Source organism: Phyllostomus hastatus, unplaced genomic scaffold (genome assembly GCF_019186645.2).
Source record: "Phyllostomus hastatus isolate PE091 unplaced genomic scaffold, TTU_PhHast_1.1 phas_contig_210, whole genome shotgun sequence".
Lineage (NCBI taxonomy): Eukaryota > Metazoa > Chordata > Mammalia > Chiroptera > Phyllostomidae > Phyllostomus > Phyllostomus hastatus.
The window spans coordinates 10,836,468-10,980,646 of NW_025333737.1; the positions used below are offsets into that span (position 1 = coordinate 10,836,468).

At 41.8% G+C, this 144,179-nt stretch overlaps 1 protein-coding gene across 6 annotated transcripts; it reads right to left on the reverse strand.

The window, feature by feature from the left end:
• Positions 1-16,186: 16,186 nt before the first annotated feature.
• MAP2K6 (mitogen-activated protein kinase kinase 6) lies at positions 16,187-121,269 on the reverse strand. Of its 6 annotated transcripts, none has more exons than XM_045836687.1 (13): positions 89,878-89,947; positions 57,360-57,426; positions 50,080-50,128; positions 49,155-49,268; positions 47,604-47,723; positions 46,690-46,806; positions 46,043-46,094; positions 43,369-43,496; positions 42,386-42,463; positions 41,142-41,281; positions 33,075-33,120; positions 26,586-26,701; positions 16,187-16,412 (listed from the first exon to the last, which is right to left on the reverse strand). In XM_045836687.1, the coding sequence occupies exons 1-12, from the start codon at positions 89,930-89,932 to the stop codon at positions 26,624-26,626; spliced, it is 1,044 nt and encodes a 347-aa protein (XP_045692643.1). In that variant the 5' UTR covers positions 89,933-89,947; the 3' UTR covers positions 16,187-16,412; positions 26,586-26,623. The 6 variants fall into 6 exon arrangements, with proteins under 6 accessions (XP_045692643.1, XP_045692644.1, XP_045692645.1 ...); XM_045836688.1 differs by lacking the exon at positions 16,187-16,412 and adding an exon at positions 23,934-25,262; XM_045836689.1 differs by lacking the exons at positions 16,187-16,412; positions 89,878-89,947 and adding an exon at positions 120,988-121,269 and having other exon boundaries at positions 26,049-26,701.
• Positions 121,270-144,179: the final 22,910 nt, after the last annotated feature.

A 144,179-nucleotide genomic window follows, 5' to 3' on the forward strand; every position in this document is an offset into this window, starting at 1 on the left:
TTCTTTCTTAGGCCTGATCACCCCAGGGAACCCGCCCTTTCCAGCACAGGGCTGCACTACCCTCTGTCATTGTTTCAGGCTTAGGTGGAGCAAGGGAAGTAAGGCAGCCAAGAGATTAGGAGATTTCCCCCACAGACAATGAGGACTCAGGCTATGTCAAAGCCAAGGGGTGAGGGTCCATCACCCTCTTTTGCTGTAGCCCCTAAAGTCCTTCCTTGGGGGCCTCCCATGTGACCGTACCTGTCTTAGGTTGTTCCCCCCTTGGGGAATCTTACCTGTCATTGGTTAACCGACCAAGCATTGGGGGCCAGGCAGGGTGAAGTAAAAGGAGCAGAAGTGGTGCTCCTGCCAGAGAGATAAGCATTTGTCTCCTTTCTGGCTTACTGTTCAAGGTCGTTCCCTCAGCCTTAGCCTTGGCAGGGGTTACAGCTTCTGATACCAGGCAGGGTGGTTCCCAACAGAATTGTATGCCTGAAATCTGTATAACTTTGAGAAAATTATGGACAGGATATGAGGTATTTCCTTTGCTACATATTTATGTTCCAAAAATTGATTTGACCAAAACTCTGGTGTTTCCCAAACGAATAAAAGCGGTCCTCAGAGCCAGAATTCTTCACGTGACCACAAGAGTATCTGACAGATAAATGTATTGAATTGATTGGGGTGACATTGGTTACTGTCACCCCAATCAATTCAATACAGTTTTTAAAATACAGGAAATAATGAAGAAGTAAAATTAAAAAGAATTGAGTAGAAAAGTCTTTATCAAAGTGTAATTATGTATCTTCCCATTTGCGTATTGTGCAGAATTCCTTCCCATATGCTTCAGTAATTGCAAGTGATGTAAAACCAAACATATGACGTCTCACAGCAGTTTCATTTGCAGGTATTTGAGATGAAAAGAAACACTACAAACCTATTTTTCGAAGTGTACAAATAATATTTATCAGAGGACATGCCTGGCTCTAGAATGAACTAAAGAAGGGAGGATAGAGAAAGCAGAGGCCGATAACCCTGGTCCCACCCCTACACATTCGTACAGGGTCACCGGGACCCTTCCTCTGCAGGCACACAAACGCGCGGGAAGCCCAGGCGCCTCTCAAGGTCCATGCTCCCTACAAACAAATGGAGTCCACTGAGAATTCACCCCAAACCACAGCAAGACACGGACAAGGGCACTGAAGAGTAAACTAAGATCATTTACATTTAGGATAGAAATTTAAATACTAATTTTAAATACGATGTTTAAAATCAAAAGCTTAAAACTTCCGAAATTATTTTAAAGGCATTCTTCAATGAGCCCTAAACTTTTCTGACGGATGTTATGGGGGCCAAACGCCATCTGGGCGCTCTTGCTTTGGTGTCGCTAATGGTCCAAATCTAGGGGTGGGGGAAGGCTGCCCAGTGAAATCAGAGACCGCAGTCGGTGAGTGACAGGTTTTAAGAAGGGAACTTAGGAGGCCTGTCTTGGATGCTACTAGCCGAGTAGATATCCGCAACTGCCCGGCAGACAACTGAATGTTTATACAGAGGCCCTAATGGGGTTCAGTCTCAATACACCACCCCAGCGGTCTCAACGCTACATGGTGCCCCCACGGCGGCGTCCTCGAGAACTCGGCGCCCCCTGGCGGTACAGAGGATTCATCTCTGGGACCGGGAGGGGCGGAGCCTCCTATGGCCGGGCATTAGCTCTCGGGGCAGCCTGTGCACACGTGCTCAGGGTCTCTCGTGACCTCTTCCCGCAGATGCGCTTGTGCAGGCATGAAGAATTCTGACTCTGAAGACCACTTTTAGTTGTTGGGGAAACACCAGAGTTTTGGTCAAATCATTTTTTGGAACATAAATAGGTACTAAAGGAAATACCTCATATCGTGTCCATAATTTTCGCAAAGAATAACCGTTTTGTAGATTAGCGGCCTTTTGGTTTATAGCTTTGTGCTGTTCATCTTTTTTATGGGAAGAAAGTTCTGGTCTAAAATAAAGAATCTGTGGATTATAGAACTGCTTTAACCTGAGGATATTTGTTTTGTTTTTGCTGTTTGTGTAATTTTATTTTTTAATTTAAAACGTACCCTCTGTGTGGTTCTCCAGTGTATTTGGTGAGGGACCTGCCTCTAAGTGTGGGCGGCATCTCCAATGAAAAACTGGACAGAGGGGTCTTGCCTCCTTTAATGAGAACAGAGGGACCAGGTGGACCGAATTTTATTAATTTACTTATTATTTCCTACAAAGACTTAAAGACTTCAGGCACCTCTTCTGATCCTGGGCATCTGGGTGTCTTTTCACTGCAGATGACTCCCCTCATTTCTGCCTGTTCCTACAGACAAATTACACTGGATAAGGTGGGAGATGCCCAAACGCATGTATGTGTTCATGGGTTTAAGGAATGTGTCCTTAGACCGATCTCCTAGTTAGGGCTGCTCTGGGTTTGAGACCTTGGCATAGCAATTCCATCCTCCCCGATTGCAAGAAAGCTCCCCTCACTCCTCCTTCCCCGCATCGCCGCTGGTCCAGTCAGCGCCGGGAGAAGGCCACCAGGCCCTGGGCTGGCCTAGCCCGACCCCGAGTCCTCTCCAAGAGCTGTCTGGTGACTTCAGGGGACTGGGGGAGTTCCCGAGAGCAGGGCAAAAACGTTGGTGGTCCACCTACCCAAGTGTGGTGGAAAGTGCGTGGACTTGGAATCAGAAAGGCACAGGCTCCGTTTCCAGCTCTTCTGCTTAATTCATGATCGAACCTCAACTGTCTCGTCTGTAAAAATGAGGTCTAAAACCTTGTTCTCACACTAATTATGAAAGTTATCAAGGAATAATTACTGAGCTGTCCCATGTGCCACTCATCTATTGTAATTATTTTATAACTGCTAACTTAATCGAATTCTTACCATATGCCGGGCACTGCCCTACAGGCACTGAGCTAGCAGGGTACATGCCTTTTTTTTTTTTTTTTTTTTTACTGGATCTTTGAAACAAGCTCTTGTATTACCCTCATTTCACTAATAAACTAAGACACCTAAAGGTTAAGAAATCTGCCCAGGGTAACAACACTCGGGAATTCTGACAACAATCAGGTTTTCCTGGCCTTCTGAACTCGAACGGCATTTTATAAGGCACCCTGCTGAACGGTGGCTGGCAATTAGTGTGATTCATAAGTATTTACTGCTTCTTCTGAAGACAGCCTCTTTCCCAATTAAAAAAAAATTAAGTCTTACTAAAACTTTACCCTATTGTTATTCTCCCCTGAAATCCAGAAAAAATCTTAATAGGGAAGACGAGAGGGCAATTCACACCCCGCTCCACTGGGAAGTACCGTGAGCAACTGCCAGGTGTTCGCGCTCCATGTGCCAATCACCAAGGACCCTTCACAAGAAACACTTAGAACGCTCATCTATTCAGTGATCCTAGGAACAACAGTCTCACGTACTTTTACTACAAATGCCTGTGCTGAGGGTGGCTCAAATCCCTGCTACTTCCATTAGTATTTGCCTTCATCATCCTGCTGGAGCCCAGAGCAGAATGCCATCGCTTCACCACTTAAGGAAATCCTGTGTATTTTGCTGCCCCCTTGTGGCCGTCCTAAATTTCTCGCTTCTGAGAGGATTAAAATTTTCCAATTAAAACTCCTCCCTTCGGAGGACTAAGTGTGTATTCTTTGTACTATTATATTCAGTGTAAAACAAAAAATGTGTATACACTAGCACACTGAATTTTAATTGATCTATGACTTATACAGTGATGATAGTATTGGAATATGATCACTCACCAAACTTGACATAAATAGAACATCACATTGAAAGGGACAAAAGGAAAAATACAAATTTATCATTGTGTTATCTGCTTTTTATAAAAATGTTAAACAATTTAAAAATTTTTAATTGAAAGACAGAAGTCACCAGAGAGAAACTGAGTGACTTTAATATATTTTGTTCATCAATGCTGTAGAACTCTGCGGGGCTCGGGCATGGCTGAGAGACCGAGAGAGACAGGAAAAATGGAACAATACTACTGAACAAGTGAACTAATCGGAATATCCCTGGAAGTTCTTTATTGACTAGTTTAAAATCAAGTTAGTTAATTTAAACATTTACCAACCTCTTCTCTACAACTTTTTAATGCTGATTCATATTCACACGATCCCTAAAACATACCTTAACATCAATAGGCTTTTTTCCAGAAACACCAAATACATTAAAAACAAGTATTTTACGTACTACAGTTGTGTGCCCCAAGTGCTCACTTAATGTCGTCAGTTCTGCAACTTTAACTGAAACAGTGCATAATGAAACCAGCTGTACCGTGGGCTAATTGGTATAAATGAAAGTTAAGTTCCTATGGCATCTCATCATTATAACAGAACTAGGTCTCCCAAGGACCTGCTGCACTATGAAATGTCCATAGTCAAACATTGAAGATTTTACAAATAAATTGGGTTTTTTTCCTCTTTGGTTGATCTCTTTATGTAAAAATTCACTCTCTTCCAATCTTGCTTACATGAAAAGTTGGTAAACTCTTTAAGTTTTGGGATAAATTGCCTTTGGATCTGCAAAAATATCATCAGGCATATTTAATATAAATCCTCATTTGTATTAAACACAGAAAGACTGTTTCACTCTGTGGAAAAGTTGATGTGGGTATTTGGGTGATGATGGGTTAAAATCATTTCGTTACTTGGTCTGGATGTAAGACTGGTCAGATTACTAAAATTTACGATAAATGTACTTTCTATAAAAATAGCATTTCTTTTGATAGGAGTAAAGCAAGAAATTATATCCTTTTTTTTTTCATTGCAAAGTTTCACCACTATGTATCCTCTCAGAAAAAAAATGCACACACATTCATTTTTTGCGTTTAATTTTGTGAAGTTCACAGCCCCTTTGAAAACACCCGTGGGTACCAAAGCACCCACAACAGCTTGATCTGACCATACCCAGAGCTGTCCATTCAGCACCAGTGAGACCCCTCACATGGACAGAAAACACACAAGCCCACCAGGATGAAGAAACAACAGATTCCTCTTACTGTTAAGTGGTGATAGAGATGTACACACAGAGCTGAGAAATGCAATTCATTGGATGGTATATTTAAATTTCATCCAGCATTCTCTGGTGTTAAGGTCTTCTTTTCCTAGTCATAGGTCCATGAAAATACTGCACAGAGATTTTGCTATATGGATATTATTGTTGGCGATGCTACTGATACACCATTATGAACTCACTTTTTTAGAGAATGCACTAAACACACGGTAGATTATTGAAGTCAGGATCTTTCCAACACCACCTTTACAATTTGAAATGATGCAGTTCTCTGATTTAAAAAAACAAAATAACTGATATGACTATTCCATTCCCTACTTGCTTAATTGTTTTTTGCCTCCAAAGATCTAATTCTTTGAAGGAAAAAAATAAATGTGCTAAATTTGCCGAATTATTGTCACAGGTTAGGATTGTCAACTGCGCGGGCATACTGCTGATCACTGACCTCTGTAATAAGCTGGGGAGAACTGAAACACTGCCTTTGTCTGTGCTGTTCGCTGCTGGCGAATGCAACTGTTGTTTCTAAGCTGCCTTGAAGCTATAGCATAAAATATTATTTCCTCTTTGCAATTTTGCTGACTTTCCAAGGGCCAAAGCAGAACTCCCCTGAGCTCGCTCCTGTGAGGAGAATGGAAATTCATGTTACAGGTCCATGTGTCTTACACATCTCCACATATTTCCATTTCTTTCTGGAGTTTCCATAAGACAATGCCAAAAAGTCTTTTACAGATTTACAAGAGGGTCAATGGAGAGTTTCAGTGGAGCTTTTCCCAACCACACCTTCCCACTGCTTCCTGCCTGCCACCCGGCACACACCTCGTAAATGCTCTGTACCATTTAACTCCCAATGAGCTCTCCATTCACGTGCAAAAGATATTAACTTCACATTTTCCGTAACTTACTCTGACCACCAGAGACATTCATTCACTAAATGTCAGGCTACATACGACATGGAAGAGTTTTCATCGGGACGGAACTGTGGATTGGGGGAGGCTGAACCCCACCCACACCCTCTCCACTCTCACCTCTTCCAGTCTGACGTTAGAAAATGTCACCGCTTCATGGCCACCACCCGGACAGTTTAAAGGTGTGACAGGGGTGTGTTTGCAGTTGTGAAGCATGACTGCATTTCTGAATGATGGCAGAATCTGCCTTTGACGTGGCTCTTAAAGACTGACTGTCTTCCTCTTCCTCCTTGGAATCTGAGAATGAAAGTAAATAGTTCACATTCTCTGTCGCCACTGGTTTCAACAAGTGGGCCTGGTTTTTTAACGATCCCGCTGCATGGCCTGGACAGGGTTGCCTCCTAATGAACCCTAAGTTCCAAAGGGTAAAGCCATCTTTCAAGGTCATGGCCCCCACCTGCCATTTCTTAAGGGCTTCCTGGACGTGAAGAACAAATGATCTGAGGTTTGTCCTGCCAAGCACCTTGACCTACACACTGCATGTGATGACCGTGGGGTCACCAATCGCCTCCGGCTGGGAAACAGAAATTTCGCCATTGCTGTTGCTCAAGCCCAAGACTACAAATCTGGTTCTTAGCCCCTTATTCTCCTATTTTTTCTCAACTGGATCCACCAATCCTGTCCCCTCAAGCCTGCCAGTTATAAGAGCAGAATAACTATGTGGGTAGCTCCTGTCATGTCTGGTCTCTTTGCGTCCCTTCACGCTGGGAAGTGGGGTTGCAGCCCTGCTCCCAGACCTGGAGGCCCTGCCACCAAGGCTGCTGAGTGACCAGGTTCCCTCTCCCTGAGCCTCAGCACCATCGTCTCCTTCACTGCAATTTTTACCAGGGTGAGGTCAAGCACCCAGGGACAAGTTCAGTTCACCAGGGCTGACTACTGCTCTCCTCTGTCTCTTTCTGATCAGCCTGCCAGTCTAGGTTCCTATGATGTTCCCTCGCCTCTGCCCTGACAGGGGCTCCACTCCAACAAAACAAGGTGCCACCTGAGAGCCACCCCCACTGCCAAAGTCCTGGTGATCTGTCCCTACACCCACCGAGGTAACATCTGCCCATCCCCTGGCTCTCATCACCCCGCCCCTTTGCAGAGCCCCTGCAGTTTGACTGGCTCGGCAGGACCTGGACAATCTGGAGTTTTTTCCACAACTATTTCTTCTCTCCTCTTGGTACCACACAGGGCACCGAGGTTCTCATTTACCCAGCTCCCCAAATCAGCCCATTTAAAACATTGGTTTCCTTGGCAAAAGGGCAACACTTCAAAATTATTCTCAGGGTCAAGAAAGTTAGAAAACATTTTCTTTGTTTTAATGCAAATTTAAAAGATACACAGTAGAGACTGGCCTCTTTGTAAGGAGTCAGATGGCTAGTACCTGCCCTTAGTTGTGTAAACGTGGTCGCATTACTGAACCTCCAGATCTATTTGTTGGCCTGATACCTCAGGGGCTTCCCAGGTGAAATCTGAAACTGACCTCCATCCACAGAGGGCAAGGAGAGACTGAAGGAAGATGGACTACTCCAGGTGGTCTGCTTTAATCAGCACGACAACTTAGGAGGCTCTCCCATGCACCACAACTCTCATAGATCTCTGCACCCACAGCCAGAATCTCAGAAGTTTATATGGCGGCCTTAACGGGGTTCAGTCACATACCACCCAGAGGGTCCCAATGCCGCATCTGTCTCTCAAGAATGTGTCCTTGACAATAGCTCCCACTTTGTGGGAAATGCAGGTGGAACCTACATTCCAAGGACATGGAGAGAGGAGGAGCCTCTGATGGCCTGCATCCAACTCTTGGGTCAACCTGGGGTCACCCAGTGGTCACATCCTCTTGGTGACCTCCTCCAACACCATTTCTCCAACTATAAAATGGAAGCCTCATGGGTGCACACCTGCCTGGCTTTTCATAAGGACCAAATGAGATATTTGCGACATCATTAACATTCTCGCTGTTTCAGATATTTCCTTTTAAAGAGAAATATTAAGGTTCCTTATTGACATTTTTAATATATTCAAAGTTACATAGAATTGTCATATCGAAAACTTACCATGGACAGTCCTCTTGGGGCATGTTACCATGTTAGCTGAAATGCACACATGTGGGAACCGTGTCCTCACTTGGCTCTGTTCTGTGATTATTGAGATCACCACAGGCCAAGCAAGGCTACCTGTGTGCCAGGCACAGTACTAGATAGACCCTGTTTTTCTTATCCTTACAATTCCCGCTCACCACCCACCCTCCACCCCCCATACAAGTTCTTACTGTGTTCTCTTTTTTAGGTAGGAAATCGAGTCTTAGAATGTTTAAGAAATTTCCCCTAGACCCCCAAAGCCAGCAATGAGCAGAGCTGAGATTCAGACCCAGGTCTAGACAGCATCAGAAACCGCTTATGCTTTCAATATATTCTTGGTGCCATCTTTGAAAATTAAATAGAACAACAAGGTGTATATGGTTTGTTTTTTTTTAAGTTCTCAAACTGCCAGAAATACTTTCTCAGGTATTTGATAAATTGCAAAGAAACTTTTATTTAAAATTATTTTTGTTTTCAGTATTTAAAGTACATTCCAGCAGTCCATAGTATTTGCTTGTCTGTGAGCTAATCTTTGCACTTAAAAAAAATCAGTAAGTATTGAGTCTGCCCTTTTCTTGACGTATCTTATTTCAATCTTCATTGAATGCTCTGAAAATTTCTTCTAATACGTGTTGGATTTACCACTTCAAAGGGGTTGATGTCACTATTTTCATTTTATAAAGCAGGGTCTGTGGGAGTAAAAATATTGGTTTTTATCACTTAGGCGAGTAGGTGAACAATGTTTTTAATCTGATCTACTGGCTGAAATACGTGACTGAATACACGTGTATCCAGTGTACACACGCCTGCATGTTCAGACAACAAAAGCCAAGTGTTATTGTGATGCACTGGGCTATGGATCTCAAATACTTTCATACTTGAAATTGCCTGCTGATCTTTCATTTACATATTTTCTGTTTAACTGTACTCTTTGAAAAAGGACTTGGCAGAGGACGACACTAAGGGAAACTTACTGAATAATAATAATACGGCAGACACTGGGCTGAGTGCTTTACAGGCAACATTTCATTCTCACAAGCGCGCTCTAAAGTAGGTTCTATTACTCTTTCCATTTTAAGGAGTATGTTGACAGACAGGGAGTTTAAGACGTGTGTCCGAGGTCACACAGCCAGTAAGTGGTGGAGCCAGGACTTCGAACGGCCTACGTGGCTCTACACCAGAGCTTCCTCCTTGTTTCAATACCAACTCAAGTGCCACCTCTTGCTCAGCTCCTTTAAACCTTTTTGCTCTCCGTATTTTAAAATAATTCTTCACCCATTTTATTAGCATTACCAAATCATAGTTTGACCCACACTCTCCTGCAAAAGGATGTCATGAATCATGGTATCTTTGTGCACAAACATAATTTTCATGAAAACTCACTGGCTCCTTAATTTCTCAAAATAAAAAAAAAATTAAGTAAACAGAATTCATGTTCTTTGCTCTTGGCAAAGAGACACCGCCACTTGCCCTAGGTCTGCGGCTTGAAACAGATTAAATCTATTCTTCTTTATGAGCTACAGTTTAGGGAACTGGAGGCTCTGGCAAGTCGGTGTTTATGTTTATCTCCAGCGGTGACTCATTTGATTCCAGCAAACTCGTCTAAAAGCCGACCAGCTCGAGGAGAAAACGGCCCATCCAAAGATCACTATCGGACAGGCGAGACCAATTTAGACACTTAATGGTGGAAGCTGTGAATTGTTCAGGAGTTTTCTAAAGCACACAATGTCACTGGCTGGACTTTCCTGGCTGCCAAACTGGAGGAGCCAAGGGAGATGGCATGCTCTCCATAAACAGTTCTGCAGCTGTTGAAAATGTCGAGTGGTTTAGCAAGTTCTTGTCTAAAAACAACTCTTTGCCTCCCAGTCCACAGGGTCACGTAAGATCAGAGGAAAACTGACGGCTCTGGGCTGAGCACACTATTCTTAGGCGAGTCGCAAGAAGTTCTGAGTCTGCCTCTCGCCCTTCTCTTGGGGACAGAGAACCACCATTGGCCCAGGAAATGTCTGCCTGGACCGGCAGTGCAGGGAAACCCAAGGGGAGGTGTGTGAAGGCCCAGATAATAACAGGAAGTCACTGGATGTGGAACAGTAGAAGCAGCATTTTTTTTTTTACTGTTGATTTGAGAGAGAGAGAGACATTGATTTGTTGTTCCATGTATTTATGCATTCATTCATTGCTTCTTGTACGTGTCCTCACTGGGAATCGAACCTGCAAAGTTGGCACATCCGGAAGATGGTCCAACTGTGGGGGGGCTCTGCCCAGAGAGCCCCCAAATAAGTCTACCAAGACATGATCTGCTTGGGGAGGAAAGGTGGCCAATCTCTCAGATGAGAAGGGCCTTGAGCCTGTTCCTCAATGGGCTTTTATTGGGTTTAAGTTGTATAAGTAACACTCATTGTCAGGCAGTGATGATCAAACAATACGTAACATTCAAAGAACTACAAGGGCTTTTCTGAGTCAAGGTCAGATAAACAAAGGGCTATAAAACTTTGGGAAACAAACTCGTTTTATGCTTGGACCATTATCATTTAAATTGAGAGCATTCTTAGCAAAACAGGTTTCACAGGATTTTATGCATTCTTTCTTAATGCATTGCCCCGAGGAATCTGCCCTTTATGCGTTCTTTCTTCTGATCGCCCCAGGGAATCTGCCCTTTCCAGCACAGGGCCATACCTACCTCTGGCATTGTTTCAGGCTTAAGTCAGGTGAGGGTTGTGGGCAGCCAAAAGATTAGGAGACTTTTTACAGATAAAATGAGGACTCTGGCTAGGAGAAAGCCGAGGAGTGAGGGTCCATCACCCCTTTTCTATAGTTCCCTAAGTCCTTCCCTGATGGCCCCTTCATGACCGTGCCTGTCTCAGGTTGTCCCTCCCTTGAGGAATCTTACCCATCATGGGCTAACCAGTCATCTGCAACTGGCCAGGCAGTGTGAAGTAGACTGCACCCTTGCCAGGAAAATAAGTTTTGTCTCCTCAGTGGCTTATGGTCCCAAAGTCTTTTTACTCAGCCTTAGCCATGGGAAGTTACAGCTTCTGAAACCAGGCAGGGTGGTTCCCGACATCCAACCACCTGAGCTACCCAGCCAGGGTGGGGAGCAGCATTCTTCCAGGCCATCCTCTACGCTTCCAGGTCACCGTCTCCTAGACTTCTTTGACTGTGAAGCGTACACAGTGCTCTGCCTTCCTGGAGCAGCATTCCACTTGGAATCTAAAAAACACTTTAATCTATTACCAATATAAAGGTGTTCAAGCAAAAGGGCCATTTTTTTTTCCTTTAAAACACTCCTTTTCAATAATGCTGCATTGGGGGAAAATAAAAAGGAAACTGCGTTTAACCAAACATCAGTGCCAATATATTTAAATATGATTCAATGCATGTGTCCTTCCATCCAACGTAAGATCCTCTATTTTGTACATCTGATTATCACTTGCAGAGTCACTGTTTATCAGTAACATGGGGTACATGTCGAAAGAATTGCAACAGCATTTGAGATCTGACAATTGAAACTGGAATGTTGGATGAGATGGATGGGCCACTGCTTCTCAGACTCTGACACCACCACGAACCACCTCTGGACGGTGTTGCCCTCCCGCCTCTGGTCTGCATTGCTACCGAGCTCCCGATGGATGGAAGTGATGCTACAGCTCTGAAGGGCAAGAGCACAGAAGGCAGATTCCAGGGCAGCGGAGAGCTTCTCCAACCTGGTGTAGCTACAGCACATTGGAAAAGTGTCCAGGGCCAATGCCCATCGGGTGAGTGACGATTAGGCATGTTCTCAGAGTCCAAGTTCTAGCTTCATTAAGACTTACTGGTCTTAAATGGGTACGGTGCCACCAGATCAACTGGGAACTCTGCTCTTGCCTATCATGGGCATCACATAATCGTGATACCAACTGCAAGAGGTTAAAAAGAAAAAAAAGAAACCTTTTGCTTCTTAGAGGCAGATTCTCTTTCTTTGTTCCTGTTCCATACTTTTCCTTCATGGGCTTCCTCCTGATAATGCCTTCCTCTGTGGATATTCCTGAAAGACATCCCTAGCGTTCCAATTCACTCAAGAAATAGATGTTTACGATCATCAGGATACCATTGTGTGGGCAGGTCCCAGTGCCACAAATTCCTAATTTTGGTTGATTGCCAGACAAGTCTCATCTCTTAGTTTAAGTCTGGCCTGGAGAAGGCGGGACATCACTTATTGAAAGGAAAGAGCCTGATTCAACAAGTGAGACCATTGCTGATGTCCAGGCCCAGGGAAAATGAGTGAGAATGGTCAGCTCTTTAATACGTCTCCAAGACAATAAGACTTATGCATAAAGATATAGGAATGAGAATATTTACCAAAACAATCAAAAGTAAATAAAAAATCCCACTGACAGGAGAAACAGTTAAATATACATAAGTGTGCATATTGGAATAGTAGGCAGCCATTGAAAATGATGTCACCTATATGCATTAAACAATATATTTTAAAGAACATATGAACAATTAACTCAGAATTTTGGATAAGTCTCATTTTCCTGCACGTAGACTCTATGTTTTCTCAAAATGTAATATCTTTTAAAATAATAACAGTAAAAAAAGCAATTTCCACTCAAAGGGAAAACACCCACTCAGCAAGAATGTATGGACCATGACCACCCGGGCTGGTGGGGAAGTAGTAACAGGAGATTTGTGAGTCGTTAGTGTCAATGTTTAATTCTCTCCCGCGTCGTTTTAATTCCAACTCTGGCTCAAGACTGCCAGCCTGAGATGGCTAACTCACTCTCTGCGTCATTTTGACCAAAGTGCTTTCCTTGACAAAACTGTGGATGATAAATAAATGGAAACTAATTTCATCATTAATTTGAATGCATATTTTGCCTACTGCCCCTTGGTCACCAATTTAGGAAAGAAGGAATGAGACCCGTTTTAAAAATGACAAGTGTGTTTTAAATGGCCTGGCATCACCAAGAGTGGTGGCTGGTCTTTAGCAAGGCCTCCCCACCTGGAAACACATGTGCTAGGACTCACAGTGGAGATGACACCGTGTGATGTCCTTGCCGTTTCGGCCTGGGGCTTTTGGAAAACTGATTCTGGGAAAACCCAAGTGCCAAGGAGATCTGCTCTGAGACCGTCAGGCTGTGAGGAGCCCGAGCTTACCACTGACACAGGCCACCTGAAGAAACACATGCCTTATTTGTTCCCAGATCCATCCCTATTCGGCCTCCATGGCCCAGGCACCAGACCTGTGAGTGAGGAAGCTCTCAGTGACTTTTGTTCCGATGACCAGACTGCCACCGTGTGACACAGGACCAGCAGGGATGCCCCCCTGCTGAGTCCAGTCAGCTCCCAGGCCCCGGAGAAATGAGTTGTTGTTTTAAGCCACTAGGACCTGGGGTTTGCTCTGCTACAGGAGATGACCTAGACACCAAGAAAGAAACAACCACAAACAGCTTTTATGAGTCCAATGGTCTCTCCCCAGTTTCTACTTTCACGGTTTTCCTACAAAATCTTGAGTCAGCCAGGAATTATTTTGGTGGTACACAAAGGAAGAAAGCATTATACCCATCAAAAGAAAAATATTTAGCCCTGGCTGGTGTAGCTCAGTGGATTGAGCATGGGCCCCCAGCAACCGCGCATTGATGTTTCTCTCTCCCTCTTTCTCCCCCACTTCCCTCTCTAAAAATAAATAAATAAAATCTTTAAAAAGAGAAAGAAAAATATTTAAATTAACCGATATTATAAATATGAAAGCAAAGATTGATTTTGGATTCCCTTCCTGTGGAAACTAAATGGCTGTGAGGTGGATAAAATAACTTTCAAACATGAGGCCTGAGAACCTTGTTTAATTATATCTCCCCTGCCACATACCTCTACCTCTTACAGAAACTTACAACAAAATTCTTAATGGCAAGGAAGACCTGTCACTTAAGAAAGATGAAGGATTGCCCCAATCCTCTTACAGTGAAGGACATATCTTCAAAACCACTATAATAGGGACCATTGCTGCTGGAAAGTCACACAAGTGATGAGTGCAGAAGTAGGGGGAGCCCTCCTCCTCTTTGTAGTCTAACCCCTGAAATGACTTCTATCTGAGGTAAAATGCCAGGGGCTTTTAAAGGGGTCAACTCCTGATTCAGCCACATCACCCTGTTCATGCAAAAGCAAGACAGAGGTGAACGTATGCTCTGGGTGCAATGGCGACCCACCCACACTGTCGGCACTCAAGCCCGGTCATTCTTCTCTAAACTGGATCAATGTGGGCACAAGTCAAAATGGCCTAGTCCCTCCATTTACAGGAGAAGTCGAAGAAGTTAGTAGACCCAACCATACTTACTTGTAGTAAGATTTTCTTTCTTTCGTTCCCAGAATATCTGCATCATGCCACTGCCTGATAATATAAAGCAAATTTCCTAATATTACGTGGGTGATGCACAGGATCAAAAGGAAAATCGAATGACTAGTTGGCCTGAAAGTCCGGTGTCGGGAACACATGAAAGCCAAAAAGTCTTGGTCTGAATCTCTTCTTTCATTCAAGCTGTCCGGGCTATCCCCACCCCCAGCCATCTGATGCTGATAACCGGCCTGCACTTCCAGCCTAGGAATACTGACTGTAAGATTCGCCTGCAGTCCGCTGCAGATGAAATGGCTTTCTACTGAGTCCTCACGACTGCAACGCTGTTGTTCCGTTCTGTGTTCTCCTGTTATGTTTTGGAGCTACAGTGCTGGAGATGGGGGCAAAAAGAGAACAAGCAGCTCAGGCAACACTTCCACCTGTAGGGCTGCGCTGCTTGCAAGCAGCATTTCTGGAACAAAGGATTTCCACGAGCAACTCAATCAATATACAGACTCACGGCACTTTTTAAATGTCTTTTATTGGTTGTACATCTTTTAATGAGACGAACACCCCATTTCTTTGAAGGACACCTTGCTCCTGAATAATCCTGTTCCTCGTCCTAGCTCTGAAAGTCACAGAGAGCACTTTGACAGAAAGAGGCGGTTGGGTCTTTTGCCATTGTCACCGTCTTCCCACTCTTCGAATTGTTGTCTGAGTCCGTTCACAGACTGACACCACACCGAACACAACACACACAGTGCGAAGTTCTACACACACACACACACACACACACACACACACACACACACACGGAGACCCGTTGCTGTGTCTGGGGCTGTCCCTTCCTCATCAGCAGCCGTGGGAAACTGAAGAATATCCTGAGACGGGGACCCAGGTGTCAGCTCCTCCTCCGCAGAGGAGTCTGAGTTTGACTGAATCCCTCAGTTCCATTCTCCTGGCCAGGTGGTCAGAGCGGGGCCAGAGTGGCCCCCGGAGGAGCCGTGTGACAATCCCTTAGTGCAACTAACATCTCAGCCATTTCCCGTGTCAAAAACACAGATTCAAAGAACTGTTTCGTAGCACATCCTTGATTTCTCCTATGCTCTTAGATCAGAAAAGAGGAAGGAAATGATAAAGTTATGCTTCGTACAAGATGCCTTGATTGGAAATCTCATCACAGGATAATCTACAAAAGGCAAAATTACCCCCACCTTTGGCAATCATTATAATCCCTTGGTTAGTGACTGTTAATTCCTTGTTTATGAACAGATGAATTTCTCAAGAATAAGGATGTAGGACAGGTAGCCTCTCCCAACGTTAAAAACAATCATGGTTTCTTTAAAGCCACATGATCCCTCCATTCAGTATATTTCAGGTAACTCTATAAAAATTTAACCTACATCAATACAAAAACTTGCATCTACCCCAAGTCCCGGGCATTAGCTATTTCATTGGTTTCAAAATTTTGAGATAACATCAATAATTATAATAAGCAGTAGTTCAAAAGAAAAACAACAAAAAATGTACACAACCTTGATAAGGGGAGAGCTAGACTAACATGAAAATGCATGGAACCCCCAAAGCCAACACAGCGAGGACAATAAAGGCACGCTTGCCCACACACATAAAAAAGGCATTTTTAAATACAACCCTGCAGCTCGACTGAAGTTATCAGTTTATAGACATAAGTTCCCTTTCCCCATACAATGTTAAGAAATGTTCTCTCCTTAAGAAAGTTGTCCCACCCATTTCCATATAGGAAAGCACATAGTTAAGTAAACCCCACCCCCACCCCATCCACCCCCCTGCCAGTTCCCTCTTTGCCTCAGCAGCTCCCAAGCAACAAGTTCCCAGGGCCAGCACAGAAATTTACCAGTCACCGCAAAGGCATGGACACACTCTACCCACATCCTTCAGAGGTCTCTACTTGATGAACTTCTAATGAATTCCAGGCTCTACAGTTCACTCATAAAGAAACGATATTGCAATCCACGAAAAAGAGATGAATTCCTCCAGGGAAAGCGAGCAGCGAGCTCCACCTGGCAGGAGAGAGGAGGATTGCGGGTCGATGACGGAATCCACATGGTGGCCGTTCTTTCATTTCCAAGCTCTCCAGAGACACGGTGTTGGAGTTGGGTTTCGAAGGACAGGGGTGCCCAACCCTCGCATCCCCTTCCAGAATGTCTCAGGTACCAGGAAAAGATAGCAGAGCCTCCTCACTAGCATATGGAATTACTTCCTTCTAGCGTCCAGGGATTTAAACACCAGGCATGTTTCCACCTGCCCAACAGCTGTCTTTACAATCAACATGACTTCAAAGCAAATTTGCAGTGCAGCATAGGAAAACAATCAGTCATATATACAAATACAAGAAATGTCTATCATGCAATTCACACAGCGTAAGGGAAAAAGTGGGTTTTTTTTTTCTTACAAAGACCCGAGTAATGAATGGAAGCAACATTTTCAGAAATAAAACTGAAACACAAGGGAATCTAGGGAAACCCGCCTAGTTCACTAAAATTCATGTAAAGTTCAATTCCATAAAGAAATCATACTGAGCATCTCATCGAGATTTTCACAAACTATACAGAAAAATGTCCATGTACTGAAATTAAAAATTTGAACTACATCCTTAACACCTCTTTCAGCTCTAATTGACCCAATGTGATTATTGTGTAGATCAGAAAATATGCTCCAATTATTTGTGGGAGTTAATTACACACAGAAAACATTTTTCCTCTGAAACTATCTGTTCTTCTTATGAAACATCATTCCAGTTCATGTAGAAAATCACTCAAAAAATAAATTTGAGACTGAAGAGTAAGTCGAACACCAGAGTATTATGACAGATAAATTGTCTGATTTTTCTTAATCGAACCTCCTTGGGTGATTTACACAGAGATTGGCTGGGAACTCTACAGATTGTTGCCAAATGGGACTTTCTGACACATACAGTGTCCTGAGATGGCTGGTGTGAACCCCAGCTGTGAAATGTGGTCTGTTGGCAAACAGGCCACTATCAGAATTCACCGCAGACTCTAGGCATGCGTGTAGAAGGCACGGGACAGGAATCTGCTGAAGTTCAAACACTCCCTTGTGCACAGTTCATGACAGATACACCCTTGCCGTTCTCAGCTTCCGAAGGCTGCTGCAGGTTCCCATGACCTGTAAGCTTTGCAAATCCCAGTCACAGGAATTCTGTTAGCTGGAGTCTCAGACCCTACCTTTCCGTGTGCCACAACTGTCTAAAGCATTTTACTTTTTCCTGCACATCAATGAACAAAAATGACAATTCCTGCCTCTGCAAACAAATTTAGAAATGGAGCCCAGCCACGCCATCCCTGTCACAGACATTGGGTTATTCTCACTCACTTTAGAAAAATAACCAATTTAAGGTTCTATAGGCTTAGCTATCCCATACTGATTTTTGCATTTTATTTCAAATGGTGTGGACTTAAAAATGAAAAGAAATGGCCCTCTCTTCTTGCCCTTCCTTCTCCCAACTCTCTCAGCATACCCCCGGCAGCAAAAGCCAAGGACTCACAGACATGGTTGGTCACAAAATTTCCCAGATGCTTGGGCTGTTTGGGGTCCTCAAGTTGTCACTTAAAGTTCCCAAGCCTTGAAGAGCCACAGATTCCCAGTTAAAGGGAAAAATATTGGTAGTCACAAAGTCCTTGACCTTGCTTTGTGTTTCTACTTAGGATATGCTGCTTGGAGGTTGATGGGGGTTTCAGATGGGCAAAGCTGACCATCATACTCTTTTCCCTTCCCTTCACGACAAGGTGGCCCTGGGGGGCACCGCTGAAGAGGGCCCAGAAACCACTTCCCTGTTCTTGACTCCTAACTCCCCAAGTACTGAACATGCACTAGGACCCACAACCTGAGATCAGAAGAAAAGAAGAAAACAATGACTTCTCCACACAACTCACTACTTCTGAAAGTCCCAGCTAACTTTGGGTGTTGTTTTAAACTATACCTTCTAGCTCTCCTAGTGAAGACCTGCAGTGTGTTTCTATGAGCATTCCTAGCTCTCTGCGTTGTGGGATAAGTAGGCGCACCAGGCCACCTTGGGTGTCTGCCTTTCTTACAGCCACCAGAACTAAAGACTGACTGGCTCAGTTCTCGATTTGTCTTTCTTTAGCCAGAAGGTAGCTGATGGATGGGCTGTATACTCTCAAAGTATGGTATCACCCATCTAATTCTTGATCTTTTTTCTGAGTGCTGTATTTTAAAATGGTGACTCTATAGAATCAATAACACCAGGGAAATACAGGGAAATTTTCTGATATCCTATGGCCACTCTCTGAATCTCCTTCAAGTTCCTTATTTTTAGAGGAAATTGTAAATAAAGGTTTAGCTTTCTGATGTTTTTTTCTTCTTCCCCCAAAGGAGATTGTCTCTGTAGCAATACTGAAGTTAAGGACCATATACCTGTCTTCCCACTTCTTTTATCAGTTTGCTCATTCACAGGTTTCCAAGTTCATCGCTGTTCCCCACATTTATCTTTTCTCCCAGCCCCAAGACATGACTTCACATCACGGTTCAGCTTTACACTCCAAAACTCAATGATAATCCCTAAGGCAGTGGCCCGACTTTCTTTGCTGAAATACTTGCAGACTCCAATACAAACACTGGTAGTGTCCAAAATGATGTTAACTACTCATTTCTGGCCACAACAGAATATGACTTAAGAGAAAAAGTACCCAACCCAGCTGCTCTTCTTTAAAGACCAAAGGGGAGTTTTATTATAAGGTCAATATTTTGAATGAGGGTTTGGCTAAAAGTTCTCTTAGATATCCTTTACATTTTCAAGGCTTGGGGACAGTAGAATCCATGTAGGCACACCATGTAAAATTGTTGATTCTGAGTTTCGATAAACGAAAATAGTTGGGTCGGTTCCTTCCCACATAAGTGTTAAGTCAGCCCAGGTCATATGTGATGGGCAGAGGAATAACAAGAAAATGAAATCAGGGAAAACATAAAAGATTGTGATGGCCTGGCTGAGGCCACAGACTCTGGGGATAACTTAGGAAGTTCTGTTTCCTATATTAAGGCACAAGTAAGAGCTTAGACTTCCCCGTGCTTTCCCTGAAGTCCATTTCCAAGTCATAAGAGCAATCAGCCTCCTTACTTGAAAGAGACCCTGAATCCCAGGAATGCAAAAACACAACCTGGGGAAAACCTGGGCATGCCAAGATTCACTGCCCACTGTCCGCAGCTGCCCATACTGACGGTAAGAGAGAAATACAATGCAAATCTCCCCAAATCTGTTATCTCCCAAGAATAAAGGGTTCAGTATCCTAGCTCAAGTGACATTACAAGTGATACCAATTTGACAGTCCCAGGGACATAGGCGGGATGTTTGTAAATTCTATTAAGTTGTGTTACAAGGAGATAATGGTTTCTTTTTAACAAAAATAGCCCCACCACAAAGTCCTTGACCTTGCTTTGTGTTTCTGCTTAGGCCCAAGTCCTCTCCACCTCAGCTAGGAAAGAGGTTTTTTAAAGAAATTTTGCTTATGAAAGGAGTTTGGATCAGATACTGAAAAACTAAACCCCCGCCTAAGTCTTGATTCCAAATGACCTTCTCAGAAAACCTTCAATGGCAGATTATATTTGCATAGCTGTAAACAGTAACTCTCTAAACCTCAGAAAAATGACATCTCTGCAGACACCAGGAACAGGTGGTGAGTGATGTGTCTGGTGGCAGCGTGCTCCCCCCAGAGAATAACTTCCGTCTGAAGGCTCTGGAATGCAGGTTTTGTTTCCCTGGGTGAGAGAAACATTCAGGTAAAGTGCCAGATCAAATACTTCAATGTGCTTTCTTAAAGAGTTCCTGAGTGTAGTCTGTGTTTGTCTGATGACGCAGTAGGGGAAACGTGCTTCTGAACACGAAAGAGACTCTAGCTGGAAGTGAGATGTGTTACACTGTTCTGGAAGAAAACGGATACAGCTTCGGCTGGCTGGCTGTCCTCCGCAGAGCATTCTGCACAGAAAGAAGGGGTGTGGACAGAACTGTAGACAGAAGGCAAAGCCAATCACACAGTGGCTGTGGTTCCGCCCGGAAGAGAGAGTTCTCACGAGAGGCTATGGAGCCCCGAAATTCAACCAGGGCTGGAAACCCAAAAAAATCACATCAGAAAGGAGGCATTTTGCATAGACCTCTTAAAATAGAAACTAATGATTTAAAAAAGGATTAAGGCAAAGCAGCCTCATCTTTTCAAGTCCAGGGTAAGGCCGAGGTCTGCTGTCACAGGGAGAGCTTGGAGCTCTAAGTCCACAGAGAACAAACCTTTTTTTTCTTCCCTTCCGAAAAGATGGCAAAATAGATGAGATGGATGAATTGGAAGAGTTTTGAGAATTTTACCTGCCTTCTGCCTCTGATGTAAGCATGGCCTCCCAAAGTCTCAATCCTGACACAGCTCAGGGAAAGGAAAACCAAATGGCCATCGTCCAGGGTCATAATTCTCCTCGCATGTGACCACACCGCAGAGAGAAACACAAGGCAAAGCCAAGAGATGAGGATGCAGTTGAGGTCTAAGAAAGGTGTGTCTTTCATTTCCAAGTTGAAATAAGTTACGTTGGGTACTTATAAAAAAAAAGTAAAAAGTAGGTACTCAATTTAATCTAAAGAAAACTGTCCTATTGGCTTCCACAGCAAGGAATGGATACTTACCTGAGGAAATCAAGAGGCAATTTTCATGGGACTGAACAGTTTCCATCCTTTCCGAATTTTTTCCTGTGTCCATCTTCCTAATCTGCCTCAGCAGCTGCTGAACAATACACTAAATGGAAGAACTCTACACACATTAATTAAGAGTTTTGTGTTGGATGGCCTAGGACAGGCATTGGCAAACCACGGCCTGGGGGCCAAGTCTAGCCCATTGCCTGATTCTCTAAATAAAGCTTTATTGGAACACAGCCCTGAGCTCATTCACCGACATACTTATGTGTGCTTTCACACCTCCTAGCTGCAACAGAGACTGGATGGGACACAAAGCTGAAAATATTTACTATCTGTCCCTTTTCAGAAAATGTTTGCCAACCCTGGTCTAGGATGTCACGGTCCACATTCTGCAGAGCAGAGGTTCCTGATCTTATGGGGTCTTCACACAGTACTCTACTCCCTTCACCTTCCACAAAAAATGTTTGCAAAAGTTCCATGTCCAATGTGCATGTTCCTAGGGAAAAGGTCCCAGCCATCACCAGATTCCCAAAGGAATCCAGAGCACCCCCAATTAAAGCCAAAGAAAACTGAAAGGTGTCTTTAGCTGTTGGCACACTGGACAGTGCTCACACACAAACACACACACACACACACACACACACACACACACACACACACACATACCCTTAATGAGAGGAATGCGGACCCTCAGAATAAAGTATCTTTTTTTCTCTCCTCTCAGGTTTGGTAGCTTCCTCTTTCTAGACTTACTCTGGCATTTTTCCATCTGCCTATGTAAATTGTCAGTGGTCTAATTGAAAATTATACCTTCTACTTGTTAATTCAATAAAAATTGAAGATTCCTTTAAGCCGGCAAATCTCCCTTTAAGCTTTCAGTCATGGATAGACATTAAGAAGGCAACATCCCCAGCACAACAGAGCTTTCATTCATTTTACGAGATCTGACCACCAGCTCCAACAAATTTATGACTATGCTATTCCCATCTTCAAGGCCGCCAAAGAAAATTGGATGGGAAATCAGAACTGGGAACCCACTGTACTTTCATGCAGGAGATAAAGTGTTTTGTTAGACACTTTTGAGAGAAACTGAGTAGTTTCTGAGCAGAGCTGACGAAGCCCCTTGGTCAACAAAAGCATTTTTACTGTTCAACTATGAACACGTCAGTCCCTCCTTGCCTCCTTTGTGATTCTACTCCAAACATACGAAATCAATTGCACTTGGAGACACCAAGGGCCCCTTTAATCTCAGTGCTAGTCTCCTCTCATGCTGGAGGTGACGAGTATTTCATTGTCTAGATCACGACACATGGCATGGCAGGAGTGATGAAAAGCAATGGAGGGCAGGACCTCAATTATAAAGCTAATCAACCAGAGGCAAGCAAGACAATCATGATGGAGAAACACCAAGAGGGAAGTGATAGAGAAGACTGAGTAGCCAGGAATTCCACTTTGTCACCAACCGTGGACGGTGCGAACATCAGCAGCACAGACATCGATGGTCCCCGAACTGTGTGCTGAGACACTCTGAAGCAAGGAGCGAGCTCACGGGGCACCACCAGAGAGGGTAAACTTTCAAAGGAAACACAGCAACACCTTTAGGACATTGTGCAAACTGCCACTTAAGTTGTTGGAACCTAGTTACCCAATAGGTGGAATTATTCAATATTTATTTTGGCCTAGGGCACCATGAGAAAAATTCCTAAGACAACCATTGGGATACCACAAAGAGAAAGTTTGGGAATCCCTGGCATATACTTTTTTTTTTTTTGGTGAGGCTTAGAGGACAGACAAGAATAGTGAAATACAAACAATATTGGGCCCTATCCACACTTACTCATTTTCCATTTCAGGAAGCTTAATGGAGAAAGAGGCTGCTATTTAACCACTTCTTCCTGACAACAACAGTGTGACTAAACAGTCTTTAGAACAATGGAACTGTCCCTCCATATCATGGCTAAGAGATGGGTATGAAATCAGAGACAACCTAACTGTATTTTATCATCAAATATATACATTAGGTGAGTTCTTTTTCCCTCAAAGTCTGGGAAGTGCTACACTTATTCCAGGAAGGATGACATTACTTAAAAGCAAATGTACACTTTGGGGGGAAATGTACTTTTGAAGTTCTCTTCAGGGCCCATGACGAAGTCTCTTAAAAAGATGCGGTAATGGCAAAACTTCAGCTGTGAGGGTGGGTTTGAGTTCTAGAAATTGCCAAACACAACTTTGTGTTAAGTCTGATCATAAAAGTCAGGTAAAGCAAAGAAGAAAATACCTGGTAAGGATTTTTGTAAAGCAAACAAACAACTAAGGAGTCATTATAAAATGGTTATGCGTGTTACCCGTGTGGGTGAGGAAATGAATTCTGAAGCCCTTCCTGAAGGAGAGGGAAGGGGCAAAACTGTTTTAGCAGCATTCTTTACATAAATAGGCCGTCTGCACGGTGGCTGCCCTGGAGGACGATACTCAACGATGCAAACACATATAAGGCAATTGTCTTAAAGTCACTCACATTACTTTTTTGGCACACCTTGGCAATCAACAAGATATATATAGAGATGATAGTTTTATAAACATAAAGCCAATTTATAATATGAACAATTATATGATACCAAATCAAATACATTTGGAAAAACGGGCATAATCTCTTTTGTAGAGGTATTCTGACAGGTCCGCACTTCTCTCTCATTCTCTTTCTCTCTCTCTTTATATATATATATACACACACATGCACACACATATTTATGTACACACATACATATTTACCTATATATGTATGTACATATTTATAGGTATGCATGTGTGTGTATATATACAGCTGTACATATACATTTATATACATATATATGTATATATGTATGTACAGGAGACTCCCAACTTACATCAACTTAGATATAGTTTATGCATCTCTATATTTATTTTAATATTAGTTGTTTATAACTTATAACACAGTTCTCAAAAAGCACGTTCTAAACTTTAGACCTGTAAGGCTATCAAGTCATTCTACTCTGGTACATAAGATACTTAATCATCATGCAGTACATCATGCCCCTGGGGAAAAGGCATCCCAAAGTCCACATCAGTATTGCAGGAGCACGCCTTTGCTAACACTGGCAAAGATGTCCCCACTGGTGAGGACAGGGGAAGAAGTGGGGGCTCCTGTTCCTCTCTGTAGCCACTCATTACTCTCTGCAAATGTTCAAGACAAATTTTAAGTCAACTCTCCTTTTACAAAGTACTACACCAGTGTTCTCAACCCTGGTGCACTTCGGAATCACATGAGTGGCTTATAAAAAATACCAACTCCCAGGCCCCACCCAGGGCCCAATGGAATCCAAATCTCGGGAACCCTGATACTGATGGTGTTCCAAGCTCCCAGCTATTCCAATGCTCCCCAGGGTTGAGAACCACTGACTAACGTCTCTACCCCACTACAATTATTCTGGAAGCTCAGGCCTTGGGCTTACCGAATGGAGATGTGCACACATGAGAAACACACTTGGTTAAGAATATTTCCAAGTAGAAACCACACTGAATAACAGTTAAGAGTAATCTGACCCAGACCAGAAAGATGTTTTGCTTTACATATTTCACAAAGCTGTAATGGAATGACCTCAGATTTGTTTCTACTACTTTCTTTTTTCATAAGATAGATAAATAAAGCAAAAAATACAGTTGTGATTTTTTTCTTTTCTGACTTGGAGGGAAACTTGCAGATGTAGGAAGATGGGTCGGAAAATGAATCGTCATGACCATTAAGATAACACCCCTTTTCTGGCTGGAAAAAGATGAGAACAGAGGTAGCTTCAGAGCAGATGAAACGAAACGGATGTTGAATCAAACAGGTATCTCTTGCAACTGAATACGAAGACGTTCATGGAAATGCCATAGCCTCTTTGGGCAACTGCTGTGAGCTAGAGGTCAAGACCAAAGAGAAAATGCTAACAGAGAAAAATATAATCGCACTTCAAAATCTAATAGGGGAAGAATGGGAGCACTGGGGGAGCAATCCTCTCTCCATATTTGTGAACTTGAGGTGGGGAAAGAAACAGAGTGTGTCCTCTTCTTCCTTGTTTCATCAAAATCTTCTGCCTCTGTACTGCCAAGAGTAGCCTTGATGTTCCAAAAGCAGTGTTTCCAGGTTAGAATCGGTAGTATTTTCCCTGTGGATCACTTCACCCCTTGACCTTCCAGGAACCTAAAGCCCAGATCAGAGAACCCATTGGTATATTTGGCCATGAGGAAGAGTTCTTGTTCGTTGCTTACTCAGCCTGCTTGGAATGCACAGTGGAGCTAGCCTCCTGCTGTGGAACAAGCTACTGCACGCTACTGAGGAAAGATGTGGCCTCAATTCAACTCGTGGAACTTTGGCAGTCGGTTCCCAGGAATAATTCACCCCTCCCCATTATCTCCTCATCTCATCAAGGGACAACGAACTGCCTTTAATTTTCTTCTATGGCAGCCCTTCCATTAATAGTAAGGCTTCGTCATTGAACACAAAAACAAACAAACAAACAAACAAACAAACAAAGTAAAAGAGTACGTTAACCACAAGGCAATCCTTGGGATTTGCACATTGTAGGAGGGGCAACAGCAGAAGGAACAAATTCTCTGTGTGGTTTGATGTGACACTCCCCCCTCGGGGCTGACAAATATCCTCCTTACTGAATATGGATGTTCACAGAAGCCACTTGGCAGAACGTGTGACTTATCAAACACACACACACACACAAGACAGAAAGAGGTGACAGGAACATCACGAATCCCACTCCATTAATACTATACCACAAATGTCAAGAGAACCAAATTTGTGACTCTTTGAGCTATGATAAAAGTGAGTTTTGTTTTCCAAAGTTAGGAAAAGAGTCTGACCAGGATACCTTGCCACTTCACCTAGAATATGTGGTTATTACCCAGGACTGAGCAGAAATTTGAGAACATGCGGCAGCCGCAACAGCTGAAACAGATATTTCACAAGAAGAGCTGCTTGTTGATACTTTTATAATACTCTTAAAGATGCATATTAAATAATTTCCTCTGGACCACAGACACAGTTGAACTTAAAAAATAAAAGCCCTATAAATATTGCCAAACCAACCTTGTCTTTTGTATCTCCCTCCCTGCATAAAATGGGATCTTTTCAACCAAGCGCTTAAACATAAATATTAAAATAATAAGTTGGACAGACTACAAATCTACTTACAATTTCGTCACTACTGTAGCACCTTTTTTCCAGGGCCAATGCATTCATTTTGTAAAGAACAAGAGAAGTCTGAGAAGCTTAAGGACTCATATGACACATCATTAAATATTTAATCACCTTTTCAAGTCCTAAGCCTTTCTATTTCATCCAGCCAGAAGTTCATTCTATACTATAGATTTCAAGGCCCCTTTTGGAGGGGAAAAAAAAAACAAAAAGAAAATGGGAAGAAAAAAAGCCTTCTGAGAGGCAGGGTTAAATTATCTCAAAGATGAGTTTCTATTGGCGCTTTAGTGAACTTGCTTCACCCCGTAAACCCACCAATCCACAGGAGGGTCCACTGATTGAGTCCATTGCTTTTAGTCTCCAATAATCAGTTTTACAAAAGATGCCACATCTGTTGCTTTGGATTCATGTAGGGTGAAAAATGGATGTTGCTGGGGAAGAAAAGAAAAATACATAGTATTAATATCTGTGACTAACAACATAAGAGATTAGCTAATTAACAGATCTGTTTGGTAAACACAGTAAGTACACCTATCAGGGCTTAACTGGACTCTTCCTACCCTGTCCCCAATCAAGTACTCATCTGGTGATACAAACATTTGAAAGACATCTCCCCTTAGTTGCCACTCTCACATTTCGGTGTGTTCCCACTACCGCGTATCTATAGCTTAAAAATATAGATGTAATTAGGCTGCATAGATCCCATCTATGGTAAAATACAAGGGTTAGCCAAGACAGTCCCAACTCCCATTTACACATAACCCTGTTTCTACAAAGTAATTTTAGACTGATATGGTAGTACAATAATTAGAAATGTCATAGGTGTATGCACAGTCATTTCTCAGGCAACAGGCAGTAGAGTGAAAAACCAATCTGGTGGAACAGTAAACGGGCAAGGCATTGCCTGCTCTTGACACGGGAGAGCGGGTCTGGACTGAAAGAGCGAACAAGGCCACTTTCTAAGCCACATCTACAGCCACGATTACACGTATGTCTCCTGAGGAAGAGATGATGCTTCTGAAAAGTAGTGTAGACTGCCAAACTTGAGGTATGTGTGCAGAAGATCCAACTCAGAGATTAAAGATTGGAAAGCAAGAGAAATGGTCTATATTCACACAGGTCAGATTAAGTAAACTTCACAAAAACAGCAAGTCCAGCACTGTGCTGGGGGAATGGGCGTGGTATGACACGAGAACCTGTGCATTCCAAAACAATTTCAAAGGAAACAAAGCCATCTTCTCTGCACCAGAACCATCCTCCCTGAATGGCCCCATTTCACTGCAGTAGGTACCCAGCTGTCACACTGGGACCTTCCACCTCTAACTAGAAGGAGATACATCATCTCATGATCTACGGTTCTCAGAGGGGAAACAGAACCAACCACCCAAATCAACAAGGATGATCCTTTCAGGTAAACCGGGTGCTAGGCATCACCCCCCACTGTCCCTGACGCTCCCCCCACCCCCCATGGCCACCTTCCTGATTGTCTGGTGGCATCGGTTTCAATGACTGGTAGAGCAGCTAAATATGAGCATTTCTGCATGCAGACCAGTATGTAGATGACTCACTCTGTTTCCCTGACTGGGGATTTTAGTTTATAACCTTCATGTTGCCTAGCTGTAGGTTTTCTAATTATATTTGTTTTAAACCTGACAGCGGAGGGCTGGATGAGTCAGCTCTGTGGGGAACTGAATGCCCACCCATGCAAGTTTTAGGAAACAATGCAAATGGGAAAGGAACAAAACAATAAAACCCCAAAGAAGGTAGAAGGTCACTGCTAAGTATCAGGACACAAGAAAATGGAAAGAGGTTTTCTGTTTTTGCCTATCTGAAGGTAAAGGTTGGGTGTTGGCTCCGAGCCTCACACCCACTATATTAACTGAAGCTCTTGATGTTGGGTCCTTGGTTGTGAGCTCTCTGGATAAATAAATACAGCATTACTTTTGATTACTAACCACTTACACAGCACACTTACCAAGTGCTTTACCATCATGCTTATTAGCTTTCCCACATCCTCTTGACATTTGGCGATCTTTTAATGTACTTAAAAGCCTTTGACTATCAAAACAGGACATGTTAAACCTCAGATTACCTCAAGGACTGTGTGCCAGGCCCGCCAGCCCCATACTGCCTCTGGTTCTGCTGGTGGCTTTGAGCTCAGTGGATGTAGCCCAAGTCTGTGAATGAATTCAATAACCTGATCTGACATCTTAGAAAAACAATTCTCAGACGTCTCTCAGTTTATTCTCAGGCTGGGAAAATGCTGTGAGAGCCAGAGGGCAGAGAGAGGGGAAGCGGCAGGCATGTCAGAATGGAAAGTGACTCGCCTTCTTGTGTGGGTTTGGAGGCTGCAAAAGGTTAGGGGGAACCCAGGCCCTTCTATAAGCAGTGCACTAAGAATAGCAAGGACAGCAACCAGGAGATGAGCAAATTAGGCACCATGAAATCATCTCCAGGCTGGGTTTCTCAAAAAAAAAAAAGGAGCCAGGTACAGGAAGGAAGGACTTTACCAGTGGTTGTGCCTGGAGAAAACATGGAAATCCATGAACAAACTGCCAGGAGCATCAGGGCATGATACAGTCACCAGTGCTCCCCATATCCTAGGTCAGGATACCTGCTAGCTCATCCCTCAGGACGACGGTTTTCTGTGGGGTCGGTCATCAGCTTTAACACTGTGGTTCAATCGAGAACGTCCCAGGGTATGTGGAGAACATAATCACCTCACCAGGCAATCACCTGCGTTGCCTGGTTATCATTTCTGGTGATGATCATTGGGGACGGGGGTCAACTCTAGCCCACTTCCTATTTTTCCAAATAAAGTTTTATTGGTACATGGCCACACCCATTTGTTTACACACTGAATATGGCTACTCTCACAGTCAAACAACACAAGGGAGCAATAATGACAGCCCACAATGCCCAAAACACTTACTATCTAACCCTTTACAGAAAAAGCTGGTCTGTAGTCTAGAAGAACAAATCCTCCAAAGGGAGTTTGGGGGAACAAGCAAATGACATGATATGAAAGCAAATACACCCACACAATCCAAGTTAGAAAGAAAAACATTTGAGATTTCTATAAGAGGTACATGTCTGGGTTGGGGCCTTAATTACAGTGTCCTTCACCTGAGAAAAGGATTTTTGTTTTCTTTTCTACCTCTTCACCAACTCCTACAATCTAAACAATGGCCTTTCAGCATGCGTTTTCCCAGTGCTGAAGTCAAAGAGTTTGGACTCAGATTTTCCACTTAAAAACCTCAATTCCAAAGAAAAGTAGGGAGCAGTTATGGCCTTAAAAGGCAAGTCCAGTTCCAGTACCACAAAGACTAATGCCCTAAAAGGAAAGGGCTGCCCACATGACCTTACCATATTAATACGTAGGCCACAAAAGACCACAGCGTTAGAATACACCGGAAAGGTAGACTTCAACATTCATTGCCAGTGTATATTAAGCTAGAATTTGGCATTTTTTTCTCAAGTGTGTTCCACTGAAACCTCTGATAAGAAGCCACTTGGAAGGAAAAATAAAGGTTTGCATTTTGCAGTCAGAATTATATAGGAAATGTTCCACAGGACCGCACAGGGATTACTCACATCTATCATACTTTATGTGAAATTAATATTAAATGCTCTGGGGGTTGCATACGCATACTGAAAAGGGGACTCCAGGACTAAACAGAACCCTCTTTGGCTGGCTACGAAAAACCCAACTGGGGGAAAATATTCCACCCAAACATGTAGTGTGCTAAGATTTTCTCAAGCATTATTCACCTTTTCTCCCTCAACTGTGGGTCTTAGTTTAATAAATGTGGTAGAACACTAAGTCGCTGGAGCTGCCTTTTGAAAGGGGACAATGGAGGCCCACAGAGCCACCCGTCTATTTTCAAACTCTTCCCAGAGTTCCTTTTCAGTCAACCAACTGGAGAACAGTCCGGACTGAAATCAAAGCTTAACCCCCAGGACTGAAAACCCATGAGTTTGGCTGTGGCTATCACCTATTGCTGAATCAGCTCTCTATAACTCTTCTGGGCTTGACATCTCCAAACTACACTTTTTCCCTTTGTTTCCGGCTTTACTGAGGTATACTTGACATATAACATTGTGTAAGTTTAAGGTGTACATCGTGATGATTTCATACATCTATTTTGGCAAAATAGTTAGCACAATAAGGTTAGGGAGCACATCCATCACCTCACATAGTTACCATTCTTTTTTGTGCATGTGGTGAAAACATTTAATAGTTATTCTTTATCAGCTTTCAAGTATACAGTGCAGTACTGTTAACTAGAGTCAGCACGCTGCACATCATATTCCCAGAACTTCTTCATCTTATGCCTGGAAGACGGCACCCTATGACTACCACCACCCATTTCCCCCACCCTCCACCCTGGCAACCACCAATCTACTGTCTATTTCCATGAGTTCTATCTAGTGTTTTAGATTCCACATAAGTGACATCATACAGAATTTATTTTTGTTTTTTCCTGTCTGGCTTATTTCACTTAGCATAATGCCCCCAAGCTTCATTCACACTTTCGCAAAAGGCAGAATTTCTTTCTTTTGTGGCTGAATACTATTCCCTTGTGTGTATATATATCCCACTTTCTTCACCTATTTATCCACCAAAAGACACTTAGATTATTTCCATGCCCTGGTTATTGCAAATGATGCTGCAATGAACATGGGATTGAGATAGGGATTTCATTTCCTTCAAATATATACCCAGACATGGAATTGCTAGATCATATGGTAGTTCTAACTTTGATTTCTTTGAAGAACCTCCACACTGTTTTCCGTAGTGGCTGCTCCAATTCACATTCTCACCAACAGTACAGAAGGGTTCCCTCTTCTCCACATCCCTGCTCACACTTGCTGTCTCTTGTCTTTTTGATAAAAGCCATTCTGACAGGTGTGAGATAATATCTCAAGGTGGTTTTCATTTGCATTTCACTCTTGATTAGTAATGGTGAGAACCTCCTCATGTACTTATTGGCAAAAATCAACAAGTGGGACTAGATCAAACTAAAACGCTTCTGCACAGCAAAAGAAACAATAAACAAAATGAAATGGCAGTCTACAGAATGGGAGAAAATATTTGCAAACTATATATCTGATAGGAAATTAATATCTAAAATATATAAAGAACTTATACAACTAGATAGCAAAAAAAAAGTCTGATTTAAAAATAGGCAAAGGAACTGAGGAGACATTTTTTTCCAAAGAAGGTGTACAAATGGCCAACAAGTTATACCTTTTCCAAGTCAGAGCCATCTCACCCGGCCATTTGTTAAGAGATATCAGGACCCTGTACTGCTATCACCTGCCCTGAGTTGGTCTGCAGCCGAGCATGGCTCGTGGGTGAGGGGAGAGGAGCCAGCATTCAATGCCTGCTGAGTAACTGTGCTCCAGTAAGAAACACTGTCACTGCTGTTCCGATCACTTCTGAAGTTGCGCAAGAACAGAACCCTTCCATCCTCTGCTAAAACTAAAACCTTGATAATTGTATCAGATGTAGGGAGGGGTTAACACAAGCTAGTAAATACTGTAAATTTTATATTTCAGAAAAAAGGTGTTTCTCCCATATTCAACCATTCAACATATACTGCGATCAGATTTATCAATTTAGGTCTCTGAAAGAATCATTTGGCCTTTGCCAGTATGGCTTAGGTGGTTGGAGTATTGTCCCATAAATGAAACCATTATGGGTTCGATTCTGGGTCATGGCACATACTCAGGTTGTGGGTTCCATCCTTGGTCCGGGCATGTACGAGAGGCAACCAATTGATGTTTCTCTCTCACATTGATATCTCTCTCTCTCTCTCTCTTTCTCTCTCTCTCTCAAATGCAATGAAAAAAATGTTCTCGGGTGAGGATTAAAAAAAAAAAAAGAATCCCTTATCAATAACTAGCTTACAAATGTAGGTACCACAACCTAAATGAAAGTATTTTAAAACAACAAACCTAAATTCTTATTTTCACTCTTTTCTCATAGGTTATTCAAATGGTAAACTGTGAATGCTGAAGTTGTATAATTCAAATAATGAAGGCTTTGTCTTTTTTCCACTAAAGTAAAAACCAGAATGAAAAAACAGAGAGATTCTTTCCTCCCTAAACGCCCACCGAAAAGAAGTTCATCCAAGTAATCCTAAATATTTTATCAAAAATTGATCACTCACACAGCACTTAAATTTCCCTCATTATTAAAATCTGTTAAATCAGCCTGGCTGGCATAGCTCAGTGGATTGAGCGCGGGCTGGGAACCAAAGTGTCCCAGGTTCGATTCCTAGTCAGGGTACATTCCTGGGTTGCAGGCCATAACCCCCAGCAACCGCACATTGATGTTTCTCTCTCTCTCTCTCTCTATCTCCCTCCCTAAAAATAAATAAATAAAATCTTTAAAAAAAAAAAAAAACAAAAAAAAACTACCTGCTTTGGAAAATCATTTAAAAAAAATCTGTTAAATCATGCTTTCCTTCATTATATATTAGTAATTTGTGACTGTGTATATTTCAAGTTTGAAAATACAAATTTTATAGACCTAATTTGGTCTATGACATTGTTTATCAGCATGGAAAAAGTGCTCAGACTGGTAACCCATCCCCATTTATAGTAAAGAAGGACTCGCGATGAATGAAGGATGCAACTCTTTTTCCCCTCAGCTCACTTGCAGTTACCGCCATCTCAGTGAGTGAGTCAGCTCTTCCAATATGGTTGCCCGATCTTAATTCAGGTCTTAGTCACTTCGTCACTTTATCTTTATTAGCTGCTAGTTTGGACACGTTTACACTGCTGAACAATACTCACCATAAGCTCTGGATATGTTGGCCGTTCTTTGGAATTCTTCTTCAAGCTTAAAGAAAAAAAAATCACATTAAATCTAGAAACCATCTGTATTATCACAAGACTAGCATTTCAGAACTTGCAGGAAACTAAACATAACCAGCCTTAAAAGTATACCAAAAACATAGATCTTCTATCCTGACTTTCTGTTACGCTTATAAATTGTGGTTTAAATCACTCTTGGTGCACCTTAAGGGAAAAAATAGGTATGTGTGTCTTTGTGTGTAAGCGTGCTCACTTTCCTTTGATACTTTACCAGTGCCCTATAAACTAGCTTTCCCAATCTACAGCCATTATATTTCAAAAACCATATCTACTCTCCTTCAAAACAATGTTCACTCCACCCCGCTTGGTCAGTGTTTTTTACATTACATTTGTTATCACTTCACTATCTTCGGTAGGTTGTTTCCCTTGCTGCTGACACCCCTGAATGTACAATTTGCTTTTATACAATCTTCACCAAACCTGCCTGAGATAGAAGCCATGCAGACAATGCAGTGTCTAAGGTGGCCCTACTTGCTGCGGGTCTCGTTGTGTTCTCTGGAAGGAAAAGCGCACCCAGCCTCTGACTTAGCAAGTACGCTTCTTAGAAAGACTCTGTGGTCATGCACTCTTGTCAGGTGGTTCCCATGGATTCGGCTGTCTACATACACAGACACTGTAAGAACATTTGACACTGCAGACAATGGTAATAAAATGGAAATCTGAAGAAACCCATTCCTCCACCCACCCTGAATCCATCCCCAGCCTTAAAACGGAAAAAAAAACAAAAGAAGTGGTTTATTTGGAGTTGGGACCCCAGGTTACAGAATGGAGACAAGGATGGTTTTCAAAACTGTGATTTGCAAGGCAACCTACAGACTGCCCTGCCCACTGGGTCACAAGTCAGACACGGATGGAAAGGCACTTTGCCTGGTGTTGACAGAGGCAAAATGGGAGTGATTATTAGGCTGATGGGATCTGTGTGAATGGATCGTTTGGAGCAGATGAGACCTGGTCTGTGGGACACGACCCAACAACGAGGGCGGTGGGAGCCAGGTACAGAACCACAGAAGAGTGAAGTAGTCAAGACACTTTGAGAAACTGTGGTTTAAAATAAATCAAAATGAAGAAAAGAGGAAGCTTTTGAACCAAAACAACTGAAAGCAGCCTACCAGTTTACTGCAGGCAATTCTGTGGGTAGAAGCCAGGGTACCTGTACAGGGTACAGGTAGATGTGAGCAGAGAAGCTTCAATCTGGAACTGAGGGCAGATCTACAACCTAGTGACCTCAGTGACCAGAAAACCTATGAGAGAAAGTTTCGTCTCAACTGAGGACAACAATAAGAGGGAGTGAGAAAGAAGAATTATCAATTGTCAAAGTGGGTTGACATGGGAAGGTGCGCCTGAGTGAAATGAATGGTACTTCATCATTCCCCCTGATGACTCCGCATGTCCCTATACCCTGGGATTCCACAGGGCCCTCCTGGTGGTCTTTGGCTATAGGGCACTTTGCCCTGGAGGGGGTATTTAGGAATGTCTGGAAGCATTTTGGTTGGCATGGCTGGTGGGGGAGGAGGGTGGTCCTGGCGTCTACAGGCAGAGACCAGGAATGTTGCTAAACATCCTATGATGCACAGGACAGTTTCTCATGACAAAGAGTGGTCCAGCCCCAGATGTTGCCAGTGCCAAGGTTGAGAAACCCGGGGCCACGTGCACTGGGTGTCCGTCCTCATCACCACCTTCTATCCCCTTCTCTGGAATGAATTTCACTTAGAACGGCAATTCCAACCTTTCTCATCTCATGCCACACATACACTAATCACTAAAGTTCTATGGCACACCAAACAATGTACTTTTTGCTGATCTGAGAAAAAAATAGGTATAATTTTGATTCATTCACACCAGACTGCTATTGTTGTGTGGGCTATTGTCATTTTTTTATTTGCCAATCTAAGGGAAAAGAGGTGAGCGCCCCTGACTACACAGTCAGGTGTTCGATGTTTCAAAACTTTCCGTGGCACATGGGTTGAAAATTGCTGACTTAGAAGTACCTCCAGCTGGTTTGTCTGTCATTTGGGCACATTCTCACCACAACCACCCCTCCCTCCCCCATCCCTGAAAGCAAAAGTTCTTCCTTCTAAATCCAAGAGCCACTTCACCAAGAAAGAAATACAGAAGCAGAAATGTGACCTCAGGAGGTCGCTGACTTGCACACAGAGACCCTAGTAAAAAAAAAGCAAACAGGCTAATATATAAAAGCTCTACATTTCCAGCTGCTGTTCAGAAGCAAATAAAAAACCAGAATGTCTTCTCCATAATCCGAACAATTTGCCTTGCTAAAATCAGAATGAGAAACACGAATTCAACATTACCTCCACACACAATAGCGAAGTGGTTAGGCAGACGGAACACAGAGTCGGGCGACAGCCCCTCCCTCCACGCGGAGTCTGAAACACTCGCCTTGAGGACCACGCCCACGGGAACGAGAGTTGGGAAGAAGGGCTTGTTTCTCAAATGTTAAAAACAATGGCCGCTTTCGTCCACCAGAGATCTTTGTGAGGCTGCTGAATTCTAACCTTCTATTTAGTAGATAATGAAATCATCATCTCTTTTCTCCTCAGGTAGGAGAACTTGAAACTTCCATTTTTTTAAGGACAGGTCATTTTAAGTCATGATGTCTTTTCACTTCTGGAAGAGTTTATGAAAATTTCTCCTGTATTTTTTTTTAAATCTGTATAAAGAAAATGTGGGGAAAGTACCCCAAGTTTATCTGGCATAACGTGATAAGGATTCCTGAAATCTCAGAGACTGTTAACCAGTAGGCTCATTCTTGATTTACAGTCCCTGATTAGAAAGCTCAAGATTCAACACGGCTGTGTGGATGGAAAAAATACTTACACAGCCAACCAAGGCTGTTTATTAAATTAACATAACAGATCGAACCCATTCCCTCTATATTTTAAACTGAGAACACTTCAAAACATGGCCTAAGAATAGCAAGACACTCAGTATAAGGTTAGGGGAAAAGGCAAACTTTCCACGTTTAATAGGAAGCGCTTGAAATTCAGTATAAAATAACAACTATGGAGTTCAAAGCGACACTGATTTCTTTTTGGAGTGGAGTCAGACTTTTGAATTTTCAAGTGGCTTGTCATTGTCAAGCGTGCAATTAGCTAACAGCCCTAATTCCTCTTCCAAATGCCACAACACACGCTCCTGACCGTGGCCGACACTAAAACACAGCTTCGTGCTGTCTTGAGAATTGCTAGCTTGGAGTTTGTGCTGACCAGAGGATTTCTGCCTGTTTGAATTCCCCACCCCCTACCATCGTTTCCAAGAAGGCTATGTGGTATATCCACAAAATAAAAACACACTCCGCCTCTCAGGCCATACCTATGTCATAAGCTAAATACATATCCAGTGCCTCTTTTTTGCTGTCTTTCCTGAACAAGCTGGGAACTATATTGGCCTGTGTTTGTTTTATCCTAGTTCCTCTGAGTCAGACGGGATCAATGTCTGGATGGGCCCCCAACACACACCGCCATGCCAGCGGGCTGGTCAGCCGGGCCCTGAGCCTCTTCAGTTGGCCTCAAGGGAGAGCAAAAAGGAAATCCAGCTATTCTGGTGTTCAGGAGTTGGTTTCCAGTGACTGCCTTCAGTCCCCGAGCCTGTGAACCTACAGGAAGAGGTGATGGTAAAAACTGTAGGCCTATAAAGATACTGTCTTGAGAAACTCATTTGTGAAGCCTTCTGCAGGACAAGAAGGTATAGCTTTTCTATCAGACCTCTCTACGACAAAACCCCAGACTCAGTGTACCTGGTCAGCACAACTCATCCCAGGAGCTCATTAAAAACTCTACGATAAGAAAGCCTTGGGTGGGGAAGAAAGAGGAAGAACATACCATTCAGTCGTCCCTATTTCAAAATCAGTACACAAAGGAAGCGTTTTGAAGCTCTCACTGCATTTTTGTTCTTCAAGTTCATAAGGAATAAATGCCTGAACTTTTTCTTTTCTCCACCCTCCCCTCAAGATAATGTTTCTCTGATGTTATTATAAAAGAAATTGGTATCAGCTGGATCTCTGGGCTCTAGGGCGAACTTAGGATGTGATGGGGGTGGCCTGTGAGTGCTTGCTCCTCTACCCCACAGACCACAAGCAGCGACCAGAGGAGAGCGGTGGCCAAGCTGATTCCCTGGATGGGGGTGTAGAGCAGAGGGCCCCAGCCTCGGGGCCGCACACCAGTACCAGTCTGGGCCTGTTAGAAATCATCCCAAAACCACACCCCGCCCACCCCAGCCCATGGGAAAATTAGCTTCCACAAAACTGGTCCCTAGCGCCAAAGAGGTTGGGGACCGCTGGTGTAGAGTATTTAGTACCATCGTCATGTCAGCGAAAGCTTAGTGGGGACGTCTCCCATCAAAGACCACAAATATTCGGATGGATTCCCTAGGCTATGAGTGATGCACCCCTTCTCTTCTAGCTCTGCATGTAGCTCAGAGACAGATGTAGACGTTAAAGACGTAGGTGTATTTACCTTGAAATTTGAAATTAAATATTTCACTTTCTAAATCGGTAGCTCCCTTTCCTCACTTATGATAAAGATTTGGGGCTTTTTGAGATGTCTGGAAGGATCATAGCCTGACTAGATCATAAAAATACCAAAAAAAAAAATGCATGGAGATCACTCAGAAAAGGGGTTCTTCCATGAAGCTGTGTCTCAGAAATACAGTTTTCTACCGAGAAAAATGGAGAAACAGCCATAAAAGGGAGTTCCACTCAGAGGCTATGTCCTTCTCTTCATCATGAAATAGAAGAAGTTTTCTTAGGTTGTTATCATTTTTCCATTCTTTCCACCCAGCTCCAGATCAAACTTTAAAACTAGCATAAATAAAACAAGTGGAATAATTAGACGGCCACTGGGGAAGGTATGCATCTGTGTGCTAATATGTATGAAAAATAAAATGCTTCCATAAAGATCTAAGCCATTCATAAAATCTTTTTTAAAAAAAATCAGCACCATTTTTGGAAGCATCTGATCATGTTTCCAACTGGGCTCAAAATAGTGGTCATACTAAGGACACATCAAAGACTCTATTGGTGAATGATAGGCAAAAAGCTACTGCCCTGGCATGTGAAATAGGAGAGCCTATACTCTTAAAATATCTGACCAAGCATAAGTAAGAACACGTGTAAAATTCTCCCTCTAATTTGCTATTCCCATACCAGCAAAATGAGTCTGCTTTTACACAACTGATATTCTTAAGCACCAGATTCTTCAGCACTAAAAGTCTGAAGAAGACCATATTCTCTCACAACTTCAGTGCTAGTGATTTCGAGTTCTCTCTCTCTCTCCCTCTCTTCCTCTCTCTCTCGGTAAATCCCATAAGCAACCCAGACGAGCTGACTTGAGTGTCAGTAAAATTAAACAGAATTAACAGTATTAGCAGGATTGATGGTTCCAGGAAAGCTGGAAAATGTCTATGGCTCATAAGTTTTAAATTTACAAGCTATAGTAGCTGGGACTAAAATTGAGAGAAAAAGAGAAACGGAGGCCTCGGAGGGGCAGTCAAGAAGACCATGAGTGTTCTGGGTGGCCAGGGTGGGGGCAGGATGGAGTGGGCAGGCACAGGGTGGACACAATATAAAGAACAACAATACATGTATCTGGGATTTCCACATCCGGGCTCATACATTAAAAATGGCGAGCGCTTGCCCTAGCAGGCGTAGCTCAGTGGATTGAGCGCGGGCTGCAAACCAAAGTGTCACAGGTTCGATTCCCAGTCAGGGTACATGCCTGGGTTGTAGGCCATGACCCCCAGCATCCGCACATTGATGTTTCTCTCTCTCTCTCTCTTTCTCCCTCCCTTCTTTGTCTAAAAATAAATAAATAAAATCTTTAAAAAAATTTTTTAAAAAATGGCGAGCACTTCTTTTTCAAGGTTTTCATTTTAAAAATATCTGTGAAAAGCTTTAACACTCTGATTCTTTAAGGAAAATTCTAAGTTAGAAAAAGAAATACTTTGCTAAAAAAATGTAATTGGATGCTTTTTTAACAATAAATTGAAGAAGAAAAGCAGCTCCTGGACACAAGCATTGGGTCCGCAGGTCTACATTTGGGGCTCTTGACCCAGCTGTGCAGTAGGATGACTGGAGGACACTTGGAAAACACTACTGTTCAGACCAGTGAAACCAGGATCTCGCAGGAGAGGGAGGCCAGGTGAAGCGGACCATACACGGGGAAGCTCTCTCATGGTTTATATGTGAGCAGGCAGAGCTGAGAACCACTGAGTTAAACTGGTGATTCACCAAAGGCAGGTCAGCTTTCCAGAACTTTTCACACCAGCCTTGTTCTTACCAAAGTTTTCTGAAGTACCCAGATTCTTGGGGAAAGGGGGCAAGCGGGACAAGGGTTACATAAAGGATAGTCTGAAAAGACTTCTCTAGTTAAGACCCTTACTGCCCCTCTTGTGAATGGTTGGTCTGAACTCTCAAAAATGACCCATCCTTTTTCCTACATGACTTCTGGATACGAAAAGGAAAAATTTTTGATTCCAGAAGGCAAAATCACGAGTTCATCTCAACCTGACAGGGGCACCCCATAGCTGGCACACACCCAAGAAAGCAGACAGGAAGACACATATTGGCAGCCCAGAGGGTGTATGTATTAAGAGGATCCACCATCGTAATGTAAGGGATCCTAGAGCCTTTAGTGCTAGAGCCCAGGGCTCCAGCCCCTCTCTGGCATTCAGCCAAAACACAAACAATGGTAGGCCTCCCTCAAACGTCATTAGGGGGAAGTACCAGAGGTGACACGGGGCTAGAGCCAACAGAGAGTCCAAGGGGCCTCAGTTTCACCAGCCAGAGACAGTTGCTTCATCTCAGCACGTTTCCCGATAAAAGCTGTATTCAGAACGCTTCTTCCAAAGCGCCTGGAGGCCCAGGAATGGCGATATTGAGGGAGCTGGGCTCTCGAACAGCCTTTAGAACTCCTGTCCCTTCCTCCACAGCACGTGGCCAGCACCGCTCCTGTCCAAGAGCCCCAGCAGGACCCGTGACTGTCTCTGATTCCCCCTCCTCCCCATTCTCACCTGCTTCTGCAGGACACCCCGATAAACTAACTCGGCTCCATTCTGAGCTTTCCCTTGGCATCACTTTCCAGCATCACTTGCAATGGTCATGAGCATCAAGTTACATTAGGCAACACGGTCCCGGTGCAGACAGAAATCACTAGATTTTCTGGAGAAAACTATCCCCTCTCCTACTTTGCTTGATTCCACTGGCAATTTTGATATAAGCAAAGTTCATGGCATCAGTACAGCTCCTTTATCTTTCCAGTCCAACTATCTTTAGATTCTCTTCTCAGACTCTGGTTGTTGTCCATCACATGGCCACAGGCACATGGATCCACAGCCAGCAAGTACTCTGTCGGACACAGCCTACTAACCACTGGAACTATCGCAGGACTTCTAGGTACATAAGAAACACTCTGAAATTAGCTGCCGCCTTCTCACCTAAGCTCATTCTTTGCATCTTACCTACTTCCCACCTCGAAAACCTCCAGTGGGTCCTACCATCCCTGTGTTTATGCTCTAACCAACATCCAATTGCTTCAAGCTCTCATAATGGAGTCTCTCACTTTGCAACAAGATGTAGGATGCTTCTTCTGCTTGGAATACCCGTCCTTCCCCTACTTGCCTTTCACTTGGAGACTATCTCACGTGGTCTCAGCTCAGGATACATCTCCTTCAGAAACTCTATCCTAATGCCTTTTCTCTGAGTCCCCCCCCCCAACAATACCCTATGAATATCTCCATCACTGGGCCTGCCGTATTGTACCATAATTATTGGTGGATGAGACTCCCCTGCTTGACTCTGAGCTCAGTGAGGGCAGGCACTGAACAGAAGCATCTCTGTTGCTCCAGCATCGAGGGTGCACTCCATAAATGCTTTTGGAATGAATGTATGCATGATGGCTTAAACCCGATGGAGGATATTCATGAGAACTCTTCTTCCTTGAACACAGCGTCTGGGAGACCAGGCTCTCTTACCACTGTGAGGTAAAGTCCACAAACTCTTCGGAGAACTTGTCTGCTGGGAGCTGTGGCGACGGCTCCTCTACCACCTGTTTGAGCTGCTGGAAAGGAGTTCCCCATGAATCATAGGGGAACCGGAGGATGGCCAACTCAATCTGGAGGGGAGAGGAAAACAGAGAGACAGCAGCTTACACACGGCTCCTTCAGGGAGACCACTGGGTTTTCAACCAGGAGAACCAGCAGAAAGAAATGATGAAGTTCAAGGAAAACTTCAGGGGGGAGTAAACTAAGAATATGTTCTCTACAAATTTCCCCCAGTTCCTAGTGCTGGACTTTCAGATACTATCTTACTAAGCCTATTTAAAACTGGGTCCTCACCAAAACCCACTGTGGCACTTTAAAATTACAAGCCAGTGGTCTTGAACTTGAGGACAGAAAGCAACCATATTTTTTCAATTGCTGAGTCTGAAAAATGATTCTCGCCCTCAGCCTTTTTCAGAGCTGTGTACATCTGCTGCCACCTGCAGGTCTCCTGCTGGAATGAAATAAAAATAACCAAGGACCAAAGGACTGATCTTTCTCTGGACTTGACGTAAAGGCCACTTTGCTGTTACAAGATCCCATGTTTTCTGGGCAGAAGCATGAAGTTGCTCATGGGATTTAAGCAGCTGCCAGGCCTAGGAAAGAGTCAGGACCCCACTGGAAAGCTCCTGGCCTTGGTGACCCACTGAACAGCGATAATGAGCAAAGTTATTAACTAAGCACTGAACTTGTAACTTTAGGGCTGTGCTTACGGAGATGACATTGCTGTGTCATGCCTTTTAGCCACACGTGACCTCCACAGCCAAGACTTCTATCATAACCGAATTCTGAGAAGCATTGTCTGTGTCCTGGATAACACTGTCCTATTGGGGTCCTTATGCCTTGATTAGAATGATTTAATTTTAAGAAAACTATGAGTAACTACAGGCAGGCCCTCTCATTTTACAGAGGAGAGTGAGACAGCCTATGTACATCCATCCTCAAGGGCATACAACTACTCAGAGGTGGAATAAAGGGAAAAACTGGGCTTGCCCAACCTCTGTTCAGCATTTCTCCCACACCACCCTGCAGACGGCTGTCACTCAGAATCCCTGCTACCTCACGCAGGAAGGATGCCTAGGACCAGCATTTAGGGCACTGGCCGCTTGGTCTCGAAGGTCACCCCACTCCCGCACATGCCCTGAGTGTCACAGTCCATGATGGTTATCGTACACTACCATTGTGATGCCCAGACTCCAGATGTCCGACTTCACGCTGTATCCCTTCTGGTTGAGCTCTGGGTTTATTCTTTCAGGCTAGAAAGGAGGCAGAAAAAGACAAGTGAGATGATGTTCTTAGCTCAATAAAATCTCTGGGTATGAGGGACAGCACCAGCTCCAAGTGAGTTGTCTGATGCTATTAACATTGCCTCTGAAGGGACTGTCTAACTACGATAAATACATGTGTCTACGTTATTTCCCCATTCTACGCTAGTCTTCTTCCTTGGAGACAATAATAAATCAAAGTCCCCTCCCAATTCAAAACTAATTGCAGTTGTCCTCCAGAAGAAGCAAGACACAACGTTACTTTGCCAGTCTAGAATGTTCCTTGTTAAAAACACCAACAGCCCAGAACTCAGTTTTTAAAAAAAAAAAAAAATCAAAAAGAGGCACTGGGCTACCCTCTGGTGTTAATAGACTGAAACACTTTTAGTGGAAAAGGGACAAGAGGTTTTTTAATTCCAGCACAAGTCCATTTCAACATAAAATATAGGAGTCCCTTAAGTGAAAAAGGGTCCCAAGCTCTCTGCTAATGGCAATGAATGCTCACAGCTATGAGTTTCTCTCAGGACTGACCTAACCGGCTTATGTGGGCAATTTAAATTCTATTTACTGTTCTGTCCTCGACAAACAAGGTAGTACTCTCCTGCAGAACTACCTCAGGGCAGAACACTGTGTGGGCTCTATGCATTAGTTACATGTTGTTTTTGCCAAACAACATACTTTTTGCTTATTTTTAAAAAAATAATATACCTTTTAAAAAACAAAATATAGATGAATCCAGTAACTAAATATACCAGACAGGACATATTTCAGAAAAAAGGTGACACAGAATATCTATTGCATCTTAGATTCATTTCCATTTTCCCTCCACAGCCTTCCGGTTCCTATCTCCCGGCAGGGTTTGCATTCTAAGGTGCCACCCCCAGCCATGTACTTACAGCCATGTATGGCTTGCACCCTGCATCAATAGTTTTAGCAACTGAGTCTACAAGGTAGCCACTGATTCCAAAATCACACATCTTCACTTGGCCCAGGGTATTGATCAGCACGTTGGAGGGCTTGACGTCTGAAAGCAAGAACAACCAGGAGCCCATCATCTCAGCCAGCTGGGAAGATTCATTCCTCCACCACCAGAGGGCCCGAAATCTCCATTTCTCCTTCAGCTTTCCCCAGGCCCAACATAAAAGTGAACACCATCCCTGGCTCAGTTATGTACTTCTTATTCTTGAAAAAAATGATTACTGAGTCAAATGGCCATTTCCCATGGGCATTGTCTAAATCATGCAAGATGAGTAAGTTCTAGAGATCTGCTATACAAGGGGGGGATCCAAAAAAAAGCCAAATTATCTTCTGGAAGGTGGGTCTTCTGTACTACAGGTTTCCCCCACTGGGTGAGTGTTCTAGGAACCCATTTGTATCAGTGAACCAGCTAGCGTTGTTGTGAGAGGCTGCATTCAGCTTCAGGGATTTTTTTTTTTAAGATTCTTTCAATGCGTTCACCCATTTCATCATGGGTGATTTACAAGCACACCTGTCCACATCACACTGAGTGTTCAGCAGTTCTTGACCAAAAAACACCATGACCCCCATGCCCCACCCTCCCTATTCACCCAATCTCGCCCCAAGCCAACTTTTTTTTGTTTCCCAGGATGAAAAACGTCCTCAAAAGGAAACATTCTGCCAATGTGGAAGAGGTGAAACAAAACATGGCAGGAGCACTGAAAGGCATCGAAATTGAGAAATTCAAAAGCTGTTTTGAGCAGTGGGAAAAAAGTCTCAATAAGTTTATTGCATCAAATGGGGAATATTTGAAGTTGACCAAAGTTTAAACATGCAAGAATAAATGCAGTTTTTTATAAACAAATTTCGGATTTTTGGGGTTCACCCTCATACGACATCATCCCTATGGTGAACAACATACACTTCAAGTTTTATTGTGACAGTAGATCTCATGTTAAGTGTTATGACAATAACGTAATTTTTAAAAGCCCAGTTTGCAATGATCTACTGCACATTTAGTGTAGGAATAACAGATCATGGAATGAAGAGGCATACTGTGACATAACCAAACACAATCAAATCAACCAATTTTGATTAAAGCCCCTCCAAAAGGTGTGTCAGAGGTCATGGAGGACAACTCATCATAAACTCGGACACTCCAGACCACGAGGCAGGTCACAGGATATACATGGGGATGAAGGAGTATCACTGCCTCCATCAGCCTGGAAAGATCTGACACCTACCCACCCCCAAGTAGATGAGCTGTCGTTATCTCCGGGTGATGGAAATAGAAATTACAGTTAACTGTTTCCCTGTGGCACTTTCCACAAAGGACGTGGAATCAGAAAAAAAAAACTTATTCTAAAAGCTTTTAAAGTAATGCCTTAGAATTGTCCCTTTCAATAGAATGGCAGATAAACACATTTCATTTCATTATTTGTTTTAAATTTTGTACCCATTCTCTCACATGAATGAAATATTTCATAAATCTGAAATAAGCTCCTAACAATCAGTCCACTTTTGTTGGTAATCTACATTCTTCTTTCTACCTGGATTCTGTTTCACTTTCTTCTCCTCCTCTTTCTCTTTCCTATTTTTTCAATTTTTAATAACAACAATAACAATAGACATACTTTTGAAGCATTTACATTATTTTCAGGCCCAAAGACTACAGAAATTACCAAGTTGCAATGCCCTATTAGCTATCAATACTTTCCAATAATCTTTCCAAAAACCTGGTGGTGCAGATCTCTTCCAAGAACCTCCCCTGACGACTGCCCCCAGGGCCCATCATTTCCTTGCTTTATCTTCTTCCCGCGCTACTTCCGCATTTGGAGCTTTCACCTTCCTATGTGTGTTCATGGGTCTGTTGTGTATTTGCTCATTTCCCCATCAAGATTCCTATGTGGAATTTTAATAACAATATGTTTTCTTCTCAGATACCTCTGACGGCATCTATCACAGCTCTGTAAAAATGTAGTGCCGTATGATGCTGGGAAGGTGATTTTCAGAGATCAGTGGGTGGATACATGGACTGGTGAAAGACGGAAGGATGGGTGTATGGGTAGATAGATAGCAGACCCACAGGAAGGAAAAACAGAAGGAGGGAAAGCATGAAGGGACAAATCTACCAATTGTTTCATTTTATCCTGCCTCCTGCTATCTGAAAATATTGCATTTTGTACCAGAACTTTTCACACTTTAATGTGCACAAGGATTACCTAGCCATCTTGTTAATGTTCATAGTCAGTTGGTCTTCTGACCAATGGTTCTGCTTTCTACAAGCTCCCAGGTGATGGGCAACACTAGATGAATGTTTGCCCTGTTCTCTGAAATTGTGCATGGGGGGAGGCGGGGTGGCTAATCCCACAGCTCTGGTTGGTAACAGGTTTTTTATATTTAACTTAGGTATAATATAAAGCCCATGTCTTCTAAAGTCTGTGGACAAGATCAAGAACAGCTAATATTCTGATTTGCTCTCCAGTCGCAAGGGAAAACCCTTCAGTTCTCTTGCCTGACTCAATTCCATTTCCATCCATTGTGGGGCAGAAATCAAGAAGAAGCGACAAACCTGACCACAGGAACAGCCAGCGAAGGCCCGTAAATGCTTACCTCGATGGATGACAGAGAGCTTACTGTGTAAATGTTCTAATGCTTTTACAATCTGCAAGAGAAACACAAGAGAGATTTATGTTGCCCATCACTGGCGAGAAGCTGAGTGATAAGTACATCCAAGTTTATCACCCCTGACTTAAGATCCCAGATTGAATTATTTTCTCAAATAGTGGTGGCCCTTTCCAGAAAAATATACAGGGAATCACACAAATTGGACTCCACCCACCAGAGGATGTCTCGCTCACATATCTCGGTTTTCATTTGGCCTCTAGCATTTTTGTTCTCCATCCTCCTAAAGCTCAGTATCTTTTAAGGACAAACACCATCATCCATTTCAGGGTTTGTTTGTTTTTTTCTGCTTCCTTCTATGCCTATTAGTCCTAAGAAAATGTGTAAAAAATCTACAAATGAAAACTAAACTGATGTCAGGATTCAGACACCAGGAACGTAGTCATAGCAGATGAACGCACTGCTGAGAGGCGCGTGAACTGGGTTTACCAAACTGAGCCAGCGGCAGACCCTTCTGCAGTGCTCGCAGAGAAAAACATGTGTTTACCCATGCTGCATTCAACATGCTCTGGATGTTTCCTCACACGAGGCCTGGACGTCTCACATTTTCCTTGTAGGGTTCATGAGGTACTCACAGAAACTGCTATTTTCCCTAAGATGTCCTCTGGAATCGTTTGGCCTTTATCAATCACTTGCTTGTAGAATTTATCTAGCGATGTATCCATGAGCTCCATGCAGATCCAAACATCACCCTGGAGAGCAAGAGGTTAAGAGATCGTTAAAGGAGATGAAAAAGGGAAGAAGAGAAAACAGTGAACACCTATCAGGAAGAACTACTTCTTCCTTGAATTTTGGGAGGAAATGTATAGTTGCTTTTCAAGATCTCAAAGGAATTCATAAACAAGCAAGGTTTCTCCAAAGAGCAACTTTTGCTAGTTTTAGCAAGCAGACAGCCAAGTAGAAGCAGCATGTGATCACATCAAAATACTAACAGAGACAAGCAATAGAACCCCAGAAATCTAAGCCTCTACTGTGACTGCCTATCCCATGCCTGACCTCCCACATGGAGCACTGGCCAGAGTTCATCGAAAGGCTGGTTGTAAGAGTGAGGAGAAGCATCATAATCCACAGTGTAGTGAAGTGAAAAGCAGCAGTAGAGCAAGATAAACATAAGCCAGTATGGTACAAAAGCAGGCTACATAAAGCGTAGCAAGTAGTCAAAGGGCTAGAATATTTCAGATTTTAAGGATTCTGTTGCAATCAGTCTATAGACAATTGATATAGGCAGTCCTGCCAAAGGAGACAGCAAATCAAATCAGAAAGGACAGAGAGACACAGGGTCTTGAACAGGGCTCCATACATTTGAAAACACCGTCATTTCCAGCCAACTTTGCACCAGGGCATCATGTTACCAGCGCAAAGCATACGCCTCTCTATGGGAGGCATGTCAAACAAGAAAGAGCACCACAACCAGGCACAGCATTTATGTGATCAGAGATGCTTTTCTTAAAGCTATTGTTCTTTGACTTTGAATTGAAGGATTGCCTACCTCCCGGAAGAGTGCGCCATAAAAGGTGACCGTGAAAGGACAGTCCACTGTCCTCATGGAAATATCCAGATCCATCAGTAGCCTTTTCTGCTCCTGGCTATTTACTGTGGCCCGGATCCGCTGAATGGGAATGCATGCAAAAATGAACGGTTACTGCCCTGAGGACGAAGCACTGAATAATGCAGGGACCCGTCCTGAAAACAGCACAAAAATCCACAGCACAACTTGTAGCAACAACCTTTCGAACATCCACCTTAAGTAATTAGCTATTTGTAACAAAAGAAAAATAAGAAAGACTGCTTATTCATTTGATTTCCCTAATAATCCTTGGTTACAAAAACCTAATTATACATTTCAGAAAATGTGCAGATGTTTGGGAATGTATTTCCAAGTTACAAAAACAGTCTGACTTATTGCATTACATCTGTTCAGTGCAACAAGGCCACAGTTATGAATTACTCTGTGGCTGCTTTGGAGTCCTACAACAAAAGCCAAAAGCCCCTCTTTGGGAACAAGTAAGAATCTTTGGATTAAACAGCAACTGTGCGAGAACTGGTACAGCTGTGGGAAATAGAAGGCATCCAACAGAAGTGGAGAAATCTTTCATCCTTATCCCAGTGGTCCTGAGAGAAGAGAAGAGAAACCTCTCACATCAGCAAATGTAGCCTTATAGAAATGCAATTATGTCATTAAATCGTAGGAATGATATATACCAGGCTTTCACATTCTGCCTGCTTAGCACAGAGTCTGCAGTAGAAATGAAAAATCTACGAGCTAAGGGCAAGATAACTCCATTCTCTAAAAACAAAGGGATCCACGTCATCTGGCCATCCACATTCCTAACAATGGCCCAAATCTATTAATTCATTTAGAGATGGAGTCTCCAAGGTCCTTCCAGCATCTACTCGAGAAATATGCAATGATTACACATTTCTTTTTATAGTGCAGAAACTATGCAAATTCACTCAAGATGTATTTTACCCCCCTTCTTTTCCACAAACGGAGGCAATTTTTTCCCTCAATTCTGGTTTCTTGATTTTCAGGGACAATTCTTTAAAAGAAATAGAATATGGAATAAAAGAGACTTTTTAAACATAATAACTAACTGCAAAATGTGAACATTTGTTCGGATTCTAATTTGAGCAACCAATAGGAAAAACAGCAACAACTTTGAAACAATCAAGGTAATTTTAATTTGGACCCAGGATTAGATGACATTAAGGAAGTACCTATATTTTGCTATGTATAATGCACACTTTTTTGCCCAATTTTTTAAGTAAACACATTATACATGGGTAGTACTACTTCTGTATCTATATACCATAACATGAAAGATTTTTTTCCCTGAAAATTTGGGCCAAAAACATGAGTGTACATTATACAAAATATGGTATTTTCCACATATTTGGAGGGCAATCTGTTCCCTACAAATAATCTCTTCTGTTTCACCCCATTGAAGATTGTTTCGCCTCCATGAAGAGACCTGATCTGTAACTGGACTGGACAAACGTAAACACTACAGACAGAAAATGTTTGGGATGTCAACTCTACCTTCACCGCCATGATCTGCCCACTGGGCACGTGCCGCATCTTCTCCACCACGCCGTACGCCCCCCGTCCCAGCTCCACTATGGGCTCCAGGTCATCCGCTTTCACCTCGAAATTCTGCAGGAGAGAAAAACAACGCAACGGAAAAGAGAAAAATAAACTCGACATAGACTACGTTGTCCTCTCTCTGATTTCTCCCAACATTCCAAGGGTTATTTCTGAGCTACTGGCCTCAACGCTTCTCCAAGGAGCCACTGAAGGCAACGAGTGTCAGGAGATGTTTAGACTCCCACAAAATGCCACCTGCTTGTCATAGGCAATACAGACACCCAGCTCCAACCCAGCTTCCAAAGTGCTCGGTTTAAGCTGTCTGCACTGCAGTTCGTCAGCCATGCCTCCTCCAATGTGTATTTTCCAGACTATAAGATGCCTCCTCCACCCCCCAATTTGGGAGGAATAATGGTTGTTAATGCTGCTGTTGAGTTCTGTTTACATTTACATTAGTGAAATATTATGTTATTTATGTTATTAAATATTTTACCGCATTTTTTGCCTCAAAAATTTTTTTGTTATTTTCCTCCTCTAAAACCTAGGTGCATCTTATGGTCCAAAAAATGCTGTATGTGTAACTGTGTACTGACTGGTGGTAACTAGATCCATGCTCAGACTTTGAGAAGCACTCCCTGCCCCCAAAGAGAAGCATCTACTCTCTTCAAATGCCTTCCCTCAAGACCACGACAGCCTGATTTCCATTCCGCACTCAAAAATATCAAGAGAGCCACATACTACTTCTACTTAAATTCTAACGTTCTGACCTACCCGCCTCACAGCGTATTACAGAAAATACATTTTTCAATGGGCAGTCAGAGAGCATACACATGAAATGGTTAAGATATGAACAGGCCAATAATGTGACGACTTTCCTCACCTGATTTCCAATAGATATGCATGCCTTGGAGTCTAAATCTCGAGGTGGCCTAAGGTAAAAAAAAGGGGGGGAAAAGAAAAAACACGAGATTTTAGTCAAAAATGTCTTTCCCAAACTATATGCAATTGGATTTTTCCTTGCAAATGAAAAGGAAGTTTATAAATAAAATAAAGCATAAAAGTGTTAACAGTGAAAGATTTGTAATTAAATACATTTGGGATTAAATTAATCTCTTTGAGCTTCCCTTTCTTTTCCTTCGTCTTCTTTTTCTTTCTTTTTTTATTTGAAAGAGGGGGGGGTGGTAAACATCTATTTGTTGTCCCATTCATTTGTGCACTCACTGGTAGATCCTTCCTTCTATGTGCCCTGACCAGAGACTGAACCCACAATCTTGGTGCATCAGGACAATGCCCTAACCCACTCAGCTACCCAGCCAGAGCTTTATTTCTTCTTTACCATGAGGATACTAGCATACCTACCTCACAGAGTAGGAGTATTAAATAAAACATTACAAGTAAAGTGTTTAGCGGAATGCCTGACACAGCGTAAATATCCAATAAATATAAGCCATATGCATATAGTTATATAGATATGTATAATCCAGTAAGCCTCAAACTTTTTTCATTGAAGAATATCAATGTGCCCAGTTAACACCTAACTTTTTCCACAACTGTTTAAAAAAAATTAACACTGACAAATGGTTATCTTAATGCACAAAATTCACAAACCATAAGAATATGAAATTTATCTAGTCCCTGCCTTTATAGATGGAAAAAAAAAGGTGGTCCAGAAGGTGAAGTGACTTGTCCAAGATCACACCTGACCCAGGACCCCTGTTTTCAGGTGAGAATACTTTGTTCTCCCAGGCTGTCTCATTCCATTGTGACGTTTCTTCTCCACACCGTGCGCACACTGTCCAAAGGTCATCTCGGCAGCCAGAGGCCTGCTGATTTTGTGCCTCCGTAAGAAAGCACAGTCACCTCCTGTGTATTTATTGCTACTGCTTCAGGGCTGCCTGGGTTGATATTAAGCCACTCCAGAGATAGATGTTTGGTTTTGGCTGTGCACCTAATGAGGAGCCTAGAAAAGCATTTTTCCTGAAATAAACGCACCAGAAGCATCATGACACAAGGAGTGTATGCCAAGAAACATACTGTTAATACAGCCAAATAATAAAGCAACTGGGGGACATTACGTGCCAGAACTGCCTCTAGAAAAATACAAGAGGAAATGGAAGGGAAGGAAGATGAAAGGAAGAGAGAAATGAATCCCTTGCCAACAACAACTTTTCCCAATCCTAATGTACTATAATTCTACCCCTTCTGCTGAAACTAAATCAATAAAGAAAACAACGAGGGAAACATAGAAATATAAACACAGATATAAACATGAATCTCAATTTTTAATGGTGAGCCTTCTCTCACCTCAAAATCCTTCTGAAATACACAGAATACATAAAATAAGCTTCTCTATACAAACGTAAAGCCCGGGCCTGGGAGGGAGAGAGAGAGCAGAAAACACACACACAACATACACACACGTGTGGCAGTGATGCTTTTACATATCCCATGTTTCTGAGCAGGGACTGTTTCTTCCGAAACACTTTCCGGATGAATTATATTAGTAAAAATCAGATTTCTCATTGCTAAAATCTCCAAAGCTATTTTTTCTTTAGTTGTCACTATTTGTTCACACTGACTGCAGTGGAACTTTGAAATAAAGACAAATATTACTTGATACGTGTGAGTAATATAAACAATAAAAAATCCTTTGCTATTGTTCAGCATTCTTCCTTTTAAAGGCAACAGAAGCGACAGAAAGGTCACTAGTATTGGGGGCTACTTCTATTTTCTTGTCATCCAATAAGGGTGCTGGGTAAGACCTCTTCCAGGTCTCAAAGTCTAGTATTCATACCAGGGCTCTGCGAAGGACAGCCTGTGGCCTGGCTAAGAATGACTTTTACAAGTTCAAAGGGTTATGAAAAACCAAACAACAAAGAATATCCGACAGAGGCAACTGTGGCCCAGGTAGACTAAAATATTTACTCTCTGGCCTTTTGCAGAGAAGTTTGCTGACTCCAGCTTTATACTAATTTTGTATTATACCTCTACTTAATAGGAGGGTTTTGTGCCATTTCTCAGGCTGAGAAAAATGAAGCACAGAAAAACACAGTGATTTGCTGAAGCCACAGTCCTCAACAGAGCTGAAAATAAAACTCACGTCACCTGACTCTCAGCCCTGACCTAAGGAGAAAAGGATATACGCTGGAAACAGGGGTAAGTGCTTTACCTGCACCTCACGAACTATTTAAACCACCCCCCCAACACACACCCTTACCTATGAGTACCATTATTCCCATGTTCCAAATGAGTTTGGCTAACCTGCTCCCAATTGGTAAACCCATAATTCTAATCTCAGTCTGACTAAATCCAAGGAACCTGCTCTCAACACCAAGTCTTCCTCTGAAGGATCAATCCACCCAAGCTTCAGGCCACAGGGCTCACCAGGTCTGCCAAAAGCACCAAGTGATGGGGCTAAGACTGAAAGATCATATTGGATTAGTTGACTGTGTTCTCTCCAAGATGGGCACAAAAGCTTGCCTGGGGCACTGAGTCTCTGCGAGAGGTTTATACTGTGGGTACATGTTCTCTGTCACTTATTCAATACTTTAGTCCACTGGGGAAAGAACCCAACTTATTACAAAATTTCTTCCCTGGGAGGTATTCCAAAGGGAACCAAGTATTATTGTTTTATATGAACAACCAGCTTTGGTGTATTAGGATTATTTATTTTTACTACTGCATGAGCAATCAGTTCACTGGTTACTGTTATAATTCTTCTTCCATTCAACATTATTTTTTTACACTCTTATCACTTTTTTAAAAGATTTTATTTACTTATTTTTAGAGAGGGAAGGGGGGAAGAAATAGAGACAGAGAGAAACATCAATGTGCGGTTGCTGGGGGCCGTGGCCTGCAACCCAGGCAAGGAATGTGCCCTGACTGGGAATCGAACCTGCGATGCTTTGGTTCGCAGCCCGCGCTCAATCCACTGAGCTACACCAGCCAGGGCTCAATAATTTATTAAGCATCTACCTGGGCCAGAGACTGGGCTATAGACCCTTTACCTAAAATATCATCGTTAATTTCCACATTTATTTTTAATATTTCTATTTGAATGTGAAGAATTGGCATTGAAACAGACAAAATAATTTAAGGTCATCCAAAGGGAGGTGGGTGAAATTAGAACCCAGAGCTGTGCCATTACTCTTCTCAGCCACAGAAGTGGAATGTCCTGCCCCTCATTTCACAGCCAGGGACTGTTTGGCCAGAGTCTCTACCAATCTAATATGTAGCTAGAAGGACATACTTGAGAGTCAAAGAGCTCTGAATGTGTATGCCAGTTCTTCCACTTAATAATAGTGGATTGATCATAATACCAGCGATATTTGGAGCTATCTTCATTAAGAAATTATAATGGTACAGGCTCTAGGAGACTTATTATGAATTATGACATCTAATCTTCACAACAAGCACATCATTGTTTATTCCTGTTTTTCTGAAGGGGAAAATAAGTCTTCGCAGGGTTAATAACTAAACTGTTCAACTAGTGAAGTTTAAATCCCAAATACAAACCTTGTCTAGCGCCAGAGCCTGAAGTCTTACCCACAAGGCTATGCTCAGCTGCTTTGAGCAAGATACGTGACCCTTTCACAGGTCTGTTTTCTGACGAACAAGGTGAGAGTAACAGTAACTGCCTCCTGAGTTCCCTGTGAGGGTTAAATGAAAGAAGACAGACTGGCACAAATTCGATTTAGAATCAGTTACTGCCAATCAAGTGAGGGGACAGCTCAGAAATCCCAGTCAAAGACACACTGGCATCAGTTACTCAGAGAAAAAGCTCAAGCAGAGGGACCACACACGTGGAACTAAAGAGAATGGAGCTCTGTCCCAAGCTGTTTATTTTTGTGTAGCACAGCAGAAGGAGGCAGGGTATAAATGCTACGAGTCACCAAGACAACCTCAAATAATTGCCAAGAAAAATTCACAATGTGGAAGCTATTTCTTTAGGAGTAAAATTTAAGCCTAAGAATTAAGAAAACAATTAGGATAACGAGGATCTCCGTGAGCCAAAGTGGTATAGTCTGCAATAACAAAGTGATGCTCTTGGCTTTACAGAGTGAAATAGGAAAATATCTTTCAAGTTTATTCTACACATGAGGGAAAGGCAACAAAGAAAGTACTTTATCCTGGCACATGTTTTTAGTCATTTGTTTATATGAAGGAAGTATTTATGGTGGTTTGAAAATTTTATAAAATACAGAATATTAATATAAATTAGAAGATGAAGAATAAAAATTGTAAAGGGAAGTGACATAAGACAGTTGAAAGGCTGATATAAAAATATATCCCAAAGGAAAACATAAAGATGAGAAATCAATAAAAATGAAAATAGGAAGATAAAGAAAACAAAGTTGGTTCTTTCTTTATCCTCACCTGAGGACATTTTTTCATTGCTTCTAGAATGAGAGGAAGAGAGAGAGAGTAACACTGATGAGCCATAGAAGCATTGACTGGTGGCCTCCCACATGCACCTGAACGGGGAATCAAACCCACAACACAGGCATGTGCCCTGCCCGGGAATGGAATCTGCAACCTTTTGGTTACAGAACAATGTTCCAACCAACTAAGCCACACTGGCCAGGGCTAAAGTGGGTTGTTTAAACAAAAAATCAACAAAATGAATAAACCTCTAGCAAGACTGACAAAGAAAAGCAAGAAAACACAAATGACCAATATCGGGGTAAAATGGGATAGCACAATATATCTTGCAGCCATTAAAAGGATATTTCAGGAAATACTATGAGTAGCTTTACTCTTATTAATTCAACAACTTAGAAGAAATGGACAAATTCCTTGAAAACCTCAAACTACCAAAACTTACCCATGATGAAAAAGATCAGGGGACTATTCCTATAACTATTAAAGAAATTAAATTTGTAGCTAAAAAACTCCAGAAAAAGAAATGTGCAAGCCTGTTTTGTTTCACTGGAGAATTTTAGAAAACATAAAAAAAAAGAATTACATATATTAAGATATTATGCTGTATACCTGAAACTAAAATAATGTTATCTGTCAATTTTATCTCAAAATATTTTGAAAGATATTAACACCTATTTTACATAGCATCTGCCAGAAAACAGAGGGAACTCTCACCAACTCATTTTATCAGGCCAATATTACCTTAATACCAAAACCAGAAAATAATGGCATACACCAAAAACCAAAACTCACTACAGACCAATATTTCTTATAAACTTAGACAAAATTCCCCAACAAAAGTTTAACAGATCAAATACAACAATGTATAAAAAAGTAATATACACCCTGGCTGGTATGGCTCAGTGGATTGAGCACAGGCCTGCAAACCAAAGGGTCACGGGTTTGATCCCAATCAGGGAACATGCCTGGGTTGTGGGCCAGGTCCCCAGTAGAGGGGCACAAGATACAACCACACATTGATGTTTCACTCCCTCTCTTCCTCCTTCCCTTCCCCTCTCTCTAAAAATAAATTTTTAAAAAAAGTAATATACTACATCCAAGTGGGAATTGTTTTGGGTCTGCAAGTCTAGCTCAATATTTTAAAAATCAATCAATTTAATCCATATGAACAGGATTAAAAAGAAAAATCTATGGTTGTACCAGCGGATGCAGAAAAAAAGCATTCAATAAAATTCAACAAACATTCATGATAAAAACTCTCAGTGCACTTCAACCTCATAATCAGCATCTACAAAAACCAAATACCATGCTTTATGGTAAAAGGTTAAATGTTTTCCCTCTAAGATAAAGAACAAAGCAAGGTTACCTGCTCCCACTGATCTCATTTAACACAGTACAAGACATTCTTGCCACTAAAATAAGGTAAGAAAATTAAGGTATAAAAACTACTGTTTGAAAAGGAAGAAACAGAACTATGTCTTTTTGCAGAGGCCATGACTGTCTATATATAAAATTCTAAGAAATGTACAAAAAGCCCCTAGAATCAGTAAGTGATTCTAATAAGATCATAGGACAAGATCAACCAGAAAAATCAATTGCATTTCTTTATACTGACAATGAACAAGTAGAAATCAAAATGAAAAATAGAATACCATTTATAATTGCTCCCCCCAATAAAATCCTTAGGTATAAAATCTAACGTAGAGAATCTTTATGATGAAAACTATAAAATAATTAAGAAATTCAAAGATAATCGAAATACTTGGAGAAGTTTACCATGTTCAGGGGCTGGAAGACTCAATGTAGTAGAAGATATCATTCTCCCTAAACTGACCTATAGGTTAAACACAATTCCTATCAAAATCTCAGCAAGTTTATTTGAAGACATAGACAAGCTTATTCTAAAACTTACATGAAAAGAGAAAAGCCCTAAATAGCCAAAATAATTTTTTGAAAGACCAAGTGGAAGGAATCACTTTTCTCAATGTTAAGGTGACTATACTATAGCTGCAGTCACCAATACAGTGTGATATTCACAGACATATAGACACACAGATCAGTGGAACAGAACCGAGAACCCAGAAATAGATCCACAGCACATGCACAATTAATATCTGACAAAGGAGCAAAAGCAAGTAGATGGAGGAAGGATAGCCGTTTCAACAAACGGTGCCAGAGCAATTGAAAATCCGTTGGCGAAAAAGTAGAGCTCAACCTAAAACCTCAGGGAGAGGGTGTCCTGCTTCACCAGAACTTCAGCTCACTTGGGGATTTGGGCCAAAGCCTCAGCTAATTAAAAAGTGTTCCTTTACCTCATTTTGCCTTCTGTTTATGTGGGATAGGACCTAGGTGTCAGGATGCTGAGTCTTCACCAAATACCATTTTCCATCTCAACCTAAGTTTTACAGCGGTGGCTCTCACAAGGATTTACTTGTTTGCTCAAATCTATATGGCAAAGGTAAAAAGTCCACATCCAGGGGCCTTTCTGGACTTACAGAGTACCCCATCTGCCAAATGCACTTGTGACACTCAATTTGCAGCCAACCAGTAACAGGAGACACTGAGTTCAAAGCTACCTGTTCAGTACAGACTGACTGACCAAGTGTGATTATTTCAGCTCGCAGAGCAGTAAGCACACAGCTTCCCCTTTAAAGGGCTCTTCCTTTCAACAGCTATTTCCACAGTCAAGGCATTGCTCACCAGCCCCCAGATGAACCCCCACTGCCCAGGCACCTGCGAAGTGTAAGTGTTTGGATGAAGATGATCTTGCCAACTTACGTGGAACTGGTCTGAGGTTGTTCAAATGCTTCTTTTGGAATTTTAAGGCCAGGGTTTCGCTTCTTGCCTATAGGGAAAGATGTAAGGACAAAGTTAAGGTCTGTATCACAGCACTCATGGAGGGACAGAGATGGCAGCAGAAGGAAAGGGCTGACCTGGGAACAGAGCTCTCCTCTCCCCGTCGGAACAGTGCTTCCTACCCACGACACCTGTGAGAGACAAGCACCCAAGAGCCAGGCTGAGCAGAGCTTCCCAAAGGCAGGCCATGGTCACAGGTGAGGTTTTTCACCAGTCACAGGCAAAAATGTCAGTATGAGAATTCCATCTCTCTTTACCTCGGAAGACCTGGCCTTTCTCCCTGATGAGGTTTTGTCATCCATCTTCTGTGTTCTCTCTTGTACACAACGATGATGGTGGTAGATGGTGCTGGTTATAGTTTTTTTTTTTTCTTTTTAAAGTCAGTCAAATGTAGTCACCCCGATCCCAGTATCCCACAATTTTCTAAACTGATTTGTGAACAACTGACAGTGAACCATGGAGGTAAAATTAAAAATACTTTCCCACCATCTGCCCAGCCCATTCTCAACCACCTGCCAGGAGCTGAGACACCTAAGGGAGGAATGGAGTAATATTTATTTACATGTGCCCTGTTCCAAAAAGGACTAAGGTAACAGATGGGCTCATGCAAGGAGGTTATCACTGCTCTGGGAGCCAGATGGGCACGTAACTGATGTGTTCATCCCTGGGCTGAAACCACAAGACAGCCTGGCTCAAATACTTTTGTTGATGAGTAAAAAAGAACAGACTGAGAAATGCCAGCTCAGGAAGCAGATCAGAGAAAAGAGTCATGCAAGGGCCCAGGGTTTTCCTCATCTAAACAGATCCTGTGTCTCTTCCTGCCAAAGCCTGCTGGACAGAATGGCAGGGTCGCACTTCGCTCCCCGCCTCCCAGTATGATGCAGGCAAGAGTGCAATGCTGACACAGGCCCCGGGCGAGATCCTGGGCTGAGATTCTGAAGCTGCAGAGGAACTTCAAACATCAAATATTGTAACCTGCTGGCTGGAAAATGACTTCCGAAGACCTCAGCAACCACTCGCCATCACAGAGCCAACCCAGTGAGAATTGGAATTGGGGTCTTTGGATCTGAGGTCAAAGCTCTTTCCACCGTTTCACAGTGGAAGGAGTTTAGAGGTGACCAGAGCGGGGCGGGGAGTGGAAGGAGTAAGGGATTTTTGAGTTAAAAAAAAAGCTTACATTGGGTTCTTCCCCTCACCCAGTGACCTCAGAGCCACTTTGACTCTCCGTATCCTCAGTTGTAAAATAAGGAAGTCACATCAGTACCTACCTTATTGTACTAACATGAAAATCAAATGAGATAACATATGAAAAATACTGGGACACCTTAAGTAGCTATTAGTTACAGTCATTCAGAGAAAGAATCTGTACAGTCACATTAACAAGTCATCTAAGAAATTTATGAACAAAATTGGCCATATTATCAAAGCTCAATATAATGCATAATTGAGTCTTCTTTTTTCCCCACACACATTCAAAATCCAAAATCTAGTGTAGTTCTGTCAAGTTATATAAAGCCAGAAGCAAAAAAAAAAAAAAAAAGTCTTTTAGGACTACCTTCATAATAACAGGTTTCCTCAATTCCCTCCTGATTTGGGCTTATCTATACATTTTATAAAATTCAAAACTCACCATTTACTTTCTTACTCCTGGAGCTCAGGTGGCCACTTAGCACGTTACCAAGTTAGTTGGCAATACACCGCACTGTACCATGTACCAGGAAAAATACTAAGTGTGAGATCTGATTGTGAGAATCCAAATACTAGATAAATGACCTAATTCCCATCTCTGGGCCTCAGTCAAATAGAGGGGGAATGCTACTCTAAATGAGATATTCTAGTAGCAATGAGTAACAAATTCAACTTCTCCAGATAGCTACATACATATGCCAATACTGGTGACAGGTAATTCAGGTAATCCCAACAGATACAAACCCATAATTCCCTTGACATTCTAAAGATAAAACTGAACTGAATTAAAGTAATAACTAATTCACCTGTGATAAAGGCTCTCCAGTTGCCATTTCACAGAACCAAAAGCAGGAGTTACTCTTCAATTCCTACATCTCTCTCTTCATTTCTAACTCAGCTCTTACAAGCTACCCATCCAAAGGAATAGCTATTTATGGAGAAAACCTCCTTTGCAAAACTTTAACATAGCAATGAATTAATACACCATAGCAATGACTTACTAGCTATTCATTAATAGCAATCGATTATTATACTATAACTCAACAAACCATCAACACATCTATACAAAGAAACAGTAAACGAGAGGAAGAGGGAGAAACCTTTCGGTACAGAGACTAATGGAACAAATTACCAAAACAACAATAATATCTTCAAGGTGTGAGAAAAGGAGGCCCCTAGTTCTCTGCTGACAGCAACGAAAAAAGTTCCAGGAAACACAAAAACTAGTTGAATTACTCAGTTAGAAAATACCCTGCCTTCATTTTAAAAGCGGATCAAATGAAACAAAAATCACAAGCACACACACCAACATTCCATCATTCACTTACGTGCCCACCGCTGAAAACATAGCCCAGTGAGGAGGCAGCAGGAGTGGCTCTGATGAGGTTTCCAAAGCTGCAAGGAGGGCTAGCAGGAGAAAACCCCACGGAAGGCATTCTTTCCTTCGCCCAGGGAAGCCTCTCTGAACAGACTCCGCCCCCTCCTCAAGTGAGGATCACAGCAAACCTCCAGGAGTTTATTGTTCCCGGGAAGCTGCCACTTCAGGAAGAGAGAAGGGAAGTGGGCCCGTTTGGACAGCGAGGCGTGACATTAATCATTAGCCAGACTTGGCAGAGTAAATCTATAAAGTAATTCTGCACAGTACAGCATTCTCAGACCCTTCTAATAAATGCCTCTTTCATTTCTTAAAAGAAAGAAAAACAATATGTGGTCAGTTTCCAGCTGTGCTGATTTCCAATCAATCTGTTCCCCCAGCAAGGCCGCCAACCCCTGACGCTAACATTTAATACTATGTTATAAAAAATTAATGAAGGAACAATATGAATAATAAGGTTAAGTGGCCAGTGAGGTTAAATGGCCTTTTCCCTTGATAGTCTAAAGCAAAAATGAAAAAACGTATCTGAACACAGGCTCTATATTATGTTTCCTGGTAGCCACAAGCCTTCCCAGAAAGACAACATTTTGTTGATTTCTGGAGATCTCGATAAGCTTCGCCCTGGTACTCGTGAGATCCGCCCCGGCAAGTGTCCTGGGCCTGACGGAGCACATGCAAGGTTGCGCCCAAGTCGCACCCATGCCTGTTTTCTCTGAAAACACTGTAGTCCCGGCCCCCCCACCCCCAACCCCAACACATTTTTGCTAAATTCATCTTAAACCAAAGCTGGGTCACCATGATCTTGGCCTGGAGCAAAATGGCACTGGGGGAAGAAAAAAACAAAAACAAAAACAAACCTTGCCCATCGTTAGAAAACATTTACCAGGCCACAGAAATGTTCACTAACTTTGCCCGTACCAAAAATGATGGGGTACACAAGACCTCTTGCTCAGCACCCACTCAGAGAGGCCGAGCACAAAGGGCTTCTCTCATGTGCCTTATTACATAAAACAGAAGATTGTGCTCCCGCGCCAACCCAAACAGCAAGGAAATCCCACAGGGTCAACAGAAGGTGGCATCACAAGGATATGCTGACACCCAAGTATTTGTCAGCTTGGCCGACGGTTGGGGGGGCATAGTTATGAGGATTTATGATTATTGACACGGCCTTACAAAAGGATGGCATTGCTTCCAGTGCCAAATTTATTTTAAAAATCTGTTTCCCAATGTGAATGGGGTTGCCAGTCAAGTAACTGGCAACCTGGACGCCTTGGCTGCCCTCTCCTTAATCCTTGCATCTAGGCTTAAATTCCAAGGGGTTCTGGCATGAAAATCGGCAGAGAAGTGTCATTCTATGTTATTCAACAGCAATGATCGGATGCAAAGCAACTAAGGAAGCAGGGCAGAGGGAAGGGAGTGCAGGGAGAACGCCGGCTCTGCCACAGTGACATGAGTGTGGGCTCACACGCTCCCAGGCCCCAAACCCTGGACCTCACCCACCACTGAGCCTCCAACCAACCAGCGTGCCAGATCTCTTCAGGGTTACATAACATTTAGAGAAGGAAAGCAACAAAGCTCACTTTTAAATGTGCAGTCATTTTGATTTCAAGGAGGCAGATGAGTCTTGACTTTCCCTTGGGGTTCCCTGTGGATGGGAACTCAACCTTCCAAATTCGCCTCACTTGCTGCTCACCCCACAGAACCTTCCCAGGCCTTCCTGAACGCTCTTGGAGAATCTCTGTCCGCAAGTGCCAGCTTTCACATTCTGGCATCTAGCACACAAAATGAACTCAGTGCAACTTTACTGAATCTCCAGCATTTTATTTCATTTAGTTGTTCTTTTCAACTCTCACCCAAGGACACGTTCATTGATTTTTGAGAGGAAGGGGTTGAGGAGATGGGGGGCGGGGGGGAGAAACATTGATGTGAGAGAGAAACATCGATTGGTTGCCTCCTGTTCACACTCCAACTAGGGATTGAACCACAACCTTTTGGTGTATGAGACAATGCTCCAACCAACTGAACCACTGGCCAGGGCTGAATCTCTACCATTTTAATATAAAATGTCCCATGTGTCTAAAAGAGATCTTCATGACCATCTTCCATTTATATTCCTCTTACCTTATCTTCCAGTCTCAAATTACTTTATCTTTGCATTTATTTATTACTTATTTATTATCTAACTTCCCCATAAAAATTGTGGAAGCAATTTTGCCCAGAGACTGAAAGGTTGCAACTAATAATTTTTAAATTTCAGGTATAAGAGAAGTTATCTATGTTTTTCAAGTACAGGAGTATCATGTCATGTCATGTATGTTTAAAAAATAATATAACAAGATTCATCTAATATCTGCAGGGTGTTTTGAAACTGTGTACACACACACATACAAACACACAAATCCCACACATACACACCTTAGTGTTTTAAGCTTCCAGATCTTTGTTAATATTTTCCCTGGAATGTCCTTACCACCTTTCTCCACTGGTTGACTTCAGCACTCAGCTCAAACGTGTTCTCAGGAGGTCTTGCACAAAAAAACATGCGATAAACGTCCCTCATCTATGTGGTCACATTTCATATGACATACCTGTAAGTCTCCCTTCCTGCGCTGAATGAACCTATACTAAAGTCACCCATCTCTTCCACGAGAATGCAAGCTCTTCAAAGCCATACTCCATGCTTTGCCTATGTACAGAATAAACATTAGACCCAAGAAACAAGAGACAGAGACCACAGCAACTGGCTCATAAATAAGCCACTCAAACTTTTCAGAGGCAAAATCTATAGGCTCTGGTAATTTACTGGATAAGACCTCTTATAAATATAAGTATAAAGTATAAATATAAATATAATCAGAAGCATTAATTATAAGTACTTATATTTAATATAAATATATAAGATCAGAAGCATTGTAGTAGTAAGTAATAGTAGTTCCTGGTAGTCGTAGTAGATGTTGCAGTTAGTAGCAGTAGTTAGTATTAGTAATTCATGGTCATAGTAGGTGATAGTGTAGGAATAGCAGTTAGTAGTGGTAGAAATCTGGCTTTACCACACCTAGATAGCATTAAGTGAAAAAGGAAAAACAGGCCAGATAGGGTGGTGGTGGGAGAAGGCAGATAAGGAATTGCAATATACATGTGTTAAGTATAAGATGCTGGAGGGGTCTGGCAGATTCAAGCAGGTAAATGGAGACTAAAAGAGGTGGGGTGGGGGAATGTGTAGATCTGGGAGTGACAGAGAAGTAGAAAACTAATAAGAGAGGCAGGAAACAAGAAGAACACATGGGAATAGGGGCAGAACATTTAGAGACAATGAGATGCAGGTGAAGAATTGGTGAGGGACAGGAAGAGTCTCTGGACTTGTCAAAGGAGAAGAAGCCAGCCAGTAGGGAGCAGCAACTCATTCCTGAAGGTCCTTTTCAAACACTGGAAGCACTCCCTGGAGGGTCTTGCTATATAGTTCCACATGATTGAAGTTCTTTTTTTAGACCAGGAAGAGCTGAAGTCTGTCTTGTCACGTTAACAATCTGATGCTCTGCGCTCCTGAAAGAACCTAAAAGCAAATCACTGCCAATGCCCTTGCGCTGTGGTCTGAGCACAGAGCGAAGGTAGGAGGCAGGCGGCGGTTAGCCGGGAAATCCCCTCGTCCGCGCGCCTCTCCTTCCTCATTTCTGTGCTGCTTCATTCATGAGTCTTTATCAAAAGGAAATGTAGTCATAAGAGCGTAAAAAAATACCACTTTAAAATACAAACATGTGACAGTTTGCAAAAAAAAAAAGCTAGTGATGTGTTTGATCTTTTCAAAATGCAACACTGAGTTTTGGTTGGGTTTAAACACAGCATTCATGTTTTAGAGATAAATAGTGAAATGTCTTCAAATGAAATAACTTGATCCTAGAACTTGCTTCAGAACACCGCGGTGGGGCTGGGAGAGACGGAGAGGTGACGAAGCAGGGTTTGCCAGGAGGTGGTAACTGGCAGCGCTAAGCCATGGTGCCCGGCAGTTCACTACACTGTCCTCTCCGAGCCTGCTTGAAATCTTCCAACATAAAGACTTTTTAAATAGCTACCGAATCGCAAGAAACTCTCTTCTAAAAGTGAAAAAGAGGGATAGTGAGTAAGCAGTTGAATTTTTTTCTTGGGAAAAGGGGACCCTTTTTCTCCCTTTGGTCCCAGGTCCCAATTTTAAATGTACTGTAATCTCCTCTCTGCTAACTAAGGAAAAACTACAGGTCATAACATAGATGCAACCAGAGGATTGAAGAGTAAAAGATTACAAGAAAATACATAGAAATGTTGTTCATTTACATCCTTCCTTAGAGTGTTACCAGGATAGTCTACCGGAAGGGTGCCTCTCTCCCAGCTTCATCCAATTTATTTCATTGTGTTGCGTTCTGTAATCATACTGCTGTCCCATGTTGAAGGATACCTTAAAAGCAGGCTCTGAAACTCACGTCTGAAAGGATGCTTTTTATTGCCTTTGTTAAAACCTTTCACTACCTTTTATAAAGAAAAAAAGTATGTTATCAATAACAAGAAGAGTTGGCTTTGCCTGCACAACTTGATCAATCTCTTTGGATGGATAATGTGAATGTTCCTTTACGTTTCCTTCCTTGGGTGGTTGGCTAAAAGCTAAGGACCAAAATGGGACTCATATTCATCTGCATTTGAGAGCCAGTATTTTTTTGTTCCTTTTTACCTATCCTTTAATAACATTTTATTAAATATATGAAAAAGTAAACAAAACAGTTATAATCAACTCCTACATACCCATTCCCCAGCTTCAACAAATATTGACTCATGGCCAATTTTGCTTCATCTATACCCCATCCACTTTCAACGACAGCAATTTTCAAACCAGCGTGCCACAAGAATTTTTTAAACAAGCGATACCTGACTATTTTGTCAGGAGCACTGACCTCTTTTCCCTTAAATAGTCAGATAAAAAAAAAAATGACAACAGCCAATACAACAATAGCTATTTGATGTGAATGCCCTGTCTTGAACCATAAATATATAGGTCATATAACAGAGTTGCATCTGATTCGTTGTGTCACATAATAAGGTTGCATCTGATTGGTTAACTCCTGGTACCAGAAATCCTTATATACAAATATAGGCACCTGATTTTTTTAAAAAGTCATTACAGAGCAAAAAGGAAGGTAATTATATTATTATTTTTTGTAAATCAAGTAAAAATTACACCTATTTTTTGTCAGACCAGCAAAAAATGCATTTTTGGTGTGCTTCGGAGTTTTAGTAATTAGTTTATGTATGCCATGAGATAAAGAATGCTGAAAAATTGCTGTTCTAGGACATCAAGTCATTTCATTCATAAATATTATACCAAATATCTCTAAAAGAAATAGACTATTTTAAAAAACAGCAACCATACCATTATCATACATAAAAAAATAATGTCTTGATTAAATTCAGTGTTTAAAATTCTAATTGTCTCAAATACCTCAAGCATTTTTAACTTACAGTGTGTAAGAATCAGGATCAAAATTAGGTCCATGTTTCATAATTGGTTAATTTTCTTAGGCCTCTTTTAATCCACAAGCTCTCCTTCCATTTTTTTTGTCTACCCCTCCCCTCCCTGTAATTGTTTTGTGAAGAAATCAAGCCATTGGCCCCAGAAATCTTCCCCATGGGGACCGCTGATCCTTGTTGATTCACATAGTCCTGTTAGAGTCTGATCAGGTTCGAACTCAATCTTTTTGTTTGGCACAACTATGTCACAGGTGGTCTCACTGGTTTTACATTCATGGTAAATTACTGATTTGCATGCAGCCTGGTAAGCTATCTTAAATTTTTAATGAGACAATTTTTAAAAAGAATAAATGAGTGAATAATAAGTGAATGAATAAGTGAATAAAGTTTGGTATTCAACAAACTTTTTAATCTTAGGCAATATGATACATAAATATGGGTAACTCATTGTTTTTAATCACATTGTAAAATATTTAATAAAGCTGAGTATTTGTGTATGTCTACTGACTTCTGTATTTGTTTTTCTGTAAATTGAAGCCATTTTGCTCATTTTTACATTAGGTCATTGTTATTGTTGTTTTACTCTTACAAGAAGACATTGCCCCTTCTGTAGTTTGTGTTGCAACACACACACGTGTGCATGAGTATGTTTGCACACTTGGGGGTTTTCCCCTTTTGATTATACAAATTTAAAATTTTTTGCATTCCTTTATAGCTGCTGCATTTCTAAAAAATCCTCATCCGAGGACATATTTATTGGTTTTAGAGAGAGAGGAATGGGGGAGAGGACACCAATCGGTTCCCTCCCATATGCACACAGAACAGGGATCAGACCTGCAACCTAGATATATGCCCTGACCAGGTGCTCCCTCCATTGGACCACCTGGTCAGGGCTTTAGTCACTGCATTTTTATAAGACAGGAATATCCTTTCCTCTTCCTCAAATGTTGTGTCCATATCACCTGTTAATCTGTCCATTTGTTTTGGCATTAATTTTTTAAATATTTATTTCTCCTATGTAGTGTTCCTGTATGAGTTCATTGGCTGCCATGTCCAAAAATTATTAAATATTCAAGGTCATTGCAAACATCTTCACTCGATCCTGACTTTGAGAGAAGACTTTGTAGCTTTTCACCTTAGGAAATGACGCTGGTTTTGGATTCAGTTTGGTAGAAGTACACAGCTATTCCTATTTCAGTAAGTAGGCTGACAGTGGCTCTCAAAAATATGCCCATATCCTAATCCTTGGAACTGGTGAATGTTACCATGGTAAAGGTTTTGCCAGTGTGCTTAAATGAAGGATATAAAGGATTCTGAGATGAGGAGATTATCCCGGATTATCGAGTTGGGCCCCGAAGGCCATCACAGTGTCTTTATACCAGAGGCAGAGGGGGATTAGGCCCACACAGAAAAAATCATAGGAAGACGGAGGCAGAGACTGGAGGGATGCAGTCACAATTCCAGAACTGCCAAGGAATGCCAGCAGCTCCCAGAAGCTAGGAGCGGAAAGGGACAGATCCTCTCCCACAGCCTCTGGAGAGAGACTTACCTGCAACGCCTTCATTTCAGATTTTTGACCTCCAAAATTGTGAGAGAATAAATTTCTGTTGTTGTAAGCCACTAAATTGTGGTTATTTGTTATAGCAGCGACAAAAAACTAATACCCTGAGCTGTTAAAAGTAGACATTGAATTTTACCAAATTTCCTTTTAACATTTATTGAAATAATCCAAGTTCCTTCCTACCATACCCAAGCTGCCACACTCTGCAACAAATGTATTTCTCACTTTTCCCTTTCTCTTTGCTTTCCCTCACCACCTAATTTTCCTTCTATTTCTGTCTCACCTGCTTCTGCCGCTGGCCTTCCAGAGCATCCTGTGACCCTGCATTACCATTGGTCAATAAAACTTAAAGAGTCTGCTAATTCCTGGATTCTGGAAACATCTAGAAAGCCTTCACCTTGACCATAAAGGGGCAAAGAAAGCAGCGGTGAGAAACTAACTAGGAGTAATAGACATGGGTAGATGGGTCCATCCTGCTCGTAGTGGATGCCCTTCACTGGAACAAGGAGAAGATGCTGGCCTCCTTCTAATTCCTTCTGACTTCATACCTTCTCGGAGGAAAAATCACATGGAAGAAATGCAGCCCTTTCCCCAGGCCTGTGGCACATTCTGATATTCCTCATGTCCTTTGCCAACAAACAGCAAGAAGAGAAACTATGGCCAATGCAATATCCAAAAAGTTTTTTCACCTTAAAACCCAAACCCTCCAGCTTGAAAAAACATAGTAATATCATTCGCAATGTGGTTGTTTCTGCAGTATCTTGTCATCTTTCTCTCCATGAAGACCGGACATTTTTGAGAGTTGTGTTTTGCAAACCACAGCCTGGCACAAATGTAGTGGTCTTTGCCTTTTGTTCTGCCACATACCCTCCTGGCTTGTTGCACTTCCCCGGCCGACACCGCTGGTCAGAGGTTCATGAAGTTAGATGAAAAATCAAAGATGAAGGAATGACTTTGAGAAAACCACAAAATTTAAGTGTGAGATTGTCCACAAAGAGAACAGTCATTCACAAAAGCAAACAATCTATGTTCAAACAGTTTTATTTATGCACATTTGCTCATATTTCAATATGATTTCAGGTCCTCACAGAACGCTTAAGGAAAAATTGAAAGGCCCTGACCAACTGAAGTCACCGCGATTAACAAACAGTGCTTCGGGAGGCGTCATAACTCAGGGCCTCAAAAGAAATGAGGTTCTCCAGTCTTAGGTAATAAGTCTAGAATTTGTTCCAGGCAGTTACCTTGAAACATGTAAATCAGTTACTGTCCAAGACTGAGCACAAATAAATAATCTACATTCCCTGCTGCACCAGGAGAATGCCCCGCCCACCTCTCTGATCAGAATGTGAACAAAAGATATGAATTTCAATAGGCTCTGTGATGTCTCGCACTCAGTTACGTATGATCTCCCCAAACTGGTTTGAATGGCTAAGCAAAAATACAAAGAATTAAAACATATACTGATCCTGGATATACTGACTGTATAAGATTTTAAGTGGTGAATTTTTATCAGATAGATTTTCAGTAAATATCATTGATGGCAATTCTCACAAGTCTTTCTTCTTGGAACACCACCGGAAGGGCTGAGGGAAGCGCCCACTCACCTGTGGGTACAATCTGATCATTTGAAAGTGTCCATCAAGTTATATTACAGTTAAGGTGGAAAATGAAAATGAGGCCTGGCGGGAAGGGAAGCAAACCGCAGCACTCCTTAACTGTGAAACCTTGGGAGTTATTCACCTAAGCCTCATCCTTACAACGGGAGCACTACTATCGACCTTAGTGGAATTAAAGGAGCTAAGCAATATATGCAGTCCACTGAATAAATGTGTGCTGGGTAAGTGGAAGTTGCCAAGTCAGCTACACTGCTATTTTTGGCAATTGCTTTCTTACTAACAAGTAGCTGCTCAGGAGAATAATAAAAGTAACGAATATTTATTGAGAATTCATTAGATACAAAGCACAGTGCTCAGCTTTTTGCATTAATCCTTAATGTAATGGTCACTACCACTGCAGGGGGGAAATATCTCTTCCTCCATTGAAAGGGCCTTGTCCGATGCACAGCTCATACAGATGTGAGCAGGCAGCTTTCCCATATAATTGTATTTACTCCTACCACGCAATTACTCTTCCTTGCAAGTCTATCTCCACTAGCTTGGAGAAGGATTAAAAGTCCTGATTGAATCCCCAGTACAGGCTTTCTACTCCGATGTCCAGACTTCTCTGATAATAAATGCAGGTTAGAAAGATGTTTACCAGGAACCACAGTGACATGAGCTAGATCTATCGGGACATCCATACTCAATCGTAAAGCTATATTGTCATAAACTTTGCCCAAGACACTTCAACACTGCTGGACTTTAGCACCCCTGATGCTAATAAAATGGAAAACATTCCTTCAATAAACTAGCTAATTTTCTCATTAAATGGTGCTCTGGCGTTTGAGAGGAGCGCCATACCAGCTTTATAGATAATGTCATGATGTTTTCTACTGTGAGGTGTTTATAAATGAACACCCCTGCCCTAAGGGGTTTCTGATGAAATTGATAAGCCTAAGCCCTACCTGACATAAACTGTTTTAGCAGGAGGTTCACGGCCAAGTGACTGAAAGCAGTGAGTGTGGCTCCTGTTTGAAAAATGCTGTGTCTTGGTGACACAAGTGCTGTGTATGTTGACACCCCCCCCCTCAGCATCAAAGAAAGGGGCTCTCAGTCTGCTAATGGATTCCTTGGTCCCCTTGCCCTGATGGTAATCTCCACCTGATGCTTCCCCCTTCCTACTAGAGGATTAACCAGTCTGGGACTAGACTAAACACTCAAGGTCACCGAGACTCTCAAATCTGGCTAAGTACCAGAAACCTTAACATTCAACATAAAATAAAGGCACAAAACCAAATGCATTGCAGCAACCATGAAGGTTAGAGGGGCATTTTCTGTGAAGGAAGAACCCTTGTCTTTTACTAAGGATGATATTTTCTCTCCAGGAAACTGCTCCATTTTCCAATGCCTAAAAAATAAACAAAATGAGGCTTTACACCAAATAGCACTCTTCACTGCATCTGGCCGTGTAACCAGGACACGAGTCCGCTTGTGGTTGCTGGGCTTCTAGCATAATGCCTGGGAAAACATTTTTCGAAACTTTGCTTGCCTCCTGTTGCAACCTCATTTCACTTTCACATCCAGAATTTTTCTAGGTATGATATGTTCAAGATTTAATTTTAGCACAGGGCTCTTAAGTTCCCAACCTCGGTCTCTTCGTCAAATGTACACATCAATGAAAATAGGAAAACAAACTTTTCCCAAAAGGTAACTGTGAGAAAACACAAAGAACACGGCATATTGAGAAAGAAATAAAGATCTAAGGAAACTTTTGGTGTTTGGGTTTTGTTTTATTTTGTTTTGTTTTGTACATTTGTAACTGCTTTCTGAAAAATGATGGGAAATTTGAGCAACAATCTAGCCAAGAAAAGAAACAAGTGAGAGAAAGGGACAAAGAGACCAGAGAAGTGAACAGAAATGACGGGCAAGGTCCCTGTGGATGTCACAAGATTTCCAACACAGCCGAGAGAAGTCGGACTCAGAGAAACGAGAGAAGGATCTCTCTTAAGGCAAGAAGAAAAAAGGGCCTGAAGGGTGACAACCAAGAGAAAATTCAGTGTGAAGGGAAGTTGAGAGAGGCACTCATATTGACATATAACAGGGTGTTCTGCCAAGATTTCCCCTGGGCCCAAGGAAACATGAAGCCAAGACACAGTAGAAACAGCCAGAATAGGTCAGCAAAGGAGTTCCTGTAGTTTCAAATGAAATTTTACCATGTACTCTCGCAGGGTATAAGCTCCCGAGGAAGTAGCTAATGTTCTGTAAGGAATTTAAGAGAAAATTCCAATAGGTAGCTCAACTATGTCAGGCTGGAAAGTAGGTGGGATCTGAGACTTCCTTATTTCTTCCAAGAACCTCCTCCATTCCAAAGCTGCTCATTGTAAAACATGGAAACAAATGAGTCACAAGTGGCTACCAGCTCAAGAATGACTTGTGTGAGTATGTGATACATTTCACTCTTGAGAAATATTAGAAAGTTTGCTACTCAAGAGTTTGAATACTTAATTTCCAAGGTAGTAAACCCCAAGGTCTACAATAGATCCATGATGTTAACTTTGTCCTCCAATTGTTATTATAATAGTTTTACTGAGATATAATTCACATAACATACAATTTACCTATTTAAATTGTGTAATTCGATGATTTTTAGCACATTTACAGAGTTGTGTGACCATCACCACAATCAACTTTATAACATTTTTATTACCCACAAAAGAAACATCATACACATTAGGCACTCTCCATGTCCACCAATACTATCCTTCTCTCTGGTCCTAGGCAACAACTAGACTACATTCTGTCTCTAAGACGTATCTTCTACTCATAGGGGTATGGACTAAATGAAGTATAGGGCATTCAAACAATGAAATTCTAAGCAGCTGCAAAAAAAGCAGAAGTTTTTTCTATATCAATATAGAAATATCTCCAGTACACATTAAGTGAATGAAATCAAGATGCAGAAAACTATATGCTACACTGAATTTAAAAAACGACACTCATAAATGGATTTGTTTGTACATGCATAAAATCTTTGTAAGAATACGTTAGAAAGTAACAACATTGGTTATCTGGGGGGAAGATAGCCAGGATAGTGAAGGACAAAATTAGGAAAATGATATTCTAGAGTACATTTTTATATAATTTTTCAATGTCAGTATATTATTACCTATTCAGAAAATGAAGTCTAAAACCAGAAGAATAGAATCAAATGCCATGAAAGCCAGCAAGCACTTATAGCAAATAACATGCCAGACTACATGACGGACTGCAGAGAAGTGGCACACGGTGACCCGAGAGCCCTGACGTTGTCAGAACCTGGGTTCTCTTCCTGAATCTGCTGCTAACTAAGAATGCAGAGCCATCAACGGCTTGTCTTTCCTGGACTCAATTTCTTTGTCTGAAAATTCTGGAAACAGGCAGTTTATAGTCTATACAACCAGTTAGAGTCAACATTTCCTGGGGCCCACCAGCTACATGCTAAGTTCTTCACATGCCTTTGAATCTCATAACCACTCTATAACAATAAACTATTTCCTCAAAAAAATTAAAAATACAATCACCATGGGATCCAGCAATTCTGCTTCTGGGTGTCTACCCAAAACCACAGAAAGCAGGGCACTGCAGACTGAGTGGCATCCCCACCGAAATCACATGCTGAAGCCCTCACCCACTCGGATGGGTTTGGAGACAGGGTCTTTGAAGAGGTGGGTAAGTTCAAATACGGTCATTATGGTCAGTCCTAATCCAACATGACCCGTGTCCTTATAAAAAGAGAAAATTGGGACATGTTCAATTTGAACCATGTAAACATGTTACCTATTCAGAGGACATACCACATGAAGATACGAGCAGACAGCCACCTACATGACAGAGAGAGGCTTCAGAAGAAACCGAGACCTTGATGTCAGACATCTAGCCTCCAGAACTGCGAGGAAATAACGTTCTGTCATCTAAGCTACTCAGCCTAGAGTGCTTTGTTACGGCAGCCCTAACAAACTCACAAGTGGGTCTCAGAGAGATATTTGCACACCCACGTTCATAGCAGCTTTATTCCCAAAAACCAAAAGGTAGAAGCAACCCATATGTCCATTGATAGATAAATTAATACCTAAAATGTGACCTATACATACAACGGAATATTATTGAGCCTTACAAAGGAAGGAAATTCTGACCCATGCTACAATATGAATGAACCCTGAAGACACTGTGCTGAGTGAAATGATCCAGTCACAAAAAAAAACACAAATATTGCATGATTCCACTTCCATGAAGTACCTAGAGGACTTGAACTCATGGAGAGAGAAAGGAGAATCACAACTAGAGGTGGGAAGAAAGGGTGAGAAATGGGAGCTGCTGTCTAGTGCAAGATGTCCTGGAGAGGAGTGATGGTGATGTCAGCCAGCAGTGTGAATGCCCTTCTTGGCACACAACGGTACACTTGAAAATGGCTAAGATGGTAAATTCTGTGTTACATAATTTTACCACAATCAAAAAACACAGTAAAAAAATTAAGTAAATAATGAGATATTATTCTTACTTTACAGTGCAGAAACTAACAAGTTTTCTGCATGAAACTAACATATAGAAACTAACAAGTTCCAACAGTCAGTATTCCTATCCAGGTCTGAGTCCAAACACCAAGCTCAATATACAACTTTTCTGTCCTAGCACTACACTGTTGTTGTTTTTTTAATTTTAAATCAAGAGGAAACACTATTTATTATTCTTGTTTTTTTCCTATTACTTCCAAACTCAGGTTATTTTCAGACAATTTTGCTTTCCCAGCCAGCATGGGAAAGCTATTCAGCTGCTTTGGAGGTAGGTATAAGTTTTCTTGGGAAATCTCCTTGAGTTGTTCCCTTACCTAGTCTCGCCTACTGATCTCTATATTCCTGACACTTGTGCTATGGCCTCTTATGTCAAGATCCAAAACAAGAGAAAGAATGAAGTGGAATTTTTCCAAAACACCCAGGGGCTATAGTGATGGATGCCAAGATATCTTCCTTCTTCCATGCCAAGACTATGTTCTCTAAAGTAAAACGTATTACTACCTCTCCCAATTGTCTCAGTGTTCTAAAGCTGTCGGGCCAGAAGCTTTGGTCTCTGTAAAGCTGAAACTATTATTGTCCCAGGGGTAAGACTGTGCAGAGTCCTGTTCACCCTGTGTGCCGAGTTGCAAACAGGTTGGGGCTGGTGGGAAGAACGGAATGTCCTATGACAAAGAGGAGGGGCCCCGAGGTAGCCACAAGCAACCAGAGGAGCTGCCACAGTGTTTCACCGTGCTGTGGATCGAAAGTGAAAGAACGTGAAGGAGCAGAGGGGAGAGATGCAACATTCCAGGAAATGATGCTAAATTCTTAAGAATACTTGGCTCTCAAGAATATAAGCCCCATGGATTGCTGAAAACTATTTTTTAAATACTATTTTAAAAAACTATTCTTTTTCTCTTAAATTGTATACACAAATAAGAAAACATTCAACCCAGGAATATCAGGTTAACTCTCCAAATCCTTCTGTACTGGAGAAAAGCAAACAGCCAAGTAATCATGCAGCCAAAAGAGATATTACAGAAAATAAAAGCACATTTCCTAGGCTTAACTCCCCAGATATTCTCACAGTAAGTCAAAAATATGTTACATATTTAAAACTGCTTTGAATAAATAGGCCATTAACCGGGGCTAAGACCTTTTTTTATAGAAAATAAATGGCCATGGCTATGGCTATTGTAGTGTCTCTTTCTTTTGCAGAATGCAGCCTGTTCTAGATACGCTGGCAGTGACTGTAATCACTGGCCGGCCACACCACGCTTCCTTCTGAGTATTTATGTGACCACGTTATTTTTCAGTGAACTGAATGGTTGTGCAAGCACAAGCTGCAACACAGTTTGCTCTGACCTCGGAAGAAAAATGGAGACATACATTCAACGTGTATCTAAGCTCGAAACCCCTGCGAGAGTCTTTGTCCTCAGGGCTTAAGTGAACTCGCCTCCATGGTAGCTAGGAAGCAGCCTGACTGATCCCTCAGAGCTGGTCCTGGCAAAAAGAGGGCGAATGTCTTACGCAAGAGGGCATATAGCTAACAGTGCCACCAAGAAAGAGACTGAAGAAAGACACAGTGCTTTTGTTTTGTACCTAGTATGCATCAGCACTCAGTTATGCCCTGAAAGTAAAAAATAAATTAGAACTAGCCCCTATCCCTCCTCATTTCCCACCCCATTACACCCCTCAGAATATTGCTCCTGGAATGATTAAGTTACACCAACTGGGATATTCCCAGAGGCTCCAGAAAGGGCAAAGACAATGGTTTTTTAAATGAGCTAGAGGTGGACAAAGCAAGGTGGCCTCTTTCACTGAATTCCCAGTCTTTGAAGAAGTTTGTCTAGGACTTCTTCCTGTCAGCCAGGTATAAACTACATAAACTGGCATTCAAGAGCCTACCACAGTCATACAAGTCTTCTACGTCCCCCTCTAAGAAGTAACTAAGAGAAGGCCAAATGGAAGTCCTTTCTATTTCCTTAAATTCATCTAACCTAGGCTTTCACTCATTCCTCTGGCCACGCTGCTCCTGCCACCTGCCCTGTGCAATCATACACAGAGTCACAGCAGTATGGGCCCAGAACCACAGCAATAAGGACCCAAGAGCTCTTCTTCCTGCATTTTGGTCCAATGTTTTTTGTTGTTGTTTGTTTGTTTTTAATGAACTCATCCCTACCTCCTATCTTCTGCCCTTCCCCCTCCTCCACCTACAAGACTAGAAAGTTAACTGTGCATCTACTGCTTTGCACGGCCAGGAGGTGGGTCATTAATATTTATTCCAGGCACAACGCAAGGAACTTAACAGATGTCACCTTTGCTAACCCTCCCAATTGCATGAGTTCTTATCTGCATTATGCAGATGAGAAACTGAACTTCAGAAAAGTCAGGTAAACACAGCAAGCTATCACAGTAGATAAGAGTGGAGCCAGACAGTCTTGCTCAGATCCCCCATTTTCCCTCACTCGCCCATTTGGAGTGTAGTGTGTGCACAGGACAGTGCTTGTGCGCCACTCCCGATTTCTCCCCACCCACCTCCTACTGGGGACCCTGATGTGTGGCTTTCCAGTTCAGCACAGGCTCTGACCAACTTCCAAACAGATGCAACATGACAGCGCCTCATCTTTGTCTGCACCAGATGGTTACCTTCTTCTACCTCTGGATTCCTGTTCTAAGACTCCTTTGGCCCTTGACGGAACCTGCTGGGCCTGCTGATATGCAGAATCTAAGGGGTTAAAGCATGGTGGCCACCTGTGACCCATGAACAATGAAGGACAGGAGGCCATGATTAGTCCTCCAGACACACAGTTCTGAATACATTTTATGAGGCTCTTAGAAAACCCCATACATCAGTTGTTCCTAGAGGTGACTGCTGCACTGGCATTCCCTCCTTCCCTAGTCCACCCACCTTGTCCTCCCTACTTATTGAGATCACATTGACAAATAAGACTCTTGCTCATAACCCTCTCCTTCGTGTTCTGCATTCAGACAGTAGGTAGGGAATGTAGGTCAAACAGATGGGGGTGGGGCTGGCTGTGCCCCTCAAGCCATATGAATCAGCACATCTAATGGCCTTTGAAGGGTTCTTAGAAGAATTTATGACCCACCTGTAGATGTCAGCAAGCCTCCTCTCCTCAGCCACTCCAGTGCTGGCACAATGGACCAATGAATGAAATGGCTCAGGTGGCAGGAATGGAGACTGCGTGTGTGGCCAGCAGTATGGGCTCCCTCTTACAACTCACTGCCACTGGTGAATGTCCAACCACTTGGTAGCAGAAACACATGCCAATCCCCATGGCACCTTCAAGCGCATCGGCCAGCCTCTCTGTGGAAGGTTGATTATAGCAGACCACTTCCACTGTGGAGGGGAGGAGGAGATTGCAATCCATTCTTACCACAATTCATGCTTACCTACTCCAAATGTAAGGTAAGAAGGCTTGCCTTCTCTGCATGCAAGCCCTCTACAAGCACACTATCCAAGGATATTAAGAATGCCTGACCTACCAGCATGGTGTTCCACAGAACACTGTTGCAGACTAAGGAGGTGATTAATATCAAAAGACGTGGGACAATGAGTATATGACCAAGGAATCCAATAGTCTGATCACACACTTAATTGTTTCAAAACTGCCAGTTTAACTGAATGACAGACTGGCCTGTGAAACGATCAGTTAGGACACTCGCCTGAGAACAACCTTTGTCTTCCAGTCTCACCTTAATTCATGTCCCAACCCTGACATTTCTGCAAGGAAACTTGTTTCCTTTCAATGGTCAATGGTATCAAGATTTGGTTACAAGGTGGGCTCACTGTTACTAGCATATCACTTTTTCTTGGCCCTTTCACCAATCAGAGGTAGGAAATACATGAATGTGCATATAATATATGTATACATACATATAAATATACATACACTCACAAAAAATACACATAGGTATGTATCTGCACATGAACATACATACATCCATATGCCTCTCTAACAAGTCATTAATTCACACCAAGACAACCACTACCAATCCATTCCCATAAGGTTTTTTTTGCCTTCTCTCGTGTGTTCAATCCTATAATACAAAATTGTTTGTTCCATACTACTGTATATCTCTTTTTTAAGAGTGATGAAATTTTGTCCCAAAGCTGCCCCCCACAGAATTACACTCCTATGTTATTGGCCAATGAAGTATCACATACCTATGCCAGAACTGATCTGCAGCTAGGGGCCATCACAATTAGTTTAGACCACTCATCCACCCACCACCTCCATCCCTGGGGTGGGGTCAGAGCCTCCCCTCAAATGCACAGTCACACGAGGAAGGTGAGATACAGGAAGAAAACAGGGTTTCTAATAAGGAGAAGGAGGGGAGCGCAGAGTACTCATATCAGGAAGTCAACTACCTGTATCTGCTACATTCATCTAAAACCCATTGAGCAGACTGGGCAACATAAATCCTCTGAAATTACTCGTAAAGTTTTCTTTGTGTGTGCCCATGTATCACTTTCTGGGAAGAGGATCCTCAGTCATCACCATGTCTCAGAGGGCTCAGGGACGCAAGAAAAGTTTAGAACCATTTTCTTCATTTTAGATTAGCACAGCCCTTAATCTTAATTTACAGAGCCAAGAGTTTCTAGGAACTTAAACCCCAGTTCGGAAAATGCAAGCATCTCCCCGATTTCATTTAAAGCACATTTAGTGCACATCTGCTCCCAGAGGAGGCATCAGAAACCCGCATGGCCTTCGTCAAGATACAAATGTTTGTCTCAATTTGAGTCCCTCTTGAGCTTATTCCTAGAGACCGACTTTCCAGGCTTCTAGGGCAATTAAGGGGCAGTAAATCCTGCGCGAATTAGACATGCCGCCTTTAAACTCTTATTCTTCTAAAGAAAAAGGGGATCGAGTGGGAGTCCCAAAGGAATAAAGGAAACAGAAGTGCAAACTGTCATAAAGAAGAAGAAAATCCCTGGCTTAGGAGCCAAAGAGCAAATGTCAAGGCAGCTTGTCAGTTTCAATGTGTTCTCAGCATTTTATCCCATTGGCCCCAAATGCAGAGTTCAGAGTCCCAGAAATATTACCACCATCTGGGACAGCTGTGGTAATAGAAAGAGATCAACATGTCCAGGGTTTTAATCTGCTAGGGCTCCTTCAGCAGTGCTATTTATCTATCTGAAAAGGCTGAGTACAAAGGCGGCTACTGCAGGCATTATTTATGCCGGGTCGGCTGGGGGGTGGGGCGTTAAAAAGCATGTGCGCTTGGGCGTGGCTCTTAAATTTTTGCCAGGCAGACAACTGCTGTGCAGAGAGAGATAAAATCCTGGAACCTAGATTGTTCTTAGCCAGCTCGGTCACAAGGTGACTCTATAAAGTGATCATCCCAAGTGGACACACTTTTGAGAGTGAAAGAGGACACTGCTCATGATTAAACCAAGACAAGAGCTGTGACGAGGTGCAGTCTCAGCAAACCTAGATGGCTGGCTCCCTACTCAGTCAGTACTTTGTAATACTCTCCTCTGCTCTGGTCTCTGTCCTTTGGCCAGCACTTGGCATGTGCCCTACATTGTGTTAAGCATCACAGGGAATCTGAAAAAAAATAATGAAAATACAATGGTATACCATAGCACACCATACCACGGAGTCCTTGCCCATAATAAGGAGCCCTCTCTCTTTGCTCTCACCATAGCTGCCTAGAGCAGCACCCCTTTTGGTAGCCTTGAAATAAAAATGAACTGACGTCTACTCTGAGCTAAGGCATTAGGACCTTTTGCATGCTTTGGTTTTTAAATCTTTGATTCAGAATAAATCCAAGTGACTCACTGGACTATTTTGGTCTTGGGAATTAAGCTGCATTCAGAAAGTCTCGCTGCAATTTCCTGGACCAGGGTGGACAGAAGCCTTCCTAAGAAACCTCTGGAACATCCACCTGAGACCGGGGAGTCAAATACATCTGATCAGGCACACTTTGAGAATCTCTTGAACTCTGGTGGTACTTTCACATTTTAAGTCATCTCCAAGTCCTCTCCTGGGTCTATAACCACTTAGGAACACTAACCTCCATGCTTCGCAAGTCTTCTGGGCTAAACAAAGCATTTCAAATCTAGGACCCCTAGTTTCTTGCTCTTTTTATTACTGGCCAAAATAAAAAAAAAAGAAAAGAAACAAAATTTAAAAACAATCTTACCACTGATGCTCTAAAAATACAAAGGCATCTACTGCAGTCACTATGCTGGTTGGGGAGGGGGAGGGGCATTAAAAAGCATGGGCTTTTGGGTGTGGCTCTTCAATTTTTGCCAATATTAATAATAATTTTTGCCAGTAATAATAAATTACTCTTGAAAACAAAATCATGGATTTTTTTCCTGAAAATCCCACAGATTTCCTGAATTCAACAGTAGAAAATATTTATTATAAAATCTAAAAAACAAAAAAAAGTATAAAAAAGAACATTGAGCTCTGGCTGGCATAGCTCAGTGGATTGAGCGCGGGCTGTGAACCAAAGCATCGCAGGTTCAATTCCCAGTCAGAGCACATGCCTGGGTTGCAGGCCTGGTCCCCAGTGGGGGCCATGTGAGAGGCAGGCACACATTGATTCTCTCTCTCTCTCTCTTTCTCCCTCCCTCCCCCTCTCTAAAAATAAATAAATAAAATCTTTTTAAAAAATTAAAAAATAAAACAGAACATTGAAATTACCCAAATTCCCACCACTAGGCAGAACCATCTGTTAATGTTTTGGTGCACTACTTCATTCTCATTGTGCACGCATATCTATAACTATACTTACATAGACACAGAAAAATTCTCATAAAATTAAGACCATATTTTATGTAGAATTTTTTAAATGCTTTCATTCCTTAGCATTTTATTGTGAATATATTCTGCAGGCACCAATCATCCTTTTGTAAACATTTTCAGGTGCAAAATTCCCCACTCAAAGCACTACAAACACTGGTTGGAAAGATGCTGATTGCAAAGTGACCACTTGCATAGCTAGCATGCTTTTTAGTGGCATGTGTGAAATCTGCCTGCCTTCTTAAAAAGAACAAGTTGAAGAACAATATGCTAAGTCACCCAGCTTTCCAGAACTTGGAATCGATCCACTTAGAACAATCCAAGACTTTTGCAGTGGGTAAAGAGATAAAAGCAGGGCTGTATCAGACTTAAGGCTGATCAGAGGCACAAGGACATGCTCTGGAGGGGAAGATTTGCTAGATACCACAGCTTCTAGAGAAATAATTTTAAACTCCCACCAAATCATTTAAACATTTCTTAGGCTTTCTACAGGCTTTGCACTGTGCTACGTAACAGTGATACAAAGATGACCAAGCTCTAATCTTTCCTCTGAAGGACTTTACAGCCTGCAGGGTGATGCAGGCTCAAAGCCCACACTTAGAAAGCTTGAGCCCGCTGAGTTCCAGCTGTGGACAGTGGGCAAAGTGAAATTATAACAAGTCAGCCAAAAGTATAACAGCAGCTCATGTACACTAAATAGATTTTTTTCCTATCCTACTTTGATATTGTTTAATATATATGTTCAATCAATTTACCTGCTATACTATTAAATTCAACAAACATTTATTGAGCTTTTATGATGTGCAGGCACTGTGCTAGGTGCTGTGGCTATGAAGATGAGCCATGCCTCTACTCTCAACGAGGTCACTTTTAGTAGAGATTACGGATACTGCACAACAAATAATTCTATCAGGACTTACAGAAGTGTAAACAGGGAGTCCTGAGAGAACTTGAGCCGCTAACCAACCTGGGGGAGGCTGTACCTCAAGGCTAGTTCTAGGAAAAGCGCACACTGGAGGTGGGTGTGGGAGGGGTGAGAGACAAAGTTAGGAGAGGCCAGGCATTCCAGTAAAGGCAGCAGGCAAACACAAAGTCAAAAGCAGAGGGGTGTGCTATCTCCAGGAGTTTCTTAGGAACATGTGAGAGTACAGTGCAAAAATTGTAGGCAGACAGTGCCAGAAAAGGAAAACAGAGGTAGGCAGGTAGAGCCATTGAAGAGTAAGAAGCAACAAATTGGTACGACCACAGCTCTGTTTTAGACGATGACCCTGCTTCACACTTCACTGAAGAAATGGAAGGCGTGAGAGAGAGTCTTACCCGTCTCCCATCACAGGTCACAAGCAGCCATCTTCTTCTTTTCTCTATGAATGTAGGCTTGCCCCTCCCATCGGGGTCCCGCCACTCTTGTCTTAGTAAGGACTCCAAGGCTTCTGGTATCCCCTCCCTGCTGATACTCCCCACAGCGTGTTACTCTTGTGTGATTTACTCCTACCGTTAAACTACTAAGCTCTTGTATCTGCCATAAAACACACTTCACTTCACTCGACATCTCCCTCCAGTCTTAATCCCAGTTCTTTAAAGAGCTGTCCATGTGCGAGGTTGTGCCTCCATCCTGACTTCTCCTTTCATTGCCCAGCCCACCAAGAGATAGCTCTCCTTTGCCCTCACACTCCTGAAAAGAGCTTTTACCAAGGTCACCAACTACATCTGTGAGTACTTTTCTCATTTAACTCTGTGGCAGGCTGAATAACATCCACCCTCCAAAGACATCCACATCCTAACCCACAGAACCTGTGAAAATGTGACCTTACGTAACCAAAGGAACTTTGGAGATATGTTTAAGGTTAAAACCTTGAGATGAGGAGATTGCTTGGATTGTTTGGGTGGGCCCAATCCAATCATATGAGTCCTTAAAAGTGGAGGAGGGTAAAAATCTTCTTCCTTTCAATAGATGACCCCCCTCCATCCAGCCGTTCAAAACCTCCATCCTTAATTTCCTCCTGTTCTTTTGTTCCCATGTCCTATCCGATAGGAGTTCCCATTGATTTTATCTCCAAAAGTTATACTAAATCTGCCCGACTCTCTCCATCTCTCTTGCTAACATCAAGTCTACACCAACATCACCTCTTACTTGGACTTCCACAACAACCTCTGCCCTGGCCTCCACACTTGCTCTTTCGTCCTCCTTTGACACACGCTCTACAAAGCAAGAGTGATCGTGAAATGTAAATTGGATAAACCTGCTTCTGGGCTTGGACTTCCTTAATGGCTTCCCATGGAACTTGGAGTAAAATGTACTCCTTACTACACAGCCTGCACGGTCCTGGGTAATATGGTCCTGCCCATTTCTTTGATCCCATCTTCCATCTCTCTCCTCCGATGGCTCTGTGCACTAATCGTTCTCTCCTAGTTTTCAGAGAGCCCACCAAGCTTTTCCACAACTCAGAGTCTGCACGAACTGTCTTTTCTGTCTGGAACGTTTATGTCCCCACTTCTTTCCATTCTGGTTCCTTCTCATCCTTTGGATCTCTAGCTTAAATATCATCGTCAAGGAGAGCCTTGTTCATCTACAATATGCAAAGATGCCCACCCTTTTATCCTCCATCCCAAATTGTTTCCTCTTGATATAGTTTATAAACATGTTATTTATTTGCTTGTGTACCTGGCTTTGTTGGTCTTCAGCACTAGAAAATAAGTGAGAGCAGAAACAGTGATTAGTTCCCTGGGTTACACCCAGCCCTGAAAAGAGAATGGATTGGCTCATAAATGGTCGCTAAATTACTTCTTTAGTCATTCTAATGGCAGAGAGAGTGGATTAAGGTGGGGGACAAGACGGGAGGCAGGAAAACTGAGTGAGAGATTGCTGCAAAGTTCCAAATGAGAGAAGAGAGGAGCCTGGGCTTGATCAGTAATAGTAAAGATGGAGAGGAGGAGCACTGAATTATAACCTACGAGAAAGGGCAGGTTCCAACTGAGGAGAAAAACACAAGAGAGGCAGACAAGGCAGATGGGAAGGGATGGATTTGGGTTGACTAGAGTGATGTTGAGGCATCATCCAGGTAAAGAAACAGGGGTAGACAGTCACTCGTGATTTGAGAGTTATGGTTATCTCCAGTCCAAATTTGTGCATATTAACATTATACAGTACAGTATTTTCAGGATGTTCCCTGGTGTCTCATCAAAAACCATCCAAGTCTAAAACCACTGTTTAATCATCAACCTAGCAGTAATGCAAATGGAAGGGGACTCAGTCCAGAACCTTCCTCTAGAAGAATCAATCAATACACAATGAAAGGAAGCTCACCACAATGGCATTTCTGAGCTCAATGCAACCCCCTTTCCTCCCCCCTCTTCCCCCCTGATCATCTTAAACCTTCCCGGCTACAGATGGACCACTTCCTAACAAACACCAGCCCATGAGCACCAAGTGCCTACGATGCTTACAGAGCAGATCAAAGAGATAGGTTTGAGTGGCAGACACAGCACCACTTCAGGATTTCTCCCTGAGAAGTATTCAAACACAAATTCCAACCTTTTCTAGTCTCTTCTTATATATGTTTATCATACATGGCAACTCTTCCTTTACTTAATCCCATATTCTTTGCCTTATTAAGACTGCTTTATCCCTGCTGACTGTATCCCTAGCTGGTATTCAGGCAGAAAGAAATAATTGGCTGAGTAATAGCCAGCTTCACGTAAAGCACTGACCAGAAGGATGGAAAGGGATCCAGTAAGATGACCAGTTCATGAGCCATCACTGACTCATATTATAATCCATGTAAATATTAGGATACACTGTTCTGCTTTGTTAGTATTACTTTTAACAGATTCCGTGGATGATCAAACTCCACAAACAAATGGTGTATCAAAAGTCCACTTGTTAATCTGATTATTTAAAACTCTGAATATAGTTTTATAGATACACAATATTCCAATAGGGAGTCTCCTATACCTGCCCACCAAACACCAATTTAACTCACAACATAAGCAAATCATACATCTTCACAGCTGGAGCGAGGCGCTCAGTAAGAGGAAGTCATCTTACCCTTTGCAGATGAGGAAACGGAGACTGTTGCAGGTCCTGTTGGTCCTGTGAGTAATCCTTTAAATCCATGCACCAAGTATTACCTGTTTCTGTGAGCAAATGCAGGGCAAAACATCCATGGCACACAGACAGAAAGAAGGCCAAGTTCATTCGGGGTGATCACAAACTTTACACAGACGAGCACTTTACCCAAGACCATCAGACTAATAATGCATAGAACTGGGACTTGAACCTAAAGTTCTTTTGACTGCTGCTCTGGAATTCACTCGAAGAAGCCACTTTGCCATAATCCTCAAGGGAGAAAAGTGGAGGGCTCCACATCAATGCAGCGGCCTCAATAGCACATGCTGTTCTCCAGTCGTTTTACGGAAGGGCTGCATGTTCTGGAACCCACTGAGACCAGCCAAGCATTTCTTCCTTCCTGGAATGTACTTGCTGCACCAACCGTCTGGCCAGAGTCCTCACCCAGGTTAGAGGAGACTCTAGCCTGCTCCCTGCTATGTGAGGCCGAGGTCCTCAGGTCCTCTCTTGCTGGGGTCCCCTTGCTGTAATCAGAGCCTGCCTGGAAAGGATTCTACATCCCAGGGGTATGAGAGAAAGCAGGCAGGCCTGAGAAGGAAAATTCAGCATTATGTTTGCACATTACAATCCCAAATGTGGTTGATTCATTCCAAATGCAAACTGAAAACCTCACTAATTTCACTTTCCTTTCCAAATTGCCTCCTTTCAAGTTTTTACACATAAATTCTGACTAAAACTGACATCGTGTTTTCTGCAAAAGAAAGCAATCTGACTGCCAACCATGGAGGAAAAGTTATGAAAAGTGGTACACAGCTGTTGTTGAATTTTTTTGTTTTTTTTTTGTAATGTGATTGATGATTAAAAAGGAATCTCGCTGCCTGGGGCTCCCTCCTGACTACTATTAAGCTGGTGAAGTTGGTGACAGTTTCTCCTCCCCTCGCTATCAGTGTTAGACTTGGGGCGAGGATGCAGAGGCCTCAGATGACCTCCACTGGGCAAGGGGTGCCTCTGGGATGCTAAATGGCAGCTCTCTGGGAGGGCCTTGGAGGTCACCCCAGAGCGAAGTGGAGCCCTACAGCTTTCTCAGCAGCCTGCGTTCTCAAACCAGCTCTCCCTAGAACAAAAACGAGCCTGTCAGGCACCATAAACAGTCAGAAAAACATGCTTCTAGACAAAGCGAGGCTATTCAGCGGCCTCCGAGCTGTCTCTTCCACCCCTCGGGTTCACTGACCCAACAACTCACGCAGAGTCAGGCTATAAAATTTGGAAGAAAGAAATGTCTGCGGAAGGAGGAAGGAATGGAGACAATGGGAGGACGTTTCCCTTATTCTTTCCATTCCATGGCAACCACATGCTCCCGGCCAGGCCAGCAGTGCAGGTAAGGGATCGGAAACCATGTCCCACACAGACTGGGGAGACCACGGGGGTAGGGGGGGGTGCCCCAGAGAGGAAAAGGTCAAGGGAAACCACGGCAGCTATCTTGCAATCACTTCAAGAACTGCTGCGTGACAAGGGAAGCAGATTTGCTCTGAGTTACTCCTGGAGATGAAGGAATAAGGGGATGTGAGCTATTTCAACACAAAAAGGGCTTTCTTACAACTAGTTGGAAAGGGTAGTGAGCATTTTAAACCTGCACCACATAGGTTTTCCTCATACTTCTCTAAGCAACTCTTTCTTCACCCTCCCCATCGAGAGTCAACACAACCTAAGATTCTGTCTTTTAGCTCTTTCTCTCCCTGCGCCTCTCACCTGTGTGTTGTCAAGGTTGCTACGGCCCCGAGCAACTTCTCAATACCAAACCCTGGTCTATCCGGTCTCAGCTAGACTCTGCACTGGTCTTCTTTCTGGCCTCCCATCTTTCAGGAATGCATACTTCTCCAAGCCACAGTCCTCTGGGCTGACACCAATGCATGGCCATGCTGCTCTCTATGTTAAAGTCCAGACTTGTGCCCCCCTCCCTCCCTGGCCTCCTCAGTCAATACCCACTCAGGACACCATGGCTGCACCAGGTAAACTATTACCTCCCTGTCCTGGATCTGCTCAGGCCACTGCCAAAGGCCTCTGTCTCCACCCTTCTAACACTTCAAGAGGACACATGCTCACCTTTCAAGATCGAGTCTCTACTTGCTTCCCACTCACCCCATCATCATCACTCCCTCTCAGGCCCACTGGACCCTCACCTCCCCTATATGTTTAGCAAATTGTTTTATTCGATGACAGTACCATCCAGTGCTAAACCCTTAGCATCTTAAAGGCAAGGGACAAGTTTGTTTCATTGCTCCATCCCCAGAGCCTAATGTACTGTCTGGAATGTGTTTGCTGAGTATGTTAAAAAAAAAAAGAGAGAGAGAGAGAAAAGGAAGAAAGGGAAAGAAAGGCAGGAGGATTAATAGGAGGAAGGGAGGGAGGGAGGGAGGGAGGGAGGGAGGGAGGGAGGGAAGGAAGGAAAGGAAAGGAAAGGAAGGGAGGGAGGTTTGGGGGGGCAAGGATGCCCTGAATTTGGTGCATTCTTATTCTATTTCCTTTCAATTTCAGTACTTCTCCTTCCACTGAGTGTTAAAGACTTAGTTCATAGGTTCTCAAAGGGAAGATAATGACTTAGCTACTCTGAACATGGTGCATTCTATAAAACAAGGGAAAAGTCTAGTCAGAATCAACTACAAAACAACACACATCACAAGAATCATACAAGCAATTATTTATCAGAAGACATTTGTTAATGAAATGAATTTGGAATTAAAATAACTAGCTTAATTTACAAAACAAAATTGCAGTAAACCTAAATTTATAAAACATGTTTTTAAGTATAAAAACCTTCAGTGACTGACTACTTTCCTACCCTGGGGGTTGGCAAGGAAAGGGAGAGTAAGGTCCAATTTCTCCTGGCTTTGAGGCTGACAGTGGTGCTCAACTGTGCCCACCAGCAAGGCAGGTTAGAACGGTAACACATGATTTTTTATAAGGTTGCCAACCTCTAAGAGGTTTGCTTTAAAATACTCAAAAAGGTCGCTGGAAATGAAAATAAGGAAGTCCCTGGCGACTTTTGGAAGAAGAGATTTGGTGGCAAAGTGAAGAGAGAAGCCAGACAGCTGCCACGGAGAGACAGTGCGCACGGAGAAGGTGCAGAATGCAGACACCGCGGCCACTCTGGGGTGGAGGGGCGCGTGTGGGGAATGCGGGGCTGTTACTAGAAAGGCACCAGATGTAAACAAAAAGCCCTTTTTCTTTTTCTGAATCTCCGTAACACTGTGCATTCTTCAATGCCTCATAAAAGTGTATTCCAAGGACAGGGTGAAAGCCAGGTAGAGATCTGGGGACAGCAAGAGAGTGACATACTATCAACTCAACAAAAAACTCAACAGAGTTGACACTAATTGTGAGGGTGAGCCTCCAAAGTCCAAAGTTTTGGAGGAAATCCGAAACAACTGTAAAGATTTGTACTGGGATATGGTTCTTAAACTTCCGGGTCATATAAATGCCCTGGGGTATTTGTTTAACTGGCTGTGGCCCTACCCTGCCCCTCCCCCCCCATTAGGGCAGGTCCTGTGCATATGCATTTTTTGAAAAAAGGAAAAAGGTAGGAGAGGGAGGGAGGCAGGGAGGGAAGAAGGAAGTTAGTTGTAACTTTTTTAGAAGGAGCCCTGGTATTCCGGGGGGAAACGTGTTATCTGTAGTCATAGGGCCATAATCTGAGACCAGCCTAGAGCAGCACTTTTCAAACTTGAATTTGCATATGATTCTTCTGGGCCTTGATAATTTTCTGTAGTCTGTGGCTGTCCTACGCACTGCATAATGTTTAGTAGCATATCTGACCTCTCCCCACTACATGCTGGTAGCAACCCCCACCCCTTTGTGACCAAGTATGTCCTTAGAGGTCACTTGATATACTCCAGGGAGTAACAACTCTCCCAGTTGAAACTCACTGAGTTAGAGCAGAATTCAAAAAGTAAAAGAAAGTGCTTTAGACATTGCAATGACCAATCCTACTGAATTTTCATATTGTAGTGACCCAAGGATGACAGACCTTTCACTCCTATCATTTATGTTCTGAAGAATACGAATAAAGTCGTGGGACAGCGGAAGTGATAGGAATACTCAATGTTCCCTTTGTTCCCCATATTTCCTAGCCCTCCTTGCAGTTGGACTAACCCACGTGATCAGTGCCGGACAGTGAAATATGTCACTTGCAGGCTGAGGCCACGAGAAGCTCAAGAGCTGTTCTCCAATCTCCTTCTTTCCTAGGTCATGCGATCCCAAAGTTGCAACTCCATGACGGTAGAGTCTCAATTAGGCTGGGTCACTGAGTCACTCAGTGGGGTAGGGTTCCCTGCTGAGTCATTTGGGACTTGTAGCATAAGCAAGGAATACCATTTTCCTGTGTTAAGCCACCAAGATTTGGGGGGCAGGGTGTTACACAGTCTAACCTAACACAGTGAGAATGATAATTCCACTCCAATGAAAGGGTGACTAAAGAGTTCCTCAGAATTCATAACCCAATTTTTCTTCATCAAATTGCCCATTGCCAAATTACTTTAAAGTTTGTCTAAATGGACAAGACAGGGAATTTAGAAGCCATACTCCCCCCCGATAGAGGAAAACTGAACCAACTAAGAGTCATGAAATAATGTTCTATTGTGATCTAATCAGAATTCCAGGCATATCCAAAAGGGGAGTTTAGATGACAAAATTCCCCAGTGATGACACAGGCATACCAAGAAAGAATAAAACAACAATAACATAAGTAACTCCTATTTGTTGAGGGCCTTTGATGTGTCCAGAACTAGATTATTTGCTTTGCTTAGTTATCTCATTTAATAATCATCACAATTTTACAAATTACATACTGAGGCAAACACAGTTGGCTGCCCACTCAATGCGCCAACAAAATCACTGTATTGTTCACAAAATGGGTGGCAATGGTGGACCCCCCCACCAGTCCCAGAAAATGAAACATAATTGGTTAGCTAATGCCTGGCACACACCCTTTGATCTTACAGTGGTTTTTACATTTTCACAGGGTTAAGAAGAGAAAGGGAAGAATATGGACCAGAGAACACATGTGGCCCACAAAGCCCAAAATACTCGCAATGAGATTTTTCCGGAAGTGTGCTAACCCCTAGTTTATGCCAACTCTAGTAACCCCTTCATGGGCTTAAGGGCGAACAAGCTGCACAGCGTTTGGCTCCAGGTTTGAAACCTGAGAGGAAGTCTGCTGGGAGCTCCTGGAAGCTTTCCCTTCCTGATGAAAATAATAAGACCCAGCGGAGAAATGCCCCTTGTCTTGCTGCCCTTGGATGTTGTCATATGGCCAGGGAGAAAAAGTCAAGGGAATCAGAAATCCAATCAGATACCAGCCAAAGCCAGGCCATGGCTCAGTTATTGAAGTAGCCAGCCCCGGAGCACTGAGGCATCTCCAGGTATCTTCACGGAGGGGGTAACAAACCCTTGTTGTTGCAACCACTTTTGTTGGGTCTTCAGTTACTAACCGTGGATAAAATCCCGCTGACTTTCCATCACCTCTCCATAAACAAAACAACTCTCACATCTCTAGGAGAACGGAACCTGAGAAGCTGAAGTAGTCATTACACCATTTGCTCCTGGCCCGAAAACTCTTCCCCAAAAGTCCGGATTCTCCTAGCTCTTGCTTAGGAAAGAAAGCACTAAGTCTTCCAGATTCAGCCTTGAATATGACATGCTTGAGCAATTCCAGTGTTACAAAGTTAGAATCTTTCATTTGTAAAATGACCAAAACTTTGTTTGTGAACAAAATGCTTTTGGATCCCTTAAAAATGTCCCTACCCACAAAACATTACTATCCCCCTATCCACAGTTTCAAAATATTTCAACATACCTTTAGAAAAGTTCCTTGAATCTTTCCTTTTGAATTGCCCTACATCTCCCTGCATTAAACAAATGAGAAAATCATTCTGAGGTCGGTCAATTAGGTTGTCTTTAAGAAACATCATCAAATATGCACATGCCCATGACGATGTTTGAAGGTTATTCCCTCTGGACGCCGTCAGAGCATCTGTCCTGATCACTTACTCTGGTGAGACTGGCTTCTGTGGATAATGACTTAATCGCTGGAACCTGGAAGCTTTCACCGTGCTCAAAGGCTGTCACCGAACTCGCTGATGGAAAAAGCCCTTCTGGCTAGAAATACAGACATCAGCCAAGTCACAATAGCTTCCTGATAGTTCTTTTATTGCCTCTATCAAACCACAACAAAGAGTTGCAAATGTGTCACTGGGAAGTGTTGTCTGCATACAGCCCTTTAGAACCTGAAGAATCTTCTTTTCATAGTTGTAAGCCGAGAGCCATAAACAGTTACCTACACAGGTTAAATTTCCTTTTTTATTTCAGGACATTTTTTTTTAATCCTTTAAATCCAAGGTAGTGGTTCTTAACCTTGGCTGCACAGTGGAGTCCCCAGGGAGCGCTGAAACAGAATGATGTCTGGCCCTATCCCTAGAGTTCAGATTCATTGCTCCAAATGCACCCTGGGCACTGGGATGTCCAAAAGTTCCCTCTCCCAGGTAATTCTATCAGACACTTAGGGTGAGGACCACTGACCCAAGGTGGTTCTCAACCCTACATATTCAACACTTGTAAAAATAACAGGAAATCACTTATTAATCAAATGTGTGTGTGTGTGTGTGTGTGTGTGTAAAGGAGAGAGATGACCAGGACAGAGAGACCAAAATGAAGGAAAGAAAATGAATGTCTTTGGCATCCTTAGTCATAAATCTTACCCATGTCTTCATGAGCAACACTTCCTTAAACAGCACATCAAAATAATTTTTCAGTGCACCCAGCTTCTGAAGACCTTAGTCCAGGGGTCAGCAAACTCCTGCCCATGGGCCAGATAGGGCCTGCCACCTGTTTGGTTAAGTCACCTTCCACTGGAATGCAGCACACTGGTTCATCTGCATGGTATCTGCCCGCTTTCACACTGTACCCACAGAGGTGCAAACGAGACAGTATGGCCCACGAAAGCTAAAATTTTTACTATCTGGGCCTTTATACAAAGCTTTAGACTACTGCTCTGGTCTGTAATCCAGTATTCTAGCCCCAGGAATTAATATGCCTCCCTGTACTCTGCCCCGACCAGTGCCCCTCCTGGCCATCCATCTGACCTTGTGCTCCTGACAAACCCGCAGTGTCTCCAGGACTCACTCTGCTCCAGCCTGCTGGGTTCACTCCTCGGCTCTGACCAGGACACTCAGAGCCTGATGCTGAGGCCATCACTGTGCAATAACCAGCTTTCAGCAAAAAAATAAAATAATAAAATAAAAACCCAGGCCTCATCAACTTGCTATAATGGAATAGGCTCATGTTAAGAAGCAAAACAAGATATTTTATATACGGCTTGTCCACAGCCTAAGTTCAAACTGCCCTAATCAACTTCTGGTTTTGCTGAATTAAATTTAATTTTCTGCATTTAATCTTCTTTGCTTTACTACTTGGCTAAAACCTAAGCAGTGCCTTTTAAAACTATCTCCGAAGTTCATTTCTCTGTCAGACTTTTACTCTGTCAGCAAAAAAACAAACGTTATTCTAAGAGCCACCTTATTATTTTTTGCTTTCACCTCTGTGGTTTTAAATACAGGATGAAGGTCTAATTTAGGTCTAATTTACTTTAATCTGTTGGAAAGGAGACAGAAGGGAAAGTCATGAGACTCTATCACTACCTAGAATTAAAATTTTCATAGGAGCCAGGTAGGGCATTGGAGACAATGGGGTACGTACGTATTTGCTCATGAGAGTTCTTCTCTTCTCTGCCTATCAGCCAAGTACTGTCTCCACTCTAACCATCTGGTGCTGAATCATGCACTCAATTCCCAGAGTCCCAGGGCAGAAACAGAGAAAGAAGGCCTCACACATTTCCTTTACTCCTAGTATCAGATCAACTTTGATGTTACTGATATTTGGGGCCTAAGATTTATTTATTTGTGGGGCTGGCGGCATTATAAGATGTTTGGCAGCATCTCTGACATGTATCCATGAGATGCCAGTAGCACACACACAGACACATGACACCCCCCCCCAAGTTATGATGATCAAAAATGTTTCCTGACTTTCAGGGGCAGCCCCCACCCTGAGTTAAGAAGCACTGCGTTGGAAGAACCAGTGCCATAGCTCCTACCTTCCCACTTGCCCATCCCTACCTCCTCCAACCCCGTGGCTGCTGCTTCACCTTGGGCCTTCATCATCTGAATCTGGACTTCTGTAACACTCTCCCAACCATTCTCCTTGCCTCCCACCTCCCGTGGAGCCCATAGATCCCCAGACTGCCCCCAGAGTGGCGTGGATGACGGGGTGCAACACCCAGAATAGCCTCTAGGCCCGAGGAACTCTCTCCCCTACTTGCTGAGCCTTCTCCAGAGAGTGCCCTCAGTTGAAGTGAGCCACTTCACCATGGTTAGGTACCCCTCCACAGGGACAGCCTTCCCCCTCCCTCCCCCCCCCACCCTGTGACTGCAGGTATACAGAGGTCTGACCCCTGTGCCTCTGGGTGGGAACCATTCAGCTCCAAAGCTCCCCTGTGGGACCAGTCTTACAGCAGCTTCACCATTCAACTCTTCCATCCAATCCTGTTTCGTTTGGTCCCCCTCAAATGCTAGTCTCAAAATGCTCCGCAGTATCTCCCTTTCTGGGTCTATTTCCTCAGGGCCAGGACCAAAGACACAGAGACGTCTCTTTAAATGACAAACTTGATCATATTGCTTCCCTGCCAATCAGTCTGCACTGGCTCCGCCAGCCTACAGGGAGAGACCCTAAAGAGTAATTATCAGAAAGGCATACAAGGGCATCACAACCTGTAGACTGCTGGTAAAGCAACTCTGGGGAGCAAAAAAACAAAGCCCTGATGTATAGCGTTTGCTGATCTGGTGGTATAAATATTCTTACCACTGTCAATTTTAAGCAATCAACAGTTTAACAACAAGCTTGCAAAACTACTGGCTATTTAATAAATGGCTCTCTCTCTCATGAGCCAGACACAAGCCAGCTCCAGCATGCCACTGATAACCCCTGACCATTCGCTATTGTGAATTCTCATTGTTCTCCTTCACGCTTACTTCATTTCAGCCGCGGCGGATTCTTGTAATTCTCATACCACCGGGATGCTTTGAGGTTCTGCGACCTTACTCATGTTGTTTTCTGTCTCGAATATGCTTCCTGTCCCGTCTGACTCATGCAAACCTACTCCACATTCTGGATTAGCTCAAATAAAATCTTTTCCATAAACATTTTCAAGATTCACCCTTGCCCATCATAAAGGTTAAATAGAATCCCCTTGCTTTTGTATCTACAAGTACCAAAAATACTTCCTACCCTAGTGTTCCTAGTCTACTTTAATGTATATGTGTGTTTACAAAACTGCACTTCTACACTGTAACTACTATGAGGACAGGGTCTTACTTAGGTTTTTCTAGCACAGAAGATGTGTTTTTTTAATTTAAAAAACTAGCCTTACTTCCTAGCTCAACTTTATCATGAAATGCAGCTCTTAAAAAAGAAAAATGTCTCAAGGAAAAAATACTCATTATCCCAAATGTGAAACAGGGTTTGAGCCCCTACCCCCAACTCCAGAATGTTGCAGAGGCAAAGCATGGATGAAGGTTGGATCACAGCCTGGCCTCTGAATGTTCATCCCAAACCCAAGAGTCTTGGGACAGAGCAGAAAAGTAGTGGGAACAAGTGTGCCATCTGCAGGTCCAAGGATTCGGGCAGGTGGGCTGCCTGCTTACCTCCTGGCCAGGCAACCTGGAGACTAACCTTTCCAAATGCTACTACTGCTTCTGCCGCAAGAGTCAACCAGGTGTGCTTAATGTGCTTCAGATTTAAATCAAGCTACACATACTCACTCAGTGCCTACTACTTGCAAACTACTGTCTCGTTACCATAAAGATAGAAATGACAACCAACCACTCAGTTGAGTCTGAGGAAAAATAATCAGCCTTGCTTATAAGTCAAAAACAAAAATGTATTCCCCCTCAAAAAAAAAAACCCTTCCACAAAAGCAAAAAATAGTAGTAGTAAATTCTTACGTATTACCTGCTTGCTATATACCAGTTCTGTCTTAAAAGCTTTACATATATTACCTATATATGTATACTTCATATACCATATCTTATGTGTGTTATTATATGATAGCATGTATGTTGTATATTATAATAATATATTATAAAATATGATATAAGTATAATGCAATATAATATAATAAAATATAAATACATATAGTGCTATTTCATATTTGATATTTTTATATATAAATTATACACCAGAATCTTCACATCAGCCTTATGTCCTGGATACCAGTATTATACCTCTTTTACAGATTAAGAAACAAAGATGTTAAGGAATTTACCTAATGCTTATTAAAGGAAGAGCCAGGATTTGAACTCAGGCAGCAAAATGCATGCTCTTAAACTAAGAGAAGGAGAGAAACTGGCTCCCTTATAACTTTTGCCACTGTCATCAAAGGATGGGTGAAGTCCTTTTCAAAGCCTGTAAGCTGGGAGTGCTGACCTTTGCCCTAGGCCTTGGCACTGCGTGCACAGCTGAGGGCCTGCAACAGCTACAGGCAGCCAGCCCCGCAGCGCCTACTGGCACCTCAGTCTCGAGGAAGCCTTTCTTGTAGCAAACTCACCATGTGAAAAATCCATGAACCCCCAGGGCAGCAGAAATGAGAAGCAAAGAAAAAAAAAGGGAGGAGGCATGGCAGGGGGGGCTTGGTGGGGAAGAAAGCACCCTCCAACCCCCCATCCCCTGCCAACAATGAAAACAAATGCTCTGAGCAAGACTGCAAAGAGCCAAAATGGGGCCGAACACCAAGAGGACATCCAGCCTGCACACAGTCTGTTCACTGGCTGGAAAGAAGGAGCCTCTGGTTCCGTGAGGATGGCTGAAGAAGGAAGCCACAGGGCCCAAGAGTGGAGATGTGGCTGGGGGAAAGAGCCAAAGAAAAACGCAATGGAGAATGGAAAGGGCCTTCAGTGGCAGTGGCTGCCACTGCGAGTGGGCCCAGGATGGTGTCTCAACAGCTGCAAAGCTGCGGGACGGCAACAGGAGACCCCAGAGGCACCCAGGGCGGCTGGCACAGGAAGGCGCGCACCTTAGCAACCTCTCACAAGCTCTCTGTGCACTGCAGACCATCAAGATGGTCACGTTTCTTCAATAAAAAGTTTGATTGCCTTTAAGTGGCAAGAAAAAAAAGAGAGCGCCTTTTCGAGTCTCGAGAAAAACAAGGTTGAATGAGGCCTCAGTGCTTAGAGGACTACATTGTGAGTTTAGAAAAAAAATGCCCTGAGAATATTTCCCTACAGAGCTACATAACTGAGCCAACTGCTTGATTTTATGGTGGGGCAGGCAGTCCTGGGCTTATCGACAAGCAACGCAAGACAAGCCGGAGGTTCGCTGCAAGACCCTTGAGGTGAGTTCATCTCCCTGTTTTAGTCCTAGGCTGACTGACTGCCTTCCTTCATCCTCCCCCTGAGTCACAGGGTCCTGGTTCCACCAAGTTCCAGAGGCAGTCTCTCAAGTTCGGCTTGAAAGGGCCCTGTCTGCCAGCTGACCTCAATCGTCTGGCAGGTCTGCATTTCCCTGGACGCAGCCCTGTTTCTTCTTCAGCAAGTCTCCCCAGCCTGCCTCCCTGCCGGGGATCCCTGTCCCTCGCTTGCTGCTCACTGCTGTTATGCCTTTCTTAACTGCCACCTCTCCGGTCCGCCAATGCTCCCCCAACCCCATTGGCCCGAGTGAAATCATTGCTCTAATTGTTCCTCTCCAGTGCCTCCCTCTTCCAATCCCTGTTTCCCCCACTGCCTCCCGGCAATCGTCAGATTCCATTTCCCAAACTCACTTTTACCTACAACTCCTTGTAGGTAGGAGCCAAAGATTACAAGAAACTATGAAGTTACAGAAATCACTCACATCTGCCAACCTGCTAAAAGTATCAAATTCAACTACTTCACAGGATTGCATAACATGGTATCTTTTTCACACACAAAAAAATCATTATGAAGTCCAGTCATTGTGTTTTCAAGCACCCGTTCCCCCAATAAACTCAAAACACAGCCGTTGGACAATAAAAATGGTGGTGGAGGAGGAGACCCGACCACTGGCGTTTCAGGGTCTGTGGGGAGAAGTGAAAGTGCCCTCAGGGCAGAGGATAGGAAGAGGTAAGTAGGCTGAGTGGCTCTGGGGAGCCCCGATCTAAGTTTGTAGTCCCCACCCTGCTATTAACAAGCTCCATGACCTCAAAGAAAATTACTCAACCTCCCTGACCTTTGGTTTCCTCACCTGCAGAAGGCAGAAAAACAACACCCACCCACTTAGTAGGTGAGTAGTGAAGTAATGAGCTAACACACATACGGGCACCTGGCCCACAGCAGATTAAACACTGGTGGAGAAACTGAGGTACAGAAAGTAACTCGGCTCAGCCCGTCCTGCTACTACTGATTTAGCCCTTGTAACATGATTCTTAATCCAGCAATTCAATCTCTAAGCGTTTAGCGTAGTTTAGGCTTCCTGCGCGTCACCCAAAACACTTGTTGACTAACGTAAATCTAAGCTGTCTGTACCCTGGTACTCTGTTCCCATTCCCTGGGAGAATGCGGAGTTCTGTCGCTCAACACTAAACTGTCAATTACTGGCTCGATTATATAAACTTGGTATTAATGGAAACACCCCAGTTTCCATTAATCATCGGAAGAGACTAAGGCAATGAAAGCTAATCTCACACTAAAGGAGGCAGCAGCTGGTAAGACAACATGCTGTATACCCAAAATACCTTTGTTGCAGGGTAAAAAATACACATTTTTCCCCCTGCTCAAACTTTTAACTCCTTAAGGTGTGTGTGTACCCATTTGATTTCTTGTGCAATGTGACATATGTATTGTAATGAACTGAAATACATTTGAACTGAGGTTGAGATTGATACATTTGAAACTGAGTTTGACAGTATAAATATCTCAAAATAAGGAAGAGGGACCTTCACGGGGTTTACTTGTTCCAGCCAGAGTATAGAAATGCAACATATCCCTCATCCAAATAACCAGCCATAAGTAATAAAGCTATTGTTTATGTCCTACCAATGCAATTGTTATGCACCAAATCAAGACTTCTTTTAATACCCCTGCCGGTGCTCAGGCATTTACAGGCAATTCATTTGTTAACCAAAGAAAAGGGAATTCTTATGGGGAAATACCCATGGTATGAGTGAGAATAGTGAAAGAGAAATTGAAAACCCAGGTCTTAGGCTGGGGCTTGCTGCCTGGTACTTACAGAACCCCAAACAAGCTATTTCATTTTTTTTCTTGTTTGCTTTATTGATTTTTAGAGAGCAAGAAAGGAGGGGAGAGTGAGGGAGAGAAACATCAATGTACTGGTTCCACTTATGTATGCATTCATTGGTTGATTCTTGTGTGTGCCCTGATCTAGGATGGAACCTGCAACCTTGGCGTGTTGGGACAACACTCCAGTGAGCTGAGCTACCCAGCCAGGGTGAAGGTACTTCATTTAAATGTGCAGCAATTTCCCCTTCTGTGAAAAAGAAAAGTAACTGGTCTACTACATCAAGTTCTTTACAAGGATAAAACAAACTTCTACCTATGATTTTATTCATGATTTCCGAAAACTGCTCACAAATCAAGGCAATGCATCCCCATTTAAAATTTTACTTTTGTTAAGTGAACTAGAATTAGCTCCTGACGAACCTAGCGAAGGCTGAGACAGCCCTTTTGCTTTTGAGGTCAGTACGTAATCTAAGACTCGAGAGTTTTCTCTCCACTGCTTAACTTCCCTGAGTCGAGTTTCCTTCCTCTATCTCATAGAATTGGTAAAATCCTTTCTTGATATAAATGCATTTAGGATTTCCTATGTCTCCAGCTAAAGAAAGCTGGTGGCATGCATACAATGGCCAGCTCAGAGGTGGCAGTGGACATCTGTCATGCCTTTGGCCTCTGAGTCGCTTTCCTATGTTTGGAGAGTCCTCTACCTCATGAGGCAGCGTCAGCCACCCATTATTAGAAGCTGAAAGTGCTGAATACTCACTTTGCCAGCATCCTCTGCACTGGAGTGATGGGCCCAGGGCAACCGTTGTAGCCTTGGGATCAGTCCCTAGCCATGTGAACAGGCAGGGACAGCACAAGAGCCATTTCAGCAGTTGACAATGATAGTGGCAGCTCCATACAGTTTGGGCAGCTTTACTGGCAGCACTTACATTGGTGCTGGCGGGAGCAGTAGCATCTGCACGAGCCCCCTTTTTCAGTGTGTTTGGGGTCTTTGTTCCAGCTCTGTTGTCTCTGATTCTAGTTCTCTGGCCCTCTGGCAGCTGTTCTGAGCTACCCCAAATTCTTTCAATTGGGTTCCCTCCTGCCAAGATCAACATGAATCAATCTGACAACAAATTCTCATTGATGTAGAAATCATCCTCAAGGCTAGGAAACCAACCAGGACCAGCAGGGCACTCTGCTCCACCCAGAAACTTCCAAATGAGGAACCACTGAGCCTCATGACCCTATTCAACCTCTCCATTCCCAGTGTGAATCCCACAGCAAGCACAGAGGTAGAAAAGGAAAAAAAGCTTGAAAGGAACCAAACTTAGTTCGATGGTATAGAGAGACAAATTAGACTTAAGTAATCTAAGGTTAGACTACTTAAAAATGTTTCAGGGCCAAGTCTATCCAGACCTTTCATATGCCATAGAAGAAGGTACTAAAAGAGGAGCATGACCTTTAGTCAAAAAGAAAATTTAACTTTTGGTTACTCTGTTACTTCCTCTCCTCCGATGCCCTAAGGACAAGGTACCCCAGACCACCTCAGTTGTACCGAAAGCTTACACACTGCACAGGACATGCATGTTCATGCCTCCTCTGCTTTTCCTATACTCTCCACTGACTAAAATGTGTTCTCCTTGCTGGTAAACTTTTATACATCCTGCAAAAAGCAGCTCAATGTCATTTCCATTGTAAACCTTTCCTAAAACCCCCTAAATTAATCATTACTGCCTCTGTATTGTTAGAACCCCTACTGGGGCCATTATACCACCCTTTTTTTGAGAGTGTCTGTCACTCCCCCTAACCCCTACCCCCACCAGTGAACAGGTAGGACAAGTGAAGGTCTTTACCATGGCTGGGATTAGGTTAAAGCAAAGAAAGTTCTTAAAGAGGCACTCACTGTCAAGTACAAGTACATAAAACTGGTCCTTACTATCTTTGTTTCTTAATTCAGAGCCTATCATAGAATAAGCATTCAGACTCTTAACCACTGAATGGTGAATACTACAAGAAAAGTGTATATGATTCAGAGAATATGTACATAATACAGAGAAGGCAGCGTCAGACAAACACCTTGAATAACCTTACTGAAGACACTTAACCTGGCCAAGTGGAAGGACAACATGGAACCTTTAGTTCAAAGGAAGGTCATAAAGGAAGAGATCAGGACAGAAGGGATAGGTCAAAGGAGACACTAGCACTTGAGCTGAGGCCTAACATCTGTGCAGGACTTGAAGGGAGGAAGGAGGGGGGAATAGTCAGCCTACAGGCAGGCACCAAGTATGGGAGGGGCCAGCTACGTGAAAGGGAAAGAAAGTGAGAGGCTGACGAGAGGAGAGAGTGCATGTTAGGGGGTAAAACTAAGCTGAATATAACTGAACACTTTGGGTGGAAAGAGGTAACACAGCACCCTAGAAAACCAAGCAGAGTAATTTTGGGGTTTGGGATTAAGCAATAGGATAGAAAATACGGTTTCATAATAACAGGAGAACAAGAGCTACAATTCTTAGTGTCTATTAGATGCCAGGCATGTTTAGGTACTGTCAAATCAAGCCTCCGCGATTGCTACAGTCATCACCCCATTTTACGGATGTGGACACTCAGATTTAGTGCAGTTAGATATTCAAGGTCACACAGCTGCAAGTGCAAGAACTAGATTTAATTCATGGCTTGTTGCCCTAAACAAGTCTAAGAGGAAAGGATCTCATTCATCCAGGGTGGGGCCTGGGGTAGGGTTGGCTGTGGGGTCAGAAGAAGTGGCCCAAGGGAATGTTGTTCTCAGGGTACAAGCTTAATACAACAAAGAAAAGAGGGTTAAAAGTGGGGGGTGGGGCAGAAAGGAAGAGTGCATGCACAGAGGAATGAGGTGGGAGGTGGGGAGGAGGAGACAACTCTAGGTACTCAGAAAGCAGAGATAACATCACTCAAGAGAAGTAAAGGCCCCGGGATCAGAGAGACTGGGGTTCAAGCTCTGGCACCATGGCTTCTTAACTGGCGTGTCCTAGAGAAGAAATCTGACCTCCCCAAGCTTCGCTTCTCACATCCCTAAAATAGAAATAATAAACCTGACTTTGTATAGATCATCTCTGAATCTTCTTCACAATCCCATCGAGTGCTTGAGAATCACAGGCCTCTAAGAAATGGCAGCCTTGTTCTGAGTCAAATTAGATGAATCAATAAGGGATGCACGCAGAGGGAGATGGAAGGTCAGGCCGTGGATGTCTGGTGGGGCATGGGGAGATTTCTATTTTAGACAGTCTCTCTTTTCTCTCCAAGAGGTACACTCATCTGTTGAAAGGCAGAGAAAGTGGAGACGTCACAAAGCAGGAGATTAGATGACTTGCTCTACAATTCTCAGAACATTAAAGCTGAAAGGGACCTGAAGAATAATTGACAGTCACACCCTGGTTCTTGAATGTCTCCCATCTTGAAGAATTTGGTTCTCAACCAAGGTGTTCGTGGGTAAAAAGAATGTCTCAGTTGCTGAACACAACTTCAGTTCTTGACCTGACAACCTTTTCATATGGATACTTGTTTCTAATGGGAAAAATAATTCAGTTTTTGAACAAACTGCTTCTCAAACATCCTTCCAGAATGAATGAAGTTCAAGAACAGAGATTCTACTATAATTGAATTGTGGTACTGCCTCCATTTTACAGGTGTGGAAACAAGCAAATTTGTTCCATGAAAGGCCAGATGGGACATACTTTAGGGTTTGTGGCCCACAGTTTCTGACCCAATAACTCAACTCTGCCATTGTAGTATGAAAGCAGAGATAATATGTCAACAAATGTGGGGTTATGTTCCAATAAAACTTTATTCGCAGACACAGAAACTTGAACTCCATATAATTTTCATGTGGCATGAACTATTCTCCTGTAGATTTTTTTTAACCACTTAAAAGTACACAAACCATCTTAGCTCACAGGCTGTACAAAACCACACAATGGGCCATCGGTTTGCCAAGGCCTGCTGTGTAGTGGTTATGGGTTCAGGCTAACAAGAGGCAGACATGAGTTTGAGTTTCACCCCAGCAATTTACTTGGTGTTAAACTTCCGTCATGATGTTGAGCCTTCCCAACATCTCATGTATGGACTCATCATTTATAAAGTATGGATAAAAATTAAACCTATCCCATACAATTTTGTGAGGATTAAATGAGATAATGCATATAAGAGGGGTTAGCAGAGGCTGTGGTTCAAAAACACACCAAAACAACAAACAAAACAGTAGGCTCAGGAAAACACAGGTGACACAGTTACCTAAAAACTACCTTTGTGCCCACACACTTCACTCAATACCTTTTCCAGTCCCGAAGCCATTGGTAGACTCAGATTTACAAGAAGTCAGATATTCATGAGTATGTTCATTCACCTGCACTAAAAAAGTTCCCCATCCCCTTGGAAATATTTCCCCATCCTTGAGATTTCACCATTAGAAATGTAAGAAACTATAAGGAGGAAAAAATGGGATATATCCAGACAACAGAATGCTATTCAGGCATAAAATAGGAACGAAGCATTGACACCTGCTGTGTTTAGCATGAACCTTGAAAACATTATGCTCAGGGAAAGAAGCCAGACACCAGCGGCCACACACCACATGCCTCACTCGAAGGAAGTATCTAAAACAGGCAAATCCAGAGACAGAAAGTAGATTGGCAGATCCCAAGGGCAGGGAGGTGGGGCAACGGGGAACGGCTGCTTTCCACCTGGGGTGACAAAAGTGTTCTGGAGCTGGAGCGGTGACAGTCGTACAACCTTGTGAACACACTAAAAACCACAGAATTGCATGTTTTAAAATTATTTAAATCATGAATTTTACATGGATTTCACCCCGATAAAAAATATAGAAGACGCATGAGGATTCTGCAGGTGTGGTAAGAAGCTCTCATCTGAGAAGTGAGAGGAAAGCCTTAGGAGCCATCATAGCTACTTTACAAGTTTGCATAAGGCTAATCCCATGTACTATCAATAAATCATTTACTCAAACAGCGCTCGTTGAGAACCTACTATGTGCCAGGCACTGAGCCTGACTCTGAGAATAAAAGAAGTAAAATAAACAAGATAGAAAAGTATTTCTTAAAATTCTTTCCCAACTATAATTAAGCACACCAAAAGCCTCTGTCTAGTCATTTTTATAAAAGTACATGCAGAATATTTACTGTAGGATCCTTATTATACAACTAAAAAAAATGGCATCATTTCTTCATCACCTCTCATTCTCAGACTGCCGGATAACTAGCACACTCAACAGGGAGAGAAAGGAAGCACGTGCTGTGTGAACGGAGAACCTTGGAGAACTGAGGGAGGTGAAGTTCGGGTGGCCAAAGCTCCAGGGGGAAAGGGTGGAGTTTAGACAAGATCTGCTCACTAGCGAACCTGCTATCTTTCCAAAGCTAAGTCTCTGCAGAGGACACAGAAGTGTGACGGCTGCTCACTGCTTTGAGAGCCTTGTCTGCAGCCAAACAGGCTAGCGTGGCTGGCAGCGCCGTCTTTTGTTTTCTTTTAAATCAATTCCACATGATTGGAATGTAGTTTAGATTTTTTTTTTTAAGTTTTAGGACCATCAGATCTAAACTAAGCCAAAAAGCTGATTTCTGTCCTTTTCTTGTAGACTTCATAACTCTTCTTAGTCCTATATCCTGGCATTTGCCACACATCTACAAAGGACTAAGCTCTTCTTCAAGCTCCATTGTTTCCCTTTTATTCTTAGCAGAGCGAAAATGGATAAATGCATTTTGGAAAACAAATGAGGGTCCAATTAAATATAAATTCAGGCTACTATGAGAGTACGGTTTAAGTAGTTCATTTCTCCCAAACATCTACCCAAAACACTGAAAACATGGATGACTTCCTTGAGCCCAGCTGGTGTTGAGGAAAGGTGAAATGTTTGAGATACCGCACCTGCTAGCTTTGACCCCTCTTAATTTTATGCTTTTTCATTCACACCACATATATCTCTGTATTCCCCACATGTTGTAGCCTTAATGTATCTTCCCAATCAAATCAGGCATTTCTTTAAATCCATGTAGTGGCCATCCAGTTACAAGAAGTGGAACCGAGGCCCAAGGAGGTGAGATGAAGGAGATGAGACCACAAATCCAATTTAAAGTATAGATAAGAGATTAATCTTTTCTCTCTGACTGGTCACTAAATTTGCTACTAGGAACTCTGCCTATATAAGGCTGTGGATATAGACTTTGAAAGTTATTAGTTTAAAAAAAAGGAAAGTTGAAAAATAATGTTAGCGGCTTTATAATTTGGAAACCACCACAGGTTTGGGTTTGCATTGCATCGTCACCTAGGCACTCTCTCCTGCATTCCTGGAAGACTCTAGACCCATGGAAGAGTCTCCTCTTCCAGAGAACAAGGCTCACTTCCAAAGGTCCAGATGGGGAGGATCTCTGGCTCTAGAACACAGAGGCTGGGGTTTCTGTTCCGTTAAACCTCCAGAATGAATGGCAGGCACTCAAATGTGACCTCATCAAGGAAACAAGTAAGGTGAGCAGACAAGCTCCCCGCTCTTGGCAGGCAGGAATGTCAAGTGAGTTAGCTAAAACACACACACATACAACAACAACAACAACAACAACGACAACAATGACAACAACGACAACAACAAAAAAGCAGGGTGGGAGACAGGCCCATATGAATGAAAACTGTATAATCAGACTTCACAGCATGCCCGGTAGAACAGTGGCAAGTGCACGTTGGTGAAAAGCCAATAAAATGTCATTATGAGTTGAGTCATCAAATGATAAGTTAAAGAAAACTGCATTCAGTGCTGATCAACCTGTGCAAACTCTTCCCTGTAAAGGTTGACAGCTTTTTCCCCACTAACTGATAAAGAGAGCTAGTCATAGACTTGCCAAAGGAAAGCTCTTCAATGCCAATTTGGCTCTCCATTTCGTACTGAGCTCAGAATATTAACAAAACCTGTTGCTAAGGGACATAGATGCACGGTTGAGTCTAAAATGCAAAATTATATTAAATATAGCTGCTGGAAGTAACCCTCCCTCAGTAGTACTTCATACTGTGTATTAGAGTCAAGCAACAAATGCCTCGGGAAGGGTCAGACCTTCCGTACCTTGGCCTGTTTTTCCTACCTTATCACTCACTGCTCTTCTAGATGACCTCTACATTCCAACCAGTTTTAGGATCTTCTGGATCCTTGTGCCATTTCACTGTGCTCCAGAGACCAGCGCTGGGTCTGCTCTGACACCCTGCCCCCAATCTCTGACTCTCCCATTCATTTTCCAAGATCCAAGCAATTAATCATTTTTCCTTTGGGCTATCATTAAATCATACATGTTGATACATCCATCTGCCCCATTAGATGTGAGCTTCTTGCAAGTAGCAATTGTCTCTCTGCACACTCCCCAGTGCCTCGCTGTGAACCACACTGAGAAGAATCTGATCAATGTACAGGGAATGAAGAAATGGATGAATGGCTGCCTGCATGATAGACAGACCCATTCAATCATCAGATGGCAGATGGAGTAAAAAGAGGTCCTGATTTCCACTGTGCCTGGTGCCCTGGTGTATTTTGTATCTTTAAGCCTCAGGAGTTAGTTTCTGTCGTGATAGGAAGAATATAAGGGCTCCCCAGAAAGTCAAAGGTTGACTTGACATCAAGATACCCCTGGGATGCTAACAACTGCCCAGATGTGAGTGTCAGGAGATCTGCCTTCCAGATCTAGCTCACCGTCACCTTGGTTTTGTTACTTAATTTCTCTGGATCACAATTGCTTCATCTATAAAGTGAGGTGTTCAGCCAAAATGATATCCAAGGTCTCTGTTAGCTGGAACATTTCATGGTTCTAAACTCTTTACATCTTGCCAGGTTATCTATTGCCCAGACTCTTTGTACCACATTCACTTGGGCAAATGTCACGGCATCAAAAAACTAATCTTGCATTCATCAACCATTAAAGACCACCCGTGTGCCTTCTCTGTGTTCTTCTCCTATTGCTTTTTCTACTGCTCAAGTGGCCTCCTTCCATACAAAGGCAATAAGCAACAGAACAAATGATAAGATATTTGGTCTGGACCTCTCCCATTCATCGAGAAAATGAGAGAAGCTGAGGACATGCATTGCCTTCTTTAATAACAAAGTTCTTTATTATTAACAGTATGCAAATTTAAATATACAAAACACCACAGGTCACAATAGTATCAAAGGTTCATTCAAGATTAAGCAGCCATATTTGTTTTCACTTTCTTAATGTATTTCCTTCCTACTTGCTTTACTATGTCACCCTATTTAGCTGTTGTAATTGTGCCCCCTACTTGGATAACCTGTTTCTACAGCACCTCTACGTGGACCGTGGGCCATGGGCTTGCTCACCCCTCGTGCATACAGGGATGAACACCTGACACAGGTCTAGCCAATCCAGCAGCCACTCATAATCAGAGACAGAGAATTTGATCTCAGACCAGAAATGTAACCAGTCAAAGAATGGTGGGTACTAAAACTACAAAGTCATACAGATGCAGAGCTTAGAGCTCTTTTAAGCCATGTGCATATTGATGAGTTAGCAAAAGCCTGCAGGGAAAAGCAGAAAAGACTCAGAAAAGCAGAAAGAGGGCTCTCGTGAAAGGAAAGGGGGAAAAACAGGGAGTGAGAAAATGCAGGCTCAGCTGCAACTGGATTCAATGAAATTCTCCCTAATAAAGACTCCAAACTGAGGTAAAACAAAATATAAACAAAGATGTACACGCAAACTTTTATATAAGTATATATTTCTCCATTCTTCCTGGGCTATAAGCATCGCTCCATCAATGTTATCACCCTCTCTCCATAACCTATTGCATCAGTAGGTATCTGTCACTTAAGCAATTCCCTTATTATTATGCAATAGGGTGTTTTTATTGTTCGCTATTTTGACACGGCAGTTACATAGTGAAAAACATGAACTTTGGAATTTAAATGAACTAGATTCAAATCCAAGCTCTGCAACCACTCACTACCTGTATGACCTTGGACAAGTTACTGATCTGAGTTCTAGCTTCCTCCTTTTAAAATGGTGATAATTTTACCTACCTTGTAGGTTTTTATGAGAGTTAGAGCTAATAAATAAAGTCTTTATCACAAAGCCTTGCACCCAGTAGGCCCTCAGAAAAATCACTACCTATGACAGGATAGATTCTCCTAAATAAAAATGTTGGATCAAGCAGAACGAAAACTGTACAGAGTTTTCCCAGCTGCTTTGGCAAAGACAGAGTCTACATCCCCTGATGCACTTCAAAAACATTTCTTCTTCCCAGCTTTGACTTGGAATTGGGAAGTCTAGGAGCCAGGGCTGCTTCTTTACCTCCTAATCTGAGAGAACAAAACCAGGAGCTGGTTTCTGTCTTAAACCAAGCAATCACCACTTCCTGCTTTCCTCTGGCTGCGCTGGTCCCACTCGGAGAGCTGTGCACAGGTTCTCCATGTGAAGATAGGCCTGGGCTTGTTATAAACAAGGCCCAAACTAGTTTCTGTTGCTTCTTTTCTGCGTATTCTTCTACACCCATCCTCCCCAGGGCTTCCTATGATGCATCATGACACAATAGCCAGAGGAACAAAGATTGCTTCTGAAGCTGAAAGAAACAGGTGAGGCGGACACTCATTTCTTACACACAGGGCTCATGGGGAATAAAAAGCATATATTCACACCTGTATTCCACACACTGGTATGTCGAACCCCTTCACTCTCTGATCCCTATTTCCCATGGACCTCCCTGATTATAATTTCTTTCTTTCTCTGCCATATTGGCTCATCTAATACTTGCCTTTCTGCCTCACGTCTGCTGGATGACCACTCCCAGGAGTATCTATCGCTGAGCTCAGAAGGATTCCTGACCTTCCTGTGGCTTTTTCTAGGCTGCCCACCTGGCCCCTGCACTTGAAGCAGGCCACCGTCAGCACCCTGGCAGGACAATCTGACCGGTGATGGACGTCTGCTCTAAGCTGGGAAAGTTGTTTCCCTCTGACCACCGCCTCACCCCCAACTACCTCACACAGTATGTCCTAACACTGTCATCCTTTACTATCCCCTCTTACTGAAGCTGATCCTGGTGTTTTTATACTTAATTTAATGTCAAACATACTCAGACCACATTAAGAAAATAAAGCCACATATTAACTGTGTTGAGTAGGCATACAGTTAAAAAGACCTTTGTTAATAATCAATATTGTAAGAGCTTGGTAACACTTGTGTAGTGTTTTGTTTTGTTTTTGTTTGTTTGCGTGTGCATGTGTGTGTGTGTGTTTAGGCTTACAAGCGTTTTCTAAAAATAAGCTTTCCCTGGCTACAGGTCCTTGGTTCTTGCTCTCATTCCCTCTTAAGCTTTGTTCCATTAGGGCTGGAACCATCTGTTATGAAGGGGAGGATGTGCCCTTTCCCCAGTCCAAGTGCCACCTCTGTATACGTGAAAGCTGCTTGTGACAGCTGAAGGAGTTGCATGTCTTATTACCACCAAACACTAAGAAGTTTCAGGAATCAATTCAGCAACAGCACATGTGTGTATGTGCGAGTACTTTCTAAATTAACACCCCCCATTTAAAAGCATCCAGCCTGTCATTACGATAGAAAATCAGAAGAAAGAGCAGGTAGGTAATCTGGCAAGTTTCTCATTTTACTTAAGTTCCATTATACCAAGTTAACATCCTCCATCTACTGACAGGCTTTCCTGATCTTCTCAAGCTGTCACCCACCTCATCTTCCTTCGTATCCCACCTGCATCTTGTACCGAAACTTACGTGCACACTGCACAGAATAGCATAAGTTTGTTGACATGCTTGTCTTCACATGGTATGGGCTGAATTGTGTACCCACCCCAAATTCCCATGTTAAAGTCTTTTTTTCATCATTTAAATTTTATTTTTCAATTACAGTTTATATTCAGTATTACTTTGCATTAGTTTTAAATGTATATCATAGTAGTTAGACAATCCTATGCTTTACATAGTGCTCCCTGCAATCCTATGTTAAAGTGATAACTCTTAGTACCTTAGAATATGACCTTACTAGGAAATAGGGTTGTTGCCTATATCATTAGTTAAGATGCAATCATACAGGGTGAGGGTCAGCCTTTAGTGCTGGCTGGTGTCCTCATAAAAAGAGGAAATTTGACACAGGACACACACAGGGGGAACTCCATGTGAAACGTGAAGGCAGAGATCTCAACGATGTATCTACATGGTGAGCAATGCCGAAGATTGTCAGCAAACCATCAAAATCATGGGACAGATTTTTCCTTCACAGCTCTCAGAAGCAACCAGCCCTGCTGCCATATGGCTCCCAGACTTCCAGTCTCCAGAACTGTGAGACCATACACTTCTGCTGTGTGAGCCAGCCACTTCGTGATGGCGGCCCTAGCAAAGGAATACGTCCTACCCGACTGGGAGCTTCTTGAGGGCAGAGATAGAATTCTATTCATCTTTGTATTCACCTAATAAATAATCTGTGTTAGGTGTAGATTACTTATTTACTTTTGTTAATAATGTTTGTTAAAGTCGACTAAAAAATATGAATACCTGGCCCTCTGCACCCCCAGCCCGCCCATCCACTCCACCCCCCACCTGGCTAACCTTCACTCTCTTGTACTTAGATAGGTCACATCAGAAAAAATAAATCAAATTTGGAAAGTCTTTCTAACCATAATGTATCAAAATCTCTCAATCTCATTTTTAAGTCAATTCCAGTATTAAGTCTGCATCCTCCCCTCCCACACACACACACACACACACTTTATCTATAAAATAGAAGCTCGTTCAGGAACAAAGTCCCTAGCGAGAAGATTTTGCAAGCCTCTTGAATGAGATGGTACAGTTGGCAGGTCCTATCTACCTGGCTGGGCCGTATGGTCTCTTTAACTGTATGGCAAAGGTGAGGCAAAAACTGCCCTGTGACTCACTGGACTCTGACCAGGTGATTCAGCCCACCCACTGCATCCACGCTGCTGACCCTGCACTGAGTAAAGTCACTGAGGAGAAACAAGGTGTTTCTCAGCCACAGCCTCCTGTAAGCTCCAGAGCTCAGGTCGCTGTCTTTGAAATGAAGATAATGTAAGAAAAATTAATTCAACCTATCCAACTGTATTAAATATATTTATCTTTTCAACAAAATTTTTTGAAATTAAAAATACACACAAAAAAATTTATAAACTCCCTTGTTCGTATCCAATATCCTGCTTGAGAAAATAGGTTTGGTAAAACAAAGAGCCATCTGGAGCTCCTCTGGTAAAACGAGAATTCAAAAGTACATTAAACAGTTCTCCTCCTCCTTAACTGACTTCAGATGATTCTAAAAAAGGGAAAAGCACTAAGAAATGGAAAAGGCGAGTTGGTAGGTTATGAAAAATGAAAATTACAGCTATGGTCATGCTCTAGAAAAATATTCCCTGACCTAGCCAGACATTGATTATTGAACCAACAGCTTGCTTTTATAATTACAGTGTGCCTATAAACCCAGCTGATATGATGATATACTTGTTTAACTATTAACTGCTAGATTTCCTGGAGTTTCCACAATCTAAAAACACCTAAAAGAACACAATATGATAGACTTCATTTATTGCCCTATCTTGATTATAAACAATAATGACTTCCACAGTAAAGGGAGTTCTTAGGAAACACGAGGAAGGTCTTTTTTAAGCTCCAGGTATTTGCTAGGGCATCTTCTCTTTTTGATTTTCTAAAGAATTGCTCTGCCTATATTAACATTTTATTGGTGCCCTTAGATATTGAGGTCAAGATTCCTTCTCCATACCTACTTTGGACCTAGGACACAATTTCTTTATAAACTCTGAATATAACATTAATACTTACGCACTCATCTTAAGAACTTTCCTGATCCACAGGACCTCCCAACTCATAGTACCTCTTCTAGGCCTGTCTAGGATTCTAGCTTATATTCTGCCCATTCTGGTGCTTTTCTTACCTCCTACTAGACTTATAAGCTCAAACAGTAGAGAAACAGAAGAATGAAGCAAATCTACGTTTATGGCAAATTTAAGACAGCACAATGCCTCAAACCCAAAAGTGTACTCAATAAATAATTATTGAATACATGAATGAATGCCAAGCACTGGCTGAAGCACATGACATGCATGACACTGCTTAAGTTTCATAACAATCCAGTCAATGAGGGTCACCCTCTCCACTTAGCAGGTGAGGAAGCTGAAGCTGAGGTTAAGTAGATTTTTTAAGGCTCATAGCTAGTTAAGGGGAAGAGTAGAGTAGAATGCATTTCTGTATAGTTCTACCCAGCACATCTTAGATGTTTTAACAATTGACCAGAAATTTATTTGTTAAATAGATCTGAACAAATAAACCCCTTATCCAAGTTCTCACTTTAGGTATACTCGGAGTCTCTGGGATTATTTTTTTTCAATGACAAAGGAGTTTGGCATGCAGGAAGGAGTAAATAAAATGGGGAGAATATGCTTCTAAAGTTTTCAAAATCCCAGGAAGACTGTCTCTGAACATTCACTGCAAAGGGATTCCTATACTCATTGCCACTTAATCCCCACTAGTTCTTTGGTTGCAACCTTACCCTCTTCTCTAATTCATCCTTCCCATGTGCTACTGGAGAAGGGAGAAGTAAGAGAAGGAGTAAATAATTTGTCACTCAACATCCAGACCATGTATTTCCATGGCTTCAGCATGGATCTCAGAAAATAACTCAAGCATAGGCATGACTGTTCTGCATTGGCTGGAAAGAAAGCTAAGAGGGAATCCATTAGTTTAAAAGAAAATTCATTCCGAAACCCCCCTACCACACAAAGAAGTAATTCGAGTTCTTTGTACGCCATCCAGTACGAGAAGAAAACAGTGGAGACGTAGGTTCATTCACAATTTCAAGGAAACTGCCCTTGTTACATTTACATAGAAATAACCAGGAAGAAACAAAAAATCTCTATGCCAAAAAGGGGCCACAGAATCCCTCTAGTTAGGTATGGTATCAAACTGGCCATATTCTCATTACTGCATTAAAACAATTTAACTTAGATGTACAGGAAACCACAAAATTTGGATCTCTTTAGTTACAGGCCGTAAGACAGCTAATGGAATCGATATTCATTGCTGATATTTAACACAAACTTCCAATCTATATAAACCAGTATCTATTGGTAAACCAATTATGACCAGCTTCCTTCATCCAGTGGGCAATGTATACTTAGAATTCAACCTTAGCAGTCAAGTAGTCAGACTCAGTATGCTACGATCAACAGAGACTTAAAGGAACATGTCAAAGGGAACACAGACCCAGGTCAGCCCCTCTTACTTACCATCCCTGTCCCCGCTTTCCCCAAATTCCCGTGGAATCCATTCATGTGATCTAGCTCCAACCATGTCTTTTGGGTAGCAGGTTGATCAATTTATTATGGAGTGACAAAATAAGTGGAGTAGCCGGGAGCTCAGGTTCTGGGGTCAGACAGACATTGATTAAAGTCTCTGCTCAACCACTATCAACCTTGACATCAAAGGCAGGTTCCTTGACCTTCTGACCTCAGGTTGCTCAAGTACAAAATGCAGCATCACCTTGTCAGGCCCTAGTGAGGGGAGAATGAGATCCTCCCTGCGCACCCGTAAGCACAGTAATCGGAATACAGAAAGAATCCATAGTGGTGTTGCCATCTGAGATGGCACAAATCAGGACTTCCTTGTCTGTGACTTAAACTCACCTCACTCTGGACACAGCGAACAAATCTAGGCTCATCCATCAAAGCTACTCTGTCTTTATGGAGCTTCCACTGGCCCCTCCCTCCTTCCCTTCTTTTTTAAGAACTTTTACCACGACCTTCTCTCCTAAATATACACAATTCCCACAAATTAAGTGACTCTGTAAGTACAAGGATAATCATACTTCCTCAAAAGTAGTGCCCACCCAGGGCTGGGAGGTGGGGGATTGTGAATGTGAGCAAATGGCTCTAACTCGTAGAGGAGACGATAGCTGGAAACAGCTCTGGGTAGGCTGGAGGCTGTCCTGCCAGGGAAGACGGTTTCCATCTTTACGCCGCACAAAAGAGAGGATGGAACCTCTGACCTGGGTCATGATAATAATCAACAAAGCCAGGCAACGGTGGTAGCATGAGAGTTGCTTGTATTGATTTGCTATTTAAACAAAGTGTGGGATCAAGAGGAGAATGAAGGGACAAAGGAAAGAACTAATGAGCAGCTTCTCAATGGGAAGAGGGGGGAAAGAAATATAAAGCGAACAGGAAGCATGCAGCTGAGGGGAAAGGACCCCAGGATGGGCTAAAGGAGACCAGTAGCTCTGTTCAGCAGAAATGAGCAATAGCCTACAAATCTCGTAACCAGGAGAAACACCTCTCAGACTTTTCCTGTGGGTGGTCCCGGGGGTTGCTGGCTGAGCAGTGAGTGAGTAGTTATCCAGGCTACTTCCAATTAAAGCCAAAGAGGAATGTAATATGGGGGGCCCATCATGAAAAGACTCCAGGCGGTGACAAAGTCAAGTCATGGAGGACAAGCTCATCAAACTTTGTTTGAAAAGGGCTGGACAATAAATATTTTGGCTTTGTGGGATGCTTTCCATCACAACTATTCAGCTCTACCATCGTGGGGCAAAAAGCAGCCATGAACAACACAGAAATGAATGAGAAGAGCTGTGTTCCAATAAACCTTTATTTGTAGACACCGACTTTGAATTTCATGTAATTGTCAGGTATCATAAAATATTATTCTTCTGATTTCTTCCCCCAGTCTTACTTACAAATTAAAAATAGGTGGGGCTGGATTTGGCCCACAGGCTATAGTTTGCTGACTCTGGTTCTGAGCACAGACCCTGGGGTCACACAGGCCTGGTGCTGCACCGCACCTCTGCTGCTTCTGGGGGCCCAGCCGTACGCAGGTTAGTTCACTCACTGGAGCCTCAGCTTCCTCATCTGTAAACTAATGATAGCAGTATCTGTCCCCATAGGATTGATGTAAAGTTCAAAAGCATAATATGGAAATTGACTCACATGAAATAAGTTTTGATGATGATGATGATGATAGCATTGGGTGTGGGTTACGATCAGCATCTAGATCTGCAGATAATATAGTCTTTTTTAAAAGGCTGATCCTAACCCAAATTAAGGGTTAGGGAGGGATGCATAGAACAGAAAATAACACAGATCAAGAGAGTTCCAGTAAGTGCCTAGTGAATGCTTCAACTCAGGAGTGAGTTGACTACATCATGATGATTTGTAACAGATTTCCTGTGTGCAGGTAAGTCTATCACAAACCCTCTGAACATCCTGAACATCCTCTCATTGTAGAAAGAGGGGGTTTCAAGGACTGCATAGCAAATGGTATGGAGCAGCTCGGGGAAAGAAGACCCTCTAAGGAGACAGAGTGGGAAAACAAAACCCAGGGTGGCAGGGGGCAGCAGTGACAGTGGCAGTGGTCAAGGAGAAAGGGGGGAATCATTTCACTTGGGGTTATCTGTGCAAAGTTCCCTCTTTTGCCGTAGGGCAGCCAGCTGCAAAAACTTTCAGATTATTTGTGATAACCCTTCAAAGGCTCAAGTTCAGAGGTAATCTGCAAACCAGCTCCAGAAGCCAGCAGAGGATGGACGGATTCCCTTCAACCCTATCCCTTCAGATTCTTTGGACAACTCATCTTAGTTCTGCAAATTTTTAAAAAGGAAAGTTAGTTAGCCAAGGATCCTGCAACCTTTAAATCTGGTTAGAGGAGAAACAACACATTTTAGCCATCGAAAGTTGTTTTTTATGCAATTCCCAAATAATCAAGCAAAGATCTAATGGGAATACTGATGCCAACATGGACGCACAGGAAGAAAACTACCTTATAATTTAGTTAACCCAAACTTTTATGAAAGGTGGAGGAAAATGATAGATTCCTATCAATGAAAAATACTGTCATTGTTGGACATTTATTGAGCATCTATTATTTCTAAGCACAGTGCTACAAGAGGTGGAGAGACAAAGATGTGTAAGAATAAATATCAGCTACCCAGCAAGGGCTTCCGGAGACTGTCCCCAAAAGGCTAACAACAATCACAGTGGTGAAAACTTGCAGCGGTATAATGTAGGTAATGGGAATTACAATGAGAGCATTTGCAAAATATCCTCTGGCAGAGAGAACTGGTAAGAAACTCCACCACCATGATTCATATATCACCATTTCTTGGGCACAGAAAAAGAACCCCCACTGATTGTACCATCAGCCCCCTTGCCAATCTGCTCCCCACAAAAGCAAACAGGAGAAAAAAATGTGAAACATACTAAAGATTATGGAGAAAAAAAAACATTTTGCAAATGTGGATTACCAGTGTTTGCATGTGGTTTAGTGAGATGAATTTCAGGACAGAGAATCAAGAGACCTAAGTTCTACCTCTGGCAAAGCACTCACTGCCAAGGCCACAGTCTGCTCATTTGTTAGAAGATATGGTTAGATGATAACACTCCTTTCACAGCTCTAAATTCTATCACTTATATCAGGATGCTTAAGTAGGCACATTTACTAAGGAAGGCTATGTGAAGAATTTGTTAGTGTGACTGACTTATTTAACTTGTGAGGCAGTCAAAGCTGAGAGAGCCTTAATTCTTCTAACAAATTTAGTTAAGTCAAGTAAAGCACCCTTTGTAATTAGACAGTGCACATGAAGCTAAAAAAAAAAAGAATTATTCTGCAACAATGCATGCAACACAACCACGTGCTATGTAACAATTATTTACAAAACTAAAGAAAAACTACTTTTGCCTATAGAGATATCTGAAAAATGCACAAATGTCCAGAAGTAAGTTATTTCCCAGACTGGAATCTTAATCACATCATTACATTTTTCTTATTATTTTCATACAGGTCTTGATAGCTATGGAGAGTATAATAAAATGAGTTTATAAAATGTGATATTTATATAAGACATTTTGGTTAAAATTAAAATTAGAACTTACCAAGGACTTAAATTGTTTAATGCATAGAACCCATCTTTCAACCCATGATTACTTAAGCTTTGCAATTTTGGAATGTTCTGGCCTAACTCTGAAAATCATGTGATCCCCTAATTAAAATTTTAGAGATACATTTTATAAGAAAAAACCCTCAAATATATGAAACACAAATGTCAAGAAGGGGTAAATTCAACTTCTTTATTACTAAGAAATCAAATGAGAGTAAGGTGTTAATAACTGTTACTGAATTGGGTAGTTGTGTTTTTTTAACCTCACTGGAAGACATGTTTATTGATTTTGGAGAAAGGGGATGGGAGGGAAAAAGAAAGGGAGAGAAACATTGATCCGTTTCCTCTCATATGCAATGCCCCCCAACCGGGGACCTCCGACAAGCCCTGGTGGGGGACCAAACCAGCAATAGCAACGTAGGCATGATGTGCCCTGACCAGGAATTGAACCAGCAAACTTTCAGTTTACAGGACGACACTCCAACCAATCGATGCCACACTGGCCAGGGTGGTAGAGATGTTGTTTTAAGCTATTCTACCCAGGATGAAGAAAAGCAGACATAACATATCTAGAGAGCAATTTATTTGGCAATATTTACTAAAATCTTTAAAAGGATAAAATGGGCACTTCCAAATATTATTGGGGAGAATAAGAATGAGTATTATTAGCTCCCTGGAGGGCTGTGCGTGCCCTTGGACCTAGCACTTCCACTTCCATTTCTTTAGCATCCTATAGAGAGGACAAGGCAACTGTGCAAAGAAGTATGTTCAGGGTATTCTTTGCAACTTTGTTTACGGCTGTAAAAAAATGAAACTATGTTAAAGTCCAATTGGAGATTGATTAAATGGCTACATTTTTACAAATTAAAATAAGCAACTGTTATTTAAAAATTAGGTAACTACATGTGGACAAATCTGGAAAGATGTTCCAGATATGTGGTAGAGTATAAGGCAATTTGCAAAGTGTCGTATGTAGTATGGAAAGTAGCACACATACATATATGTGTACATGCAAATGCAAAGAGACAGTCACCAAAATGTTAACAGTAGTTAGCTCTGGGTGGGGTGACTGAGTGGTTCTTATTTTCCTATTATGAATTTCTTTTTGGTTTGAATTTATTGTCAACAAGTATATTTCATTTTCCAATAACTTGAAAAGCTATTTTTGAAAGGTGAAGAAGAAAATGGAGAATTGGGAAAGAACTGGATGACCATGGCAATTTAATCTAAAACCACAGTACTCACAGTAACATACAAACTGCGATGAACATCACGGGGACTCTCGTAATACTGAAAGTTAACAGCACCTGTGTGTTCACTGCAGCATTATTTACAAAAGCCAAGACATGGAAACAACCAAAGTGTTCTTGGACAAATGAATGGATAAAAAATGTAATATATATATATATATATTATATTTAATATATATAAAAATGTAGTATATATCCATATATGCAATGGAATATTAGTCAGCCATTTAAAATGAATGAAATCTTGCCATTTACAACAACAATGGATAGAACTTGAGGGTAGTATGTTTAGTGAAAGAAGTCAGACAGAGAAAAAAAATACCATATGATCTCATATGTGAAATCTAAAAAAACAAAAAGCAAAAAAAAAACCAAACAAGCTCATAGATACACAAAACAGATTGGAGGCTGCTGTAGGCAGAGGTAAAATGAGTGAAAGTGGCCAAAAGTTACAAACTTCCAGTTATGACATAACTAAGTCCTGGGGACGTAATGCACAGTGTGGCGATTACAGTTAATGCTACTGTATTGCACATCAGAAAGTGTCTAAAAGAGTAGGCCTTAGAAGTTCTCATCATACACACAAAGTCTGCACCTAACACATGGTGCTGGATGTCAGCTAAACGGACGACCACTTCACAACATACACAACTATCGAACCATGCCACGCACCCTGAATCTAACAGAGTTGTGTATGTTCATTATACCGTAAGTTTTAAAAAGTTAATAAACACTAAGCTTCTATTTAAATAAATACAACAGAAATGGATAGTATGTCAAAAGAGATTAACTTGGAAATATTTCACAGTATATTGGTAAGTAAAACAAAAGCTAACTAAATACACATTAGTTTTATACATATTTTGGATACATGTATGGGTTTATATATGGATATATGGATAAATATATGTATGGGAAAAAGTCCAGAAGGGTATATGCCAAAATGTACATTGCAGTAACTGGTGATTCTTATTTTCCTTTCCTATATTTTTTAATATTTCTACAATGAACAAGTATTATTTATGTATTTTTTAAGTTTTAAAAATATTCCTTATAGATCTTTCAGATTTTAAAACACTGAAAATGCTTACGACAACACTAATCTGAGAAAAACAAAGGGGTGAGAGTCTTAACCATTTCCTCCAGCATTATTAATTTCCCAGCAGAGATCCCCCCGCCAGCCTCTGCAGCGAGGCCAGCCTGCTGTGCAGGGCTGAGTGCCACACCAGCACAAAACGGGCTCGGGGAACTCAAGGTGCCTATTCTGATTTTGTGTCCTGAGATGGACGAGGTTATAAAACATACTGGCTCAGATTACAGGCTAAGCATGACAAGTCCATCTGGTACAACCTCACAAAGGAATTTACACAGAATGAGAAATTAACACATCTCACTTCCCAGGGTGGAATCAATTACAGAAGCAAAGACCCATGCAGGGTTAAGTCCCTGCCTATCACTGTCCCACATGCTTCTGAATTACGCCTCACATGCACTGCTCACGTCAGAATTGACCTATTACCATATTTTTTAAAGGTGAATTTTTTAAATTTTTAAATCATTTTAAAAGGTGAATATCTACTATGTACTATCTTAAACTAAGATAAACTATTATTTTTAAAAGGTAAACGGAGAAGGAAGTGAGGAAGAGTGCCTTTTAACAGTCAAACTTTTTGTATATTTTCAGGTGAACTGGGAGAGTCCAGACCACCCCACCTCTCTCCCCTCCCCTCTCCCTCCCTCCTCTGATCATTATGGCTGATAACAATAGTTTTTCTCTCCCTGGTAATGTAGATGACACATTTTTCCTGTAGCCTGTCTTCCTGTAAAGTGCAGGAATTCCTGCACTTTCTGGGTGCCCTTCCTGTTAACTTACATTTCAGATTTCCTCAAAAGGCATTCTGCCGCTTTAATATTTGAAAAATGTCAGCTCAACCCCAGACAGCTAATATAAACAAGCTGAAAAGCATACCACCTAAAGTTACAACAGTGGAAAACAAAATTTCTTTTTAAGAAATTCTTTCTCGGAATCTTACTGTTGGTAAGGCTGGAAAGAAGTAACCCAGTCCTTCCAGCTCCCAGGGAGTCTGTAATTCTTTTGCCTGTGCTGTGCCTTAAATTAGAGGTCTGTAAAACCGAATTATAGTGATCTAGAAAGTTCGTAAAGGTCCTTGAATTGAACATGTTGTTAAATTCTTCAGTGCTAAGAGGTTGTATCCACCTTTCACTTTTCCTCCCATTTCATTTGGTGCTAGCATTACAAAGAAGTTTTGGTACTGCAAAAAATGTCTTGGCCATTTGAGAATACGTAGCTGAATTAGGCCAATTCCACATTTAAAGTCCAGGCCAAGGCTCCTTTGCCATTTCTGAAATGATCACCTACTTCTATCAATAATACTCCTTTTAGCCAGGAACCCCATGTTCACACCAGATACACCTTCCAAATGGGACCCAATTAAGAAAACTTAGTGATTTATTATGGGAATGCCCATATGGAAGCATATCATGCTAATATCTTTGTTCAAACTTCCCAACTCAAAAACTTGCTCTACTAGAGGGAGCTACCTTAGGAGTATATCCCAAAAACTGCAAATAGGAACCTGATTTAATTTAGACCCTAAGGTCCAAAGATAAGATCTCTATAACACCACCTTCCTCATGAAACTTTCCTGACTATCTACCAGAAAGAAAATCACTTTTATCTTTAAACTCCAACTTTGCCATTTCTCTTCACTATCTATGCAATTATCTAGTATTACCATGACTTGCTTTCTTTCACCAACCACATGGTAAGTTCCCTGATGCAAATGACTACATTTTAAATATTTTTGTATGCACCCAAATCTTGTGCATGGGGATATATGCGTGTGTGTGTATATATATATATGCACATACATATACATACACATACACATCCATATATGTCATAACATATATATGCAATATATTAAGCTGAACTGAATGAGTGAATATATACCAAATACAAACTAATTAGATGCCATCTCTTTAATACATCAAAGCACAGAATGCCCCTGTTAAGCTGTTACTTCTCTGCTCAATTAGACTGTAGATTTCCCCTATATTAAGGAACCTCTGCACCTCGTAATGCCAATTCCTGGATTCTTCAGCACTCAGGTTTTTAGATTTTCATGCTCCCTTAACACTCAAAGAAAAGCTGAGCCCTACCTCCAACTATAGGTATCACTTTCTTTAGAATATATATCGCTTTCTTTGGGGGCTGAGATGTGTTATTTCCAGCTAGTAGAATTAAAAAGTGGTGCAACGACTCTCAAAAAAGTGGCAGAAAGCTCATGAGACACTGAAATTTCACCAGGTCTTCACCTACATCCTTACAATGGATATACTTACTTATGTAGTGCCCCAGGTGAGCCTAACGCACCTCTTCAATGCATACAGGCTCCTTTGGCAAACGCCTTCTCTATGGTGAAGGATTTGTTCTGAAACAAGTGAGTGACTTAAGGTCCTACAGGACCTGACAGCAAGCACTACCTCAGCTCTCTGATGCCATGTCAAGAATTTTATTTTTTTAGCTCCCTCCCCAGCACAGTATTGGGCTTCCAAAATACAACTGTGTAAAAAAAAAAAATTAGAAACAGAAAAAACGTAAAGAAAACCATAATCTTGAACTTCTGACCTATTATAGCTAACTAAATATATGCAATTGCACGTAAAAGATTTCATTATGGTTGCTAATGAAACAGGACAGTCCCTGGATGTTGGTGTAATGTTTCAAAGAACAGTTTTTCTCCCAATATTCCTGCGCCCCCGCCCCAGATGCAACGCATCTCCCACATGGGAAAACATAAAACACCAATGTCCTCGCTGCTGCTTCTAAATACTGTGAGCCAATAAGCAATTGGTGTAAAGTGGAAAATCTCGGAAGAGAAAGACTTCTTGTCTGCTTTTTTTGTAATATGCTATTATGCATACTTCACCTTTACTTCCTTTAAAAATCAAAAGTTGCTTAATGTTCAAAGCGTATCAATGGAAATTTAGCTAAAGACTGGCACAGCAACGGCTCATTCCCAAAGGAATATAAGATTACATTAATTTCCTACTAGTTTAACTCAAGTTTTACCTTTCATCTTCACCCACAGACTTTTTGAAAGTTTGTATTTCTGTTGCACAGAAAATTACTTACAATATGCGTGCATGCTAAAGAATTTTACAATTATATAAAGCATTGCACATTTAGACGCTACCAACCTGCTCTATCTCTCCTGACTGTGCAAAAGGCAAAAAGAGCTCAGTAATCCTAGCAGAAGAATGCAAATAACGTCAATGCACAGCTGAACTGCAAGCCCTGCCTTACAGGAACTCTCTGTGTCTGCAAGAAAAAAAAAAAAAAAAGACACACACTAAACAGGAAATGCAACTGAGCTGTGGAAAACCTCAAACTTAAACATGCAATCGCTAGACGAAAATTGCATCCATGCATTCATAAATGCATGCACAAACCTTTGCATTTTTGCAATTAATGCAAATAGGTTCTTACCTTTCGACTGAGACATTTTCCCCTTTCCTTTGATGGGGGAGGGGAGCACAAAAGACTTTGCCTTGCTTCTCTTCTGTAGCTAGTTTTGCAACAAAGATGCAAGCTGCAGGCGTGCAATCTTCATGCAAGTGGAGTTTCTCTTGACCGATGCAGCAGATGGACTTTCAGGGAATCCAGATGGAAATGCACACCTTGCAAAACAGACTGGAAAGTGATTTTTCCCCCAGTTGCAACGTTAGGGAAGGCTGTGCTGCAGCTACATGATGGGCCAGGGCTGGCAGCTAAAAGCTCCAAACTTGGAACTGAGTATCTTGTGCGCAGACGTCCTTCCTGCGAAGGGCGCGGGGGCCGCTGGGTAATGTAGTTCACAAGCAGAGTCCAAGGGGCTCTGATTTAAGGAAACGTGGTTGCGCCGCTCGCTGAGCGAGGTGACTGGGTGCGACAAAGATTGCGCCCAGATAAGTCTGACATGCACTCGGTAGTAAGTGGTGGACAAGAAACGGCAAGGCCAAGGGGAGGGGGCATTTTTGTTATCGAAAAGCCCCTGAAACAACAGCTGAAGAACTTTATGTAGGCTAAACGTTTTTGGCTCGCTCAGAAGGTCCGTTTGGGTGTTTAGTATATGCAGGGAGCACCTGTTGTTCTCTTCCTGCCTGTAGGTGTTTTATGCTCACATCTCCATTTTAAAAAACATTTTTCTCGCGTGGAGAATTTGTTGATGACTTGGCTGGATAGAGGTAAGGTTTCTTTTGCAACTGCAGAGAAGATGCAATGTTTTATTTAGTAAGAAATGATCCGGATCCGTTATTTTAAAGTAAACTGAAATTCAGTAGTGGGGGCATTGGGGGTTGGTTTGGAGAGTTCTCATTTCTTGAAGGAGTAAAGAGGAAGTTCTGCTTTTTATATATCGCGGCTAACTTGATCAAAGTTAAAATATTTAGATGCTTTTTCTTACCTGGGGGGAGGAAAGTCCCTGGCCTAAGGGAAAAAGTGGATGGTAATCTTAAATTAACAATGTCAAATGCTTGGTTGAATTTCTTCAACAAAATTAACAGACATTTGTTGAGCTCCTAAGATGCACCAGGCACCTTTCTAGGGCCTGGGGTCATACATCCATTTGTCACTATTGGTCATGGGTGGGGTATAGATAGCCACATGGTGGAGGACAAAGGTGAATAGAGTTGGAATGGACAGGAGTGAGGAGGAGGCCCAGGCTGAAATGAGCTCAGACTACTACTTCACTGAGTAGGACCAGACTCAGAAATGTGCTTTTAAGGTAGAGAGGGAAGAATTGAGGATTTCAGGCTTCTGCGGTCTGAGCCAAGCACAGTGGAGCAATGAGGACAGCCTATTCAGAGAACACTGAGGATAGCATATTGCCTGGTACACAGAAGTGGTGGGGGTGGGTGGAATTCACAGGTGCAGACTCTACCAGGCCTGAAAGGCAAGCGAGAGGTTTGGACTTTATTCTGCAAGTATCTGAGAGGTGGTGAGAGGGTTTTTGAAAAGAGGCATAGCTTAATCAAAGCATTGTTTTAAGAAGGTAAATTTGCCCTCTGCAATCAAGGTGGGTTGAAACCCAGAGAGGCAAGAGATAGGTCAGGGCAGTAGTGAAATGCCAAATGAGGCCCTTTTAAAGAAGGTTCAACTAGATTTGATGATGGCTAATGAAAGCCATTGGAATTTTATGAAGAATTTTAGGAAGCTAGGGCCTTCTGAGTGATGCAATAATCAGAGGAAGAAGGCCACCACATTTCAGCTTCAAATCTGCTCTTAAATATGTGACAGGGCATGGAACTAACATGAAGTTGACCCCCTCTATTGACATAGTTATGAATTAATGCACATGATTGTGAATTAATCAAGGGCACCTCATGTTCCTAGTTACCCATTCTGCTCCTAAGAGGGAGGGGTTTCTGTCCCATGAGCACAGATGCAGGGACTTACTAGCTTACTTCTTTGCCCTGGACAAATACATGCTGCCTGTCTCTTCCTTGCTTTCTTGCAAGCCCTATCTCAGCTCCTCCATGAACCAGCAATTTTTTCGGTCTCATTTATTACCAGGAGGCATGTGTGTATGGAGATCCACTGCAGTGCATCTACTTCACTTTTCCAAACATCAATGGAACCCCTGCTCTGTGGCAGGCCCTAGGAGAGCAAGTAGAATTGCTTAACCCAGGCAGGGCCTGAACAGCTGCCTAGAGCTCACTTCAATTTGCATTTTTACGTGGTCAGCAGCATTGCTCTTAAAATGCCCAGATTCCCTTCTTTATGGAAGAGTTGTAATCACAACGTGTCTGGTGGGTTTTACTACTGTCATTCGTGCTTGTACATTCTCTGCATAGGCATGCACAGTTCGTAACTGGCAAATGGATTGTGTTCTGAAAGTCTATCAGGAATTTGCATTCCCATAGAAACAATGATGTGTTCAACAGCCAATGCACAAATACACCCATGCATGCAAAACACCTTTGACCCATACATTATCTGAACCATGTATTTAAAAATAGCAAGATTTATCATTTTTCTTTCTGGGAAACATACAGGGGTAGGCCAAAGTTGGTTTACAGTTGTTCCTATGGAAAATAATACAATAATGAAGGCATAATACTACAAGAATAAACTCTTTCACATACAACTGTAAAGCTACTTTGGCACACCCCTGTATTTTAAATTTCCATCTGGAAATCAGCCTTTCTGTGAAGTCTTAGATTCCAGAAGAAAAGGTTCTTCTTGCCTTGGTGGTAAAAGGTTTCCCCTGTGCATATTCCTGGCTGGAGGAGGGGGCTATCCCACTGTGCAGTTGTGGGTCTTTCCTCTCTTTGCCAGTTTGTGGCAATGCTCCTAGGACAAGAATCCCTCCCACACTGGGATTCACAGGAGTGAAATCTGGCCTAATTATTCTTTTGCTGGACAGCACTTTGGATGTTTATCTTGAGGTGGCCTGTGCTCCTACTTCAAATCCTCCGTATTTATAATTTTCTGTATCTCAGGTCTTTCTAAAATGCATGTTGTGTGCACTCTGCCCTGACTTCTAGTTACCTTCCAGATCAGTTCCACACTCCCTGGTGTGGTGTAATTGGCTCCTCAGGACCTGGCCCCTGCTTACTCTCCAGCTTCACTCCTCACCCTGGTTTGACATGCTGCTCCCTCTGCCTGGCAACCCTTTTTCTTTCTCTACCTAGCTCATCCCGATGCGTCCTTGAAGACATGGCTCAGCTGGCACTTTCTTTTGGCCACCTTCTGTGATACATTACCCTATGATCACCTTGAGTGTGAATGAAATATATTCCCTAATTGCATAGTACTCTGCACACACCTTTCTCCTAACACTCATCATAAGGCTAATAGGTGTTCATTTACATATTTGTCTCCCGCTGAAGACTGGGCCAATAAAGACCAGAGACTTGTGTGCCCAGTGCCCAGTATCTAGCATATAATAGGCGCTCAAATGCATGCTGCAGTGAATAGAGTACATGAGGGCAGGACCTATGACCATGGCTAACCCAGAAAAACTAGATTCCAATGACGGAGTAAACTAGATTCCAACTGCAAGAGAAACTTGAACACCTGGGGAAGGCCCTCTGCTGTCAGATTAGAGGTATTAGATTCTTGGAATGAGGCCCTTAGGTTAGGTCAGACTGGCGATGAAGGAATTATTCAAGAGGTGGATGTGGAGCGGGGAAGGTGTTGGGGGTAGGGCATCACAACGGGATGATTTTGTACCCCGCTCCCCTGGGGTTCATTTAGCAATGCCTGGAGACTTTTTGGTTGGCACAACCAAGGGGGTGGGGTGGCGATGCTGACATCTAGTGGGTAGACATCAGTGATGCCGGCAATCATGCTGCAATGCATGTGAAGCCCCCACAACAATTACCTGGTCCGAAGTCAGTAGTGCTGACCTTGAGAAACCCTGCTGCGTAGTGATACCATGAGAGATTACTGGTGTTCTATTTTTACATTAATTTAAAGCTAATGAGATTTGGTAAGATTTGGTAACTTTTGATGTGAGAAAAACACTGGAATCTAGGAGATGTGTGTTGTCCTGGCTGTAGAAAAAGTTAGCTGCGTCTACCTGGGCAAGTCACTTCACCTTTCCAGACCTGTTTTTGGTCCACTAAAATAAGGAGGGTCGGACAAAGGCCTCTTCCAGTTCTATCATTCCACAGTTCTAAGCACAGATCCGCCTGATTAAAACCACCAATGATTTAAAGAGGGAAAAAAAGTTGTGATCACACATTCTATTTTTTGCACTGCCTAAATATCCTTCTGTTTAGAAATTAGAAGGGTTCCTGACCCCAGGTTCTGGTAAAACAACCAGTGATCATCATGCCAATATCACCTAAGAAATGAAACAAGAAATATTGATATTACAGTTTGCAGTATTGCCTCCCAGGTAGCAGTACTCACTGCACGTGACATTGATGTTTTACAACCATGTCTACTAGGTGTTGGGAACATGGGAAAAGAAGGCACCAAAGTTACAGCTAAGAATGCAAGTCTGAATATCTACTTTTTTCGATTCTAGAAAATTATGGTATGAATAGGCATGTTATAATAGTGAAGTATATCAGGAGAGGCAGGTGGGAGACTGGTTTAAGGGACTGACTGGTGAGCTGGTGTTGTCCAATATCTTTAAGTACAGATTTTCTTTTGACTGCATTAAAATACATCACAATGAATCACGATTGTTGGCAGCAATTTTTTATATCCCAAAATATTAGATTCAGCTCAGCTTCCAGGACCCTCCCCAATATGGTACAACCGTACCTCTTCAGCCTTATCTCTCACTCACCTACTCGGAGTTTCCTTTGTTTAAGCAATCTGCTCAAAACAGGATTATTTATCTGACCTGAGAAATGAATTTGGAAGTCACCACTCTGCCTGTTAACTGATGCTATTCTGTGTCTTCACCTTTTCGGGCCCCCACCTAGGTCTTCGTTTTTCTAATCTCTTCCATGAAGTTGTCCTTGATCATATCCCTCTCTTTTATAAAAGAGCCTCCTTCACTTTAAATTCTGATGGCATTTGTTAGTTATTATGGCCCACATATCTAATATTACCTTGCGGTAATACTATTTGAGTACAAACGTAACGTCTTGTTTCTCTCCTATTCCTAACCTGCTGCGTTGGGCAGACCCACTTGCTTGTCTGGATTTGTCCCTTGAGTCTAAACGTGGGCAGAGACAGTTTCATCTTTATCATGTAGCCTGGGCCTAGCATATGTCATACAAATATGTGCTCAATCAATACTTCCTGATCTGATGATGGACTTTTTACACACTGAATAAATTCATCTAAAAATAGGTTGATTGGCATATCTTAGTGTTCTTTGTTAAAAGTTAAAGAAATGACAGCATATAAATTTGCTAGGAGGAATAATTTATTTAATTATGGCATCTGATTATCTAAAAAATATTTGGCTAATATTTTGTTAAGATTCTAGATTTTCAAATTATATTCAGATTAACCTTTCAAATGAACAGTGTCCAATGTATCTTATGGAAATGCCAACCACCCATTCAGAGTCCTCACCAGGTTACATTTTCATTGAATAAAAAAAAAGTGCAATATGAATGTTCAGTGTTTCTTAGTAATCAAGGAGCCACATAGAGCTCCAGTGTGAAGCTGTTTCAACTTTGCCCCCAAACCATATTGAATCTCGGCCACATACATTAGGATGAGCTGACTGACAAAAGATGTGGATTCTAGGAAAGGAAGAACAAAAATTATTCCAGCCTCGCATTAACCCTGCAAGGGTGCTAGGTGCAGCATCTGTGTTGTGTGTTAAGGCACTGGCAAGTAGTGAACTACTCTGAATCAGTATGTATCTGCTCTTCCTCCTCCAGCAAACAAATCCATCTCTTTTTCACATATATACATAGACATGTACATACACGTATATGCATGTGTATGTTGTGCAGATAGTTCTTTCTCTCATACAACACTCACTCATTTTCTTCTCTGGTCCTGCCCTATTTGGCTTTGGAAAGTCTGAAGAAATCAGAGCTCTACAGAAAGCCAAATAAAAGGCTGTGTTCTATGGGAAGTTCAAGTTACACTTAAGTTTGGAACTCCTTTGTAATATTCCTAAATCCACATTTAATTAATTGCCGATTTCTGCTTTACAGGGTGATTCAAGAAGAATTGTGCCTTGGCACCCAGATTCCCAGACATCTCACTTTGCAGCTTCTTCCAGAGAGAACACCTCCAGAACCTCACGCTGGTACTGCATCTTCATTTTCAGCCTTGCAGTGCACAAGCTCTTTCCACATATGCCATGTCATTATATCCTTACAATGACACGGTGAAACGGGTTATCCCAATGTTCCCATTTATCATCACTACCTCCTGTTGTTGCTTTACTTGGACAAGATGGAAAAACATGAAATTGAGACCTGTCTTGACTGCAGATATAGAAATTTGTCTTCTGATTCCTAGTTTCTAACTTTAAGCTATCCAATCTAGTCTTCAGCTAGGTGACGTTTAATAAATGCCCTAGATTTGTGCCTTTTTCAGGCAAAATGTAGCCTGGTAACATTTTTGCTTCATTTCATATCGGTTATTGATGGGACAGTCTCAATTCAAGACTTATAAAGACCAAATAAATCTGTGTATCTCCTTTACGCTCTGTACTTCAGCCCATACACTGTGACACATTTGATAAGTGCTGTACTATTTGAGGATGAGTTAGAAACACTGATATAAGACAAAGCATTGTGCCCTTCAAGGCTCCTTGATCTGTTTACATTGATATTAATAGATGGCTCTGGGCTTCAGTCACAGACCTGAATAATTCAGGTCACACTGACCGGCTACATTTTTTCAAAAAACTAAAATATTCTGGGAAATATTTCAGATAGGTGATATATGTGTATGCAGGTTATATAAAACATTCAAAAGTCCACAGAAAATTAAGAAACTGAACTACAGTACTATAGAAATAATTATAAATAACATAATAAACTAACATTTTCCTTAATTGTTCCATTAGGGTTTGTTTCCAAAGGGAATTTTTATTATTAACAGCATATGACAGATAAGTAGAAAATACTACTGATTTTCCATATTTACTCTGTTTTGAGATGGGTAGACTAATAATTTTATTTGTGGGCCAAACTCATAAAAACAATGGGATTCTATGTATGTTTTAAATGAATGTATTGCCTATCCAAATAATATTATGTAATTATTTGGTGTTAGAAAGTAGCCATTTGAGAAGGCAATGAACATCTGATGGTATCTTATCAACTGGGCTTCCTACCAGGTAGAGGTTAAGGTTAAGGTTAGCCTCTTTATGGTGCAGTAAGTATGACCTATATGCTCCACTCCTGTTCATGATTCTGTTCGCTGTATTGTAAGGAGTATAACAGAGATGTGTGAGATTGTACTCTACAGCCTCTGGATTGCTTTGGAGTCTATTTTAGAGACCATTTCTGGCAGCCTTACCTTACTGACATGTAGATGGGAAATGAAGATAATCTCAAAACTTGCAAGTTTGCTGAAGACAACTAGAGATAGCCATTGTATAGGGCTCCATTTATCCTTTTGTTTCTTACTTTTTAAATCCAAATTAATATCAAACTGCATTTATTAAATGGTTTTGGGGCATATTGCCAAATTGGGTACTACACATATACAGAAACAGGAGTACGGTAACACCATCCGGCACTGTGAACAAATTTTGGGATTCTTGTGGAAATTTCAAAGAAAAATATAGGAAATGTTGTATAATTTTCTTAAACTTATTTCCATGAGATCTGTGATTTAGGAAGCTTTTTCTACAGGTTTTCAATAGACATTGAATTTTTTTTTAATACCCAGATAGTGCTTTATGTAAAAATATAATTCTTGGCTCTGAATTTTTAGTGACTCGTTGATTTTGGTAAAATACAGCTCCTAGTCAAAGTTATTTAAAATATGCTATGTAAAAAATCTTTATGAACTTCATGATATTAGTTCTTACTGCATCTTAATGGGGTAGCAAGCCAAAGTTCGTCCTGGTTTACAGTTGGGGAAACTAGTACATCCACAAAATATGTCTGTGACTTTGTGTATAGAATCAAGAAAGGAAGCAGAGTATGATGGTGACATCCAACCATCTACCAAGATAGGATAAAAAAAAAACTCTTGTAACACAGGATGTGAATATAAAGTCACCTTAAATGTGAAACAAGGTGTTCTATTTATTCTTGTATCTAAAATACCTGTCTCCCTGTTCATCAATATTGGAGGAGTCAAGTTGATTCAGATTTTTTGATTCCTGGCTTGGATTTCTGCCTCTTGTAATTACTAGTTCTGTGACTTGGGCTAAACAGCTCACTGCTCTATGCCTCAGTTTCTTTTCTGTATAAAGGTGATGGAAATAGTACTGACCTCACAGGGTAGTTGAGGCAATGAAGTGAATTAATACACTCAAAGCTCTAAGAAGAGTGCCTGGTCTCTGATGTATGCTCAGTGGCCATTAGCTATTGAGGCTTTGGGTTATTATTATTTCTATTAAGTTTCCAGGCATTGAAGTAGAAGAACACTGGGATGTAAAAGCATTGTATCCTACCAAGTGATAAGAAAAAAACCTTTTAAGACGGGAGATAAGAAAGCTTTGAAATTAGAAGAATGTTACCACCACATAAGGAAATATAAATAGAAATGCTTAGTTTAATGGAAGGGAAAGGGAGAAGAAATATTTTAATATTATTGTAGGAAGTCGGAACACTGTTGGATGCTTGTTAAGAGGAAATGGAGGCCATCTGGAGAAAACAATTCCATTTCACATTGCGGAATGGATTGAAAGGACAGCTGAATAGCTAAGGCATGAATTATGTAGGCCTTTGGCCATACAATGTCATAGATTAACGTAGCAAACAGCAGGGAGCATAGTGGTAGTTAATGAGAGGTGGAAAGAGTTGCCAGTCTTCAAAGGTCAGTTTTTATATGGTTTTCCTTACTAAAGAAATAACACTGATAACATTATTTTGGTTCTTTCTAATCATTTGAATGCATTAGAACCTTAGTGATATAAATCCTTCCATTTTTTTCTATATATTATATCTATAGCCTTTGTATTAACTTTTATCTTATAACCATTACTAGTGGTTGCTGCCTTTTAGCTCAATTTAAAAATTTATATTAGGCATATTTTTAGAATCACCAAAATATGTTTTCCCAGTAGCCTAGTTAACCTAATAACTAAACAGTAAGGGGGTTTAAGTGTGTTAACCTACTAACTAAACAGTAAAGGGGGTTAATAATAAAATAACTTTTATTATTATTTAAAAATAGATAAATTTTTATCAAGATTTATTGCCTGGCCTATGTTTAAAAAATTGTTTAATGTCTATGAAAAATGATCCACTAGAACCAGAAAAAAAATTAGATCATTTTTTATCTAAATTATTTTACTTTCCATCATGAGCTTAAAAACTTACATAAAAATAGGTAGTCCTCCTTTATCCATGTTAAGAGAAGTCCAACCATGGCTGGTGTGGCTGAGTGGATTAACTGCTGGCCTGCAAACCAAAGGGTCACCAGTTCGATTCCCAGTCAGGCCACATGCCTGGGTTGCAGACCAGGCCCCCACTTGGAGGTGCGTGAGAGGCAACCACAGATTGATGTTCCTCTCCCTCTCTTTCTCCTCCCTTCTCCTCTCTCTAAAAATAAATAAATAAAATATTTTAAAGACCTGAAACAAAAGAGAAGTCCAGACTTGAAAATCATCCTGTAAGAATCTTCATCATTTTAAAAGGATAGGATTATATTGAAATTTTAATAAGTAAAAGGCAGCCCATAGGTAACATGTTCTGTTGCTTTCCTTCCACAATGTTTCTCCAGTTATTATGGATTCTAAAGCTAAGTTTTAACTCAACTACAAATGTATACAGGGTGGGCAAAAGTAGGTTTACTGTTGTGAGCACACAAAACAATTTATTCTTGTAGTGTTATTTATTAATTATTGTATTATTTTCCATATAAACAACTGTAAACCTACTTTTGCCCCACCCTGTACATTAAACTTTTAACTATAATTCATCTGAATGAATTACTTTAGGAATTTATGATTAGTGCTCACTTTGAGCAGATCATATGTGAGACAAATAAATTACCTTTAAGATTGCATGTTCACAGTGACTGAGAATCCTTCAGAGAAAAAAGTTTCCGCAGCAAGAGCTGAGCGAATATCTATCAGTGTACCTTCAGGGGGGAAATGAATTTGAGCCTAGTGTCTTAAAAACAACCTTTTAAAAATGTCATGAGGGAGATGAAGAGCTCAGCTGTGGTGGATGATATTCCAGTTATCTCTTCAATCAATTTTGTATAATGCTTTAGAAGCAGAGCAACAAGTAATATGAAATCATTTTTCAAGATGCTATATGTACACACTCTTTGTTCTATTTCTGTATTCATCAGAACAGACAGTTTAAGCGATGTGCTTGTAATATTCCAAGAACAAAGACCAATTTCCCTGAAGGTTATGAGCACTCCTGAATTTTACAAATGCAAAAAAAAATTATTTTCATGTTGTCACATTTAGATAATGAAGCGAGCTTGATTTACAGTCTCCATGATGAATCTCAGGAAGTCTGCACTATATTCAGAACGTGGATGTAGACAGTTCTTAACAAGCATTGGCAAGTAGTAATTAACAGTGAGTCTTGTAGAAGATGGAGGGCTGAAAGGATCTGGGCATTGGCTTCTGAACAGGAGGTCTTTAACTCCTGGGAAAACAGGTATCCAATTGACCCGTTAATGATCCTTAATCTAGGTTTCAGGATTGAGACATGAATCTCTTTGTGACTGAAACGAACTACCTGTTGTCTTCAAATAAAAGTGAGGAAAAGGTTGAGTATAGACACTATATTCCTCCTTTTGGCACCCCCTAGCCCCTTTGCCTGTTTCATTTTACTCTGGGGAGAGGTGAGGGGCTGAGAGTAGACGCCTCACACCTGGCCCTCCCGCTGTGACTCCGCGCATGGCCAGGGCATGCATTTGAGCACACAGTAGCGACACAGAAGATCCCAGAGTTCACAAGTAGCCCTGTATTTTTGCTCACTTGTTCTTTCTCGAATGTTTACATGGTTTTGTTTGATCTTTAATTGTACCTGTGGTGCCCTGGGGGAAAACTATTTCCCTCACAACATACATAGAAATAGTGTTCGTATTTCAGGGTTCATAGGTACCTGACAAATAATCTAATGTGGAAATCTGTGAATTTCAAGAAGCATGGGTACTTAACAGCTTTCCTCCCTTTTCACGAAATCTAACCTGAGTGAACAGACTTTCTCCACACACTCTAAGTTCCCCATCTTTGGGGGCACAGTCCTGCCTAAACTTGTTTCCGTCACATTCCACAGAGGGCAGAGTTCTGAATGTGTACACACTCTACCCTTGCCTGGTTTCTTGTTATGTAATAGCTGTAAATGCCCTTGTGTGCCTGCATATAAACTACAAGGAGGAGGGGCATAGTGCAACACTAAGCCTTGATGTAATTTCTACCAAAAAAGAGAAAGAAAGAAAAGCCCTTTGTAGGTACCTCTCAGTAGTTAAGCACAAGCAGGGAGGCACTTGAGCGCAATCTGCTAAAGCTTGGGGCTCCATTAGAAGACCACAGAGGAAAATCGAGACAAGGGTCTGAGTTTATAAACCCTTGTCTGTTAAACCTCAATGCAGAGAACTAGGGCTGGTTTGAAGGTTTTCATGTGCTTTATTAGCTTAATAGTTGGAAAGTTACTCTCAGATTCCAGCTGCTCAAAAACCAATAGGCTCATTCAGATATATCCAACTATTGGAGTCGCCTCATTTAGTGACTAAATTTGGGGGCGGTAAGAAGGGAAGAACAAAACTGCAAGAATCTACACTGGGACTGAAAGAATGCTCTTATGCCGGCGGGTATGAGATTTTAGTTATAACTTCAGAGGTGGTCCACACAGATGAAGAGGAATATGGATGGCTGTAGAGCTCAGGCAGTCTGCCTCTTGAGTTCTGCCATGCGTTTTAATGCTGTTTTCACTTATCTGTTCATTTTATTCAACTTAGAAGAGAAGATGGAGTAGAGATAAAAATGAGTTTGGGCATCTCACTTGAGACGCTTGTTCTTCCTGAAAGGCTGACCTATCTATTGTGAATAGGAAGGGGCTTTGCTTGTAAGACCAATTTCAGATAACTATATTTAGGTGGGTTGTGATCATGGCAATCATTTTCCTTAAAGTTGCATTTGAACTTCCTTTTCTTATCTATATACTTTGAAAATACAAGAGGCCCCAGCACCATGGTGTTGTAGCTGAATTGGGCCTTGGGTAAAGGAAAGGATAGCTGGTGAGGGTCCCAGCAAAACCCTGGTCATAACATTAAGGCTAACTAGTTCTTTCAGTTGTATAATCTCTTGATGCTTTGCTGGCCTTGTATGTTTTTTAGAAGTAGGCTGGATAGAATGATAAACAAAGGAAGAAATGAGCATCCTCATAATCTGTCTCTTCAATCACATTGATCTTCATCTCAATTCATCTCACTAATCCTGGCCACCTCATTCTCTTCCCTATCTCTAGGGCAGGGTTTCTCAACCTTGGCACTATTGACATTTTGCACCCGATAATTCTTTGATGTGGGGTGGTGTCCTTTGCATCTGTGACCTCTCCCCACTGGGTGCTAGTAGCAGCCACGTAGACATGACAACCAAAAATGTCTGGGGGCAAAATCACCCAATAACCACTGGCCCAGGATGAACAGACTTTCCAAGACAGTCCCAATGTACACATGATTTCTCAAGTGCATAGCATTCCCTTTCTCTCTCAGAAGTGTCATAATTTGAACAGAGAATTAAATGGCCACCCAACATATCTCAGTAAATAGCAACTCCACATTCCCAATTGCTCATGCAGAAACTTTGGAGATGTTCCTAATTCCTCTCATTCTCTCCATACTCCTGGTCGACCATTAGCAAATCCAGTTGAATAAAAACTACTTCAAATGAAGTGTAGCGTCCAGCACTTCTTTGCATCCACATCTACAGATACCACACTGGTCCAAGGCACCTCTTCTGTCCCCCAGAAGAGCATGTGCCCTTCTTCATGCTGTTCTCAGCACAGCTGCCAAAGTTACCATGTTTAGTTAACAAGTCGCATCACGCTATGCCTCTGCTCACAATCTCCCAATGGCTTCCCATTCCAACCTGAGTAAAAGCCAAGGTAATTACACTGGCCTGTAAGTAGCCTTTCAGGATCTACCTAACCACCGCCCTCCTTCTCACTCCAATTAGCCTCTCTGACCTGATCTCTTTGGCTCACTGTCCCAGCTATACTGGTTTCTGCTAATCCTTGAACACCCAGCACATCCTGTTTTAAGGCTCTCCTCTGTCAGTTCCTTCTACCTACAGCCTTCCCCTCTCCCTACTCTAGACATCCACAGAGCTTGCTCCTTCATTTTTAAAATCTATGTTCTAGTATCAGCCTCACAATGATGCCTTCTTTGACTGCCCTATTTAATTTAAAATCACAGCCTCGATTCATTTCCCTGATTTATTTTTTTCCATAGCCCTTATCACTATCTGACACTAAAATTCTACTCATTTATTTACTTACTTCCTCATTTACTGTGTGACTCTTAGTATATAGACTCCAAGAGAGCAAGGATTTTTCTCTTTGTTCACTGTCCCACACTCAGTGCCTTTAGCAGTTTTCCAAGGTAATACGTAGTAGGCACTCAATAAATGTTGAACGAGTGCAATAGTGAATTTATTGAATACTTACTTTCTTCTAGGCTATAGGCTGTGTTCACAAGTGAGTCAATACACTTAGGATCTAGTAGAGGACACACACATGTAAATAAAAAAGCACTGATGAGTGAGAGACATCTGCAATAAAGAGAAGAATGCACGGATGTAGTGCAGAGAAATAGGGGTTGGTGGAGCACAAGCCATTGCAGTGTGATGCAGAGAAAATACAGGTAGTGAAGGAATAATACTTAAGATACCCTTTTTTTTTGCCAATGTAGTATAAACAGCAGTGTAAAGTGATGGTGTGTACCAGTGGTTCCTCGTGCATACAGTTACACCTGCAGTGTGGAATTCTAAGTCTCTAGCATGGTATGTAAAGCTCACCATAATCTGGGCCCTGTCCACACTTATCTATTGCTACTTTCCTGCCAACCAGAGCAGTGGGCACAAGATGTGTTTTCAACACTTTCAGGCTCTTCCTTGTCCTGGAATGCCCTCCCCCACTACATGGTCTTCCTGACATGTGTCAGGACTCAGCCGAAATAGATTAGCCTCTGTGAAGCCTTCCTTGATGTCACCTTTCACGTAGGTGAATTATCACACAAAAAGCAGGAGGCAGCTGCATCAGACAGCTTGAAAGAGTTATGGGTTTCTTTCTAAAGAGAGCCTATGATGAAGGTTTGAAACAGCGCAAAAAACAGATAAATACCATCAATCAACACTTGCATGAACTTTGAGTAATTGCAGTCTAAAATCCATATTCCCAGACCAAGAATAAGTGATAAATTTGTCATAGGTCAATGTAAACAAGGAGACAGAACAACACCAGAGCCTGGACAATAAAAGAAGAGGGAGATTAGTACCATATGGAAACATTTGCCTCATCTGCCTGAGATTAAAACTGAGGGCTGGAATTAAGTTCTGGATCACACTATGCTTATGACTATATATTGGGTTGGCTAAAAAGTCCATTTAGTTTTTTTCCATAAAATAAAAGACACATTTTTCATTTTCATCAATGACTTTATTGATTTGGATATTTTGAGTATGTCAATTATCCCCTGCTATTGGCTTCTCGTGGGTAGAGGCCAGGGGTGCTGCTAAACATCTTCCAATGCATAAGATAGCCCCACAGCAAAGAATTATTTGGCCAAAATGTCAACAGTACCAAGAAACTTTGCAAACCACTTTTGAAATGTTTGATCAGCCATAGCATCTTCTCTATATACTGCACAAATCTTTTTGCATTTCAGTTGCATTTTAAAGCATATTAGGTCAAAAATGTTGCATATATTCTTCCATTTACAACACTGAAGTTGCTGCACAAAATTCAATTTTGATGTTTCTTTTTTAAATGCATGCTGGTATGTCAGCTGTCACAATACAATTTAACAAAATTGTTTCAAAGGTAACTAAGCACTACTAGAGCCATTGTATGGAAAAAAACTAAGCTAACTTTTTGACCAACCTACTATTAATTATAGTTACTGTGTACACACACACACACACACACACACACACACACACACGGCCTGCCCAAAAGGTATCCAGCCACGTAATAGGAAAAATAGGGACATTTATGGAAGAAGATAAAAGAAACATTGTACATAGGACAATGACACCTCAGTCCCCTTCAAAGTAGGCACCTTGAGACCTCACAGAGTTCTCCCAATCACCATCAGCTGCCCCATCATATTTTCCTCATTGATGGTCTGAAATCCCTTCCGTTTCAAAGGTGATTTTAATTTGGGGAAAAGCCAGAAGTTGCAGGGCAGCAAATCTGAGTTGTAGGAGGGCTGAGTCACCTGTGTGATTTGATATTTCACAAAAAAACTGCATGAGATGTGATGCCTGAGAGGCCCATTGTTGTGATGAAGCTGCCAATCACCAGTTGCCCAAAGCTGTGGCCTTCTGAATCATCCAAACAGTTTCCATGGCGGAATGTTCAAGCTTAATGCAAAATATGATTCAGATTCATTGCTCTACTCACTCGGTCATTTTGAATGTGACAGCCACACAGTATACATGCTCACTCAATGGCATCTACTGCCTCCACTGACTAGTACAGTGAAGTCATCATTGTTCACCCATGCATATTGCAGTCCACTCTCCATGGCTTCCAGGTTACATCCATGTTGCACAAACCATCATCATATTAACAATGGCTGTGCTTTTTCTGGTCAGACCTCATATTTATCTCTCTACACAAACACATATACACTTGAGTTAAATGTCTAGTAAAGTTTATTTCATGTTTTGAGTTTGATGATTTATAACTACTAATTCCTATTATCATGATAAAGTTGTGGTTTGAAAGTGAACATTTGAGTATTCTTAAAGGTAAATACAACTATCAGGTAGACCAGAGCAGTGGTTACAATCATGACTCTAGTGACCAGAGTTGGACCACTTGGGCCAACAGCATATATTACAGAGTAGTATCTCTGTATCACCTGCTAGTTCTTTAATATTTCTTCAACAATTGAATTCAATATTCAATTCAACGTTCAGTGGAATAATTCAATAACTGAAGGTCTAAATGTCAGGCATTCTTTTGATGATATAACATTCTCAGAAACCTATGATTTGAGTTGTGTTTTGACCACTGAAGCATCTTGACCTGCCAGCAAGAAGAGTCCAGATCCAAACCCAGCTCATTGCAAGTCAAAGCTCATTCTTAACTGCTAGGCATATCTGCCTCTGTGCAACATCTCTGGTTGATTTTCATTTTGGACATTTGTGTCTTAATTACAGGTAATCTTTTGCATCAAATTTATATAGAGTTTGATGGTAATCTGCGTATCATGAATGATGATTAGTCACAGAAGTTATTTATTCAAATTATAATTGTTATACCTTAGACTTATCAAGATCAGTGAAATGGCTAACAATAATGTTTGAGGCCTGTTAGCTTGGGCAGTTGTACTGCAGGCTTAGTATTGAATCACATAATGTGCCTTTGTGAAACAGAACAGTTATAAGAACAGTATCAGCAATTCCTGAAGGAAGACTCCAAGAAGCAGCTGACAAGACCTAGAAAACTCCCCTGGGTATTATGGATTTCATTTAACATGAAAATAACAAAGTAATTAATTTTTGTAACTGAATTCCTTAATTATTCATGATTTCTATTATTTACTTTTTATTTAAAAGTTTACACCCTTGATTTTTGCAAATATATGAAAGTATTGGTGCAAATGGAAAAAGAGGCAGGTAATATGCAAAAAAATAATAGTTTTTGTCTAGGATAGCCAGACAGCTAGGATGATTTTTTTCTTGTTTAAGAAATTTTCAGGTTCTGGCCAAGATGGAGGTGTAGATAGAAATGCTTTGCTTCCTCACAGAACCAAAAGAAAGATAACAACCAATTTAAAAACAACAAACAACCAGAGTGCCAGAAAATCAAACTGCATGGAACTCCAACAACCAAGGAGTTAAAGAAAAATTCATCCAGACCAGTAGGAAGGGTGGAGATGGGAGATAGGCAGCTGAGCAGAGAGGACTTGGCAAGAGGGTGGACCTCAAGTATGAGGTGGAACAGGCCAAATGGGAAACTAAAGATTCAAAACCTCAAGCTATAAAATACTGTGGAGGTTGCAACAGCAGGAGAAACTCCAAGTCTCACAGGAGAGTTCACTGGAAAGTGGGGCTACAGTGGAGCAAATGAGGGGCATTTCCCTGTCTCTAACCCCTCCCCCACAGACAGTGCCATGACACAGCAAAGAGGGTTGCCCCACCCTGATGACTACCTAAGGCTCTGCCCCCTTACTACATAACAGATGTGCTGAGACAAAGAAATATGGCACAGATCAAAACTCCAGATAAAGAACTAAGCAACAAGGAGATAGACAACCTATCTGATAAAGAGTTCAAAACACTGGTAATCAGGATGCTCACAGAATTGAGCTGAGTTGCAAAATGAAGGAAGAAATGAAGGCTACTCAGAGTGAAGTAAAGCAAAATATACAGGGGGCCAATGGTGAAGGGAAGGAAACTGAGACTCAAATCAACAATTTAGAACAAAAGGAAAAAATAAACATCCAACTGCAACAGAATGAAGAAACAAGAATTCCAAAAAATGAGGAGAGACTTAGGAACCTATAAGACAACTTTAAAGGCTCCAACATCTCAATCACAGGGGTGCTACAAGTAGATAAGGAAAACCAAAAAATTGAAAACTTATTTGAAAAATAGTGAAGGAAAATTTCCCCAATCTGGCAAAAGAAATAGACTTCTAGGAAGTCCAGGAAGCCCAGAGAATCCCAAAGAAATTGAACCCAAGGAAGCACACACCAAGGCAGATCATAATTAAGTTACCCAAGATTAAAGATAAAGAGAGAATCTTTAAAGCAGCAAGAGAAAAGGAGAGAGTTACCTACAAAGAAATTCCCATAATACTATCAGTTTATTTCTCAAAAGACACCTTGCAGTCAAGAAAGGGCTGGAAAGAAATATTTGAAGTTATGAAAAGCAATGACCTACATCCAAGATTATTCTACCCAGCAAAGCTATCATTTAGAATGGAAGGGCAGATAAAGTGCTTCCTAGGTAACGTCAAGTTAAGGGAGTTCATCATCATCATCAAGCCCTTATCATATGAAATGTTAAAGAAACTTATCTAAGAAATAGAAGAAGCTCAAAAACTATGAACAGTAAAATGACAACAAACTCATAACTATCAACAAAGTGAACCTAAACATCAAAAACAACTTGAACAGGAACAGAGCCAGAGATATGGAGATCACATGGAGGGTTATCGGGGGGTGGGGGGGGGAGAAGAAGGGGAAGAATGGGAGATGGAAGGTACAGGGAATAAGACACATAGTTGGTAGGCATAAAATAGATGGGGGGAGGTTAAGAATAGTATAGGAAACAGAGAAGCCAAAGAACTTATATGTACAACCCATGGACATGAACTAAGGGAGGGGGAAATGCTGGAAGGGGCGGAGTGCAGGGCAGACTGGGGATAAAGGGGAGAAAAAAATTGGGAAAACTGTAACAGCATAATTAATAAAATATAAAGATAAAGACATTTTCAGTATTATGTTTTAAGTTTTCATTTTTAAAAGAAACAAATGTAAACTAAAACTTATTTACTATTCAATGCATAGAAGAACATAATGGGTTGGAGTCTATATTACTAGTTATATGATGTTATACAAGTCAATTCTGTACATTTGGAATATTTTACTATGCATTAAATATAATTGGAACTTTGGATCCTAAAATATATTCTAAATGTTTTTGCCTCAGTCTTTCATTAATCTTAATATAGGATTTTCCAATCTATTTTAAGGAGGCCTATAATTTGTGTCTTGGATGCTACTTATGCTAAAGGCAAATTTTCTTTTATTCCCTCCATCTGTTTTTTATTCTTTGCCTCCTTGCAACAATAGTCCTCCTCCCATTATAAAACCTATGCAACTCACTATGTTACTTTGGTGTCTATTGTGTTCACCTTTCAGGATTTCCCCCAAGTTTTCTGAACCCACCCCGCCAAAAACCCTAGTAAGGTAGACCAAAGATCCATGGATGACCTCTATAAAAAAACTATATTACAAGTTATTACCATCTCTTCTAATATTATCTGTTGAAGGTAAACCACCTGTTTACAGGTTGCTCTGAAAAAGAAGTGTTCAAGTCCTCACCTCTGTGAATTTGAGCTTTTGTGGAAATAAGGTTTTTGCAGACAACAATCAAGCTAAGACTAGGTCATTTGGATTAATGTGGACCTTAACCCAATGTTATCCTTAAAAAGTAGGGAAATCTGGATGCACAGAAGACATACACGGAGAAGAATGCCACTTGAGAACAAAGGCAGAGACTGGAGTGATGCATATACAAGCCAAGGAATGCCAAGGATTGCTAGCAGTCCAGAAGCTAGGAAGAAGCAAATGTAGGGAGGGAGGGATATTTCCAAGGCACTTTACTCCACATGTGCTTTCCTCCTTGGCCTCTCCCATTTGCCACCTAAGGCAACGGAACTGAACCCATGTGTATGGGGTCAGCACATGTCTTCTCTAGGTCAAAAATATCTTTGGTGTTCTGATATAAAGTTTGGCTAAATTTTTTTGAAATTAAAAAAGACATAAAAGTCCAAAGAAAAAAACGTTATTTCTATCACCTACAACTACTGTTTATATCCTCTTATATTTATTTTGCTATATTTTAAAAAAATTATTCATGCCCCTTTGAAGTAATTTAGGCAAAAAAGAAATCTAGAAATACAAGCAGTTCAGAACTTGTGTTGTCAATATTAAACATTCTAGACACCACTGATGCCTACGCAACTTTTTTTATATATGAGCAGATAAAATATTACTGAAGGATGAGTACCTAGAAAGATAAAAATATTTTTGTAAAAATGGTAACTATAAATGCTATTGCAATTAAAAGATTAAACTTTCTTTAATTTAATATAATTAAAAGAGAAGGAAGTGAAATTGAGGGAGTTGTCAAACTTTGCATGTGTCTTTATCACAGGAAAACTCATTTCCTAAAATTCATCTCTAAGGTTGATGAAAACAAAACACAGGTGTCAACATTAAAAACATTAAGATATTGGAGTCATGACATGCTTCAAATTTAGAAAGTATTTATCTACTATCTGCGTGAAGGATAGGGATATTCTTCCTCCCTGCTTCCCTCTGGTGAATTATATCATTTTTATATCATCCATGTTACTGCGAGCACATTCAGTTCTTTACAATTCTCATGATCGTTTTGATCTCTGTTCAAATAGATTCAAAGTAAACACCATGATTTCACTTCTTGATTCTCTGTTCCTGAATTCTTTAAACATCTGAATTTTGTTATCAAGGCTTCAGAAGGGCTCATGGGTGTTATTTCCCTAAGTAATGTCATGATTGAAAATATGACCTTTTAAATAAAATGACATACTAACTGAAACAGAATATTCTTGACAATACTTTCTTTCAGTGAGAAAGATTTATAGATTACTAATCCTCCAAATTCAATATGCACAGAAATCTCCTGGGGATTTGTTAAAAAATGCAGATTCAGTAGGCTTGGCATTGGGCCTGAGATTCTGCATTTCTAACAAGTACCCAGGTATTGCCCATGCTACTCACTTGTGCCACGTTGAGTAGCACATTTGTGGACTTTGCTTCATTGTATTGGGATCCCGGATGCTGTTATAGAGTAGTTTAACACCAGCTTTATTTCTCCCTTGAAAATGACTTGCTTTTTCTGCCTGAATGCATGAAGAATTCTTCTATCCGTGAGATTCAGTCATCGTACTGGATTTGAGCATTCTCTGTCAGACTAACAAGAAAAAAAAAGGTGTTCTTTTAAATTTGGAGATGTGTTCTTAATTTATAGTATATTCTTCTTGAAATATATATTTAAATACATCTTCTGTATTATCTGATGGGGTCCCTATTTCATGGAGACAAGTTATTCTTATAGATTATTTTTATTCGTCTGTGCTCTGCATCTTTTAGCATCATTTCTATTGCTTTATTCTTGTATTTTTATATGCATGCAATCACTCTGATTATCCAAGGTCCTCTATGTCACTAATCTAATTTTCAGTAATGTCTACTCTATCAATTGTTATTTTTAATGTTTTTACTTAGTTTCATAATTACTGTATTTTGCCATGTATAATGCACACCCATGTTTTGTGTGCCTCATACACAGGATTATTATACCCATGGTATATAGTCATTATACCTATGTATAATGCACATCCTTATTTTTCCCCTCACAAAAATTGGGCTAAAAAGTATGTATTCTACATAGTAAAATATGGTTTATTGTATTGGACCTTGTTATGGTTTTTCTTAGATCAGTATTACCCCCTTTTATTCTGTTCTTGACTCATATTTTCCTCTAAGGTGTTCTGTGCCTTTTGATGCTGTGTTCCCTCTTCCCCTCATATATTTGCACAGTTACCAAGGTATTGCTTTTGCTAAGGCTCGAGTGCCTCTGTTTCACCTGAAATAATGCAGTGAGTCCTTGACAATATTTGTTCACAGTGCATGACACCTGCTTATTTGATCTTTGGACCATTTTCCTCAAATCAGAGTGTAGTCCTGGAGTCTCATTAGAGAGAATGAGACTCATTATTCATTTATCAATCTCAGATTCTCATCCTCAACAGCAGCACAATGTTGCTGATTAATGGAAAAATATATAGACTTGGTTATTCAGATAACCAAATATATTTTTCATATACATATGTGGGCTCCATCGCAGTTCCTGGCTCACAGCTCCCCCAATCCCTGTAATTTCCTAAGCAGTAAGAGCAATGGAAGCATCTTGTTATAATTTTGTTTTCCTGTCCTTAGCTTCTATAAATGCTTTGGACTCATATAAACAAAATGGGTGTCCTGATTTCTGGGGAGAGGTGAGGGCCTGGAGGAACCAATTACCAATGGCCTATAATTTATTCAACCATGCCTATGTAATGAAGCCTTCATAAGAGAGAGAGAAGAGAGAGGAGAGAGAGATCAGAGCACTTCCAGGTTGGGGAACCAGAATGCTTCTATCTGCCACCATCACCATGCTGGGCCCAGAACTCCGTAACAACAGAAGTCTCTTTGTTTGGTACCTTGCCTTCTGCATCTCTTTATCTAGCTATTGACTAGTATCCTTTAATATCCTTTGTAATAAACTGGTAATCTAGTGAGTAAGTAGATTTCCTGAGTTTTGTAGATTATTCAAACCTAAGGAGTGGGTCATGGGAACCTTTGATGCATAGCCAGTTGGTTACAGATACAGGTAACAACCTGGACTTCTGAATGGAGGTGGAAGTCCTAGACAGGGTTCCTAGGAACCTCCAATCTATAGCCAGCTGGTCAGCACAGGTAACTAACATGCTGGACTTGGAGTTGGTGTCTGAAGTGGAGTGCGGTCTTGTGTGACTGGGCCCTTTACCTGTAGAATCTGATGCTATCTCTGGGTAGAAGTGAGATGAATTCTAAAACAACCAGCTGGTGTCCTGAGTATTGCTTGGTGATGTGGGGGAAAACATCACGCGCGCACACACACACACTGGAATTGGGTACAAAACCCAAAATTAACTGTTTTATTAATCCTCAGTTCAAAGAGAAAAAATAAAGTGAATGATCCAACTTAATTTGGCAGTCTCCAGATTTGGGGAGAGAGTTTTTCACTAAGGCTTTTCAGAGGTAGGGCGATGGGCAGGGCAGTCATAGGAGCAGTTTAGAGTCGAGTCCTTGGTATTCCTCGGTAGACTTCTCTGTTTCTTGTTAACCTTTTCGTTGTTGGTTGAAGTTGATGATTTTTTTCTTCCTGGTGATCCTTTTAAAATTTAAGTGAGGTCCTATCACTTCATTATTTACAATTCTTCAGTGGCTCCTGATCTCTCAGAGAATGAAAGCAGAAGACTTTACTCTGGCTCAATGGATCCATAAGGATCTGTCTCTGTCCTCACTTCCATTACCTCCTTGACCTTGTCCATTCTCATTTTGCTTATTCTGCCGAAGCCAGCTGGACT

Coding starts and splice junctions, on each gene's coding strand:
- MAP2K6 (XM_045836687.1), bottom strand. CDS start 89,932: ATGCAGGGAGATGTAGGGCAATTCAAAAGGAAAGATTCAAGGAACTTT. Junction 57,427..89,877: donor TTCAAGGAACTTTTCTAAAG/GTATGTTGAAAT, acceptor CTTTCCCTATAG/GCAAGAAGCGAAACCCTGGC. Junction 42,464..43,368: donor GGTGCAAGCCATACATGGCT/GTAAGTACATGG, acceptor CCTCCTTTCTAG/CCTGAAAGAATAAACCCAGA.